At 43.1% G+C, this 118,923-nt stretch overlaps 4 protein-coding genes across 5 annotated transcripts; 2 read left to right on the forward strand and 2 right to left on the reverse strand.

Moving 5' to 3' along the window:
• Positions 1 to 469: 469 nt before the first annotated feature.
• LOC310877692 (uncharacterized protein) lies at positions 470 to 3,382 on the forward strand (the record flags this gene model as incomplete). The annotated part of the gene is made up of 4 exons (XM_083791642.1): positions 470 to 541; positions 2,153 to 2,419; positions 2,704 to 3,000; positions 3,150 to 3,382. Exons 1-4 carry the CDS (start codon positions 496 to 498, stop codon positions 3,380 to 3,382), a joined length of 843 nt encoding a protein of 280 aa, XP_083647768.1. The 5' UTR covers positions 470 to 495.
• Positions 3,383 to 6,007: 2,625 nt separating this feature from the next.
• Positions 6,008 to 8,357, reverse strand: LOC310877489 (platelet-activating factor receptor-like). The gene is made up of 2 exons (XM_083791364.1): positions 8,232 to 8,357; positions 6,008 to 7,664 (listed from the first exon to the last, which is right to left on the reverse strand). Exon 2 carries the CDS (start codon positions 7,648 to 7,650, stop codon positions 6,481 to 6,483), a length of 1,170 nt encoding a protein of 389 aa, XP_083647490.1. The 5' UTR covers positions 7,651 to 7,664; positions 8,232 to 8,357; the 3' UTR covers positions 6,008 to 6,480.
• A 768-nt stretch (positions 8,358 to 9,125) lies between these two features.
• LOC310877490 (platelet-activating factor receptor-like) lies at positions 9,126 to 10,395 on the reverse strand. The gene has a single exon (XM_083791365.1). The coding sequence runs from the start codon at positions 10,368 to 10,370 to the stop codon at positions 9,201 to 9,203; it is 1,170 nt and encodes a 389-aa protein (XP_083647491.1). The 5' UTR covers positions 10,371 to 10,395; the 3' UTR covers positions 9,126 to 9,200.
• A 17,393-nt stretch (positions 10,396 to 27,788) lies between these two features.
• Positions 27,789 to 113,432, forward strand: luzp1 (leucine zipper protein 1). Of its 2 annotated transcripts, XM_083791355.1 has the most exons (7): positions 27,789 to 28,038; positions 61,316 to 61,377; positions 96,300 to 96,625; positions 96,836 to 99,110; positions 99,604 to 100,235; positions 101,602 to 101,775; positions 113,147 to 113,432. In XM_083791355.1, the coding sequence occupies exons 3-7, from the start codon at positions 96,494 to 96,496 to the stop codon at positions 113,393 to 113,395; spliced, it is 3,462 nt and encodes a 1,153-aa protein (XP_083647481.1). In that variant the 5' UTR covers positions 27,789 to 28,038; positions 61,316 to 61,377; positions 96,300 to 96,493; the 3' UTR covers positions 113,396 to 113,432. The 2 variants fall into 2 exon arrangements, with proteins under 2 accessions (XP_083647481.1, XP_083647482.1); XM_083791356.1 differs by lacking the exons at positions 27,789 to 28,038; positions 61,316 to 61,377 and adding an exon at positions 79,481 to 79,518.
• The last annotated feature ends 5,491 nt before the right edge of the window (positions 113,433 to 118,923 follow it).

Here is a 118,923-nt window from a genome sequence, read left to right on the forward strand (position 1 = left end):
TTAAAAGGTATTGGAGTATTAAATACTGAGCACAGTAATTTGTGAATATTGTTCCAAAACACCCCCAACTTGGGGCACCCCCAGAAAATGTGGAAGTGGTTGGCTTTCTTTGCCCCACACTGCCTCCAGCACAGATCTGCTACTTTCAATAGCAGACCTTTGGGCAGAAGTGATAGCCCCAGTGTTAACATTTGATTAGTTAAAAAAGTGGATGTTTAAATGTAAGTTGGTCAGAGACCCCTATTATTAAGTTTATCCACATTACAATGCCCTATACCCTTAGTTTTTTCAGAGGGTACATATGAAACCCTCTGAAATACATATGAAATGACTGTAAACAATGTGCGATCCTGATCAGCTTGAGGAGAAGCTGCTAGTTCCTATCTATCCAAGTTCCTATTTGTACCCTTCCTCCATTGTCACCTTTTGTCTGGCCATAAAACCAGCTGCACTTTTTGCTCCTATTAAGTTGACCTGACCTGACTAAGCGATACCATGGTGTCTTTGGCTTTATTCCTATTCTTCTCGTCTGCTGGGGCAGGTAAATAAACTTACTGTACAATAAATAGGTGATATGAGCAACTACATATAATGGAAAAGTAACTCTCAAGTTTTAGCGAGGTGCTGATCAGTGATAACTGGTGGTGGACCCAAGAGTAGGAAAAAACATTTGCACACTCTGGCTCCATATGCATTTTCTCTATCGTTTAGATTATGTTTTGGCCCTCAGGTCTTCTAAAAGATAAACAATGATAGGACATGCAGACAGAGGCACTGGTTTGTAATATAATGTAGGCACAACGCATTTCATAGACAATCATTTTCCACAATTAAGAAGAAAGGGATCTTGGACATCAATGTTGGAAATTACTGTCTTTACGTTCTATTATGTGCATTACTTAATCAATCAATCAATCAATCAATCAATTAATTAATCTCATCTCTAAACAAAACAACTCTCTTTTGTATCTACTAACCTAACATATTAAACCTTTTCAGAAACTTACAATTAATGGTCATTTTCAAACTAAATGGAAGAGCAACAATTGCTCAGTCTGTACCAGCTAGTTCTATACACAATGGAATAAAGAAATACATAATTTATTGGCAAAATGTCTTGGTACATGCCTCTAAACCTATATGACTCTGAGACATCTAAAGGACCAGTTAAAACATTATCAATCTTAAAGGGACATTTCACCATTGGAAGAAACTGCAGTCAGTCAATGTTAATAGTATTTGTAGTAGATAACTGTAGCACAATTTGAAATTTTCATATATATGGCCAGAAAAAGAATTAAGTCTATGTGGGTTTGACTGGATTGCTGAATTCCTACAATGCCCATAATGCTTTGGAGGTGTGACTTTGTAGTCCAGGAAGGAAGTTCATGAACATGGCATCATGACTAAAATCTTATATATTAATAGAGACGGCACCCGGAGGAAACCCTGAGGCGAACTGGACATAGTGGCCAAATTTGGTATCGCAGCTCGAGCCACGTTCACGTTATGGGGCAATGACACGTGAACGCTGTTTCATACGTGAATGTGTGCAATGATAGTCAACGGCCAGCATGTTCACAATTTGGCCCAATCCATCCCAGAATGCACTCTCCGGAAGGAGGAGTGAAATTGCCTCATGCGCTTTTGAGCAAGTTAATGCAAGTGGATGGGAGGAGAAATCCGGTGCCGTCTAGACAAAAAAAAGAAAAACATATTACACATAAAAACCCCAGGAAAGTGTTTCTTGTGTCCTAAACATCCTTAAAATATAAGCTCTGTTTGCAAAGTGGCCCTTTAAGCCAAATCAAACATTTAACCACTTAAAGTCTATTTCATACTTTCACATTTTCAACAATTACTAAAAGAACCATTTTGATATTGTTGAACATTTTGAAAATTTAAAACAACTAGAAGTTTAAAACGTTCCATTTTACCCAGATAGTATTCCATGCACAAAATAGGGATGCCTATAGGGAGCCAACTGGTCTGGGATTCATCAGATTCCTAGGAGACTAGCTCTTCCTCCTGTGCCGGCTGACATGTAGGACACCACAGATAGCTTTTATTTGTTTGTGTTGGAACAGTGTTTTCTGGATGCAAGAAGGCTGACATCTCGTTCAGACGACCCTTCTTTTGCCTGTTTTTGCAGGATTGACCCAGCTCATTATGCAGAACACTTCTGCTCTTAACATTACTGGAGCGAGAGCGGTTCTAGTGGATGGAGAAGTACGTCTGAGCTGCTGTGGTGACAACATCTACAATAACACATCTTGGTACTGGTACCATTGGGACACACTTGTTGAAGGTGGCTATAGTGTTAATCTAACTTTCACAGCCAGTGTTAATAAAACCGGAGAATACAAGTGTTGTACGCAGCCTGAAGTATGCAGTGACACAGTTGATCTGGTCATCGTTGGTAAGTATATATCTTTCTCTTTCCATCAAATCAAATATGATTGCATATAAAATTATTAATGTTGTTTAACCACTTTCAACGGCAAATATTTTCAAACATAAAAAAAGCTAAAATAGAAAGCTCACAACTTGTAGATTGACTGTTTTTGTTGCACAACACCATTGCATGACATAAAATAGGGCTTAATTGGATTTTTCTGTTAAAAGGCTGTAAAATGTCTCTATTCTGTTTTTCCATTGTCCATTTCCACTTCTCCCCATCCTCCAATATTCCCTCCTCCCCAGAAAAGCTCTCCCCTCTGCGGGTGGTGGCCGCTCCCAGCCATTCGATCATTGTGGAAGGTGACAGTGTCACTCTTCACTGCGATGCCTCCACCATCCCCTCGGCTGTCAACTGGTCCTGGGACAAATGGACAGACCACGGCGGCAGGGAAATGGTTGGCAGTACTAGAGGCCTGACCCTCACCCAGGTAGAGGAGAGCGCTCAATATTCCTGCCATGCTCTGAGCATCATTCAGGGGATCCGACAGGAAGAGCAGAGCCCTAACCACACAGTCGACGTAATCTCTCTACCTACAAATGGTTTGTAGACTTCATATGACAGAAATAAACGGCATGAATTCTCACATTATTCATCATGGATAGCATAATTGATTGTATAACTTTTTGTTGTGGTTTTGTTCTGCACACTTAACGAATTGAATGTTCTAATTCCTTTCTCCCTACTCAAGTTGTTGGACAATTAGGCTTAACAGCCTTCATCCTGTCATTCCTGGCATGGATCATCATCCTCACTATTCTGCTCTGGCTGTGTTACCAGAGAGCCAATGATAGAGCAGCTCCACATGCTACCAATGCACTGGCTAAAGGCAAGCGGTTTCACCCAATTTCTTGTTTAGACAAACAATATGCTGGAATAGATGCTCTTTCATGTAAAGCAAAATGCTGTTTTATGGACCGTTAAAACTAAAAGTTCTTGTTTGTTTTCATAACTTATTCCTCCTTATTTTCAGGTATTGATGGACCTGCAGTGGTACCAAAGTAAGTTTTTGATGGAAAAAACCCTAACCCGCACCGCACGTACATGCACAAGTCACACACGTCACACACACACTCACGGCACGCACGCATGCACACACACACACACACACACACACACACACACACACACACACACACACACACACACACAACATATTATCGCTCTCTCACAATGCAATGAACATCTTTATTAACATGATCATGTCTGTTCTGTTCTGGTTCTTTTTGCCACTAGGAGGGACATGCCACACAGCGGAGATGAAGGAGAGGTGTACATGAACTATACAAGCACCAACAAAAGCTACTCAGACCTGGATACCACCTACATGACTGCGGATGACTATGGAAGTCTGTCCTGAAAAGACAGGAAGTGTTAGGGCCGATTCATACTCCTATTTTACCGCTGTTTCAGCGCTGTAGTACCAAAATGATTTCGGCTCGTCAGAAATTTTCAGTAGCACCGAAGTGCCGACTTTAGGACGGTATCCGCCCCCCCGAACCTAAAATGAAGTCACATTGTAGGCTCTACAGAGCCGAACCGACTTTTATTCGGCTCTAAAATAGGAGTATGAATCGGCCCTTAGGGCCGATTCATACTCCTATTTTACTGCTGTTTCGGCGCTGTAGTGCCAAAATGATTTCGGCTCGTCAGAAATTTTCAGTAGCACCGAAGAAGAGCCGACTTTAGGACGGTATCCGCCCCCCCCCCGAACCTCAAATGACATCAAATTGTAGGCTCTACAGCGCCGAACCGACTTTTATTCGGCTCTAAAATAGGAGTATGAATCGGCCCTTAGTCAAGCACCGCGCCAGCGGCGCCATGAAATGACTAATGACTGATGAGTGTGTGTGTTTTGTGCGGGTATCATGCAGAAACATTTGACTTTAATAGAGTAACTAATATACTAAGACATTGTCCCTCTACCAAATGTTTGATTATATGATTGATTTCGAGATATGCGATGAGATATACTTTATTAATCCCCGAGGGGAAATTGAATCAACTGGAACAGAAAAACAATATGCAATTTCAATGTCAATATGATTTGGGAGCATTTAAACAATAAAGCAAAAACAAATAAAAGCACAGTAAAGTAAGCATGCCCTGCATGAAGATGACGATTGAGGGCTCAAAAACTGTATATTGTATTGGCAAAATACACGGGAGAAAATATATTTGGAATGGAAAATATATATTTTCCTTCTGCGTGGGAAAACTTGTTAATCGTAACAATAAAAGACAAAAAAATAAGGCTGACAGCTGAATCATATTATGTGAGGTTTTTTCTCTCTCTTAATAAGGACTCTTAAGATGGAACATTTCGATTTTGAGAACTATAGAGCAATGTTGCAATACTGTGGAAATATGGCCTAAGGTTGTAACTTCTGTTTCTTTGCTTCACAATACCAGTCCAAACATGACATATATCAAGGCTGATCACAATGACGAAATATATTATATCAAAGTATATTTCATTATTATTACTTAAAGCCTCACTACCGGTATGTAACTTTTTAATGAAATTTTTTAATTTTGTCCAATCTGTATGGTAGAGTATGTTAATACAATATAACTCACATAGGCTGTAGTTCAATTGGGGTGGTTGTATTTTGTCTCCCTGCTCTTATTGAGACCTTTAGATTGTGTCAAAGGTCATGTCTCACCTAGACACAAGATCTGACACAAATCTTTACCTGATGGTCAAGATTCAATGTATTCCCTGAGCAACGTTTTCCCTTATTAGACTATTGTTATTGTGACACTTTTTTTCCCCCTCCGGAATAATCAAATCAAACTTCCGCTGTGATTGGCCGAGCTTTGCATAACGTTTGCTAATTGGCTGTTGTTGGTTACGTAACCAATCTATGTTTTACAATATCGTTTATAACTATTTTAATCTGAAATTTTTTGAAATTCAATTTGAAAAATTGAATCTTGTGTTTCTCATGTTTGGCACACTGTGGTAAAGCTCTAACACGAGATATCTCGTGAATGGCACAGAATTTACCCTGTGGGATTAATAAAGGTCTACATTACGTAGTAAATGCGTCGGCTTGGAGTTGTTATTGGTGACTCCTGTAGGACTACACCATACAATGCAATCAGTGGCTTAGGATCAATAACCTTGTATGAAAAGGTATTAAATACACCTGTCCAAAATGTAATTTTAATGGCCCTTTTGTCCATAACAAAACGTGACATTGTAATTGGCTGACAATATTAGTGGGACTAGGCTCTGGACATCTCCATTTATGGGGCTGGCCTGTTCTCCTCGTCCTGTTAAATGACACTAAAAGGTAATATGCATGAGCATGATAAAGTTTGCAATTCGTCCAGTGTCCATTTGTGTTTCACCCAATTCCGGTCCAAATAAGGATACAGAGTTTGCAGCACTGAGGTCTTACCAGCTATTTATCAGGCAGGTGTCTGTGTGTGTCTTTGGTGCAAGGGGAAAAATAAGTACCTGTGACTATTCTTAGGGACACTGGGGCTTTTGATTCCTTCATTCAAGCTGGTGTTCTTCCGTTAAACCATGATTCTGACACTGGTGACAAGGTGCCTGTCCGGGGCATAGACATGAATCGGTTACTATAGGTTACTTTATTATTAAAAAAATACTCAGTTTGGGAAAAGCTATGGTTAAGTTTACTATGGGTTTGGTCTGTTCTGGTCAGGGTAAGTGTCCGACAAAGGGTGTTTAGCAGCCAATGAGTTTGTTGAAATTGAGTATAGACTACCACTTGAGGACCTACAACCAGAGCCTGACAAACAAAAGTCGGTCTAAAGCCAAATTCATCGTAACACTCCATCCGCATGTTTTTGTATTGGTAAATATTCAGTGGTCTTCATCATAACACTCGATCCGCATGTATTTGTATTGGTAAATACTCGGTGGTCTTCAAGAAGTGGCCAAATGATAGAAGAAGAGAAGTAAATTGTCGTATTATAATGAATATTATATTTCCATAATTTAAAATTTGTCTTTTTTTTCTTCATAATTAAAAAAAAAATCAACATCTCTAGCCCTCTACGTCCAGAGGCTCATTTGAGCGCCTCTCACTCTGGTGTCTGCTCGCCATGCTAATCTGACAGGTGGCCGTGTGTGACTCTCTTTTTTTTACTCTCCTGAAGTGGGCCACAATGAACTTTCTGAACTTCCTTGTGGCAAAACAATAAACTACAGGATCCAGAATGCAGTTGAGCCCCATAAGTAGCAGGGTGATCTGATGCGCATCATTGAGAGCCTGGCGAGTCTGCAGGTCCCAGGATGTGCTGCCCCAGCCTTCCCTGATCTCCAGAACTGCCAGTGTCCAGGGGCCTTGAATTATATGATGAGGCAGGAAGCACACGACAAACACTCCCACAACTGCTCCCAACATCTGGAGAGCCCTGCCTTTCACTCCCCTGGTGGCAGAGGATGCAGTACTCTTAGTACTGTGTTGTCGCATTATAGGGGATTTTGTCAGCAAGGCACGGGCAATAAGGAGGTTACAAACCACTACGAGGAGAAAGACCACAAAGAACATGCTAATAATGGCAAAATGTGTGGCTGCCACAACCCGTTTCTCCCCATCACTTTCCCCATGGTATCCCTCAAAACATCGTGACACGTTCCTCTCATCTACATTGACCCCCGGTGACAACAGGAAGGGAATGGCCATCGATAAAGTTGCCACCCAAATAGTGATGGTAACGGCAACACCACGGCGCCAGTTGTCAGAAGCAGCTGCATCCAGAGGCCGTGTGATCGCCCAGTACCGGTTGACACTGATGGCTGCGAGGAAGAGGATGGAGCAGTAGGTGTTGATGAAGAACATCGAGCCAGTCAACCTGCACAGGAAGTCAGAGTAGACCCAGTCACCATGGCGACTGTAGTAGCCAATCCAGAATGGCAGGGCACATACGAACAGGAAATCCGCAACGGTCAAGTTGGTCATGTAGATACGGATCTCACGCATGGCTTTAGCCCCACGGAGACTGCGCAGGACAAATAGGACATAGCAGTTAGTGAAGAACCCCAAGACGAGGATGATGCCATAACCTACTGACAGGAGAATGTAACGGAAGTCAGAATCAAGGAAGGGTTCGTTGGTGGCAGCTGGGGAAACCATAGAGGAATTTTCTGTTGTACCAAGGGACACCGATGTCTCCAAACTCTCCATTGTGGGTTCTGTAGGCAGGTGTTCCATTAAGAGGACAATTTCTGTGGAAATACAATTGGTTATTATAACATAATAGACTCAATATACAGGTTATTATAACATAATAGACTCAATATACAGGTTATTATAACATAATAGACTCAATATACAGGTTATTATAACATAATAGACTCAATATACAGGTTATTATAACATAATAGACTCAATATACAGGTTATTATAACATAATAGACTCCAACCCAAAGTGAAGTGAACATGTCTTTGCCCTGGTAGTTCACCTGGTAGAGTGCATACCATATCAAGGTTCAGATGTTGCTTCAACCAGCTAAGATTGAGTCCGACCCGAGGTTCTCTTTTTCCCAGCAAAGATATAATGAGCTTGTGAGTCATGTGAAAATGAGCATCAAACTGAGTTTTGATATTCCATACTATTGTAAGCCTGAAATTGGATTTTAAAATCAGTGGGAGGGGACTATAACTTAAAAAGAATATATATATATATATACGCACACACACACACACACACACACACACACACACACACACACACACACACGCACGCACGCATGCACGCACACACACATAACAACCATTGAGCGTATACTTACCAAGGGAAAATGTTGAAATCCAACTTTTGTTATTGTATTTTACGCTGCACAGAATTATGAGCACTGACTGAACAGTCTTCAGGATATGATCTGTCCAGATGTCTTCGGGTTGATAACTTGAAGAAGTAGAAGTGTTATACTGACACAACGATGCTATACTCTCAAAACCACATCCTCTGTTAATTGCATCAACAGTTGTCAACAGTGCATGACTTTCAAAAATTGCTTGCCCAATGCCTTTAGTGGCTGGCCTGGTGGTAGTTTTATTTGAGATAGTAGAGAGTGTAGCAGTGCATTTTCATCACTTGAGGGCAGCAGAAGCCAATCTCCTTTTCCACATGTGTTTTGACTATGGTTTTGACTGCATATCTGGGCTGTTTCTGGGAGGCTATCTGAAATTAAACCATCTGGCACTGGTGATGAACAGGCAATGAAACATATTCATTATTTTAATCACAGTAAAGGCAAAAATTAAATGACAGCTATTGTCAATTACAGATGACACAAAAAGGCTTGACTTTATTAAGAATAATTATAGGGCCCCATTTTCACCAGTGCCTCACCCCTTATGGCCTTATCCCTAAACTTATTTGCCTTTTTCATTATTTTGAAAAACAAATGTGAATATTTCAAATAGCCAATCTACATTGACATGTTCTGAGCTTGTAGATCGGCTAGTTGAACAATTTTATAATGTTTTTCAAAATAGTGAAATTGTCAAAGAAATGTATAGGCACTGATGAAAATAGGGCCCTTAGAATTTACAATTTAAGAATTTAGCAAACAATCTTGAGTAAAAGAAAACATTTAAGTACTACAAAGTAACAGGGTGTTTTCAATGGAAATGAGTGAAATTGTATACCTGACTGGTTCATCATAATTTATATTGGCAAAATGTTCAGTGGTCTTAAAGAGTGGCCAAATGACAGAAGGAAATACTGAATACAGATGGAAATATTTACATTACTTTCAACATTTCAAGTCTCTCCCTCTCTGGGCCTCTACATCCAGAGGCTCATTTGACCGTCTCTCACTCTGGTGTCTGCTCGACATGCTAATCGGAGTGATGGCCGTGTGTGAGCAATACTCTCTATTTTTGACTCTCCTGAAGTGGGCCACAATGAACTTTCTGAACTTCCTTGTGGCAAAACAATAAACTACAGGATCCAGAATGCAGTTGAGCCCCATAAGTAGCAGGGTGATCTGATGCGCATCATTGAGAGCCTGGCGAGTCTGCAGGTCCCAGGATGTGCTGCCCCAGCCTTCCCTGATCTCCAGAACTGCCAGTGTCCAGGGGCCTTGAATTATATGATGAGGCAGGAAGCACACGACAAACACTCCCACAACTGCTCCCAACATCTGGAGAGCCCTGCCTTTCACTCCTTTGGGCTTAATACCAGAGGATGCAAAGCTGTGTTCTTGCTTAATAGGGGATTTTGTCAGCAAGGCGCGGGCAATAAGGAGGTTACAAACCACTACGAGGAGAAAGACCACAAAGAACATGCCAATAATGGCAAAATGTGTGGCTGCCACAACCCGTTTCTCCCCATCACTTTCCCCATGGTATCCCTCAAAACATCGTGACACGTTCCTCTCATCTACATTGACCCCCGGTGACAACAGGAAGGGAATGGCCATCGATAAAGTTGCCACCCAAATAGTGATGGTAACGGCAACACCACGGCGCCAGTTGTCAGAAGCAGCTGCATCCAGAGGCCGTGTGATCGCCCAGTACCGGTTGACACTGATGGCTGCGAGGAAGAGGATGGAGCAGTAGGTGTTGATGAAGAACATCGAGCCAGTCAACCTGCACAGGAAGTCAGAGTAGACCCAGTCACCATGGCGACTGTAGTAGCCAATCCAGAATGGCAGGGCACATACGAACAGGAAATCCGCAACGGTCAAGTTGGTCATGTAGATACGAATCTCACGCATGGCTTTAGCCCCACGGAGACTGCGCAGGACAAATAGGACATAGCAGTTAGCGAAGAACCCCAAGACGAGGATGATGCCATAACCTACTGACAGGAGAATGTAACGGAAGTCGGAATCCAGGAAGGGTTCATTGGTGGCAGCTGGGGAAACCATAGAGGAATTTTCTGTTGTACCAAGGGACACCGATGTCTCCAAACTCTCCATTGTGGGTTCTGTAGGCAGGTGTTCCATTAAGGGCACAATTCTGTGGAAATACAATTGGCAATATACAGGTTATTATAACATAATAGACTCAATATACAGGTTATTATAACATAATAGACTCAATATACAGGTTATTATAACATAATAGACTCAATATACAGGTTATTATAACATAATAGACTACAACCCAAAGTGAAGTGAAGATGTCTTTGTCCTGGTGGTTCACCTGGTAGAGTGCATACCATATCAAGGTTCAGATGTTGCTTCAACCAGCTAAGATTGAGTCCGACCCGAGGTTCCTTTTTTCCCAGCAAAGATATGAATGAGCTTGTGAAAATGAGCATCAAACTGAGTTTGAAACGGTCATAAATCATAAATCCAGAACAATGTGTGATTGCTGGCGTGGTGGCATGTGAACAGCAATTTCTAGAAGGGCAGCTGCAGCGGCATGAGACAACACAGCAAACATGCAAATGAGCAATGAATATGTCAGTCAGAAGCAGAAATTCGGACACATTAGTGTCCCTATTCTGGCCAGGCAAACATTCAGCAAAAATAGTATACCAGTATGTACAAGCTCACAAGCTTGTACAGATCAGCTATTTTTGTCTCCATGCCGTGCTGTGACTTTTTCAGTTTTGTATGTGTTTATGGAGTTAACATTACTCTAATAGACAAGTTTTTCAACCACCCTACTTGTAATGTGATGTGACAATGAAGATTGCGTGTGTACGGGTATGGGTGGGCAATAATATTTATAGAATGCAACTTTAATTATCATCACTGATCCTATTATTATTGCATCCCCATCTTTACAAATCATACCAGCTATTAAAAATGTTCTCAATATTAAGTTCTTTAACACTTTCTTTAACACATATTCTATATGGCTGTCCACCTGGAACATAGCCAGAATACGACATGGTATCTCTTAGAGTCGAGCAGCACAGTATGGGGACACATAATTAAATGGACAGCAAATACAACAAACTTACAGAGGAGAAACGTTGAAATCCAACTTGTATGCCAAAGGTTGTATGCCAAATGTAGCTTGCTAATGCCTTTAATCTTAGTGTTTTATAAGCCAGTGGTTTTCAACATTCTTCATATCAAGGTCCATTATTTATTCTGCATTTGAGCCACAGACCACCATTTGCTGAGATTTAGCCTCTCAGACCCCGAACTCCATATGCTGTATTGATGTGTTACCATAGGAGAGATAACAGGCAAACGTTGACCTTTTTTTATCAACATTCTCTATTTGTGTAGACTTCTTGTAAATTAAGTAATACAGATGTTTAACTTTACGGATCCAGTTGGTTTAATTTTACGCTCTCAACTTAGAGTCTATAAGGGTACCAAATCTCCATCATTTAGCTGGGAACCTCCTGGAACCCCCTCAAGGACCCCTGTGGGTCCCCACACCCTGAGTTGAGAACAACTGGGCTAGGCTATATTGTGACAGAATGCCTTTAAAATAGGTTTACAACAGTCATACACTGTTAATTCTCGAGCGCAGCAAACCATATAAATTATAGGCCTAATTATCTTTAAAACATTCTACAACTATGTGATGATAACGTTATCATGATATCAGATAGCATGCCTAATCCCTGGCTCCAACTACTAAACAACCTTGCACATTTTAATTCAGTAAGGTTGACTTACCCAAAGCACTTGCATGCAGTTCTAAACTAGAGTGAAATAAGTTGTTGAGGTAAGTGCTGTGGGAGTGGGAAGACTGGGAACTAGGCGTCATAGTGAAACAAGCTGAGGTGGGTGTGGCCAGGTCTGTGAAAACAAGTTAAAAAAAGCGACTAGGCTAAGTTTTTCCACTTAACATCGGCTTCCACTTAACACCCCCCCCCCCCCCCCCCCCAATGCAACCTGCAACTACCAATATTTACAAGCAACATTACAGGAAAACAAGCCCAAAGTAGCTTATAATAAGCATGACAACCGTGGTGCTGTGGGAACATAGGCGTAATTTACACTTGAGGTGTGAACTTCTCCGAGACATCAGGAAAGTCCATGATGAGGCAACACTTCCTGCAGTGTTTCCTCTAGCCTCGGGTTGTAGCCTATACTGCTTGTCCACTCAAGTTTCACATCAATCAAATGGATCATATTTCACACTTGAGCAATCATGTAAATCCCCTTGCTGCATGTTGTAGTAATGTACAGTATAATGTAGGCATATGCCTACTGTGCTCTGAAGTACAGCCTGTGAAGAGATATTTGATGAATTGAACAATGTGGACCCTGTTGTAAACAAGTGTAATGCTTAATTGGGTCGTCCACTCACAGTTAACAGTCTTTGTATTGAGTTTGTGCTTAAAATGTACTGTAAATTCTACAAACTGTTAATAAATATTTCAATCAATCAATCAATGTTTACTCTAGGTCTATTATGGTAAGCACTTTTGGCACTTTGTAACTTTTGTTTAATGAATACAATGTAATTTGGTCCAATCAGCAGGACCGGCAGTGATGTCGTCTAGACAGAGGCTGTCGATGAGAGTTTCGTCGGCTCTGATCTGGTGAAGTCTGGACACTCTTGACTTTAGCTGGGAGACCTCTTGGGACAGCCGTAGGCAGCGTTTGCAGTCGGGCGATGAGGTAGGTGATACCATGATGATGATGATGATGATGATGATGATGATGATGATGATGATGACGATGATGATGGCTGAGGGTTAGAAAGCAGCTATGGCCAGTTGTATCTAGTCTCCCTGTTCTTTTAGATCGTGTCAAAGGGCATGTATCACCTAGACACAGGATCTCATCTGTAGGCCGTATTATCAGGTCACTTTATTGAGTAGAACTTTTAACCCAAAGTCCATAAGGGAATTGTCTATGCAAAAATGCATTGAATAAGTATTGCCCATGGGCCATGACGTCGGAAAGGAAATGAATTTACTATAGGCACTTTTTCTTGGGTCCCAACACAACCTACTTTTGACCTGAACGTAAGGTCAATAATTTATTCCCTGAGCAAGCAGGCAGGCTGTACGCTCATTAGCTCAATGGTAAAAGTATGACTGCCATAATTATGTTTTTGTCATTATTTTGTTTGATATTTTACTTATTTGATGGTTTGGGTAAAATGTGTGTTCCGGAAGTTTGTTTGTGTCATTTCCGGTAACATGACCATATAGTTTGGATTTGGAATAAGCTCAGGATCGCACAGTTATTGCATCTTCCGTCCATGCTGAGCAGACGGGAGCTTGTCACATGGAGCGTACAAAGTTAAAGTCCTGGTTATGATGTGTTCATGGGTTCCTCTCACTACTTCATGCTCTTTGAATTACGTGCAGTCAGTGAGGTAAAGACTTGTTTTGTACATGAGTAATTTCTTTATATTATATTATGTGCTTTATTTCATCATGATTTATTTGTGTTTTATGTCAGTTTTGACGTGGGCTTTGGAAGCGATGCCATGCTACAATAAAGCCGTCAGTACCTACACACAGAACAACTGCCTCAATCGTTCTTCAAGTTCATCAAAGGGCGTGACAAAAAGGTTTCAGAAAACGGGTTCAAATCAGGAAAGTAAAGTTACATAGTGCAGCTTTAAGCGCGTGCGTGTGTGTGTGTGTGTGTGTGTGTGTGTGTGTGTGTGTGTGTGTGTGTGTGTGTGTGTGTGTGTGTGTTGCTCTCTCCATAAAATGAAATTTAAAGGAATGGCAGACCTAATATTATTAATGCATTTTTTGTGCAACAATGCACAATGTGTGTGTCTGTGTGTGTACTGTATATACAGTAGGCCTACAGCTCCATCTCAATTAATTAGAATATTGTGTAAAAGTTCATTTTTTCCCATACTATAATTCAAAAAGTGAAACTTAAGTATTTAAAACCTTTTCTTTTTGTTTTAATCTTGATGATTATGGCGTACAGCTCATGAAAATCTCAACAAATTAGAATATTTTACGAGACCACTAAAAATATGTTTTTTTTAAACGAGGAATGTCAACGATCTGAAAAGTATATTATTGTATACAGTCTATAGCCTACTTGGTCTGGCTCATTTTTAACAAATTATTTCATCAATGTGGCGTATACGGGTGATCAGCCTGTGGCACTGACGCACTGTTGGTGAAGCCCAGGATTGCTTAAACAGCCGGGGGAAACAAAAAACACTATACTATACTACAGTGGACCCTCTTGTAAACAAGTGTAATGCTTTATGGTGTCGTCCACTCACAGTTTTTGTATTGAGTTGTGCTTGAAATGTACTGTAATTCTGCAAACTGTTAATAAATACTTCAATCAATCAAACGTTCACCCCCTTGTTGTTGGCCAAACAGTGTAGGAATGCATTTTCAACACTTGGGGGCAGCAGAGGTCAATATTTGTTTTTTTGTTAGTTTTTTTTACCTGTTAGACCCAATAGCAAGCAATCTCGCAGACGAGACGTGCTCCGTGAGCGGGCCGTGCTCCGTGAGGGGACCGTGCTCCGTGAGGGCGGTGATCCGTGAGGGACCGGAAACTTAACTTTGGTCCATTATTTCTCCACTTTAATAATACCAATTGGTATTGTGTTTTACATTATTTTAATCATTGATTAGTCACCTTTACAACGAGGTACAGCTTGTCATGACCACCACCAGTATTAGGGCTGTCAAACGATTACATTAAAAAAAAATACATTACATTACATTTCTTAAAAATGTATTTAGTCATGATCAATGATGTCCAAAATATGCCATATTTTTCTGTAGACTATATTGTTGTGGGAATAGAAAGATAAATAACAGTAGACCATCTTGCCAATCAGACTATACCAGTAAGACGCCCTGAGGGCGAGAAGTGAGGTCACGTGCACACATCTGCCTGGGTGACGGCAGACTGCTGGGCGAGCGCTGGTGCTTTGGCATATGGGGGTCAGATCAACATATTATGGAATTAATTCTGTACTGGCCATGGTAGAGTGTCTTGAGTGTACAGGGTTTGATGAGGTCAGATCAACATAATTGGAATGTCAGAACAGGTCAGCTCCATATATGGAGATCTAAGGGTGGCAGCGGGGGCAGTGTCTTGAGTGTACAGGGTTTGATGAGGGCCCAGGTAGGGCCGGGCCTTCATTTTTGTGCCTGAGAACTCTACTAATAACTTTGGGGCGGGCCCATCTAGAGTTTGAATGGACAGGTATGATGTATCAGTCAAAAGGGAAACATCGAAGAGGAAGGACGGGTGGGGAAGGATCAACATATGGAATGTCAGAACAGGTCAGCTCCATTATGGAGGTTTGAGGTCAGATGTAGAGTTGCTGGCCGGCTCAGCTCCATATATGGATATCTAGGTGATGATCCAGTCTTTTCCATGTATGGCTATCCAGGGTTTGATGAGCTCAGTGTCGTGATCTTATATCATATATGGAAACGGCCATATATAATAATAATAAACTTTATTTATATAGCACCTTTCATACATAAATGTAGCTCAAAGTGCTTTACAGAGCAGAAAAGATAATAAAATAAAGGCAACGACATTAAAAGAAACAAGCAGTACTAAAATACAGTGAGGACATGAATAATAAAAAATAAAAGATCACTTAAAAGCAATGTTGTAGGCCCAGGCCGTAGCGTAACGGTCTGGGCACCGGACTGGTGATCCAGTCGCGGTGTGCCGCAGGTTCGACTCCCGGACCCGACACGGCCTTTACCGCATGTCATCCCCCCATCTCTCTCCCGTTTCCTGTCAGCCTACTTTCTATCCCTTAAAAAATCAATAAAGGCGTAAGCCGCAAAAAAATATCACCGCATGTCATCCCCCCATCTCTCTCCCGTTTCCTGTCAGCCTACTTTCTATCCCTTAAAAAATCAATAAAGGCGTAAGCCGCAAAAAAATATCTTAAAAAAAAAAAAAAAATCAATGTTGTAGAGGTGGGTCTTGGTGCAGGCGTGACGTGTCACGAGGCGTGATGTCATGAGGCGTGACCATATACGTATGGAGGCATGACACGAGGCGTGACATGACACACTTACTGACTGACGGGAAATGCAGGTTTTCATAGTAAACAGTGGCCTACACAACAACACATTCTTAAGAACTTTGTCCCCCAATGCATAATGGTCCTGTCTGTGTCTGTGGTCTATGGTCTGGACAAGTATCACTTGTGTGGGACAGGGGTACGGGGTTATAGCAACTTAAGTTATTACATTACTTAAATGCCTTGATATCATATGTCATATTCGACCATATAGGCCTAGCCTTCGCCTATTATTGCATATCATTTTATTATTGTTAGATTTGCATTTCTTCAAATATGCACACCTACCAACTAATAAGCTTTCAATGAAACTATTACCTACAACAAACAACATCAAACTTTTCCAAACCGAGCACGTAATTATGATTAAGCACAGCTGGTACTATGCAACCGGCATTTAAACGCGCACCAGCAAGTGCGTGTCATGCACGTGCATGATGTTGCGCGTGCATGTGCGTTTGTGCACGTGCAAGCGGGGGGAAAAACGCACTTCCGGTCCCTCACGGATCACCGCCCTCACGGAGCACGGTCCCCTCACGGAGCACGGCCCGCTCACGGAGCACGTCTCGTCTGCGAGGCTGCAGCTGGGTGCCTCTCGTTAGACTCTGTGACTGGTAAACAAACACATTCTTAAGCAGTTTGTGTCTGGGCCTCTAAGCACCTTCCCAGTCATAAATTGAAACCTCTATCTGCAAGTCCTCCATCCATAACTAGTATCAGAAGCACTCTAGTGTTTTTAAGAGCCAGGGATAATGACACAGACAACAGTGAATAGAATGTTATGTGGCCACTTGTTATTATTATCAAAATATGGACATAGAATATATTACTGCAGTATATGGAAAATAATAATAATAAAAAAAAGCCGGCAAAATATGAAACCCTTAGTTCCCAAAGTTATTTTGGTTTGGGGCCCTTGTATCTGTATTGAGACAGTGTTTTGTGAGGTCTTTGTCCTACCACACAAACCGTGAGGGAGGGGAAATCACCGTTTCACCATCAGTGTCCAGATTCAGATCTGTAGCTCACCACCCAGTATGCACTGGGAATCTATCTGGGGAATCGTTGTTGGATCGTTGGGTTTGGAGACTGTGGGGCCTCACATGCACCTGGGGCTCCTCGGTGAATGGGAAGGGAAGCGCTGTCCTCTTCTCCACGTGAGACACTCCAAGGGATGAAGATGGGAATCTGAATCACTTAATCTATAAACAACCTTACCTATAGTAGATCAGACAAGATCCAATAGCATGTGTTATTCACACACACTGGCCCCTTTTCCACTGGTTGGTTCCCAATGTGGTTAAGTTCTTTTTGGTTCTTAGTCCATGAGCCACTACAGCTCCAAAATTGTGACGTAAATTATGAATTGAGTTGGCAAAAGCATACCTATATTAGATTGTTATCACCATGAAACTTCCCCAATTGAGACAATTTATTGTATTACAAATGTTACATTTTCAAATATGCAAATGAGGCATTATGTAGGAAGATATGCACAATAATCGAAAATATGAAAAAGCTACTAATGTATTAATCCTATAAACAATTTAATATACCGGTATGTCAAATACATTGAAAAACATTCAAAATGTTCAAAGCGCTTCTTCTTGTGCACTTCAATGTGTAACCCTGCTATCATGATTAACAGGAAGGACAGGTAGAATACAAATATGAATCTTTATTATTTGGTACAAATAAAGAATTTTCATGAAACGCAGTTTTATTACAAATTCATTTAAATACTTTGATGAGCAGCAATGACATACAACATTTAAAAGCATCCCCTGATTGTTGCTACAGTACAGACAGACCAGCTGGCTTGTGCTCCACTTCTATGGGCTGCAGGCTTAGAGAGGGGACTAGATGGGTGAACTCACACATTTTAACACCTCACCCTACAAATGGCACCCAAGCCAACACTGCAACGTAACCACTACAAACCAATAAGGTCAACCAGTGTACCAACAAGCTCCTCACCTCTATGGCAGCCCAACATGAAGGGGAGTGTAGGTACAGCTGGTTACCTGACTGAATTCTACTAGGGAAATGGTTTGACAAACATAAATAACAACATAAAGAAAATGTTCAAGCCAGCTGACCAGCTCTGCATTCTACTTATCACTATAAATCTATGATCTAGGACAGGCCCTAGATTCTAGGAGCATAAACCTGCTCACTCACAGTAGCCAGGCATCTGAATTGTAACCTGTACATCTATTGCAAAAACTACAAAGGAACAGCGGTTAAACCTCAGCTGCTAACTCCACATAAACCTATAAACACAAAACACTGTTTAATCCATTGAAACCAGTTCTCAAAATACAAAGTGAAATACTAAAAGCATAACTAAAACAAACTACATTACCAGGTGGCTCTCCGGTTGCATACATGTGACTCAGTTCACAATGGCCACACCATCTCATCAACTGCAGCTGTACACTGAATGTCACCACATAAACATATAGAATGTTACACAGAAGCACAAGCAGAAATGTCATAGAATGTTAGACAGAATCACACTGTATAAACCGCCTTTCGATCAACTTTGCACATAAAGACATTATACTCAGATCTTATCCAATTGGCAATTATATACATTGCTGGAGAGACAACACTGTCTCACAACAATGAAAATGTCTTTCTTCACAAAAATAAAAATACATGAAATGCTCCTTTAATGATCACAATGAAATGAAGTTATGCAATTTACCTCATGCACATTCAATAGCTTACAGGGTGTTTTGTACAGTAATTTTGAGGTATTTATGGCTCAAACGTGCTTAGTATCTCTCCCTGGCTAGCAACAGGTGAGAAATGCACTAACAATATACCTTCTACTATAACTCTCAAAATAGGCTACTCATGTACAGAAATTATATGTTCCTTCAGTAACAAACAAAATAGAATTACAGTGTTTCAACATGTAACATGTACATCAAAATTAATCGTTGGCAGGATTCATTGTGGCTAAACACCATTTAAGATAACCATCCATTGTTATACTGTACATTGTCTCACTCACCAGTCACCACTGATCAATGAATCATGAATTGGCTCAGACTGCAATATCACCTGGCTGGTCAGTGATTTGCAACGCTCGGTCTCACACTGCTCGACACAATATACAGATCAGGAGTTGTCTAACAACATTAAGAATGTGGGTGATTGGGGAGCATTGTATGTACTATTGAAATTCTTTATTTGGAATACCCCTTGAGATACAATATCTCGTTTTCGAGAGGGTCCACAAGCATACAATCAATACAAGGTAATTAACAGAAGATAAAAAGGAAAACAAAACAAAACACAAAACAAACAGTTACAAAACACAAAACAACACAAAACAGGGTATTGCACTAGACAAGCAGAGTAGCAACAAGATGGGAAAGTTGTTCCGTCAGTATCACTGTCACTATAGGTCAGCATTAAGATACATTTAATTTGGTTTTCAGCATTGGAGAACTTTTGATAAAGAGAAACATTAAGTTAATCTTATTGATTGTAAATTCATTGTTTGCATGAGCGTATAGTAATATAGTAATAAAGTAAGAAACTACAATGAACAATCCTATTGAAACCTTATATCCCATGGGGAACAAGAGGAGTAAGTAAGTAAGTAAGTAAGTAAGCAAGTAAGTAATATTAAGTAATATTAAGTAATGAATATATAGATAATAGATAAAATGGAGTGGGATGGTCATGGGCATGTACATGAGGTCGTAATATAGGAAGACGCTGTGTTTTTGAACATATTAAAGGATGAGAGGGTTCGAATATGTGTTGGTAAATTGTTCCAATCAGAGGGGGCTTTAAATACGAATGCTTTCCTACCCAATGCATTGGAGACTGTCCACTCAGATTGGATTTTGTGCATCCCCCAGTCCAGATTGGCCAGTACCCTACCAATAAAAACCATATATTTATTGACATTCTTACCATACCCTACCAATATATATATTTTTTAAAACAACATATTTATTGACATTTTTTTTCAATTATATAAAACATTACAGTTATAGCTCTCTTGTAAATAATGTCCAGAAAAAACACAAACAGATACACAAATACAATACAAATACATTAACAAAACAAAACAATATGCAATCATAACACAACTCATCAATCAAAAACAAAAACAAATAAAACAGATATGGTCCCCATTTTCCTCCCCACATTACTGTGGATTATATACTCTACCAAAATTGTAATATGTTTTACAAATGTTACATACGTTCTTCATGATTATTATAAATACATACATTTTCAAATTAATGAAAATACCTTGTATTAATGAATAGTTAATACAACGTATATATGCCCACAATTGGTACAGCACACTGCACAGAGTCAGATTTGTTTTGATGTAGCACATCTGACACGTGACGGCATTACCTCTTGTTGTGCGTGCCTCTCTCTCTCTCTCTCTCTCTCTCTCTCTCTGTAATTAGCAGGCAACAGTGCAACACTATCTATCTCTCTGTCTGTTTCTGGCACAACAGCGACACTTTTGCCCCTACTGGTACTCACACATAGTCACGGACATTGCTGTTCTTTGGAGTGGTTGCACCACTCAAAAGGTCCTTAAATTGCCACTTTTCCCCGGATCTATGACATATGACTATTGACTCCAGACACGCATTAGCCCAACATACAAAAACAGATGGACTCGCCTTAAAAGGTACTGTGAAAAAGTGCTTTCGCCAAACAAACAAAGGGTAGTGTCTAGTCAAGTTGATCCAGTTCTATGAAGTGGAAATGAAACGTCATATTTGGTGGACATTTGACCTAATTTCTCCTGTCATTGTCAATGGCAAATATTGAGACGTGTGGGGACAACATTTACATCATATTTGACTGACATTTGACACTCGTGTGAAGATTTGCCCTTAATTTGTGTGTTTGTGTACAACAAAGTTTGTAAACAACTGAACATACACTAAAAGCTGGACATAGTGCCCCTCAAAAATACCATCACATTTATATTTCTGCATACTCTAATCCACACCAATTTCACATAATCCTCCCCTATTGAAGTGGAAATGCTGTTGGAATAAACAAAAAGAAAAATAGAAAATAAATCATATTGACCTTAACCACAGTACTTGTAAAACTTTTCTTACAGTATGTATTGTAAGAGATGCTTCCACGGGTTTAAATCCTGCCTTGGGCTCCAGCCTGCCATCTCATTCCTCCTGTCAAATAAATGTGTCTATAAGGCCATAAGAGCCCTGAGTGCCTACTCTGCCCTGGAAAGATAAGACAGATAGGCGAGCCCTGATGTTCTGCACTGCTGCTCAGGTCAGTCTGTGGAATCCCTAATCTTCACGGCCATTGGACAACAGAGACTATGGTATGTCTTCAGCCCAGGTGTGCAGAGACACGGAGAGGGAATGCTGGCAGGACCCCAAGATCTTTTTTTATCGGATATACATTGGAATAGTTGTAGTGGTTGGGGTTTTTGTGCATTCCTCAAAGAGGGAATGAGGATGGTTGGTGCTGTCTGGGAACACCTCTCGTGCTGTGGACCGCACCTACCCCCCTCCCCCATGGCTGCTGCCATTGCTGACGCCCTTCTCGCATGACAGTCAACAGAAGGGCACTTCATTTTACCTGTGCCAGGTAAAGCCTTGCCTAAGCATCGTCCATTTAGCAAAAAGGAGGGAGGGATAAATTATGATAAACTGGTATTTAGCAAAAAAACACATATAACACAATAATAATAATAATAAAAACTAGAACTGCACTCTGTCGAGTGCATACTTGCTTGTTGTACACAAGTAGCCTAGGCCATGGCCTACTAGTGCGCAAGCAGAGCGCGCAAGTAATGTCGACCGCTACAAACTGTCAACCGCTACAAACTGTCGACCGCTACAAACTGTCGACCGCTACAAACTGTCAAATCTCAGCTTCTCTGTGAAAGAAAGTTTGAAATATTGAATTATTAGTTTTAGCTATTTGCTACGTACCTAGTTTTTGGAGGTAAAAAAGTAGTATTGTGCACTGTTGGAAGCTATCTACATGCCCTGCGATATCACTATAGCGACCACATTCTTTGCCGTTGACGAATACGTCCGCTTTCTTAAATTTCATGGAAACTGCAGAGCGCCACTTCTTTGTGGGGTTCAGAGTGCATTATTACGTCTTTACAGATCGGCCGGACCAAGTCCCCTCCGTCGACATGGCCACCGGACGAGAGGTGTTCATCAGGCCGGCACAAAACCATCGCCGCTGGCAGGACATCGGAGCCGGCAGGTTCAAAGTGATCATCGAGACGGAACTGTACGGTCGCGCCAACTATGTGTTCTGTTTCGATGTCGACGCAAAATTCCACAGCCGCTGGGGACCCGAGACTATTGGGCGGCTGGTCGCCGTGTTACACCCGGATCTTAGTTTAGCTACGAACGCCAGCCGGCGTCGAAAGATACGGCCAGGATGGTCTTGATAACAACAAACAAAAACAGTGAGATACTTTAGAAAAACTGGAGAGAGACATTTTGTAATTGGCTGTATGTATGTGGATTAATTTATTATTATTTTATTCATTCATTCTTTGTGCTCTCCGAACTAAAGTGAACTGGCTGAAACATCATAAGCTCCTGACTGGAAAATCATTTCTTTCATGTGGACTCATCTATTCTTTTGGTATTTTTCTAAAAGTATTTTACTTAAAGGTATATTCAGTGATTTCACTCAAAAAACCTTAGGTTTCGTTTTTGGCTGTGGGACCCAGCCTTTCGTCCAATCAGGATAGAGTCAAAAACGAAACCTAAGGGTTTTTGACCCCCAGGGGTTAACTGGGGACAGGGAGGAACTCCTTATATGGCCAGCACACTCTATAGTAGGGAGGATTATCACAACAAAACAAAAAAAATGTGATATTTGAATTAAGTGAAATCACTGAATATACCTTTAAGGTATTATATATATATTGATCTTTCTCCTAAAAAGTAAACCTGTTAAAGCTAATTCTTAACTTAATAATATAAAGGTTTATAACTATTTTTGTTACAGGCTCTCTGCCTAGGTTTTTGGTACAGCATATGTTTTTGTACAGGATTTTTTTGCTCTGCTATCGAAGATAATATATATATATATATATATATATATAGTTAAAAGTATTACAGATTGAATATGAAATGTATTGCATGAGATCTCATGGGCGTCAGAATTCTATCCCTTGTGTGGCCGACTCAGTCACAAGAAACTAATTATAAAAAAACAACTCTTTAAGAGAATACAGAAACATTATTTAAAGTGCGGGTGCATATTAACTGATACTCCATAAAGATTGTAGACATCCACCCTTTGATTAAAAGTAGAGAAAAGGGTCAACACAGGTCAACACAGGTTCAAGTCTAAAACCAGGTAAAAAGAGCATAAATAGCTAAAAACACAGGGAAGGACAGCAACAGGATGTTGGGGGGGGGGGGGGGGGTGTTACAAAAAAAGGGATATGGAACTTTATTGAACTAATACAGGGGGAACTCTAAAATGGCCATAGAAAAATAGTTATAAAAACGCCCTAAGCCTAAAAATCCTAACTAAACTAAATTCTAAAAATAAACACAAAACAACTTAAAAATACGGTTTCCCACAATGTGCAATCTGTAATTAACCTGACGCTGCCAGATGAGGGCGGTATTGGGTAACCATGTTCCCCAACACAGCACTCATCTGGGATCTCTCAGGCAGTTGAGCTGACAAAAATCCGTTCCGTACCGGACCAATCAGCGTGAGCTAAGGGCGGTATATGTGCGAAACCGGACGTGAAGCTATATAGACACGTCAATATGATTGGTTGTGTTTGCACGCCCACACGGTGATAGACAGACGGTCCCATCCAATCATCTACCAAGTATCTTGAAAAAAAGGAACAGCCCCGTCATCAAATTTGCTTCCGTGATCCCAGATCCCAATAAGCTGTGAAACAAATTTGTGTAGCAAGCTTCTTGGATCTGGCAGCGTCAGGTTAATCTGTAATACGGTGTCTGTGCAAATCAACAATTGTGCAAAATGCAGGACGAGGTGCGGGCTGTGGGGACAGTCACGATCACAACGGTTTGTCATCGGTTCATCGGTGCCTTCTACTCTTCTGACCACTGAAACACACAAGGACTGGACACAGTTCATCTGGTTCACAATGTCCTACGGCTATAAGGATGGGAGTGACAGGTCGGTCTACAGTGCGTCGGTAATACTACGTTTACAGCTACTTACAGGCCACCCAGGTCTGAAACCTGGGCCCGTCTGTCGTCGGCGTGCAGTATTGCGACCTCTAGTTCCGTCTCGTCTCTGATGATCCAGCTCTCGATCTCACTGTATCAAGGACAGGTCACAGTCGAGCTCCTCAGCTTGGCTCGATCTGCTGTGGAACCCATTCCTTACATTTACATCCGATTCGCAACCGTATCCCGTCTTCTCCTGTCACACCTCACTCTCTGCTGTCGTCCTTCCGTCCGTCTCTCTCATGCCCCCGGACAGCCCCCCCATGGGCAAGGCCAAGCCGGGTACACACCAGCCAGGGGCCGCAGTCGTGTCGCTTATAGTGTCGAAGGCCTGGCTCTCATGGCACTACCGCTGGCCCCCAGCTGGAGTGTCCCGGCCCCAGCCCATGGAGCTGCCCCATTCCTCCTTCTGCCAACACAGCCTTCTCCTTCCCCTCTCTCTCTCTCTCCCCCCTCAAACACTCTGCTCCTTCTCATATAGACCATATAATCCAGGAACGGGTCTCATGGTCGCAGTTTATGTATTTCCTGTAGGCGGACTCGACGTAGCTGCGGGGTTTAAACCCTCACCAGGCGTACCTCTACTATAGTGAACGGCATACTTTGCTTAGTATGAGGTATAAAATACAGCAGCCTTGTGTTCATAAAAAAGAAAGATTGGGTATTGGGTAAGACTGACGTTATGTATCTTTCAGGACCTTTCACTGCTTCGTCTCAACCATTACTCAATGGCTCTGGTCTCAGCCACCGCGGTGGATATTTTGACATTCAGTTTTTTTCTTTTTTTTTATGTTGCCACTACTGTTGGAGCAGCCATAAACTACACAGGTTCATCTCGATGTTCTGGGCATCTTTGTAATGTTAGTGTTAGTATAATGTTAGTGTTAGTAAAAAGCAGTAACGTTTGAGGCAGACTAACATCAGTCACTCTGCCGTTCACTATAGTAGATGTGCGCCTGGTGAGGGTTTAAACCCCGCAGCTACGTCGAGTCCGCCTACAGGAAATACGTAAGCTGCGACCATGAGACCCGTTCCTGGATTCGTCTATAGGGCTCCTGGTTGACCACACCCAACCCAGGTGCAGGTCCTTAAAGCTGCAGGTCCTTGATTAGTCAGTGGGTTAGTGGCAGTCAGTGGAAACATAAAGGTTATATAAAATATCATGCAACGCAAACACAAATAAGCAAAACAATAAAGTAAAATTACTCGACAATAATCTCACTATCACTGTATCACTGGAGTGCAGGGCATACTATCAACTTGAGGTGGTGTCAGTTAATGCCTTGGACTTCAAAACCAAACACATACTGTAGAGTAGACTCTGAGAATTACACAGCGTTGGTTTAACTCAAGGATTTTGCCATGCGATGTTCCAACATGTCAGACATGAATACCAGCCTTTTAGAGTCACTGGATCTGGACTCTATAGGGACTGTGGGACAGACAGTTTGTCCTGGGGTGAACTGCTAATGGTGACAACCTGCCACTCAGCCTTCTCTGATGCGAATAATGTGACAGTCACACACAGCTGAGGATCTAACATGGGGTGAGCGAGACAGAGAAATTTGAGAGCGATTGAATCACAGTACAAACTGGCATACTGTATGCTGTGGTATATTCTAATATAGGCATTGGTCACTGGACAGTGAGCTTCAGTCATCATGGTATACACTTGGGCTTAGTTGATCAGAGTCCCCCAGGCATCTACACAGGGCCCTCTCTATAGCCTACCTTTATAAAAATCGGCTCTTATCATCGTACATCATCCAATAAAAAAATGAATATACTTCCTCATAAATTAATTTGTCAACTTACGTTATTATATTTTAACCATGATACAATGTTATTTTTTTTAAAATGTATTTAATATTGATGTTGAAAAGCTGTATGAACTAGAACTCGACCGGCATTCGGCCGGTCTCGCTCTAGTGCCACACTGTAAAGTACTGCACCATACTGTACTGTGTGTGTGTGTGTGCGCGTGTGTGCACACACACACACACACACACACATGGTGTAATTTGCATCAGTGAAATGTTGTGCAATAACATATTTCATTCAAATGCAAACTGTACGGTAATCATTCCATTTGCATGGATGCAACATAGTGTGTTATGTCTGGGCAGGCATGCAATAGGTGTTGTGTTGTGCATGGAGAGATTTGTGCAAAACAGTGTGGTTTGGTAGGACTCGGAGAAGGCAAACAAAGGCGAACATATAAACGGTTGCGCACCCTTTCAATTAGGCCCCTTTTCCACCGGTTGGTTCCCAATGGGAACCGGTTCAGTTCTTTTTGGTTCTTAGTCCATGAGCCAGAGCTCCGAAATGTTAATTATGAATTGAGTGGGCAAAACTATACCTATATTAAATTGTTATCACCATGAAACTTCCCCAGTTGATTACTTACACGAAGTGACGAAGACAATGATTTATTATTGTATTACAGAGTGGTCAGAGTGTAGCAAGATAGCGTCTAATATACAAGCTCTACTATGACTAGTCAACATGTGATGATGAGCTTGTAGATCTGCTATTTCCACTGAATATTTGCCCCAGGCCCAGAATATGGATGCAAGGGCTCAAGACACAATGCATTGGGTAAGAAACAATTTACTGAATAGGAAGAATTAAATTAACCATAACGTCAGGACGACATTATAGCCAACAAAATTACCTTTGTATAGCTGAAGGTCTAAACTCAAAATAAAACATGGCACATTCAAGAGAATGATGTCATTTTATATATTTCTCACCCCGTAACCATAAAAGGTGCAGAACGTTTTTGATGTTTCCTCCCAGTCCCTGCCATTCCAGGCCCCAGACTAACTTGCATTCCTGTGGTGGAGCCCTTTCAACTTGCAAGTTGCAATGCCATCCTTTTTTGAACAATGTTCTGAATCTACTGAGATCATATACTGACTTCATTGCATGCATTTTGGATATAAGGAGAGAAAATATAAATAAGTAATTCAGATATATGCGTGTATAGCGTAATATTTATACTGTACTGAGAGCTCATCTGTTTGTTTAGCTTGAATTCGCTCTTCATCGGATAGACTTGTATGGGAGAGAGGCGGGACCTTACAGCCGGGAAGGGCGTTCTTTTTGCGGTCAACCCGAGTAGAGTCATTCCAAGGGGTGGGTCCTCCGGCGCAGAAAGGAAAGCCCACCTTTTTCATTGTTAGGGACACGGTGGAATGTGATGGTTTGATCCTACAGTAACAGCACAGGGAGGGGAATGTAGAGGAAAAGAACAACGAACGAAAGCAATTCGGAGACTTAAAAAAATACATCCCCTGTCTATCCCTCTGGTCTTGTCCTGCGAGAAGAATATGTGGAAGAACTTTTGCTCAACGTTTGCCCGCATGAACTCTCCGACACGAATCGTGTGAAGTTGTGGATTACCTGCCCCAGTCGCTTCGACTATTTCCCATCTGATCCACAAAGGGTAAGTTAAGACGTAATTGTGCCTGTAGACGTCGTGGTATTTGATATGATTTCAGTGCTAACGGTTTACGGTTCAGACAGCGGCTTCCTGAGTTCGACAGAGACTCGGGAGTCGGGACTGCAGAACTCTTCTGCGGCAAGTTTTTCACCCCTCCTCCCCTTGTGTTAAAAGGAAGCATAGGATAGGACGGACTGCGGCGAAAACCAGGTGGTGAAATGTAGCGGTTCCCACACCACTTACATCTTTTTTTTAACCAAATCGCAGCGATTAACATGCGTACAATTATGTGGCGAGCCAAAACATTATATTATATATAATATATTCTATCGCTAGCCATCACTGTATATATTTGACTGAGCATAAACAATTCTGAACCCCCGTATGTACGTCAGCATTCAGAGCTGGAGCATAGGCTACATTGGTATTTTAGGGATTCTATTTATTACTTTAAACATTTTTTTATCTTCTGTTCTCTCTCTTTTTTTATACTAACATACACAACAGTGAGCTAATTTAAATCTAGATGTTATAACAACCTAGTAAACCTACCACACGAGGCATTTTCTTTTCTTCTTTCTTCCCATTTCCCAGTACATTACAAGTGAACAGGAAAGGAATGTTTAGGTTACAGCTGTAACAATGTAGCAAGCTGCAAACTGCTCATCTCTTACATTTTAAACTGGCAATTTTTTGTGCTGTCCCACTTAGGCTACAGCTTTGGTTAAAAGAACTTAGTTGTCTCTCGAAGGTGCTTTTATTTATACTACTAATATCGCACTTTTCCGTACTTGTTGTGTGGTATTAGGACGACGATGGGACATTATGTCAGATTAATAACCCCTGACTGACAGCAGTGGGAACAGACTCACTTCAACTTGACCTCTGGCAACGATTATTTTGTGCTTATCTTTATCTGTATGGGTCTTTGATGCTTATTATTATTATTATTATTATTATTATTTGCATTTCACAATATGAAAATATTGACTGGGCTTCCTTGGTCCCTGATCTCTGTGTCATAGGTGATCTCGTACTGCACTGCACATGTAGAATGTTGAGTCTGAAAATGTGTGTTCCCTTACTAGAGCCAGAAACATTAGTGTAGTGTGTACATTTGTTCATATAATGTATCTAGTGTGTTTAAGACTGTACTGTGCATGTCTCCTCTGTGTGGTGGGGCGTTTGCAACTTTGCATGCATGTGTGCCATGCATAGTGTGTGCATGTCTATGTCAGCAGCAGGAACGGTAGTGTTTGGTGGTGGAATTACTAATCTCCCAGGTGGGGCTCATAAAAAGCAAAGGCGGGAGGGATATGGAGAGAGGGGACCTGCCTTGACCTGTTTCAGACATGAAGGAGGCAACATCACTGATGGCTTTCCAGTAAGGCGCTGCCTCCTTGCCAGCTGCACTTTACCAGCTTTTAGCTTCTGTACCAGCTCTGGTATTCTGCTACCGCGGGCCAGCCCCTCAATGTGATGGAGGTAAAGGTACAAGTATCTGCAAGTCAGCTTGGCACGGAGTTCGATGGGCACAGACTTCTTTTAAAAGGTTGTTCTCCGATATATAGAGGATTCATATAAATTATAATGCGTGAACAGGTAACATTTTCCATGACTCTGCGGTTCAGTGATCTGTAGTGTAGGGGCAATACGATAAAAATCGCCAAGTGCAGGAATGTGAAGTGTTTCCCATTTAGGCCTGACATCGAATTAAAAAAATGTCTTCTAAATCATGATAGTTTTCTGAAATACCTATGTTTCTATATCAGTGGTGCTCAATATTTCATGTCAAGGACCCCAAAAATGATGTAATTGGCCACAGAGCCACATCTGAAAATGTGTTGTTCCAGGAACCCCTCAGAAGCAAAGTTTTGAGTTAAAAACGTTCGCTCTGAAAGAATATATATTCAAAGATTTTTCAAAAACAGCAGACCTACAAGCTTGTAGTGCGGCACTCTGTGCAAAATGCTTAAAACACCAAAAGGGGTTCCCGCCTTGAATGGGTTAAGTGTTCTTTGTTAAGACAGATTGCATGTGATGACGGCTGAATGTTTTAGTCCTGTTCTATAGTTGTAGAGCTGGAGTAACTGTTACTCTTTGATCTGTGCACATTTGAACAAGCTTGCTCAGTCCAGACAGTCCATACTATTGACACAGAACACGGCTAAATCCTAAGTTGTAATTTAACTCTTGAGTGTACAAATGGACCCATGATACTGAGGACTTTACTGTGAAGGAGTGTCACCACACTAGAGGACTTTGTCTACTCACTCACTCAGGTGACTTTATGACAAAAGAGTGAAAGTAAAGCAAAGATCATAGATTTTATAATGCATTGCGACCTGTCTTATAACGGTCACCTGCTGTTTCAAAGTAAAGCCTAATTTATGACCGTGTGGTCTGCGATGTGACGCGTTGCGATGCAAGCTGAGCTTGAAGATCGGTTATTTTAGGCAAGCGTTGTGCGTTTGGAGCATAAATTAAACCTAATAATTCTCTGCCCTCTTCTCTTTTATGACCTCGGGCCATACCATGCACGATTGGTTTTCCACTCCATGGAACGTTGTAACCGCCCAATGAAACCGCCTGTGCTGCTTTGGGCGAAACCAAAAACTCATCATTATGGGTGTCCAATAAGGGTAATTATCAGACTAAGCGTTGGACCTGGGGATTACGGTGTGGTTAATGACTGCTCTGGGGATTAAATTGAAATATTGAGGTTTTCTGCCTGGGAGAATCAGACCACTGGGCACTTCAGACCGAGCCCAGTGATGCTGGTATTACTGCCACTCTTGCACATCACGGTTTACAGAATAACGCTATTTTATTGTAGGATTAGGATAACACAAGTGTGGAATTACATTGGTATTTATAAATGCTTATAACTCGTTGATACTTTGCTGTTTCCAAAGTGGATAGAGGCACAATCCCAGGAACATCTGAGCTGCTTGTCTGTGATCATTTGGAAATACAAACAGGGGGTGGGAATTACATTTCAGAGTAGCTTGGTTGCACTGTAAAGTTATTATCTACACCAGGGTGAAATCTGAATGTATAAATATGAGTAATTATCCGAGCCAGTACTTTTAACACTTTTCATGAATAGAGACTGACTGACTGACTGACTACTAGTAGTACTTAACCACTTTGTCATAGGCAAACATTTTCCAAAGTAATTTTTTCTCTCTCGAAGATAACAAATCTACAAGCTTGTGTCGCATTGTGAGCTATGTTTTGCTATTTTTGAATCATACACCATCATAAGATGAAGTATAAATGGTGGGCTTTAAGTGGTCACATCAGGCTCAGTGTCCTTCTTGGAAAAGTTAGGATTAAGTGTATGCTCTGTGTTCCTCTAGGAACACTTAGGATAAAGTATGTCACTAAGTGCACAAGCAGAAGTGACGTACAGTATAACCTGTCCTATATATCGTATTATTCTGTAAACAGATAGCCAAGATAGAATTAGGCCTGGCTTGTGCAGATGTGTGATATTTAGCTATTCATATAGTGCTAGACTTTCACTTTTAGCTCCAGGCAAGGAATAGATGACTGATAGATTCACACAGGACACAGGATGATCATGATGTTTGCATTCAAGCATTCAAGAAGGGTCTTCCTTGAAATAGCACAGACGAATCATGATCTCTTACAGAGGCTTTGTATAAAAGCCCACACACAAGGTGTGTGTGTTGTCAATCATAATGTAATAATGGGGTTCAGTATCCAGTCCACTATCCGGGACAGAGACTGCTGTTGACAATAAGCAGGCCAGTTTTTGTTTACTGCAGAGCGACCCTGGGAATGTTTTTTCTATTCTCCCCATTTCTTCTCCCATGGCTATCCTGTACAATTCCTTATTGTCTCCACTCTCCACCAGGCCGAAGCCATGGAGAGAGTATGTTTTGCACTCCGTCCGTCCATGTGTCTGTGTCCATCCGTGTACAACTAATCTCCGGCACTGTTGGCCCGGTCGATGTCAAACTTTGCACACACACTCCCTGGATGCCAGCGACGATCCTCTGCCTAACCCACCTCCCGCCACTATTTTTCCAACAACCACAGATTACTAGTGAACTTGAGCCACGACAGACACCACCGAGCGTACTAAGGCGCGTGAGTTGCCATGTCGAACGTTGTGAAGTTTGCTAGAGCCCCGTTCGAGTTGCCACCCAATATGGACAGAATAGTAAATCCTCCTAAAGCTATTGGTGTAGATTTCCATCCTACACAAACAATAAATTCCCATTGACAATCAATGGAGAATTTTATGGCATAGTGTCTGAACAAATCGGCTTACTGTCTATTTTTGTCCTACACAAACATTAAATTCCCATTGACAATGAGAATCTTACGTCATAGTGTCTGAGCAAATAGGTACGGTGTCTATTTTACGTCATGATGATATACGATGATAAGAGCGACCCTCACGTGATTTTTGAGGGGGGCTAGCCCCCTCATATATACATTATTATTATTATTATTATTATTATTTTTTTTTTTTGCGGCTTACGCCTTTTATTGATTTTTTAAGGGACAGACAGTAGGCTGACAGGAAACGGGAGAGAGATGGGGGATGACATGCAGTAAAGGCCGTGTCGGGTTCGGGAGTCGAACCCGCGGCACACTGCGACTGGATTACCAGTCCGGTGCCCAGACCGTTACGCCACGGCCTGGGCCCATATATACATTATTATTTATTTATTTTTTAGATATTTTTTTGCGGCTTACGCCTTTATTGATTTTTTAAGGGATAGAAAGTAGGCTGACAGGAAACGGGAGAGAGATGGGGGGATGACATGCGGTAAAGGCCGTGTCGGGTCCGGGAGTCGAACCCGCGGCACACTGCGACTGGATCACCAGTCCGGTGCCCAAGACCGTTACGCTACGGCCTGGGCCCATATATACAGGTTTAATGTTTGTTTTTAGTTCAATGTTTGTCATATGTAAACGAGCAAATCGGCTAACCAATCACATGTTGGTGGGAGCGCTTGGCCAATAAGGGACCACCTTATGTACCTTATGTAGCAATGTCAAATGTCTGCTAACATAAATTGATGTTAATTTGCCTAGAGATAGCATGTCTTGCTATTCCTGTGTCTCAGCCCCTATGTCCGGACAGTGGCGTCATTTCTGCGAAAGCTAATGCGTCGTGGGTGTGCACACGGAACACAAGGTTGTGTATGGCTAGGTTGTTTACGACAGTGGACCTGGGTGCCGCAAGTGCATCGCTGCATGGCAGCAGTGTTATAGCACTGTTTATCACTTCAAATGGCCATAGTTTGGTGACCATTGACTAGGTTTGAAGGCCACGTATCTGTAGAACCGAGTCAAACTAAATTTAATCCCCAGTTCAACTATGATTCATTTGAGTGTTCATGGCCTGTTTTGATTGATTGAATAGTTTATTAGACAGGATGTAAACAGCAACAGAGTACATTCAAAGTGAACACTCAGTCCAAAAGGTATAGCACCAAAAAATATTTGTGGTGTATAAGGAGGGAAAACAGGAAGGGGGGTGATCAATCATTTCCTCTCCCTTGGTCCTGCTGAGAGGTGGATTTTCAGGCCTGTTTTAAAAGATGCAAGTGCTCTGCATTTTTTGAGGAAGGGGGTCAGGGCATGGGTGCTCCTTAAACTTTGGTGGCCACTCCTATTTTTTCTTCTTGTCCTCCTTAATTTTGAAATTTGTAGCACCAGTGCTACCAAATAAAAAAGTAAATTTTGAGCACTGTGAACGCCTTCAATGTTAGAAATGTTAAATAACATTACATAAGGCATACTGTTTCAAATTTTAAAATAAAATGAATAAGCCAGCCAGCAATATAGCCTACTAATGCCTTAAAAGTGAACATACACAAGTTTGGCACACCAAACATCAAACAAGGAAGCATAAAGAAATTATAAGAAAGGCCAATGCTGTCTTACTTTAAAATTAACTTGTACGGTCAGGACATGATGAAAAGATGATTGAATCCATCAGTGGATAGCAACAAGGCCTCAAAGAAGTTCATCAGCCGTTTTTACGACTATTAACATTAAATCTAAATGACATAGTCTGTCATTGCCCATGCAGGTGGTACATATTTACTCTCTTTAAAATGGAGAAGAATATCTTGTTTGAGGCAATGCAACGGGCATGGTGCTCAGTTTTTTGAGAGCCAACATTATATTCTTCTCCTCATTGTCTTTCATGTAAAGCTCAAGGAAAGCTTTTCCTGTTTAAAAAAGTATGTAGGGAGGGTTGCTTCCTTTTCAATTTACTATCTACTACTGTACAAGTTAAGCACACAACAACAACTCTCAGTCCCTTCCACTCTTGAAATTACACGCCATGCATCTTGCTCATTAACAATGCATTGCACCCACTGACTAATACTTTGTGAAAACTATCATTTTGTTCAAATTTGCATTTGTAGTTATTTTACTGTAATTTAGTATGAAACGTATGAAACGCTGTTTCATACGTGAACGCGTGCAATGATAGTCAATGGACAGCGTGTTCACGATTTGGCCCAATCCATCCCAGAATGCACTCCTTCCTACCCGGAAGGAGGAGTGAAATCGCCTCATGCGCTTTTGAGCAACTTAATGCAAGTGGATGGGAGGAGAAATCCGGTGCCGCCTCTATACTCTAAGGTTCATCTCCTTCAGCTTGGCTGTGACAGTTTGTCGCCAGGTTGTTGTTTTTTTGTTCTTCCTTTTCCCTAAAGGGGTCCTTTCTGAAGCGACATCTCTTTTATCACTTCTTTGAATTTGTTGTATACTTGTATTATTCGGGGGTTAATCTTCTATACACAGGAGCTGCGGGTTTAAGCTGCCATCTTACTCAGCTGCCTACCGGAAGTCTCCTGATTTTGGTTCTTAAAGTGTACTGTTTAGACTTCCAAATAGATTGGAGCCTAACAAAAACACTGTGAGCCTTCCCTATAGCCTTGCTCTGATGTCCTTTTGCGTTTCATTCTCTTTGCTGATCAGACTTCCCAGGTATGTGAACTCTTCTACACATTCAAGAGTGTGTCCGTTCACAGTGATTGGTGCACATGGATGCACATCACTTGTGTTTTGGATGGATTGATGTTCAGGCCTGTTTGTTCAGCAAACGTGTTAAGTCTGTCAGTTTTCTCCCGCAGATGAGTGTATTTTGAGGAGAGCACTGCAAGGTCATCAGTGAAGTCAAAATGTAAGATTTATATAATTTGTAGACTGAAACAAAGCGTGTGAACGTTAGAGGCTTTTTGAGTTTCAGCAACTGATTATTGATGTTTTGACTTTTTTGTTTTTTAATCAGTTTGACGTTTTTATTGAAGAACAGTCAAGTTAGCAAGCAAATAAAAATAAACACCAATAACATACATGATCTTCACTTCATTTTATTTAATCACTTGGGGGAGGGGTGATAGCAACAGGCTCACAATGCTTTCCAATGCAATGCTTTGCAAGCTTGTAGATCTATTTTTTATACAATTTTCTTTCATTTATTTTTTGAGGGGCTAAGCCCAGATTAGTCTGTTTGTGTGAACACAAACACGATGATTTGGTTGAGCAAAGTAAATATTTAGGATAAAAAGTGAAGAAAAGTGAAGACGCCAAAAGTGATTGGCCGGAATGACATTTGTGATGATTTGATTAGCTGAGCACGGAATGTGATGTATGTATGATGATAAGAGCGCCCTTCACAAGGTTGAAAATCATTAAAAATCAGGACACAACTGAACCACTTTGATGACATCGATGTCGTCAAAGTGGTTCAGTAATGGCCATTGGCCAGTAATATTGTGTATTGGTCTGGCAGTATAGTGTGCGTGCCTGCGTGTTTCTGCCAGTGACTTATGGCAGTGTATCGCTCCCAGCTATATGTTCATCTGTTGTCGCATACTTGAAAGGGAGAATGCCAGTCAGTCATCAGGTAGCCTGCATTGCAACTCAGCCTTGAGAGTGTTCACACTCCTGTTCAGTCCCTCATTAATACACACACACACACACACACACCCTCACACACACACACACACACACACACACACACACACACACACACACACACACACACACACACACACACACACACACAGCTTGTTTGCAGTCCATTACAAAAGATGTCTAGCTCTTCAAGACTGCTACGTTTAGGTGAGAACAGAATCCGTTGACCAAACATTTCTCTGTGTGAGCAGTCAGTGCAGCAACCCTCATGCTGTGAAGCTGCCCCAAAGTGGGAGAGATTGGTGCAGGCAGTAAGGAGCTACGGCAGTCACAGTGACAGACAGACACACAGACACACACACAGACATTGACTGAATTATAGTATGATTATCTAGAGTGCGGATGAGGAGCGACAGCCCCGCCCCCGCTATTCACTTCAATGGAAGTTGCTCAGTGGCATTGAAGGACCCAGAAGAACGACCAAGTCTTCCGGGTAGTACCCCTCGAGCGTTGATATGATTGTTTGGCTCCTCTCATAGTGCCCCTTGTGCTGTTCTTGTGGTACCTCTACGTCACGTGAGGCCTCAGTACTTTGCCCTGATTCGCAGGAGCGAGGGGGCTCCCCGCCACGGAGGCCTGACTACCACTGAGCTCTGTTGGCATGTACTGTTGATGCGACAGTAGTTGGGTTTTTGATAATATTATGTCAGTGGGGGATTATACTGGATTTGGTGAATTAGAATGTTATAAATTACATGGTCTTCAAATTCAAATGATTGACCATGAAATAATGCCAACATATTAAATTATTCCCATGACCTGACCACCAGAGTCATTAAATGTGGAAATTGTATGCAATGCATAAATGAAATCATTGAAGCCTTTAGCTTCAATCAAATCTCTACTCTTTCCATGCCCCTCAGGCCCTCAAAGTGACACATTGCTTGTGCCTCAAACTCTTTTATGTTCAACAAGCTTTTGCTATCCAGTCATGTTAGCAAGCTTGGCAGACTCACATTGTCTTTCCTTATAATTATGCAGAAAACCCCATGGCTCAATTGAAGGCTATATTTGAGCAGCATTCACAATTATGCTTGTAAATCTGCCACTGCCCTTGAGGGTGACAATCCATCGGCTAGCAAGCCAAGAGGATAACATGATATTTTGTTATGCTTTGAGCTAGCAGCTGCTAATGCAGACGTGGTAAGAAACATACAGTAGCCTATGTAAATTGAGATGTTAAGAACAACCCCAGTCCCATGCTGTGTCTTACACTGCATGCTGGTCTCCACTCTATCCACTTTCTAAACTGGTTTGGAATTTGGATCTATGTATACAAGAGCGGTTGTACTGATCTGGATCTGGAGGAGGAACATGATTCGAGACATCTTTTATGGTGAGTTATAAAATGGGCCATAGACGCACTGTGAAGTGTGCTGACTGTAAACAGATGTCTTCAGTTCTCCCCCATCAGTATTCCTCAGGAATTATCCACAGGTTGTAATGTTGACTCTTACCAGACTTCTACACTGCCTCATCGTCCCATATTTCAGGAATTCTTATTTATGTGTAGCGGCAGCCATAGCTCCCCTGTAGCTCTGCCTGCAACTAGGGGGGGGGGAAGAGAGAAGAGAAGAGAGAGAGAGAGAGAGAGAGAGAGAGAGAGAGAGAGATCATCTGGTCTTCATTTGGGCTCTCCAAATGGTCTACCATTTCCTTATCACAAGGACACAGACGTACAGTCAGTCAATGTTGTGTCCGTTTATGCCACACCAGAATGTAATTAAGTTTTGCGGTTTCTGTTGCTTGATGAGTCACATAGTGTGATAGTTTTCCACCAGCACTGCCTCTGGTGGCGGCCTCTGCAGTCTGAGTCCAGGCCAAAGCATCTTTAATTTGTATTATTTATATATATATTCCTTTTGCTATCTATTTTGTTTTTCTTTTTTATTTAGGAATAATTTGAGTCAGCTAAATGCCTCTCTCTCCCTCTCCTTTCCTACGTAGTGTCAATCTAGCCTAATTATGGTACTATAAAACCCAAAATACTACTACTGCTTGTCTGCTACTGTAAGTCCTCTAATGTTTAATCAAAGGCCTGACCAGACCGCATTATGTCTGGAGTTTGGACTGCATTGGCTACGGCATTGGTTCATCGTGCTACTACTGTGTGTTATTTATATGTTTTCAAGTCGACCTGAAAGCATTATTTTCCTCTTGTATTTATATATATTTTTTCTAAATGGCTGCTGTTATGGGGGAGTTTGGTTTCTGCTGGACATTAGAACTCCTCAACAAGTTGTATTACAGAAGGTCCCCCAGTGCCTGTTTTGTTCCCTATAATGTCCCAAAATGGGTACTTCAACAATCCTGAAAGAGAACGATTGGAGGGGGGGGGGGGGGGGGGGGGAGCAGACTTCAAGAGTAGGAGGAACAGCAAACCGGGGAGAGGGAGGGACTGAGAAGTTTTAACAGGGGAAGAGTTAAAGTTAAAAGACATTTCTTGTAAATTCCTCAGACACATTTTTTGTGTGTTGTTGAATCTTCTTAACTGGCCAATATTTCCAGTGCAGCCTCACTCCTTGTGATTGTTATCAGTTCTCTCTCTCTGTCTGTCTGTCTCTCTTCTGGCTGTTCTCACTAGAGTAGAGCCCCCCCCCCCTCCTCTCATTCTCCTCCCCTGGTTTGGTCCAGGGGTATTTTTGGAAGTTAATGAAAAGAGAAATCTGAACTGCTTACCCTTAAAAGGCATGTCTGGGTCAGCTGGGTGGAAACTTGCGTTATTAATGTCCATAACATTTTCTGTGTGAGCTTACACAAGTGTGTATGGGTGTTTTGTGTAGTATGTGTGTTTGTTTGAATGCATCACAGGCGTTCACACGCTGGGCACAGTGTAGGAACACAGGAATGCATTGGTGGTTTGGGGGTGCTGGGTGTGAGGGAGGGGTTGGCTAGCTAGTCTACGTCTTTCAGAGGGGGGGAAACAGGGGCATATTTGGCATATTTCAGGAGCCATTCCAGTCTGGTTCAACGTGCATTCTTCTCCTTCCGAGAGGTCTGGCTGGCTGAATAGCCAGTCAGTCAGTCAGGAAAGGAAGGTGGACACAACTCTGTGAGGAACATCACGCTCTACTTCCCTGCAGGGCCACAGGTCCACAACAGTCCGGTCTCATGACACTGTTGCTGGGAGACAGCCAAGAAAGACGACGAGTCATTCTTCACTATTTATTTGGAATCTGTCAGCCAAAAGAGACACTAACCAGGAGCACCACAAGATGGGGAAAATACAAACCCACTTGCCACCTACCCACGCAGACACAGATGTAAAACTCCTGTGTATCAGCACAGTAATATCCATAAAAGGCTGCATTTGGAACCACTGTCCCTTACTCAGTGGTATAGGTTTGTGTGTTTTGGGTCCCATCACTAGAATTTAATGAATGTTTATGTGTGAGAGCACAGTAATACGTCTCTTTCAACTCCCCTTCCATGGCTTCGTAGTTAAACAAATGCTCCCAAACCTCTCGTTCTCTCTGCTAGGATTTGTGTTGTTTTGGTCTGTTATTTTCAGCTGGTAGCCTTGACATCTGGCTGAGTGGACACAGTGGTTCTGTGTGGTGGTAGCAGTCGAGTGTCCAGTGGAGGTCTGGTTATCCTGAGGTCATGGTTTGGTTCTGAGGGAATCCAGATGTGTCCTAACACCGTAGGCTTGCTATTTAGATACAGTAGATACCGTTGCTTGGTATTCTTATAATGTAATTTGTGGCCAAAAGTGGTCAGAAGATCACCGGGGGGCAGCAGGAGTAGGATGGGTGGGTGGTATCATATACGGTAAAGATTTACCACCGTGCACAAGGTTGGAGGAATTACTGTAATCCTGAAAGCATTGCCTGTTGTTTTGGTTTTGAGACAGAGTTGGACCTGTTGCTTTTGGAGATGGGAAGATGTATTAGAGATTATTTGCTACATAGAGTCTAACAAGTATTAAGTTACAGCACAGAGCTGTAAAATCCTGTACTGTATTTGGGAGTATTGTGGATTTTACCCAGAAGTTATATTATGCATCCCATGTCTTCAATGTATTATAATCTCTGGAATCCTGCCTCAAAGCAGACTAGATGTAGAAAACTGTTGTTCCCTGATGTCATCGATAGGGACACATGTATCAGTAAGCAGGAACTGGGGATGGCAATGGAGGACCGGAAAGTCTGGCGTGGCATTGTGAAATCCATGATCTCGACCACGGTCGAGAAATGATGATGATGATAATCTGCGTATAACACTGTATTATCATCGTTATAAGAATTCATGAATACAACAATAATCATAGCATTTTATAATTGCTGGACACAGACCAGTTTTGGCAGAGTCTGTTATAATTCTCAAATTATAACAATGTTATAAATGTATATATAAATCGTTTTAATGCATTAATACAGTGTGACTATAAGCCACTATGGACGTACTCAATACTTTAAGTAAAGTAATTGACCTATAGCTAAGTCCAGCCCCAAACTGCTATGGTCCAATCACAGCTAAGCATAACATGGGTTAGACAAACATCTCCACCAATAGTTTTCCTATATGATAAAACATTGTTTTAAAAAAGTAATGTCAAGCACATATTTTTCCAGTGCATATGGCAGGCCTTTTTGACGGATTTGGAAGAGATTTTGAAGGTCTGGTTCCAAAAATGAACCAGTATTTAGTGTAAAATACATTGGAATGAATGAACCTAGCTGTAAAGTGTCCAAGTGGGAGTGTCTAAGTGGGAGAGGGCGGGGTTTTGCTAAAAGTGAATTATATTCTTGAAGGTGTTTGCAGAAACATTTTGTGTGGTATAACTTGAAGGCTACTTTTACTTTTGACTTAAAGCAGTCAATGATCACTTATACTTATAATAACATTATAATGGATTATAACAGTGATTATTGTGCAATATACAGTTATTATGATGTATTTAAGAATGAATGAGAATTATAATACACTATCCTGGCCAAATAATTCAATACCAGTAGAGTCATTATGATGCACTAGTAGTACTTGACCTTATAAAGGTGTGTAATCCACGTAACTCGAGAACTGTTCGCCCCACCTGCTTCAAATTCGACACACACGTTCCATACCACCGCAGGGGGTGCAGTGCCTGGTGTCGAGTAGGTCGGACCCACGGTTGTCTAGAACCGCCCCAAAAAGTCCTCTGCCAGGGCTCTGGACAGGGCCCCTGCCCAGTGTCGTGGAAATTTAGGGTCCATTTATGGAGGATCAGAATGGGACCCATACATCTGATATACAGCCACCTTATACCTCCTGCTGGAAGGTGGCTGACAAAGACACACATTGTGTGGTGATGGAAGCCTGAAGAATATTGCTTACATATTTTGCCTGAGGTACCACCTCCAGAGCTGCCTCTTCTGTCCTGATAATATTCATGTACAACCACATGGAACATAGTAGGCACGTTGTTGTGAGTCTGTTAATTTCTTCCCCATCCTTCTGCCCTTTAACTTGTTCCATACTGACGTGTTTGTGTGTCAGATTCCTCAGCCAGCAGGATTCCGTTCTGAACTAGAGAGAGGGAAGGAAGGAGAGAAAGAGGGATGGAACGATGAGTACAAGATCCACAAGATCCAGTGGAGACGGAGGAGGGGGGAAGCAGCAGGCTACCTGTAAAACATGACTTTTATAATGATCGGGAGCTGTGATTTATCTGTTCCTTGAGAAATAAGGAGAGGTAAAATAAAGGGGGATTGTGTAACAGAGCAGCCCTGGACCAGCAGGAACTTGGAGCACCCAGCAACCGATCAACCAAACCCAGCAGCCCACACAGAGTCAGGGCTACTTTATAGGACCAAGTGTACATTGGCCATTAGATTGCCTGGGGGGTAACAAACGTGTCCTCGGATATGTGTGTCACGATGAACAAACATAACTGGACCCCCCCCCCTCCCAGTAAAAGGCAGAGAGAGTGGAAAATGGTCTGAGAAAAAGACAACAGAGGTTGGGAGTGTGGTGAGGGAGGGATGGAGGAAGGGATGATGACTCAGACACCTGTGTCAACACTCAACATCCTCAAAAGTGGCATTCAGAGACATACTTCCTTGATATCCAGTTAGAGGCCCATAACGTGTAGACAGCCCTGTGCAGTCTGTGGGGTAACTGTGTGTGTGTGTGTGTGTGCGTGTGCGTGCGTGCCATTGAGTAAATATTTTACTTGTTTACGGCAAAAAAAAAAGTTTTTGTTTCAAAAATATTTTCCAAAGTTGCAAAAATGGTACATTTTCAGAAATTAAAAAATAAATATATATATATATATATTTTCTTTTAAGAGAATTCCATGAATAATTATTATAAGAAGTAAATGCATGGAATATTTACACCCTCACAGCGTGCCGCAGTGCAACATTGTGAACTTGTAGATCAGCTATTTTCACTAGTTTGGGTCCCGGGAAATGAGGACATAAAATGTCTCTTTTGGGTCTCTGGAGCTAAAACGTTTAAGAACCATTGCTCTAACACTACAGAGAGAGAGTTAGTTTTCATGGCTGGGTGGCCCTACTGGTTAGTGAGTCTTTCCCTGCAATCTGAAGAACACACACGTTTGTTCACATCCCCCACAAGAGAGAGTGTGTTCCTGTCAAACATTCTGCTCAAGACACCCCAGTGAACCTTTGCCTGTTCACTCATTGTAAACATCAGGGAAAACTATCAAAAGTCCATGCATGCATCCCTATGCACAATTATGTGGGCTATTGATACTAGAGGTGTGTGTGTGTGTGTGTGTGTGTGTGTGTGTGTGTTCTATTTTTGCACAGTAGGTGGTGAGGGGATGACATCAGTGACAGAGTGATAAACTGGTGATGGATGGAAGCCATTTATTCCTGTAGCTAACACATATATGCACACACACACACACACACACACACACACACCAGTCCCTCTGACCTGTACTAAGCCAGAGATCTACAAAGCAGCTCTGAAAATAAAATTCCTCCAGCGGATTATTTTTCTTGTGATCAGAAAATATACATGTTCTCCGAGAGAGGAATGTTGAGGCGCCATGGCAACCTGGCCTACCCTTTCCTCTCTGTCTCTCTCTTTCTCCCACTTCCCCCTACTCCACCTCCTGCTTTTAGCTTTTCTGCTTTTACACTTTTACTAACATCTGTCACGTTTCTTTTCCACTTTCTTTCTTCATCTCACTTCGATGTTCCCCACCCCCCGCTCTCCCCAATTCCTAAAGAGCTCGATACAATTCGTTGCACGGTGTGTTGCACAGCTAAAATCTCCAATATATAAGCTCACAATGCATTGTGCTGTGATTCGTTGTACATCAGCTATTTTTGGTGCACAAGACCGGTGTGCAAGGAAGTATAAATCCAGCTCAATGAAAGAGTAGTTTCCTCCATCCTTTTCCCAAAGGCTTCTATCCATCCGTTCGTCCATTTATTTGCATGTCTGGTTATAAGGGCTGTCATCGTTGTGGTGCTGATGCATACAGAGACAGACAGCAGCCTTTCTCTTTAACTGCGCTCTCTCTCTCTCTCTCTCTCTCTCTCTCTCTCTCTCTCTCTCTCTCTCTAAAATCCTTCCTCTCTCTCTCTTTGGTTTTGATTTTAGAGGGGATCTCCAACATCCATCATCGGCGCATGCCTTTGTGGAGGAACCAGATGGGTTTGGGGGGTTTAGCTGTTCCTCACGCCAGAGTTGCATTTGGAACTTCTTCTAGTGCTCGCTGTCCCAAACAGACCTCAGAAAGAGACCATGAAAACAAATGCGTCCAGTAGAAACCACTGAATGAACATCTAGTTTAATAGGGATATAGTAGTCATTGGTGGTATAGTTGTTTTTGATGGTGGTTAGTAGAGGAATGCGTAGCAGTAGTTTCAGTAGTAGTAGTAACTTGGCTGAGGCAGGCATTGATTTGAGAGATGCACGCAGTCCATAATGTTTGAATCCGTAGAAACGTACCTTTCTATTGTTATTGTATAGTGTATTTTGACCTAAAAAGAGTGGACACACACACACACACAACTACAGGGAAACTCGCAGACAGAGAGCATATGCCAGTCATCAACACTCTACCATCTGGTGGGCTCTCCATCTCTGTCCATGTCTATGTCGCCACGCTCTCTCTGTCGCTCTGCCCTTCTCTCTCTCTCTCTCTCTCTCTCTCTCTCTCTCTCTCTCTCTCTCTCTCTAGCATTCTCTCTCTCTCTCTCTCTCTCTCTCTCTCTCTCTCTCTCTCTCTGCCCTCTTTTTCCTGCCTCTTCATTATTTTTCTCTGTGCCCATATAATAACTGCACTTTATTGCAGAATCCACAAACATTTGGTTCACTCTTAGCACTGTCTTATAACACAGCCATCATTGAATGAAAGCTATATATTTCGTTAATGAGATCGCTGTTAGCTTCTATATTATATTTTTCCATGATACCATTGACGGTGATTAACTGTGTCAGATCATGTGATTGTTTTATTGGTCAGCATTCACCCATCAGAGGATGAAGCCCTTCCTACTTACATGTCTGGCTCACCTTCAGCAGAGGTGTGTGTGTTCCACACACACACAAGCACATGAGAGATTGAGAACACACACACACACACACACACACACACACACACACACACACACACACACACACACACACACACACACACACACACACACACACACACTCAGACCCAAATGTACAGAGCCCCACAGGAATCCTATAACACTCCTTTGTGCACTATGGAACATTGTGGAATACCAGGCATGTTTTTATGATCCAGCATTTATCCCTCCCTCTCTTTCCCCCTGAGTCTGGGTTTATTTGTCAAGCAGACTCCCTCCTTCGCCTTACCCTCCCTGAGTGGAACTACGCCAGCTCGGCAGCTCGTGACTTTACATGAGCGTATATCTTTTCTACGTCCGAGCATAGACATGGTAACGCCCCGCCTGCCTCTGATTGTCCTACCGACACTGCCAGCCTTACCAGAGTTTCCACCGAGGTGGAAGATACATGCTGGATACGCATGAGACATCCTCTGCTTAGCATCGCTAAGTTTACACCGCATACAGAGACATCCTCTGCTCAGCATCACTAAGTTTACACCGTATACAGAGACATCCTCTGCTCAGCATCGCTAAGTTTACACCGTATACAGAGACATCTTCTGCTCAGCATCGCTAAGTTTACACCGCATACAGAGACATCCTCTGCTCAGCATCGCTAAGTTTACACCGTGTACAGAGACATCCTCTGCTCAGCATCGCTAAGTTTACACCGTGTGCAGAGACATCCTCTGCTCAGCATCGCTAAGTTTACACCGTGTGCAGAGACATCCTCTGCTCAGCATCGCTAAGTTTACACCGTGTGCAGAGACATCCTCTGCTCAGCATCGCTAAGTTTACACCGTGTGCAGAGACATCCTCTGCTCAGCATCGCTAAGTTTACACCGTGTGCAGAGACATCCTCTGCTCAGCATCGCTAAGTTTACACCGTGTGCAGAGACATCCTCTGCTCAGCATCGCTAAGTTTACACCGTGTGCAGAGACATCCTCTGCTCAGCATCGCTAAGTTTACACCGTGTACAGAGACATCCTCTGCTCAGCATCGCTAAGTTTACACCGTGTGCAGAGACATCCTCTGCTCACTGCTCAGCATCCTCCTTTAGTCTTAACCACTTAAACCCTGGTGTCCGTATTGTGGAGAAAGCTTTCGCTGAAAATAGCAGATCGACAAGCTCACAAAGCAACGTTGTGAGCTTGTCGATCGGCTGTTTTCAGAATGTGAGACATCAGGATCTGTGTGTGTGCGCATGGCATGCACCTTCTCCCTTTGCGACTTCTATACACGGGCCTACCAGATGTGGTTTTGTGCATTTTATTCATTTGCCTGGTCAAACAAGGGCACAGTGGCAGAGGTTGACATGGCCAGTTTATATTTTGCCACACGACTATATTTTCAGCTAGCAACATGGTCATAATATGATGACATCTCTCTCTCCCTCTCTCTCTCTCTCTCTCTCTCTCTCTCTCTCTCTCTCTCTCCACCTCTCTGTCTGTCTCTGCACCCCCACCCACCTTGGTGTTGGTTTTGGTGAAGAATGCAGTTAAATCATTGTTTTATCTCTGCAGCCAGTGAGTTCCATCTGGTCTCTCTCGTCCACGCCAAGAGCTCAGAGGCAATTGACCTTAAAAGGAAACAGTAACTGCCTATCAACTCTGTGCTACCAGTCAAGGACGCAATGTCTCCCTGCTGAGACCTGGAGCAGGACTGATGATTACTGAAACGCTGAAAATTAGGCATATGTCTTTAAGTATGTAAGTTATGTATATCCCTGCATTACACAGGTAAAGTAAGTAGGTCAGAGAGGCTTAGCTGGAAAAAAGCAAGTCAGCAGATATGATATGGCTATTCTTTCTTTCTAGAGTCTAAATCTGTTCAAAACATTTGTTTAGCTGACAGACGTAGCACTCCGGCAGCTGTCTGTTAATAACAAATGTTAAATATATCTCAGATATATAAATCTCCCATTCTGGGAGACCATTATGAGATATGAGATATTTAGAAACCAGTTTGTCATCTCCTTTCCTTGGATCTGACCCCACGTCTCCGTTCTTCATATGACTAATAACAAAAACGTACTACATAGGAGTAGGCAGATGATTTGCTATGGTGACCCCTGACGGGAAAAGCTGAAAGGAAAATAATAATGGTAAAAGCAATGTGTCGAGAGTCGCGACAACACAGACTTTTAAAAGGGAGCTGTTTGAATAGCGAAGACACGGTTATGATCGATCGTTTTAATGTTTCACTTTTGGCATCTATGTAAAACTTTGCGTGTGCCTGCACCAATATGAGTGGTAGTAGTGTCTGTGTACAATGGAATTACTAGTGTTCGGGTAGCTCAGTCAGTAGAGCTCTCGCCTTTGGACCACAAGTTCATGGGTTCGATCCCAGGCATCGCCAACTCAGTGTATGATTAGCACGGCTTGGGTGCGGCAAGTCGTGCGGGAACTTGGAAGTACTGGGAGCTGATGGTAGGTGTGGCGCTCCACCTCAGCAATCCATCTCCCAGGGGTCTAGTGCATTGTAACGGGGATGGACTCCCGCGTGTTACCGGCTGATACCGACAATAAGCCACTCCCGACCTATTTCTTTCGTGCATCATTACCAATATCTATATCTATCTAACGCTATTAGTACTGGGTCGTAATGGGTACCACACTGGGTACTTCAGCACTGGGTACTCTGACATCAGAAGGTAATGCATAACTTGGTGGAGCATGCATTCCCAATTTGCATTATTCCCACATCTCTGCATTAAGACTGGCTGCCTTTAGCAGCCATTTATTACTAAACACATTTTCTTGGTTTGCATTCTCTGCAAGCCCTTACTCTGGTTGTTGCACTTTGTCATGAAAAGTAAACAATTGCGAAGGGCAGCTGCCTGACAGTGGTATTAGGCAGTGTCAATAGTGCTGCTATTTGTCATACAGTATTACTTTTGTAATATAATGTGAGGGTCAGGGATAATGTCCAATACTGCTACATTACCCCATAATCCCTCTCTTAATCCTGTCCTGTCATTCTTTAACAGTTGTCTGACCTGTGAAGATAGACTGAGCACTTTTCTTGTTCATGGAATGCACAAACAACATATTAGTCCTAATATGTCCTGATGAGTCATCTGTTGAACATAAAGGACTTTAGGGCTAAAGACATTTAGAACAGGTTTTACTGGTCCCATCTGAGTTGAAATAGAGGTGGCTTTTCCCCCCTCTTTTCTTTTTCTGCCTGACAAGCTGTCAGATACTGACAATAGCAGATCTAAGAGCCCACAACAAATTGCAGAGCGATGCATTGTTGAGCTTGTGCTATTTTTGGTGTGTGGCACAGTGGCACCGGCACACCACTGAGTGTATAAAAGTCAGGCAATACTTCTTTCACTGGAATGCAAATACCAGCAGGAGGAATGCTGTTCAAAGTCTGAAGTGGCAGCGAATACCAAATCCATCCTTTCGTCCATTATTCTTTGGTGTTTCCCCTCCCTCCCTCTTCTGCCTTGTTCTTTCCGTCTGTCGTCTTTGTGTATAATCTCTTTACGTCTCTTTCACTACCCTTCACTTCACCCCCCCACCTCTCTCTCTCTCTCTCTCTCTCTCTCTCTCTCTCTCTCTCTCTCTCTCTCTCTCTCTCTCCCCCCTCTCTGTCTCTCATGGCATCCTGTTCACTGTGTTTGATTTGGGCATTAGTATCCTCCACTGGCAGACAAAACAACCCCAGACCTCTCCAAGCTGCAACCCCCAGCCGCACGCACGCACGCATGCACACACACACACACACACACACACACACACACACACACACACACACACACACACACACACACACACACACACACACACACACATCCCTTCTGCTAATCACTCACAGGAAATGGGCTCCCATGCAAACGAGGCCCGCCTGGCTAACGCAGAGCCCTGTGTGGATTTCTTTTCAGGCCGTGGCTTGAAATGTTCCCCAGTCGAGGAAATTGAACATGATCTCTCTCTTTCCCCTTCTCTCGTTCTCTCCCCCCTCACCCACACCCCTACCCCATCTACATGTTTTTCTTGATGTGGTTTTATTTTATGACTGTTTAACACAGTCTCAGTTTGAATCCATTCTTTTTTGGGGGATTATTCTCATTTACGGGGCATACAGCATCACTCCGTCCTCCCTGGGAGCATACGTTCACGTGAAGCTATTTTACATGCAAGTCTAGCAACGTGCGATAAGTTTGGCAGTCTTAATTCAAAGGTATTTGCAGCTATAAACACTAACTTCACTTAACATAGAATTATTGAGGGGGATGTCTGTCTACTGTATGTGTCTACTCTGTACTGCTCTCTTTGGGGAAATTGTAGTCTTCCACTGTGCTCATGGTATCAGTGTGTTTATATTCAAGTAAAACATCTCCTTGAAGTGCTGCAAGTAGGGGTGTATGTGTGTGTGCATGTGTGCGTGTGTGCGTGCACACCGGTGCACAGCAAGAGCCTCAGTGTTAATCTATCCATTTATAACTCTGAAAGTGTAAATTTTTTTAACCAAGTCTCACCCGTTCGTTCTTAGAGTTACATTTATTCTCTGTATGTTTATATCTGTGACTCTGTGGCCCTCACACATGAGATATGACTCTGGAGACCAGGCCTAAGTGCACAAAACCTACACTGTGATAACTTATCAGCATCTCTCCATTATAAAGAGGCTTACATGGTAAAACTGTGTAAATAAGAATTAAAAGTTAGGCATGCTTGTCAAAGGGATTACTACACAGTCAAAAGGGGATTACAGCACAATAAAATCCTCAGTGTTTACTGTTAACACTCCGAATGCGAGAACCGGTTTTCTACGTGATTCGAATCCCAACGGTCCGATGCGGGACGCGGCTATCTATGTTTAGCGCATGTTTTTATTGATTACTTTCAATCGCCTTTGTACACACCCGGACAATAGATCAAGCAGCCCCGATTCATCCCACAACACTCCGGTCACTTGATCAAAAAAAAAAAATATGCCTCTCCCCTCCGTTCCTGACGGGAGGGGCGCATTGTGTAGAATAGTCTCTATCACATAATGGCTGCGCCAATGCGAGCGTACTCCAGTCAACAGAATCACACTGCATAACATTCAATCGGCTTGTCTCCGGCTTCCATAGAGCGTCGCAGTCCCACCCCCTTTCAGAACGATGAGTGGCCCAGGAAATTATTCTCCATTCATTTTCTCCATAGGCTTTTCAAAAAGTATTTATATAAAGACGGTTACGCCGCGGACAAAGCCAACTCGGATAGTGACAAATCATGACAACAAACACAATATTTTGTGCCGATCAAATAAATTGAAAGAAGAAAATAAAGGCAGGATACAACACTTTGTTTTGTTTTTCTTCTTACTAATTATTTGATCGGCCCAAAACATTGTAATTATTGTCATGATTTGTCACGATCCGAGTTGGCTTTGTCCGCGGTGTAACCATCTTTAAATGAATACTTTTTGAAAAGCCTATGGAGAAAATGAATGGAGAATCATTTCCTGGGCCAAAAGGACTGACGGATACAGAGATCTCCATGTATGGGCATATCTGCGTCCCTGGCAATTCCCTTCCTTAAAGTCATCACCTCAGATTATTTCCTGTCCCCTCCTTCCTGTCTCTCTTCGCTGTACTGTCCAGTACAGCAGGAAGGGACGCCTTAGAATCATTTTCATTTTCAACAAAACTATGCATCCTGTTCAACAGAGGCACATTATGATGACTGGTTGTCAGTGATTCAGGCAGCCAGCACACCAGGAAGGAGTTTTTTCCCCCACCTTAGCTAAGCTTGTTTTGGTTTTGTCTGCTCTGTAAAATGACGAGTCCCTAATTTGACATGTCACGAATCACTATGTGCGTAAGGGAGAGGACAGGACAGATAGAGGGACAGTGGAGCTGGGAGGCTGACAGCTGTTTCCATTTTTGTTTGGTCATTGGTTGAAACTAGCGGACTGGCTGGCTGAATGAGCCCTCACTCCCACCATCCACAACACATACAAACACACGCACACACGCACACACACACACACACACACACACACACACACACACACACACACACTAGTGCTGCCGTAATTGTCCAAAAATTTGATTCGGATATTCGTTTTAAAAACCCACGTGGATTCGAGCAATTCGACCCATTCGGATTTCGGATTTCAATTCGAGCCATTCGGATTTATTAATAATTATATTTACACCAATACAACCTGAGACATAACATTTAAGATCACATTGCTGGCGCAACTCTCTCTCCGCGCATTGGTGCTGCTGAAAAGCAAGTTGCAGCCACCTTGATGCAAAAGAAGTTCAATGTTTTGCCCTTGGAGTTGCCACCATAGGGATGCTGCCTGTATAGTCTTTTCCAAGCAATGGTCAAATTTATGCCTTTTTTGCTAAAGCCAAATGAAAAGAAAAGAAAGGAAAAGCCTTAGAATCTTAGAGACTCTGTAAGACCCATTTGCAAATCACCTTTGCTTTGCAGTCTGAGCATATGCGCTGATTCAGCATAATCATGTGTATGTGTTTTCTTTGTGCTTCTGCCCGCCATGAATCCAATATGAGCTCGCCAAGCACAGAGCAGCCGGCCTCTGGTCTGGTGCTGTCACTGTGTTCATTAAGCACAGAGCAGCCGGCCTCTGGTCTGGTGCTGTCACTGTGTTCATTAAGCACAGAGCAGCCAGCCTCTGGTCTGGTGTTGTCACTGTGTTCATTCTGTCCACTTAAAACTATGCCGAAAAGTGTTCGTCGAAAAACTACGCTATGATTACTAAAACTGTGACATACTGACAATGTTTTTCAACAAATAAAATGTTAGGCAGGGATTAGTGGAGAAGAGATCCCATAGAACTAAGACAAGTACTTTTATTTTTGGTTGTGTGCAACGGCAAAATCAGGCATTTCAATGCCGCCATGGCCGGTCTGAACTGTAGATTTAGTCGAGTAAAATCTTATGGTATTTAGTCAACTAAAACTAGACTACCGGTAATACTAAAGCATCTGCATCACAGATTACTAAAATATGACATTTCACATTAAAAAAGATTCAGTCTATTCAAAAGACTGACTAAAACCAAATCAAAATTTGCTGTCAAACTCAACACTGCTCTGGTGGTCCTTCCTTTTTTTTGCTATCGTTTTGGACCAATGTGCTTTGACTGTAGCCTGTACTGTTTGCATTTTCTATTTAATAGCTACAGGCTCCCTCTGTCGACATTTTTAAAGCACAGCTCAAGACTCACGTTTTCACTATTGCGAGTGTTTTTATTCATGTACTGGTTTTATGTTATTGTTTTATTATCATATTGCATGGCTTGATTTGCTGCCGGTTTTATGCCCTTTGCTATTGTTTTATTGCCTCAACGTTAAGGATGTGACTGTTTTCGGTTCAACCGGTACGATGACGATCCGGCTTCATCTAGTAAACCGGATTAATTTATTTTAACCGACCAAACCGTATTTTTATGTTTACCCACGGAAGCGGTCGCAACGCTCGCCGCGGTGCTCAGGCTCACTGCTGGCTGCCTGCAGCAGAGCGGCGAGGAGCCCACTCAGCCCAGCACACACACCACGTCAGGTTTCAAGTGAATGGGGGCAGGGGGGTGGAGCTGTGTGGACCACGCAGTGTTGTTTGTTTACAATAAAGTTTCAATAGTTGTCACTGTACAATACTTTAAAACAGTTGTCATGTTGCACACAATCAATTTGGTCGTAGCAGCCGCCTCTAGAAACCCCTCTCCTCCCCAAGCAGCAGCACACAGTGAGACCGCAGTGAGAATGCTATAGCATTGCAAGAAGCTAAGGCTTAGCTGCTAAGCTAACACAACACCAGCCATGGTGTTGGTGATGCTAGCTTAGCTTTAATAGCTTAGCGTAGCTTGCTGCTGCTGCTTGGCTGTTCAACTTCACTTCATCTCTGCCTGTAATTACTTGCGCAAGCAGAGCGCGCAAGTAATGTTTTCGCCCGGTCTCCTCCGTCGTGACAGCTGTTCCGCCATTCGATGTTTATGCAGAAAAACATCAAATCTGTGCCTGTTTTGCTGGGACCAAATGACCACAAATGACCATATCTCTTACGTCATCATTTAGAGCTAGTCATACGTATACTATATACATAATCAGTAAAAATAAAATAGCAAATTGTGCCTGATCTGCTGGGACCAGAGTACGTGGTGTGTATATGTATGACTAGCTCTTAATGATGACATAAGAAATATGGTCATTTGTGGTCACTTGGTCCCAGCAAACCAGGCACAGATTTGCTGTTTTCTTGCATAAACATCAAATGGCGGAACAGCTGTCACGGTTTTTGGCGCAAAGTAACCACAGTATACCGCTAATCAACTTACAACTACACACTTTATACAGTATAGAGTATAGAGTATATATGTATACGTATATAGTATATGCCAGGGGTAACCAACCAGGGGTTCGCGAGCTACCAGTAGCTCGCGGGAACCTTTCAAGTCGATCCCGAAGTGTCAGACTGACGGGCAGCCAATACACTGCCAATACACAGCAGAATGTCGTTCGCAAAAAAGAGCAGATCTACAAGCTAACAACGTGTAGAGGCTCGATGCATTTTAGCTTGAAGATCTGTTCCCCTTGCTTCCACCGCACCGCCCTCGGCCCTCCCCCTTTTAGCACTCTGTGCTCATGTGCTGTGTCCTGTGTGTCTGTTGTTCCCGGCTCGCAGGCAGCACAGCACACTAGCACAGAGCGTCAGAGTGAACGCAGCATGATAGCGTCCCCGACACGTTGAATACTAAACTTATTTGTGAAGTTCGAACACCAACTTTTAACTTTTAACCAAACGTGGGAGAAACACTGTGCACGGCTGCACGCACAAATAAAGAGTGCACTCGGCACTCGCGCACGCACATGACGGATTATTATCGATCAAAACAATCCTTAGCGTCGCTTACAAAAGCATGTGTTGCACAGCATGAATGATAAGTAATCACCGACCTGGCTGGATAAATATCACTATGACAAAGTGTCAAAATGTTTAGTGCCGCTGTCAAAACATGACACAGTGAGAGTTGAAGATTCTAACTATTGGAACAAGAAAGCCACAGTTTTGAAGGAAGTGGGTCCTAGACAGGGCTTGACGCTTAGCTCATGGATGCATGGATCCATGAGAAAACTATCCGTTTTTATCCTGCTGTTCTATCATGGGATATTCGATGCAGGGCAAGATGCTCGATTGTGAATTAAATTGTAACATTCTCCTTGGCTTTGACTACTTCAGACAGAACATCTGACACACAGCTACAGTAGACTATTAATTTACTATTAGCTGTTAACTTACTCGGCTGCCTACCGTTGCTCGTTAAGCAGGTCACACAATGGATATGGACCACTGATATTTATCCAGCCAGGTCGGTGATTACTTATCATTCATGCTGTGCAACGCCAACACATGCTTTTGTAAGCGACGCTAAGGATTGTTTTGATCGATAATAATCCGTCATGTGCGTGCGCGAGTGCACTCTTTATTTGTGCGTGCAGGCATGCACAGTGTTTCTCCCACGTTTGGTTAAAAGTTGGCGTTCGAACTTTAAAAATAAGTTTAGTATTCAACGGTGTCGGGGACGCTATCATGAACTCGTATGACTGACTCACATCTTAATGACACCCTCAGACTGGCAATCACTAAATATGAACCAGATTTCAAAACGCTTGCAGATAAAGTGCAGTCACAGCAGTCTCATTAAAGTTGGGCTGACCCTGAGAGTATGTCACCATATCTGTGCAAATATATATGGTCATGTTATGCCTATGTCATTTGAACATCTGCCAATGTGAATATTCATTGAAATGAGAAACAAAATATTGTGCAATTCATGTCCTTTGCATTTTGTTTTATTTAAAAAAAACTCAACAAAGAAGTTTATTTGTATTTTTGTCCTAATACTTTTTATTTCTAATACATTTGTCTTAATTTTATTTGACATTGATAATATAACTTACTATAAGTTTTTATTCTAATTTAAGCTTTAGTCTTTGTGTGGATGTGTGCACATGCATTGAGCCTGTCAGAAATAGCAAAAAAACAAGTGTTTTTTCTAACACGTTTTAGTGGTAGATCTTGGCTTACAATTGGGAATAAAATGGGCTCTTACGCTTGAAAAGGTTGGTTACCACTGGTATATGCCTATATACTATATATATTTCTTACGTCATCATTTAGAGCTAGTCATACGTATACTATATACATAATCAGTAAAAATAAAATAGCAAATTGTGCCTGATCTGCTGGGACCAGAGTACGTGGTGTGTATATGTATGACTAGCTCTTATTGATGACGTAAGAAATATGATAATTTGTGGTCATTTGGTCCCAGCAAACCAGGCACAGATTTGCTGTTTTCTTGCATAAACATCAAATGGCGGAACAGCTGGGGGATATCAACACATATCAATGATGTATTTGTCTCTGAAAAACTAAAAGGGGATCCAGAATATATCTACAACGATAAAACAGTATTTCTTATATAGATAGAAACTTGAACCATACTTAATAATACTAGGTGTTTATATGCATAAAGTAGGTAGGTAGCAAATAGTTACATCTAAACATTAATCATTTCAAACGTTCCTTCACAGAGATACTGAGATTTGACAGTTTACAGCGGTCGAAAGGACTTGCGCGCTCTGCTTGCGCACTAGTTGGCCATTTATGGCCTACTAGTGTGCAACAAGCAAGTATGCACTCGACAGAGTGCAGTTCTAGTTTCTTATTGTGTTACCCTGACACCGGCGCTGCAAAAACAGACAGATCTACAAGCTCTACAATCTCAACTCTCAAACTCTCAAAGCTAGTCTCACTCCTGCATGAACAGTGCTCGAGCGCTCAGTTTTCTGCCCCCTCAATGTCGCAAATCTGTGAGCGCATTCACTTCAACTTCAATGGCTCTTCTGCACAGCGCAGCAGTAGCTTTGCTTTGCGCTTGCGTTAGTCAAAACGAAATTAAGCGAGTGACAGCGAGACGAGCATGTCTCACTGTCGCCGTAGCAATGAATGGAGAGACTTATTTGGAATGATTAAATCCATTATTGGCCTGGAGAAAGTTACAGCCGCGCCGCCTCCTCCTCCTCCCTGGCACGTTTTGTTTACCCTGCGACAGGGACTGAGAGGGTTTTCTCGTCAGCGAAAAGTCAAGCGGCCAGTGGCTTTAAACAGTAGGTACAGTTGCTCACATTTGGACTGGACACTGGACATGACAGCGATATGTTTTGGACTCAGGCTCATGTACCCTATATAGCTGGCCTGGTGCAGATGCGTGCAGATCACAATGCGTTAATTGTTTAATTTTGTAATACAAATACAATGCTTAAAGAATTGATCCCAAGTAGGCAAGAAAACACTATAGCCCCATTCACATTGCAGAAGCTAGCTTCTGCTTTAGCTTCGTGGTACCATGTTATCTCTATGCAGATCAGCTTTTGCGTTTTGAAGCTTGGAATTAACAGCTTTTTTTTTTTTGCGTTTTTTTTCCTCCCCAAAACTTAACTTTCAAGCAGCTTTTAAAAGCTGAAGCTTTTAAAAGCTGCGTGTAGCCAATCAGAGCACAGCGTGGTTTGAGGAGGCGGAGTTGAGATCATTTCACAAAAGGAAAAGGCACTGCAAAAGCTGTCCACTGCGATTCTCCAAATTAAAAAATAAACTTTTTAAATATGGGCTGTATATGAAATATGAATGGATATTTGGCAAGACCATAGCAGATTTTATCGATAGAAATGAAAGTTTATATGAGAAACAAGTTGTCGAAGTGGTGAAAAGAGGTTGTGTTCCGTGTTCCCAGTGGATTGTCACGGTTTCTGGGGAGAATTGATCCTGCATTCACCCCGCCCCGGTTCTCATCGAAGCCATTGATGCGGACTACTGCCCAGTCCAGAACGCTATCCGTCGCTGATGCTGATTGTGGACTAAACAGTGCACACACACACGGTTGATAAATTAGCAGATATAGATAGATAGATAGATAGACAAACAATTAAACAATATAGTTCCAACCGGTGTCGGAGTTTCCCCCCAAACTTTCCCAGAGACAGCGCTCTCGTCGTGTGTGTGTGTGTGTGTCTGTCGGTAGCTGCAATGTAGACAGAGACCATAGCATATTTATCGATAGAAATGAAAGTTTATATGAGAAACAAGTTGTCGAAGCGGTGAAAACAGGTTGTGTTCCGTGTTTTTCCCCAAAACTTTCCCTGAGAAGAGGGGAGGAGAAGCCCGCTCTGTGGTCGTCGTGTGTGTGTTTGTGTGTGTGTGTGTGTGTGTGTGTGTGTGTGTCGGTAGCTGCATTGTATGAATGAATCGATAAACCAATCTCATATAGATAAGATTAATTTGAGGGAATCATTTCAATTGGTTTATTGCGTTCATGTAGGCCTATCGATGAACCTCATAGCAAAAGTTGAAAGACAGTAGATAGCCTATATTTATAGATAGATAGAACACAATCCCCTGTGTGTGTGTGTGTGTGTGTGTGTGTGTGTGTGTGTGTGTGTGTGTGTGTGTGTGTGTGTGTGTGTGTGTGTGTGTGTGTGTGTGTGTGAGATATTGAGCACCGCGTGGAGGAGCCGTCACGGGGATCACTTGCGAGCCATGCAGTTCTCTCTGTGCCCTTGCAGTAATTACCCGGGGTAATTGACCCCCTCCCGGTTCCCACCGAGGTGAACTGAAACCCGTAGCTGACTCTGACCGTGGACTAAACACACACACGGTTTATACATTAGCAGATATATACAGTATATAGTCTATAGACAAAGAACTAAAGTTCCGAGTCCCCAGCGCGTCGTGTGCACCGTGTGTGTGTGTGTGCGTGAGAGAGATCAATAATTAATAGCCTTTATATGATTATATCAGTTGTATGATATGCATGTGGACATCCCTGATCCGACCTGTCCTGTCCTGATTGTATTTCTACGGTATGCTCTTGCTAAATCAACATTAACATTACATACAGAGCGGCTATTTAAAAAAATGCCCGGAGGGTTTTGCTCGAGAGGGGGAGAGGAGAGCTGAGTGGGGGGAGATGAGCACTGAAGACTGGAGGGATTGAGATCCGGTCCGTTCGGTTATTTAAAAAAAAGTTTACCAAGATTATATTATTTATTCATCGATAAATAGGTTATGATGTAACTAAATATATAATTATTTCTCCTATACAGTCGCTATTTTACATTTTAGACTTTCAAATGCGCAATCTGCTAAAAAACTGCCTGTGTGTTCTTCCTCGTCTCAAAGCCAGTCCAGGCAGGTTGAGTGACAGGTACCTTGTACACGCCCACTTTATCCAAAAAAAAGCTGCTTGGAAATGAGTTTTGCATTTATTTATTTTTTAGCTTTTTTTGATCTGAACGGGGCTTATGGCTTGTTTCCATTTGTGTGAGCATTGAGAAATAAAGACAAATGTGTTAAATCTGTCACTTTGTTGTCCAAATTATGGTCTTTACACGCTATGGAAAAAAACGAAAATTACTCAAGTGCCAAAGTCGGTATAACCGTTTCGGTCGACCCGGTTTTGTAATTTTCAAACCGTCACATCCTTACTCAACGTTATTTTGTTTCTGTTTGTTTTACTGAAATGCATATATATATATATATATATATATTTATATATATATATATCTATATTAACAAGTGAGAACTTGTACCCAACACATGGCAAGAAACCCAAAGCCACAACAGCTACGTCGCTATTGCAACACCCACAACACCATCTTACACACTACACCCACACACACTCACACGGCAGTGACGTCACACACTTACCTTCGCAGTGTTGCAACGCTATCTCCTCCTATCGCGCCCAACGCCAACACTCGACACCACCCGCCAAACACGGGTCATTGCAGTGCCACCAAAGATGCCTCCCGTCCACACTCACGGCGGCAATACATTTGTTTACTACAAACATTATCGCCCCAAGCACCCACACCCCCGGAACACGCTAAATTCGCCAGGTCTATGCAAGTGAGCACAAATTACATGTGAGAAAATTCATTCACAAGCCCACAAATGCCATTCAAATGCCATTCAACACACACTACGACTCGCTTACAATTCGCCAACCTGGCAACTACTACCCCGTCTTTTAAGCCACTCCCCTGTGCTGCTCTGATCTCCGAGTCTCCCTGACAGTCCTGTCCGCAGGAGAAAAACACAAGGAAGGAGAGGAATCTTCGCCTCAGGATTTAGCTTATTCCTTCTAAATCACTGTATATAAAATATCGCTTACTCAGCGAATCTCTTAGTTACGTCAACATTGTTCTTCCACACTACTTGGTTTGTTCCAAACTATTACAATTACACCGTTCGAATTCGCCATTTCGCCTGCAGAGTACTTTTCATTGCGCACACACACACACGCACACGCACACGCACACACACACACACACACACACACACACACACACAGGAATAGCCGTGCAGCCTATACACGGCGCCAGCGAGACAGGACGTTATAATCTTGAGTTTCATTAAATAACTGTCTTTCTCCGCACGCGCACGTGCGCACACAACATTATTCAACTGAAATGCGTAACGCCAATATTGGGCTAATATAGGTAATATGCTACCAATATATGGGTAGCCTACAGGGATTTACCCACGGAATGAATATATATATATATAATCATCTATACCAGAGCTGCCCACACTTTTTTTACTTCACAGCTACTTTCAAAACGACCAGCAAAATAAAACTATCATCCCATTGGTTTTTATTTTTGGTATTTGACTTTGCTACTGATGATTGTACGCAACAACAAGTATTGCATTGTGTGTTTGAGCTGACAGGCCCTTTTTGATGTCAATCAATCAAGTCATCTCAGGTCATCTCAAGCGGCAGATGCAAAAATCGTTTTTTATATTAAAATTATATATATTTTTAGGGCCATGTCATGTGGTCTACCTGCAAAGCCTTTGTGATCTATACTGGTAGATCCTGATCTACCTTTTGGGCACTGCTTAACGTCAGATCAGCCGTTTTGTCGGTCAGCGCCAAAAATGCTCCCCGACAGCATGATCGGAGCAAATACTGGGCAGTGTGTATGAGCCATAAAGTGTTGACTACACTACACAAATAAGGACACATAATAATAACTAATAACCCATCCGTTACTACATGTGGAGTCAACTCCCGCAATTTCCTTCTTCCCATAGTGCGCGGCAAGGTAACTCTGGGATGAATTCTAGTATATATACATTTTAAAAATAAAAACTATTTTCTTGTTTGTTCTCTGCCTTGTAAAGCACTTTGCGATGCATTTCTGTCATGAAAGGTGCTATATAAATAATGTTTATTATTATTATTATTATTATTATTATTATTATTATTAATAATAAAATAATCAATCAATCAATGGTGAGGAGGTGAACACTGACAGCGAGAAGGAATGAAGATAGTCAGAGGAATGAGGGAAAAGACTAGAGAGAAGTGAGAGGAAATGGTCTGCTTCTCCTTGCGTGTGTGTCTCTGCATCTTTTGTCTCTCTAGCAGTGCTGTCTGTCTTTCCTCATGGCATTGTCTGTGTCTCACTGTCAGTGCTGATGTCTGTAGTCATTCTCTCTGTTTACATCTCTCACTGTCAGTGCTGACGTCTGTAGTCATTCTCTCTGTTTGCATGTCTCACTGTCAGTGCTGATGTCTGTAGTCATTCTCTCTGTTTGCATGTCTCACTGTCAGTGCTGACGTCTGTAGTCATTCTCTCTGTTTGCATGTCTCACTGGCAGTGCTGATGTCTGTAGTCATTCTCTCTGTTTGCATGTCTCACTGTCAGTGCTGATGTCTGTAGTCATTCTCTCTGTTTGCATGTCTCACTGGCAGTGCTGATGTCTGTAGTCATTCTCTCTGTTTGCATGTCTCACTGTCAGTGCTGATGTCTGTAGTCATTCTCTCTGTTTACATCTCTCACTGGCAGTGCTGATGTCTGTAGTCATGACATTGACACACCGTTCATTCAACTACTGTACTTACCGGAGTCTTCAGTTGCTCCCTGTACTTCACAGGAATGTTTCCCTTTCCATCATCCTCAACCCTGCCACCCATTCTGATCTCTCTCCCTCCCTCTCTCCCTCTTTGCCTTTGTCTTTGTCTCTCTCCCTCTGCATCTCTCTGTAAATTCAGTCCAGACACCAGCCTTAAATCTGGATTCTCTCTGCTTAACCAAACATATGGAATGCTACTGTAATGGAATGCTTCAAGTCTGGAGTGTGTGTGTGTGTGTGTGTGTGTGTGTGTGTGTGTGTGTGTGTGTGTGTGTGTGTGTGTGTTCATATGTTTGTAAAGGACTGTGGGTGTGTACATTACATGCACATGTTTGTATGTGTGCACGTGCATGCCTGTCCTGTGCATGTTGAGGTAAGGGTATAGCGCTTCTGTGGTGATGATGATAATGATAATGGTGTATTTCTGTTTGTGTGTGTGTGTACACTCAGAACAGAAGAGATTGCCTCCCCAAAGCCTTAGCCAGATACAGCTGAATGGGGCCTTGTGTTGTCGCAGCCAAAACTGCTTGTCTGCTCATGCATGAGCCCATTGCAAAGCCTCAGAATGCGTCCCCATATCTGAGCAGTTAGCTCATTCTGAGCCTGTTAGCTCCACTGTGAATGCTCTCTCCTACAGTGATGGCATTGTCGGCTTGGCCGCAGCCAGGATCTCTGCCAACTGCCAAGCATAACAATGGTGAAAGGATGGCATGGGTATGTGTCTTGAGTTTATGATGACTGTGACTCCCGAGTTCACTAGAAGTAACCTCATGCCCTGTTTGTGTCATGTGTATTTGCAGAGAATGGAGACCTGTCTGGGATGATTAGCTTGCTGTGCCACCCATAAGAGGCGGGAGAGAAAGTAAGTTTGTGTTGTACTTTATTCTTGTACTCTATTTAAGTTTTAAAGTATTCCCTATACAATGGTGTGTTTGTGTGTGTGTGTGTGTGTGTGTGTGTGTGTGTGTGTGTGTGTGTGTGTGTGTGTGTGTGTGTGTGTGTGTGTGTGTGTGTGTGTGTGTGTGTGTGTGTGTGTGTGTGTGTGTGTGTGTGTGTGTGTGTGTGTGTGTGGCTATCCTTTAGAAAGTGAGGACCGTGACAGAGGTCAGGCAGGTAGTTTGATTGATTGAAACCTTTATTTCAGGGGAATCCAATTGAGACCAGGGTCTCTTTTTCAATGGCGCCCTGTATACAAGCAAGAACATTTACAGCAATGACTTTACATACATACATGACATGGACACACAGTACAACAACAATACACAAGCACATACACAAAGAAACAAAACCTTATAACCAAATATTACAAAAAGCAGGTGCATATGCCTCCCTCTAGTGTGAGGTCAGTTAAGAGTCTTTTAAAAGTAGTAAATAAAACAAGGACATTCCACAAGTATTCCATAAATGTGGAGCATACACCCTGAAGGCAGTATCTCCCAATTTAGTAGTAGTTTTTGGTACCTTCAATCAAAGCATATCTTGTGATCTGGTATTATAAGCAGATGTATTGAGATCTAGCAGTTTTGTTAAATACAGAGGTAGTTTACCTATTAGTGCTTTATACATGAACAGGGTGGCATGTTGTTTCCTTCTAAGAGCCAGAGAAGACCATTCTACTGAGGTATATAGTTCACAGTGATGAGTTCTGAGTTCTAGTTGCGATGGTTAGAGGTTGGGGAATGACTGTAGTTGGTGGTAGTCATCATCAGTGTAGTATATAGCTAGTATAGCAGTACACAGGTGCATGTGTACTGTGTAGTCACTTGGAAGTCGCAGGGTCAGACTGTTGTTCCATATTCCAAGGCCTGCTGCCTCTCCCTGCCTTTCTGTTTTCTAGTTCTTCTTTCTTCTTCTTTTTTCTTCTTCTCTCTATATTGCCCTCTTTTTCCTCTGTTCCCTTTCCCCTCCTCTGGTGCTCTTTGTGAGGCTGTTTCCTGTTGGGTACTAAAGCCGGCGCCATGCTTCCTTCCACGTACCCTGAGCTCACACTCACGCACACGCTCACGCACACACACACACACACACACACACACACACACACACACACACACACACACACACATACATACATTCGTAATTCTAGCTCCATATCATGAAAATCAGGCTGAAAATCGTTTTTCTGCGAGTCAACACATAACTCACTTCTGCGTTCTGCGATACGATAAAAAACAAAGAGCCTAGCGAGCCAAGATTGTCTATACCCCCCTCATTCACTTTGCATTGGACTCAGTTTCCCAGAAGCCCTTGCAAGCCAGCGATAGGTTGATTTCCGGTTACGTCATGAAAGTGTCGGCCTCGTCACCATGTCCGCGACAAAGCCGGTATTTCTTTTAAGTTATCAAAAAACGACGAATTAACATATAAAACAAATAACGGGTTTAGCGTGTTACACACAGAAAGACAATGCAATAAAACGCGGGTTTAGTGTGTTATGCAGCAAAGCTGTTAACCAAAAAAAAAATATATATATATATATAGGGCGCTGGTCCTTTTAAGAAAAGGTAGGCGGGGCCTTACACCGGCTTTCGTCTTTGCGGAAGTGATACAACAACAACACTCCATGGACTAACCTTTCCTATCATCTAGAACAAAAAGTGAACTCTTGCATAAGGCCCGCACGGAGAGTAAATCCGCGAATTCAGTATGAACGATTGGCATGTTTTTTTTTGTTTTCAGTGACGAATGCATATGTGTGCATGTGGAATGCACTGAATACCCACCTCTTCAGACTCCATCTTAGCCCATTGCTGCATAGCACTTGCCGTAGTACTTGCCCTAGCCTATACTTCTATACTTTTACTTCTACTCCACTACTGTTACGAAACGGTTCAAGTCTAGGGGTTTTACTGCCCGTAACATGTATAAAAGAACAACACGGCTCATAAAAGAGTATCTGCTTTAATACTCAATTCAGAATAAGTTACAAAGTGGCTTAGTGCATGACGAAATGATGGACAGAATGGCTCTGTGAGCCCAGAATTATGGAATGACTTACATGACTGATGAACAAACGACACAACCTAACACACAGACAAATGGAACTACAACTAAACCTGACATGAAACACATAAGCAGTCGGCTGGAGGGAAGGCCACACGCTGGAGTGCTCCCACACCATACGCAGCAGTGTTCCCACCCCGAAGTCCAGACAGAGAGTGAGCTTTATAGTCCAGGAAGCAAGGCCTGAGCTGCCACAGGACCAATCCGAGGGCTGATCAGGCTCCAAGCCAGGCCCTCCTCAGGACGGCAACACATTAGGGACAACAATGCTCAGCACCTGCAGGGGACAGAAGCAACAACCAGTACCAGGCAACATAATAGGCACTCCTCCTATAACCTAGTACCTGCTAAAAACCTACTAATAAATATATATATATAGATATGATAGCCTCAGCTCTATATATATTTATTATCAAACATAATCAAAACAGCCAACAGCTGTCACAACTACTCAGATCCAAATATTGTACTTACTCCACCACATTTATTTGAAAACTTTAGTTAACTAGTTACTTTGTAGATTTTGATTATTACAAAACATGCGACGCATTGTGAGCTTGTAGATCTGCTATTATATCAAAAGATGTTTTATCATTTGAAATGTTGAAAGGGGCATTCTTAACAATGAGTACTTTTACGTTTAGTACTTTTTTTTTTTAAATATATATTTTTTATCCCATGATTTTGTAACCCATTTTTCAATCATCTAATCATCTAATGTGATCCTGGGCTCTACACACCCTCCACCAACCTAGTCCACATATATGGGGGACATGGGGAGAGCAACGGACTTGAACTCATGCTTCCTTCATGCCTGAGTGTCCAAGTTGCTCCTTTACACCTGACAGGGGGGAGTTTCCCTGGTTGGACGTAGCGCGTGGAAGGAACACGTTATTCCAACCAGTTCCTTTCACGTTTAGTACTTTAAAGGACCACTTCACCACTTTTCAACCTATCTTCATAATTGGTCCTCACTAATGTTCATGATAAAATGACACCATTTTCTACTCAGTCGGTGTCATGGGAGGGCTGTGGAAAATTCAGAAACCCGTCCACCAGTGACATCATCGAGGGAATCCAAGCTAGAAACTAATAGAATGTGATTGTGATTGCAATGTGATAATGGCAGCCATCGTTCTCACGATAATACAAATCTAAATATATATCTTTTTTAAATCTTGTTTAAAAAAACTCTGCCTAACGATGATGTCACTGGTGGACGGGTTTCTGAACTGCCCACAGCCTAGCTCCTAATGAGACACAGACTGAGTTGAAAGAAATGTGGAATTTTATCATGAACATTAGTGAGGACCAATTATATGAAGATAAGTTGAAAAGTGGTGAAGTGGTCCTTTAAGTGATGCCAATACTTTTGTACTTTTACTCAAGTAAATTTTGAATTCCGGACTTTTACGAGTACATTGCCGTATTGATACTTTTACCTAAATAAAACAATTGAGTACTTTTTCCACCACTGATCAGTGGCCGTGGAGAGTGACAGTAGCGTCCTTGGTCTCTTTCAGAGTCTCTTTACAGTTTCTGCACAAGGAAAACCTGGAATCGAATGAGCAACTCTTTACTTTACAAGTGTATTTCTGAGAGACAGCGAAATGCCTTCACGACTGACGACCTATGTCGCGACGTATATTTTTCCGTCGCAACGTATATTCGAGTACGTCCTGGCGTAAATATCAATTCGTCCCGGCAGAACGGACTCGTCGCGGCTATATCTACCCGTTTGCGACCTAGTAGTTTGACTATTCTTTTACGTCGCGACAGAACGGGACACGTCACGGCTATATCTACCCTTCTCGACGTAAAAGGTAATTCGTTGTGGCGTGTGTGGACTCGTCGCAACAGAACGGAACTCGTCGCGGCTATATCTACCCTTCTCGACGTAAAAGGTAATTCGTTGTGGCGTGTGTGGACTCGTCGCAACAGAACGGAACTCGTCGCGGCTATATCTACCCGTTTGCGACGTAATGGTTGACTTTGTTATATGCCCGGTGCGCGGTGCCCTGCGCGGTGCCCTGCGCTGCCCTACGCCCACCGCGTGCACCTTGCCGGTCCGCCCTGCGCCCTGTGGCCTGGCACGTGTGCACGTGTGCCAGGCCACCGCGTGCACCATGCCGGTCCGTGGAGCCCTTCGCCGTCCCCAGGCGACCCTGCGTTCCAGAGCTGTCACATGCCCACCGAAAATAGCAGATCTACCAGCTCCTCCCCTACATACGGGATGGCCCGACCCGCGTCTGTGGACCCCTGGGGGGGTGTGTGTGTGAGCGTCTGAGCTCCTATCTGTGTGCCTCCCCCCCCCCCCCCCCACCCCATGTGGACCCTTGCAGGGGGGGGGTCGGGGGGTCCCCCTATGCACTTTGTGTAGATGCTGCGTATCGCCTCATACTGAAAAAATTACTATTTTACGCACAGCGCAAGGCAATATGTGATTACGATCGTCCTTCTGGGGGGGGGGGGGGGGGGGGGGGGCTGGCCTACACAATAGATAACCTACCCTGGCCAACACAATAGATAACCTACAAGGACATATGAATTTAATTTATATACACGGCTATATTAATTTAGCCGATCATCAAAGCTCACCGCGCTCGTATAGCGCATTGTCTGTCTGTCTGTCTGTCTGTCTGTCTGTCTGTCTGTCTGTCTGTCTGTCTGTGTCTCAATGACTTGCCTTAGGCGGATAATATAGACTACAAGTACTTTATTAAAGTAAAGTAAAAGAGTGAGTTATCATTGCGTTCTCTGCGTCGTAGCGCATGCAGATAGGCAGATAGGGGGGGGGGGCAGTTCTATAGGCAAGGGCAGAAGGTTCCTATAACGACAGTGGGTGCGTGCCCACCTTAGAGTAGCCTATATATTTTAAGGCACCCGCCCCGCAACTTATTATTATTGGCTTATTATTTTGCCACCAGCGGAGTTGACGGTTGACGCCGTTGTCTAGTATAGACTATAGGCCTGTGCCAGGATGATTTTAAATAAATATGTCTCTGTCTCTGCGTCTCTAGAGCTATAACATATATACTGTAGCACACATCATGTGTGACACATGTGCACACACACACACACACACACACACACACACACACACACACACACACACACACACACACACACACACACACACACACACACACACACACACACACACACACACCGAGTACTAAGTATAAGTAGCATATAGGGTACGGCTCTAAAAACATTAAATACTGCGGGAGCATTACACTAAACAAAGTTGGATTTGTACATTGCAGAAACGTAACATAACGTAAGTGTTCTTATTATTGTCCGTCTGGGTTTTATAATGCAGTGTGAGTCCGCTCCGCGATAGCCGATCTGCAAGCTCACAACGCGTTGCGCTGATTGACAGTGCACGTGCAGCAGCTACTGTATAGAATTATATTTAAGTAGGCTACTTTTTTGTGTGACGTCTGTGTGTTATTGACTTCTTGTTCCTTAATGTGCAGGTTTATCAGAGCGATATAGTGCAGCTGTGAGTGAGTAGGCCTATAGCTGCTGCTGCTGCGTCCGTGCACCAATAGAGCGACCGCGGCAGCGGCACGTATGCTTGAAATATTAAATAAAAATATGTTGGGCTTCCGGGCGTCCGTTTCTGGACTGTACCAACGGGCTTAGGGCCGGACGGTCCCTTAACTCCACGGGCCCCTATATTTTAGGCCCGTGCAGGGCTCTAGTGTGTGTGTGTGTGTGTGTGTGTGTGTGTGTGTGTGTGTGTGTGTGTGTGTGTGTGTGTGTGTGTGTGTGTGTGTGTGTGTGTGTGTGTGTGTGTGTGTGTGTGTGTGTGTGTGTCGCATGCGTGCGTAAAGTTAGTAGGCTATCAGAAGCAGCAACCATGCAGAGCTATACCAATCAGATTAAATAGGCTATATGCCTTAAACGTTTGACAAGCAATATTAAAAATACAAATCCACAAGCTCGAAAACCACCTGACGGGCCGCCCAAACGGGTCCGGGGACCCCCGGGCGGTACGGGTCACCGTGGACCCTTGGGGATCAAGGGGGGCCACGGGTGTCCACGTTTGCGGAGACGCTGCCTTCATATTAGCCTACTTAAATAACAAGCAGCTGATCTACAATTGACAATTTGACATGTCATTGCGTCGTATTCTGTCTTTCTTTCACGCACGCACGCACGCAGACATGTCACAGACCACCACATAACCATATTTGTATGGCCATATCGTTTATAGGCCTTATAGCTGAATAGCGCCGGCCGTCGGGGGTTCATTTGGTTCCAACCGTCCCATTATGGTCAACACTTATGATATGCTATTGCATTCTTCCAACTAAAGATTTAAATATTAATCTGAAAAAATGACATGGCACGGACTGGCTCAGAAAATCTCCCTGCATCATTATATCAAAACCAGGCCTATACTGAATGTAGGCAATTGAATTCCATGACTTTTGTTTCAATCAACTGAACTAGACCAATAAAATAGTAGGCTAGTATTTATGTTTTTCGTTAATAATAATGCATGCTAATTATTATTGAACGGTAAGTACGCTGGTATGTATACGCTATGGTATACACTATAAGCTTGTAGATCTGTTTATTTTAAGCATGCCGCCGCATTCTGTCAGAATCTCGTGTGTGTTATTATTGAACCATTTCATTTCATGTCTGTCTGTCTGTCTGTCTGTCTGTCTGTCTGTCTGTCTGTCTGTCTGTCTGTCTGTCTGTCTGTCTGTCTGTCTGTCTGTCTGTCGGCATCTGATCTACAAGCTCACGCATCGCAGCGGACAGCGGTTGATTATCGCTGGGCCGCAGCGGGTCTATATCGCCTAATGTATCATACAGCGAATGAAAGCAAACGTGTGTGTGTGTGTGTGTGTGTGTGTGTGTGTGTGTGTGTGTGTGTGTGTGTGTGTGTGTGTGTGTGTGTGTGTGTGTGTGTGTGTGTGTGTGTGTGTGTGTGTGTGTGTCGCGTGTGCGTGTGCGTGCGAACTTCATGACAGTGGTGCAGCATTACATTGTATTTTGATTTGAAATAAATAATGATGATAGATGTCTATACTGTTGCTTGTGTGTGTGTTATGCTATTAGGGTTAGCTGGAACACACGCCCTGTATGATCTGTGGTGCGCATCTACAAGCTCCAAGTGTTGCGTCCACATGCAGCGCGTTGTGAGCTTGCAGATCGTCGGTGCCCCACTATAGAGAGATGGTAGGGTAGTGCCCAAGCCTATTCCTATATGATCTGTGGCTATATTAAAGGCCTTTTATGTGATCTCACATAATGTGCGAGTCAGAGCTAACGTTACTCAATGATCATTTGCGTCTGATTGATATCACAGCACAGCGTGTGCTGAGAGAGAGAGAGAGAGAGAGGGGGGGGGGGGGGGGGTATGCTCCGTTCATTGGCTCTATATGCCGTGCGAGACAGGATGATTTTAAATAAATATGTCTGTCTCTGCGTCTCTAGAGCTATAACATATAGCACACATGTGTGCACATGTGATGTGTGTGCGCGCGCACACACACACACACACACACACACACACACACACACACACACACACACACACACACACACACACACACACACACACACACACACACACACACACACACACACACACACACACGAGATTCTGACTAAAATAAACAGATCTACAAGCTTATAGTGTACCTTAGCGTACATACCAGCGTACTTACCGTTCAATAATAATTAGCATGTATTATTATTAACGAAAAACATAAATACTAGCCTACTATTTTATTGGTCTATAGTTGTTTGAAACAAAATGGTTGCTGCTTCTGATTAGTTACTAACTTTATTAGACCAATTTAAAATAGTATTAGATGTTTTTCGTTAATAATAACTTATGCTAATTATTACTGAACCATTTTAGATGTTTATATTTCACCAACAGGCATGATAATGCATTTATACTGCATGGCAGAATAGGCCAGTGGCCACCGGCCGGCGCAGTACGGCACAATCACAGCTCAGTCCATTTTAATATCATAGCGCAATTCCATGTTTATATACATCTGCTGGTGGGGGGTGCTGCTATATGTTGATTGCCCATTTGTATAACACATTATATAATATAGGTGCTTGTATGGTGCGTGTATATAATAGGCCTACATTTAAATGACCACATTTAACACACACACACACACACACACACACACACACACACACACACACACACACACACACACACACACACACACACACACACACACACACACACACACACACTAGAGCCCTGCACGGGCCTAAAATATAGGGGCCCGTGGAGTTAAGGGACCGTCCGGCCCTAAGCCCGTTGGTACAGTCCAGAAACGGACGCCCGGAAGCCCAACATATTTTTATTTAATATTTCATACGTGCCGCTGCCGCGGTCGCTCTATTGGTGCACGGACGCAGCAGCAGCAGCTATAGGCCTACTCACTCACAGCTGCACTATATCGCTCTGATAAACCTGCACATTAAGGAACAAGAAGTCAATAACACACAGACGTCACACAAAAAAGTAGCCTACTTAAATATAATTTTATACAGTAGCTGCTGCACGTGCACTGTCAATCAGCGCAACGCGTTGTGAGCTTGCAGATCGGCTATCGCGGAGCGGACTCACACTGCATTATAAAACCCAGACGGACAATAATAAGAACACTTACGTTATGTTACGTTTCTGCAATGTACAAATCCAACTTTGTTTAGTGTAATGCTCCCGCAGTATTTAATGTTTTTAGAGCCGTACCCTATAATACTTATACTTAGTACTCGGTGTGTGTGTGTGTGTGTGTGTGTGTGTGTGTGTGTGTGTGTGTGTGTGTGGTGTGTGTGTGTGTGTGTGTGTGTGTGTGTGTGCACATGTGTCACACATGATGTGTGCTACAGTATAATATGTTATAGCTCTAGAGACGCAGAGACAGAGACATATTTATTTAAAATCATCCTGGCACAGGCCTATAGTCTATACTAGACAACGGCGTCAACCGTCAACTCCGCTGGTGGCAAAATAATAAGCCAATAATAATAAGTTGCGGGGCGGGTGCCTTAAAATATATAGGCTACTCTAAGGTGGGCACGCACCCACTGTCGTTATAGGAACCTTCTGCCCTTGCCTATAGAACTGCCCCCCCCCCCTATCTGCCTATCTGCATGCGCTACGACGCAGAGAACGCAATGATAACTCACTCTTTTACTTTACTTTAATAAAGTACTTGTAGTCTATATTATCCGCCTAAGGCAAGTCATTGAGACACAGACAGACAGACAGACAGACAGACAGACAGACAGACAGACAGACAGACAGACAGACAGACAGACAGACAGACAGACAGACAGACAGTCAATGCGCTATACGAGCGCGGTGAGCTTTGATGATCGGCTAAATTAATATAGCCGTGTATATAAATTAAATTCATATGTCCTTGTAGGTTATCTATTGTGTTGGCCAGGGTAGGTTATCTATTGTGTAGGCCAGCCCCCCCCCCCCCCCCCAGAAGGACGATCGTAATCACATATTGCCTTGCGCTGTGCGTAAAATAGTAATTTTTTCAGTATGAGGCGATACGCAGCATCTACACAAAGTGCATAGGGGGACCCCCCGACCCCCCCCCCTGCAAGGGTCCACATGGGGTGGGGGGGGGGGGGGGGGGGGGAGGCACACAGATAGGAGCTCAGACGCTCACACACACACCCCCCCAGGGGTCCACAGACGCGGGTCGGGCCATCCCGTATGTAGGAGAGGAGCTGGTAGATCTGCTATTTTCGGTGGGCATGTGACAGCTCTGGAACGCAGGGTCGCCTGGGGACGGCGAAGGGCTCCACGGACCGGCATGGTGCACGCGGTGGCCTGGCACACGTGCACACGTGCCAGGCCACAGGGCGCAGGGCGGACCGGCAAGGTGCACGCGGTGGGCGTAGGGCAGCGCAGGGCACCGCGCAGGGCACCGCGCACCGGGCATATAACAAAGTCAACCATTACGTCGCAAACGGGTAGATATAGCCGCGACGAGTTCCGTTCTGTTGCGACGAGTCCACACACGCCACAACGAATTACCTTTTACGTCGAGAAGGGTAGATATAGCCGCGACGAGTTCCGTTCTGTTGCGACGAGTCCACACACGCCACAACGAATTACCTTTTACGTCGAGAAGGGTAGATATAGCCGTGACGTGTCCCGTTCTGTCGCGACGTAAAAGAATAGTCAAACTACTAGGTCGCAAACGGGTAGATATAGCCGCGACGAGTCCGTTCTGCCGGGACGAATTGATATTTACGCCAGGACGTACTCGAATATACGTTGCGACGGAAAAATATACGTCGCGACATAGGTCGTCAGTCGTGAAGGCATTTCGCTCCACCTGGTATTTCTCTAACTAGAACTCAGCCATCTAATTAGTTTGAGTTTGTAACTTTACTGGTTTATGGTCATGCTCTGCTGTAAGCTGTATATTTTCAACTGCATAATTCATATAATATTTGTTAGATTTCACAAATTTACTATACAATATATATACTGTACTGTATACTATAACATTTTATATATTTCATTAGTCAGACCACAACAGAAAGGAATCAACAGTTAAAATGTTGACCTGTCCCAGTGTATCCTGACTGGCTAATGCAGGTAAGTGTAAAAGAGGTGGCATTTTTAAGCACCAGCCCAGAAAATTGAATAACAGTGTCCCAAAATAACACCAGACTGATTAACTATACTTTATAAACACATGGGAAGCTAGTAGTTACAGTACACTTTGTGCTTGCTAGGTTACCTGCTGAGTTATAGCAGCTTGTCATTTGCGACTTGATGACGATGGCGTTTTGTAACCTGGCAAAGACTATCCTGTCCACTCATCTAGTTCCCCTATTGATGACGTTACCTCTTTCTCCCTCGCAGCGTCATCGTTTTGCTTTTATCTCGTTTTCTCTTTTCCTCTCCTCCTTTCCCCTTTCCCTCCATCCACCAGCCCAGTGCTGCATTCTCACTGCAGTGGTGTGCTCTGCATTGTGGGCGCTCGCACCACAGTCATGCATCTCTTTCACTGTACAGTATAGCTCTCTCTCTCTGTCTCTGTCTCTCTCTCTCTCTCTCTCTCTCTCTCTCTCTCTCTCTCTCTCTCCAGCTTTCTGTCAGTGTTCAGCACTTTCTCTCTATTACAGTGGTTCTCAACCCTTTCAGGCTGTGACCCCCCCCCCCCCCCCCAAATAATCATATGTGAACTGAGGACCCCCTAGCCTGGTATTAGCCAGACTCATAACGTGGATTCACTCACTCACACGTACCCCCACATTATGAATCTGGCTAATGCCAGGCTAGGGACCCCCTACCATGACAAGAATTTGGATTTGTAGGATTTGATGCATTACATTTAATTTGATTTGGTTCAGTGAGTGAATCTGCATTACAAGTCTGGCTAATGCCAGCCTAGGGACCCCCCCCACCCTGGCAAGCACACTTTGCAATGCTAGATTTTTTTTCTAGCGGGATGAATCTAGAGTTGCAATACCCTCCATTGACAGCCCATTGATCCAAATCGAATTTCCAATCTGCTTGTATTAAACAACGTTAAACTCACCAACATTGCAGCTGTAGAATTTTCCTCTTTCAATCTGCAAAGACTTTGTTTCATAAAGATCCACGTAGACATGTTATGCTGCATGTTAGCTACTTTCTGTCAATAAAGTCTGTGTTTCTTTTTTTTGAGAGGCTCCTATATTCAGCTATTAGTGTAGATTTCCGTCCTACACAAACATTAAATTACCATTGACAATTAATTTTACATCATAGTGTCTGAGCAAATAGAAATAGGCAAATTCACATCACGTCGGGAGCTGTCGTTGACTTTGTCTGCACCTGTTTTTCTGTCAGGCATCTAAACATATGTATTCACTCCTAAAATGTTAATATAAAACTGTATATGTACTAGTAGCCTATATATACATACATGTAAAAATACATAAATAAATGTAAAGGAATACATCAATGATGTGTCATATGAAATTGATAGGAGCAATTAAAATCGCGCAATATAAAAAAATATAACATGGTGATGCTTAATCATAAGCATAAACGGCGGCAGCGACACCAGCACATGCAGCACACACCAGCCTTCATCCATATTTTTATGATTCATTCATTAATCATCACTCCATAAACGTTGATTATGACTGCCTTGCCAGGCTATCTCTCATTAACGTGCAGGGCACTGCAGGCATCACTCTCAGCATGCAGTGAGCAGTCTCACTGGGATCGCCTTCACCACGTTTAACATGACTCTCAGCATGCAGTGAGCAGTCTCACTGGGATCGCCTTCACCACGTTTAACATGACTGCTTAAACGTGCACTCTCAGCATGCAGTGAGCAGTCTCACTGGGATCGCCTTCACCACGTTTAACATGACTGCTTAAACGTGCACTGCGCACAAATGGGTAAAATTAATATAGTAGCCTACATCACAAAAATGAAGGCGAGGCTTGATTTTCTAGGGCGTGCCAGATAGATTTCAGCCGTCACATTTATCAATGCTACGACCGAAATTACGCAAGGATCACTTGTTTGCGTTTGCATCATACATGCCATGCCGACGTGAACGTACAGCAAACCCCACGCTCGAATTTGAGGCAGAATTTAAAAGCGCCCCTCCCTTCACACGGGTGTGATTTGTTTAGGTATCAAGTCTTGCGAAGAAGGTCAGTAGACCGAAAGCTTGGGGGCAAGAACCACTTGCTCTGCTCTATTATGAGTATGACTCACAATGCATATTGCGCATCCACCCTGTTCAAGTCTCTCTCTCTGGACCTCTCCTGAGACAGCCACTGAAGGTGTGCAGCCGCAGAGGGCACCTGATGCCAAGGCATTAAGCTGTCATGGATCTGCCAAGCAAGCTCTCGCTGCGTTTGTGTGTGATGTGCGAGAGGGATAAACGCTGTGTATCAACAGAGGCTTTTAAATGTCTCTCTGAGTGGAGTGTGTGTAGGTTGCTCTCCGGCACACTTAATAATACAACATTTTGAGTACCCTAAAGTTTCATGTTAGAAATGATGATAGAAATGCTCTGTTACAAGTAAAAGTCTGGAATTCAAAATGTACTTGAAGTACCAAAGTACTAATTATGCAGAATGTCGCATTTCAAGTTTTCAAATGTATAATAATCTAATAACAAATAGCAGATCTACAAGCTCCAATGCGTTGTATTGCGACGCATTGTGAACTTGTAGATCGGCTATTTTCAAATGACCCAAATGTACAGTATATAGGGATAAGTGTTTAATGTATGTTTTGTAATAATAATCAAAGTAACTTAGTTTTCAAATACGGTAATTATAGTGGAGTAAAAGTACAATATTTGCCTCTGAAATGTAGTGGAGTAGAAGTAAAAGTATTGGAAAGTACAAAAATCTCAACATTGTACTTAAAACTCTTTCCGTGCCCAGCAACCTCTGCACTCGACACCATGGAAACGCGAGCGCTCACTCAGAAACCCGATCCGCCATCTTGAAGCCACTCTGGTGCTCCTTCAGTGCTGCTAGAAGTGCTAATATGATAACCGCAGGGCATCGAAGACTTTTCATTGAGGTCCAAATATTGCCTAATTGCCAATCCTGACACGGATGGAGAAAAGATTCAGAGAAAAACGCTGCTAAAGATCGTGGTTATAACAGGAGTGACTGGAGGGGGAATTTTTGGATCGCCCCCCTTCGCAGAATGAACTCGTCTCCTACGAAAATAACACCCGCCTATGGTTATAGTATAATCACAGGTCGCCTGTAGCCAAAAAGTCATGAAAGTCGTCAACGGTACAGATTGACACTTTAAAATAAGTTGTGAAAGGCGTCATCGGCACGGAAAGAGTACAGTACTTGCATATCAAACTGGACGTCCTTGAAATGAAAAAGGTTGAGAATCACTGCTGTGTGGAGAACTTGACTGATCGGCTCCCGTTGCCTCAGTCAGCTACTGGGTGAGGGGTGGATAAGAGAGAACTAGAATTTCGGGGGCCTTCGGCCCGCTCATCCTAGCACCACGCGCCGCAAATGGGAAGAAGACGATAGCGGGAGGGTCATAGTCGATACTGTATTTTGGGGGGGGGGTTAACTTGGAAAAGCAAACATGGCAACCCATGATGTTTTCATATATCCAGTTGGTTGGAAAGGGCAAACTTGGCAACCTGGCTGAGTGGCCCTATTGTTTGTTTTGCTTTTTTTTATTTTTTTTATTTCCATCTAAAAGCAAGCATGGCAAGTGGCAATGTTTCTATATACCAAATTGCTTGTATGTCGTAGATGTGGCAACCTAGCGGGACTACTGTAGTCCTTTGCACTGTCCTCTACTCCACTGTACTGTACTGTACTGTACTGTACTCATCTGTACTCATCTGTACTCCACTGTACTGTACTCCTCTGTACTCCACTGTACTGTACTGTACTCCACTGTACTGTACTGTCCTCCACTGTACTGTACTCATCTGTACTCATCTGTACTCCACTATACTGTACTCATCTGTACTCCACTGTACTGTACTGTACTCCACTGTACTGTACTGTACTGTCCTCCACTGTACTGTACTCATCTGTACTCCACTATACTGTACTCATCTGTACTCCACTGTACTGTACTCCTCTGTACTGTACTCCTCTGTACTGTACTACCGTACTGTACTGTACTGTACTGTTGCTGGATGCAAAGTAGTGCGTGTTGTCTGGACAGGCATGCTGTTGGCGTTGTGCATGGTGAGATGTGTGCAAACGGTGTGGTTTGGTAGGAGAAGGCGGACAAAGGACGGGGTGTTGCGCTGGCTATTAGTGTGGCAGGATGAGTAAGAACAGAGGATAATAGAGCGTCGCAGTCCCTCCCCCTTTCAGAACAACGAACGGCCCAGGAAATGAAAACGTACAACATACAGAATTTTTCGGGCCAAACAAAGAATTAGAAAGTAGGAAAAAGCGGCAGGTTACAACACTTTTTTTGTTGTTTTTCTTCTTTTCACCATTTTTCAACCTATCTTCATTATAATTGGTCCTCACCAATGATAAAATAGCAAAAAAAGAATCTAATCGGTCTGTCTCATAGGAGGGCTGTGGGCAGTTAACTCTTTTTCCCCCCAAGTCTGTATTCTGTATATACGTACATCGACGCTAGGTGGCGTCATATGCCAAGTCCGTATATATACTATGGGATTGGAAATATGGTTGGGGCAAACTCCGACTTCTTAAAGTGAACGTGTATGCTGGCCCCTGGAGCTGGGGTTTATGCTAACAGCTAGCGGTAGAGATAGTTAAGAAACCCGTTTTTCAGTGACATCATCATCAAAAAATCAAGTATCTAATATATTCTTGCCAGAACGATGGCTTCCATTATAGAATTGTAAATTTCAGGAATAGAAAGCCTGCAGTATTCCATTAGCTTGGATTCCCCATCGATGATGTCACTGGAAGACGGGTTTCTGAACTTCGCACAGCCCTCCCATTAGAGAGGGGTGTGCGTAGAAAGAGAGTAGAAAAAGATTGTGCTATTTTATAATGAACATTAGTGAGGACCAATATTATTCACTATGAAAAGTGGTGAAGTCGACCTTTAATGCAGATTATATATATATATATAGATACATAGTTACATACATATACATGTAGATGTTTTATCCAGCTAGTGGGCATAAATAAATAACTTCACAAGTAAGACAAGCAAAGACTAAAGGGTAAAAGAAGAATTCCGCATATCTTTAGTTCTTTACTGATGTGACTTGTGAGTCGTGTTCACCAGTCAACATCCTGCCTACAGTTGGCCAAAGTAAACAGTGAGTTGCCAAGGTGGAGTTACTAGCATTGTCATCTCTCTTTGCCACTCTCCCTCTGTCTCTCACTCTGTCTGACAGTTGCATGGGCATATTCACCCAACAAGCTTGCACACACACACACACACACACACACACACACACACACACACACACACACACACACACACACACACACACACACACACACACACACACACACACACACACACACACACACACACACAAGGACAGTTAACAGGGTTATCAGCTGTTGATAGTTGTCCTTCATGGTTCCCAAGTGATGAGAGCCATCGTGTCGTCATGTTCGCTTATCGGTGTGAATTGGTGGCACACACACATTCCTCCATAAGCAGGTCAGAGCTATAATAGATACCCACACGTACACACAGCATATCTCCACTCATCATTGGGTCATAAAAGTGTTCTAGCTGACATCTGCTGATACCTGAGAATGTTTGAACAGCTGTATGAAGAGGTTTTAAATAGTGTTTGTCCTGACTACACTGTCTGTTAATGGGCTGTGGCCAAAAACAGTATAAAAAAAGTATGTCGCTCTCCAGTTGGATTTACGAGAGAAAGTTCCTGTCATCTTAATAAGGTTGCCTTTTTTAACTGATGTTCCTATTCAATGTGAATTACAATGAGTGAAGAGGCAGGAGGAGTTGAGTGTCATGTTTAAAGGACAACTTCAAAAGGAACGGCTTGTGACCTTTGTTGCACGTCATCCGCCAAAATGTATTGGCCATCATTTCTCTCTCAAGTGTATGGACATGTACACCTTTTCTCCTATTATTCGGTCATTCATATAGCAAAAACCTGATGAAAGGTATGGGTACGTTGTAGGCTACACTACTTCCTCTGCTGTAGAGGGGTTTTGTTCCAAACAGAGGACCTGTTGTGTATTTAAAAAAAGGCCTGTTCTCTCTCTGGCTGCCCCAAGGCTGCTTGCAGCTCATATTAATGATGTCACAGTGTGGCTGGTGCTTCGTGTGGGAGGGGTGCTGTCACAGCCTTGTTAGATCTGACTAACAAAATAACAATGACTTCTGCCTTTGCTTCCCTGGGCTTCCACAATGGGGGCTTCCCACGGTTTCACACCATGCACCAGATAGTGAAACCGTAGCACGCGCGCACAGACAAAACACACACACACACACGCACGCACGCACGCACACGCACACGCGCATGCGCACACGCGCACACACACACACACACACACACACACACACACACACACACACACAGGTGGGAAATTATCTCAAACTAGAAAAAGTGTGTGTGGTGTTTGGCAAAATGTTTAGGAGTAATATAATCATTGTGTGTGTGTGTGTGTGTGACGCGGCTTGGCCTGTTGTAGCGCCACCATGAGGCTGATTTGAAAACTGTCAAGTGGCATTTCTTCTTCAGCCTAGTGGGAATATGCATGCACAGTTTCACCGCAATCGGACGCTGCATTGAGTAGTTGTGGCAATTTGTACAAAACGGGTACAAAGCGGGCGTCTTGATCACATGACTATGGAGAGCATGTGTACCGATTTGCGTGAAATTTGTATAAAATCTGAAGGAGTAATAATAGAAAATGTACATATATCGGCCTCCTGGTGGCGCAGATGTGAAAAATTCCAGGCAAAGGTTTTACCTTGACTGAGCACTCCTGCAAACTTTGGAAGCCAATCTCAAGCCCAACACACACCGGGTGCGCAGCGACGCGGCACAGGCGTTGCCGCGCGGCAACGCCTGGAAAGTAGAACAGTGGCGTATCGGAGCGCGAGGCGTGAACGCGTGCCGGACACCACCGGTGTGGGATAGTTTCATTGAAAATAACGGAGGTGACTGTTTTGACGTGCAGCGTTCGCAGACGGTGTGTGATGGGCTTTAGCCAATTAGGATGGAGTCTGAGAAATCTGAAAGACCCGTTTCGTTGAAAGGCTCTAAAGAGACTGTGTACCAATTTGCGACAAAATCTGTAGGTGTACTACCAAAAACTTTTTTGCACAAAGCGGCCTCCTGGTGGTGCTATAATAACAGGCCGGTCTGGAAATTGTTGTCATCCAGGGAGTTTGTGTGCAAACTTTGGCATCGACCGGGTTAATGGTTAACGTTAACGGAGATTAGCTGTTCACAGACGGAAGGACGGACGGACGGAGTGCAAAACATACTCTCTCCCCATGCCTTCGGCCTGGTGGAGACAAAAATGTGGCTGTATATGGTAAGCCCGTCTATCAGCCACTTTGGCAGGACATCAGCCATTGTTTTGTTGGTAAAGTAGGGAAAGTGGCAGTTGAATTTAAGAATGCACCAGTCATTGTGGCTGGCGGACACAAATAATAGTTTCCTGCCCCATTCGTAGACACCACATCCTCAGTAAGAGCTCCCTCTCAAGTTTAAGTTCATATGTTGTCACCGAAGGCATGGCTTTTGCACCCTGTCCGTCTGTCCGTGTGCATGTGTGTCCATTTGTGAACAGCTGATCTCCAGCACCGTTGGTCTGATCACAGTGAAACTGTGCACACACACTCCCTGGATGCCAGAGGAGTGGCCTGTGCCCAGAATCTTTCATTTCGGCCACCACGTGCCACCATGGGGCCGATTATTGCTAGATAATTGTCTTTACATTACTCCTCCGCCTCAAATCATAAATGCAGCTTCCGATTGCCATGAAACATTGCACACACATTCCCACTAGGCTGAGGAACACATGCCACCCTTTTCACATTGTCCTGTTATATTAGCACTATACTATCCTGATTGGCGAATTTCAAAACATTGCTAGCCCAATAGACCTGTGCTCCGAGAAGCACTTTTTCTCCCACTCTCAGCCACATATCCTCCTGATGAGCTATGAATTACTACCACTCTGAGTCTGACACTGACTCTTAGCCCAATCCACTTTCTTCCCACAATCCTGATGTCCTGTAACTTCCATTGCCACATCAAAACCAATTCCTTACATATACAAGTGTCTTGTTTTATGGATTAGGTTGCTTCGGTGTGGGGTAATATGGCATTTTCTGCTCATCCAAACAGATATGACGCCTAGTGAAAATACCATTTCTAAAACGGGTAGTCCCAATACTTCATTCTGATTGGCTGGTTACCGTCACGTGACCGGTGTAAATTTCACCGATAACCCACTCCTTCAATCACTTTGTATCATCCTGCAGCCTTGTAGCTGAACTGGGGAAGGGGAGCTCTTGATTGCTTTACAAACACATGCCGTGCGGGCGTCTAAGCACCGCCCGGCTGGCCGGCTCATATGACTGTAAATGTGTGGCTCCAGGCAGCCCCGTAAATACATCAAGCGCTATTCTCCCGTCACATAGGCTACTTGCAGAGCAAAACAAGGAAATGTTGTGGCTCTGGCTCGCTCGCTCTGGTGGCGCAAAGCGTAGCTACTTTTGTGAATTTAATAGTTTTATTAGGTTAATATTGCTATATGTTTGTAACCGTTTTAGAAAAGCAATAAGCCACTCGAGGCCCCAGCTTACCGGGTATTTTACACTGGCTGGGAGGTAGAAGACCCTCTGCAGTATACGCTTAGCTTTGTTTGCTTTCAGTTTAAAACACCAGTATATGTTGATTTTCATTTCACCAAATGTCTGTGGTGGAGTGTGCTTGTGTTTGCATAACATACCCAATAAAATTAATTAAGTGTTAATTTATCCTTTGCGAGAGTGTACACCATTAACTCAGAAGATAAATGCCGATTAGAGTCTGGTAATATTTCAAGGAAACTCAATGCAGGGAGTGTTGGCCTCTATGCCCTGTGCTGGACATACATCTATGTTCACAACAAAAACAAACAAGCAAACAAACAGGGATGGAACCACATTTGTAGGCTGCCGCATGTTGTCACGCACGCACGCACACAGACACACACACAGACACACACAGACACACACACACACACACACACACACACACATCTATCATGTTTAACCTAACCTCGCAGTAGCAATTCTAGAGAAGGACAAATATTTAAGTTTTGACTGAGAGGTCGCAGGGTGGTAAAGATGGTCATTGTTGCCTCACTGTCTGTACCCACAGAACAAAGGCATAAATCTAAGAGTGACATGTCCACGGACGCTCACCCACTGGGAGGAGGAATTTAATCGAATGGCAGTTTCACAATTATGCCTCCAAGTTCGCCTCCCCCCCCCCCCCCCCTCAATTGCACACCAGCTGTGTTACAGTATTTGCCCGTATAGTCACTGGATAATGCACCGGATCTGTTGTATCGATCTAGTACGAGTGCTGAACATAGAAGCGATGCATTGCTTGTGATGTTATGGGCTAGTTCAGCCCTGTGATCTGATTTCTGCCTGTAGCTGTCATGTGTTGAGTCTCCCCAGATCTCTGTGACTCCTTCCTCTCCCCATGGCCTGGAGACTAGCAGGCAACTGACAGGCTAGTATTTTTGAATGCTGCTGTTTTTAATAGAACATCTAATATATTTTGCGTTTTTCTTTTAGACCTGCTCTGCTTCCCGGCCCGTATAGCAACTGTGCTTGCGTGCGTGCGTGCGTGGGTGGGTGGGTGCGTGCGTGCGTGTGTGCGTGCGTGGGTGGGTCGGTGGGTGGGTGCGTGCGTGCGTGCGTGTGTGCGTGCTCCATCCTGCATGTATAGTAGTGTTTTTTGATGAAGAACATGCTCTAATAGTTTGTTCACTTTGTTGTTGTGCTGCCAGGATCAGGCCTCAACAGGGCCAGAGCAGAGCCATGCGGCTCAGAGGGCTTTTGCGTTGCGTTCAGCTTGTTGAAAGTCATGTCCTCAATCTGGTCGTAAATGTAGAAAGGGAAAAGAAATGTTATTTCTTATACTTTATTTCTTCCGTCCGTCCGTCCGTCCGTCCGTCAGGGCTCCAGACTAACTTTTTTCACCACCGTCCCGGAACCGTCCCAAAATACAATTTGAACCGTCCCGAAGTAAATGTATACCGTCCCGGGAAAATACAAAAAAAGCACCACTCAAATTGTGAAATGAATAACTGTATTCCTATTGTAATAGAAATACAATTAAGCCAAACAAATAATGTACTGCATGTATTGAATACATGCAGTACATTATTTGTTTTGGGTCATGTTTCTTTTCAGTCAAAATGCTCCCAGATGAAAAATAGGGCTTGGTTAAAAATGTTAATCGAATTAATCAGAGGCTTTGTAATTAATTAATCTAAATTAATCACATTTTAATCGCATATCAATATTCGACCTGAGAACAGTGATATTTATTTTCAAATGGATTGTTATTTTGGTGTACCAGTGAATCAATGAATAGTGACTACAGTAGCTTATAAAACGTTGGTGTAGGCTACTTGATCAAGACCAACAGACTACCAATGCAGGTAGTCTATGAATACTCAAATGTCTATTACATGATGGGTGGCATGAGAAAACAAATAAAAACAACTTTATTAGGGGGAATACTAAGACGAAGGAATCAATAAATCAACAATAAAAACTGTGGAATGAGAGCGTTTTGGGGTGTGCATTCCAGTGTTGGGGCAGCATTTCCAGAACAATCTGAGCATTAGAAAACATCTGTTGCTTCAGAGGATATATACCAACATATTATTTAATTTCTATGCCAGCTAGCAAGCCTAGCATGGAAGCTAACGTTAAACGTTGGTGTAGTGTAGCTCCATGTCCCTATGGAACCTTTCTGTAGCACACAACCATGGTTTAATCCATGCTTCCAACCAATCTAAATCTAAATCTTTAAATCTAAATGTCCCATCCACGGGGCAAAAGCAATATAATTCCTAGAATTCCTTTGGGTGAATGATGGTGTGTGTGTTCGTTGTTGTCAACTGTCTGACTGACGGCAGCGCTGCTGGTCTCATGCTGCTCATCGCTGCACACGAAATGCGCATTTTCAGTGTAAAAACTCCTCTCGTCCCGAAACCGTCCCAAATGAGATACATTTAAGTCCCAAATAGATATTTTACCGTCCCCGGGACGTCGGGACGCCGTTAATCTCGAGCCCTGCCGTCCGTCCTTCCTTCTCATCACCTATCGTAACTTTCATCTCTTGGTTGCATGGCTCCTTTGAATCCCAATGAATTTCCATCTTCTCTGTGGGTGTCATCATTCTGCCTTCCAGAGGCAGGGGACTACTTTTAGGCACCAGTTCAAGGAATCTAGCTTTAGACACACTTCATAGGACAGACCCAGAAAAGTCCCTGGGTTACTAGGCTCAGTAGGCTGAGTGGTTACTAGAATAGCAGCTTTTCAACTGGAATAGAAATACACTGCTGGAAAAAATATCAACATAAATTGTTGGCATGAGCAGGGGAGGGTCCGTCCCACATTGCCCTTCTAAATGTTGACATTTGACAGGAGTTCATGCTCGTATCCTAGTTGTACACTATCTCGGTCGATGCATTAAAAAGATATAATTTTTTTAATTAATCTCTGTGTTAACGCCAACATTGTTACGTCAGTTGCAATCTGCGGGCCACCACTTTAAACGCTCTCTGTCACTCATTATATCCCATCATGCTCTCTCGATCCATTCAGGGGCAACCTCACAGTCCATCTGTCCGTCTGTGTGTCTATCTGAGAGAGAGTTCAATACCAGTATTTTCCCTATTTTTCAGTATTTTTCGCAGTTTACATGGTAAAGTGGTTCAACATACTGTAAGTATCCGCCACTTAATTTTCAAAAGCTGATTATAAACCTAAACATCAAACTTTACTTCACTTGCCCAGACCCTATAAGGAGATTAAACCAACCCAAACATAGACCTTGGCACAATCATAGATTTGTTCTCGTAATCTTCAGAGTAGAATAGAAAATGTACTACTCTATAGACTACCCTACTTTCATTATACTCTCTCCCTCTCTCCTCTTTCTGGTGTGGGGTTTGCATCTCGCCCTGAATATGGCATGCTGCTGAGACTAAAAAGACTAGCAGCTTGTTTCCTTAGTAAAAACCTGAATGTATTCAGACTGTTTCCAAAAGAGTGGAAATGAAAACCAAGATGGAGGCTGAAAGGCTTCCCTTTGTGTGTTTAGCAACTGCAGCCAGGCCTCTAGGATGGATAAAAAACAGAGGAGCAAGAAGCCTGATGTGTCAATTAACTTTGTAATCAAGATCTCAGGGACCTATTTTGCGTGTCTTAAGGACCAGGTCGGAGGCATGGCCAATGCTATTTGGCCACTCAAAACAGCCAAATAGCATTGGCCACACCTCCAGGTCTTAACACATTTGCCGGTATTGGTGTAGTTTTTTGGCATAGATCATAGATGTCTTTTGGTCCTTTATAGTGGTTATGATTAGATTAAGTAGTAATGCATGCTACTTACATTAGCACTGGGTTGCTATAGGTGATGATGTAAACAGAAAAAGAAAGAAATTGTCCATCTTGATCGCTGCGCGCATCCACACGCACTGTTTCTGTTCCTTTCAAATGCCGTTATCTCGGATTCCTTGTCCCAGAGGGCGACTAATACCTCGTCATCTGAGTAGACGGGACCAATGACGACGCTGAAGAAGTAGAGTTGAGATCCGGAACCGAAGGGATCCGACATTGACGAACTGGAATCGGTTACATCACATTTGGAACACTTTTCCGAACACTGTCGGACCTGGTATGTGTTATTTTTGCCCATATAGGTTGTTAATGGTATGGTCACATATTATGCCAATTATGAAAATTGCTCAACATATGCAAGTTAGTATTTCACAGTTTCTACATGCTGGGGACCCACACAACATTTCTAACATAAAACTTTGATGTACTCAACATGCCTGGGTTCACATTCTGGCAAGTGGACTATAATCTGTTTTTGGAAAGAAAAATACATATTTGGAAGATTATCTGGAATACTGGGTCATTGAGTGATCAGCAGACAGCATCCATCCATCCATCCATCCATCTCACTGTTGTCCCTGTGCAGCCTTTGGCGGTGAACTCTCATGTCGCCTCACATGAACAAATCTATTTTCTGAATGAAGGCGACGTCTTGTTTGCCCACTATTTCACCACATTTCATTGTTGATGCTGTAAGCAGTCATTCGTCCCTAACATCATATGGAGGGAAGCAGAGAGGACTAGGTATTTCCACACTGTTTCATTGGAGTTGTCATTTAAGAGGCGATGGGCCCTCAGTTCAGGTCATTTCCCTGCGGAAATACCACACTGTGCCTCTTGTCGTTCCTTTCTCATTTTCTTTCCAGGAGACGAAAAGGGGCAAATGAAACAGGAGAAAAAAGTGACATGACAGCACAGGAAACGACAAACCGAACATTATGGGATGCCGGTTTTCTCTTTCTTGGAAAAAAAGAGGGAAAGAAATTCAGGCAAAGCATCAGGTCTCCACCATCTTGTGGCTTCAACTGCTCTGCCAGCATCCATCCACTTCAGGCCCATGGCCTGCTCACACACACACACACACACACACACACACACACACACACACACACACACACACACACACACACACACACAGACACAGACACAGACACACACACAGACACAGTCTCACACACACACAGACACACTCACACACAGTCACACACACACACACACACACACACACACACACACACACACACACACACACACTGTTGACCAGGCAGTGGCCTTGTGGTTAGAGTGTCTACCCTGAAACTGGGAGGTCGGGGTTCGATCCCCGGCTGGGTCATGCCAAAGACTGTAAAAATGGGACCCAATGTCTCCCTGCTTGGCACTCAGCATCAAGGGTTGGATTGGGGGGTCAAATCTACTAATCAAATGGCTGCAGCTCACCGCTCCTTGGCTGCGGCTCACCGCTCCAAGTGATGGGTCAAATGCGGTAACGTGTGTGACAAATTGTACGACTTTGACTTTGACTCACATATGCAAACTGGCAAGAATCAGTGGCATGAAGATGGCTGGTTGAGACATTGTCATTGGACATGGGCCCTATATTAACTACGGTTTTATGGGGTAGAAGAACTTCTGGCTGTCAAGTGCAAGAAAAAAGAAAGGGGGAGGGGGTTCAGTTCAGAACAGAATGTACTGAAGGCAACAGGCGGGCAGGAAGAGAGCGATGAGGGCCCTAATGATATGGTGTATGATTGTAACCTTGGTGTGTGTGTGTGTGTGTGTGTGTGTGTGTGTGTGTGTGTGTGTGTGTGTGTGTGTGTGTGTGTGTGTGTGTGTGTGTGTGTGTGTGTGTGTGTGTGTGTGTGTGTGTGTGTGTGTGTGTGTGTGTGTGTGTGTGTGTGTGTGTGTGTGTGTGTGTGTGTGTGAGAGAGAAAAGGGAGCCTGTGGGAGAGAGAGCAAAGATCAGACTGCTTCTACTGACTTTCACTTCTAAACCCTCAGTTTTGACCTTGATGCTGGATTCAGAGCCTCTTCTGTTCCTCCTCTTAGTGTCAGTTTCCACCTTCCTCAGTGCATCCTAATCTCTCTGTGTTCATGCTATTCAAATTATGGATCAGAAACCTATGAGATGGAAGCTTTGTGGTATGTGTTTGTCCATGCCAGCCATACCTCCTGGTTGGAGGCAGGAGGAGCAGGAATTGAGCCCCTGTTCGAGAGAGGGAGAACTTAAGAAGCAGGCAGTGATCCGACTAGGAACAGGCTGGGCATTGGCCCTGCCTAGGCAGTGCCCTGCCCAGTCCACCCATCATGAGGAATGTGCCTTTCCCACCCACTGCCCCCTTCAGATTTTTGGTAATTGACAAAGCAAAGAGCTGAGGAATGAAACGGATGATGAATGATTAGGTCGCATTTCAGAATACCTCCACCACCCTCTCCCTCCCTACTTCCTTCCCTGTTGTATCTCCCTCCACCTCTCTTTCAGAATACCTCCACCACGCCCTCTCCCTCCCTATTTCCTTCAGAATACCTCCACCACGCCCTCTCCCTCCCTACTTCCTTCAGAATACCTCCACCACCCTCTCCTCTCCCTCCCTACTTCCTTCATTTCAGAATACCTCCACCACCCTCTCCCTCCCTATACCTCCACCACCCTCTCCCTCCCTACTTCCTTCCCTGTTGTAACTCCCTCCACCTCTCTTTCAGAATACCTCCACCACCCTCTCCCTCCCTATACCTCCACCACCCTCTCCTCTCCCTCCCTACTTCCTTCATTTCAGAATACCTCCACCACCCTCTCCCTCCCTATACCTCCACCACCCTCTCCCTCCCTACTTCCTTCCCTGTTGTGACTCCCTCCACCTCTCTTTCAGAATACCTCCACCACCCTCTCCCTCCCTACTTCCTTCAGAATACCTCCACCACCCTCTCCCTCCCTACTTCCTTCAGAATACCTCCACCACCCTCTCCCTCCCTACTTCCTTCAGAATACCTCCACCACCCTCTCCCTCCCTACTTCCTTCAGAATACCTCCACCACCCTCTCCCTCCCTACTACCTCCACCACCCTCTCCCTCCCTACTGCCTTCCCTGTTGTAACTCCCTCCACCTCTCTTTCAAAGCTGTTCTTACAATTCCACACCTTTTTCTTTTTTTTTATCATAATGTCACCCTGCAGCAATATGAATGAGTGACTGAGTGACTTACTGAGCATGTATATCCAATTTACAATTACAATTTAGGCATTTGGCATATATGCTCTTAATCCAGAGCGATTTACAGTAAGCAAGAACAAAAAACATGGTAATACATAATATACATAAAAACGTCATCATGCATCATGATACGTAAGCTAAGAATCTAACAGTGGAATAGCTATATAATGAAACAATGCATATACTATATAGTGCTATGTCTACATGAAATGCTAAGTTACATAAGTTGAGCCTTTGCATACGCCTGTAAGGTCGTCGGGGCTAGGGTAAGTGCTAAGGCTAATGGAGTCTGAAGAGTTGGGTTTTCAGACTACGGCGGAAGATTGGCAGTGAGTCTGCAGTTCTGATTGCAATGGGAAGTACATTCCATAGTTTTGGAGTCAGAAGGGACAAGAGTTTGGGACGTGTGGAGCGTTGTCCCGGCATTTTTAGTGAAGGTACTTCCAGCTACCCTGCGTTGGCTGATCTGAGTGTGCGGGAGGCTTTGTAGGGTTCGATCAGACTTGTAAGATATGGGGGGATATGTGTCATTGGAACAAGTCACCTTTCCTTGAACCTGAGCATCGAGGTGTGTCAGTTGGAATAATAAATAAATTCACTGTGTGGAATATTTGGTGCTTCATATTAAACACATTTTAAAGTTCATGCTGTGATGATGATGAGGTGGGTTTCAGTGCAGGACACTTCAGCATATTGATGGGTTGCTTGTAGATCAACCCTGCAGAGTAAATGTGTGTCCCTCCCTATGTCTATCTGTCTGTCTGTCTGTCTGTTTAGGGTCCCTATGTCTATGTAGAGTACAAACAGGTGAAAAAGTGGCCCTGTTGAGCATCACACTGAACAGGTGCATCATGGGAAGCTGAGGTTTATTTTTAGTAAGGAACAGCAATGTGTCCCTATGTCTGTCTGTTTAGGCCCTTTGTATGCGTACGTGCGTGCGTGTTTAGAGAACCAACAGGTGACAAAGTGGAGCTGTTGAGCTTCACACTACACAGCTGCATGACGGGAAGCTGAGTTTTTAGCAACCATTACGTGATTTTGGGTATTACAGTACAGTACAGTACAATAGAGGGACACCCTGGGGACCCCCCCCCCGCTACACTTCATTGAGGTGCATTATGTATTTGATTTCACGCTCTACTGTAGTGGTTTTCAACCCTTTTCATATCAAGGCCCATTATTTATTCAGCATTTGAGCCACATTTGATGACATTTAGCCTCTCAGACCCCAACTTTTGTCTTCGTTCACAATTCCATGCTGTATTGCTGTTATACCATAGGAGAGATAAGATAAGAGGCAAACATTGATCAAAATAACAATTATTCTACATTCTCTTAATTGTGTAGACTTCTTTAAGTAATGCAGATGTTTAACAACAATTTAACTCTTGAGAGCGTAGAATGATCTGGTTTAATTTCACACTCAAGTGTTAAAGATCTATAAGGGTCCATTTGGTTACCAACGAGCCCACACAACTATCCATCTTTTAGCTGGGGACCACCTGGAACCCCCTCAAGGACCACTGTTTGAGAACCACTGCTCTACTACCATCAGTGATTTCACTCTATACTGGCATTGGTACCAAATTACCTGCCCTTCTCCCATTTCTCTGTGCACTACCTCAGCTCTCACCCTCGCCACTTTCTCCAACTTCCCCCTTCATCCCCTTTCTTATTTTCTTCTTTACACTTCTCTCTCAGTCCAAACTTCCAGTCCTGCCGCCGACTCCCCAGTGTCACTAATGAGGCCTCACCTTTGTGATAAGTGGGTCATATTTGTTGATTGGCTTGGAAGTTGGCCTCCGCCAGTGTCACGTTACCTTAAGGACAGACTTTTTCAGTTGCGTTGGGGGTGAGAGAAGACACTCAATGCTCGCACGGTTATTGCGTGCCTTTATCGTTGCGTTGATATCGTTGCCTCGCGTCGCTCTTGTGAACTATTATGTGCAATCACCTATTCATTCATTAGATGGCAGCTGTGACACTATATGTAGCTCTAGATCTCCCAGAATGTTGATTTGTGGAGTGAATGTGAATCACTCGTTTAGTAGCCTACCTTATAAGTTGTAGCTGCGGGCCGCACTGATGCCCGGCCGCTGCCTCTGCAGATCGTTTTGAAGAATTAAAGATTTCATGACGTTCATTTTCATTTATCTTTTGTTTTATAACCTCAATTACACCAACACAACCTGAACTTTCTACATTCAGTGGATTTTCTGTGGTCTGGGATTTTCTCTGTGCATGTGTTCTGTAGCCTTTTGGCAAACAGGCCTCAACAGTGACATCTGCTGGCAAATTGTAATGTCATATATGGGATTTGTGGACTCCCCACTGCACCCCACACCACAGAAAATCTACTGAATGTTAAAAGTTCAGGTGCAAAATCTACTGAATGTTAAAAGTTCAGGTGCAATTGAGCTTAGAAAACCTAAATAATAATACGAATAATTACACATTTATTTTAATGTCACGCTCCCTTTAATCCAACTTTTTGGATTTCAGAACTTTGAGATCTGATCCAAAACGACATGTCATATAGTTTAAACTTCAAGGCTATTGACGGCTTTGAACAGTCAGAGTTCAGTGTTGCTGTGTGAGGTGAGTCCCCCAATGCCCAGCCCATTCCTGTGTTGTTTACAACTCAACGTTTCCTCTTTCCTGGGGAAAAGGAAAGAGGGGAGCTGGGAGCAGAGGAGGAAAAGCTCTCTGCTGCCAAAGGTCACCAGGTGTACTGTTCAACGCTTGTTGCGTCGAGGATCCGCTGCTGACGTGCGTCAGGTTGGGGAGCGTTCCCATATTATGGCACGGACTGAACACGAGAAATGTCTCTCCCCCTGGCCCAGCATCGATTATGAAAGACTGTAAATCACTTTAGAAACAGCCATTACTTACCAGGGACAGGACTCAACCTGTGTTGAAATTCTGAATGATTTGTTTATGAACATTATTTGCAACCATTGTAGGCTGCTTGTAATTTGGGAAGAGAAAAATGACACAGAATAATAATTTGTCAAGTTTCAGATCTCCAAAACCAACAGTGACACTCAAAATTGTCTCTCTGTAGTGTGTGAACTGGAACTGTTTCACTGAGGACAGTATAAACAGTTAGGCTTACTGCATAGCTTCATTGTAACAGGTATCAACTAGCCTACATGAACCCTAGTGTCTCTATTCTGGGGCGAAACTGAAGCTCGTATAACGTCTCATGTTACAATGCGTAGATTGGCTTTTTTCTGTGATTTTGGTGTAGAGGGAAGGAGGGCAAGTATAGGCCCCAGGGGGACCCAAGTCAACTGAAACCTTTAAGTGGTTAAAATGTCCTCCTCCGGTTCTTTTGTTTCCTCAGTATAAGTAAGCCATGCCGAGCCATGGGGCCCGTAGGCCAGGAGCCCATCAGTATAGCATGATAGATAAATACCTGGTTTTCCCCAGAGCACAACTTCAAGGTCTGTCATAAAGAACAGAATTGAACTTATTAAAATGTCTCAAGCCAGCAAGCCCACTCTGCTTGTTATGGACATATTTGACTGTTTAAAAAGCATTTTGCTTCACTGAATGCTATCCTGGCCTAGGATCAGACGGGACAGGTTTGTCTGACTCTGTTCGGACTATGAGGACCACCATAGCTTTATGAGAGACAGACAACAGAGAACACTTTGGCTTATACCTCACATAACAAGCAACAGCTGGGCAAAGCTACAGTAAGACTAAATTATTTTATTGACTAAGGTGTTTTGGCTCCCAACTGTACAACTAGGCCTAGGCAAGCAATTTTTTTCCCCCTTTTTATTTTTTTCATTCTGCAACTCAACCATTCTTTGTCTTTTTTTGGTTGTTGTTCCACTCCTCTTTTCAACCCAAGACGAACACAAACCACCAGACCTCATGAAAGTAGAAAATAATTAAAACACAAGAGCAAAGCACTTTGTATGTTTTCTATTAAATAATCATTGCCACACTGACTCTGGAAGCTTATTGCTTTGGTGTTCAACAATACTTTTAATTAATTGTGGGCAGAGTGTTGTTTTTTGTCTTGTTTTAGTTTTTTACTAAGAAAAGATATATAAAATAAGTATATGAATCCATGCAAAAGTACCCTGTAATAACAAGCTGTACCTTGCAGGGTGCATTAGACAAGGACATTTTCCAAGCATGTACGTACAGAGTCCACGCAATGAAAAGATTAACCAAATCAAGTGGGAGTGTTATTACTTCACAGCTAAAGGGCACAGAGGGATCTTTTTGCTGCAACTCGAGTGTATATGCACTGTAATGTTAAAAACAGCAGTAGCCGTTGTTGAACATGGTATGATACATTGTGGTAAATAAATGGAGGGGTAGGGGTGCAAGGGAAGCTCGTTGTCTGGGGGGGGTCGATAAGTGATGATGTGTGCAGATGTTTCTTGCCCCCTGCATGCCCCAACCACCCCCACCACCACTCCGCAGATCAATGGTCAGTCAGTCGGTGGGGGAAGGTTGTGGTTTGAAGGATGATGCCAATGATTGAAGAAGTGAGCAGAATGGGATCTACACACTAAATCCTCAGTGTTAGGAGTGGAAAATGTTACCCTTTTTTACACTCTCTGAGTTAAATTAACACTGAGCATTTGACTGTGTGTAGAGAGACACTACTAGATGGTAGAGCAGGAAAAACCTGGTCACCTGAATCATTCATGAGACAGTCGGGATCACAGTAGGGTCGATGCATCTAGATGCTAATAGGACTGTGTGTGTGTGTGTGTGTGTGTGTGTGTGTGTGTGTGTGTGTGTGTGTGTGTGTGTGTGTGTGCTAATGATCTGTGTCTGCATCTTGCAGAGGCTCACTGGACCTTCAGAGGGTAATGAGAGCTGTAGTAGCTGTAGCACATTCATCCACTGTTCACCATCACTCCTTCACTGCCACAGCCACTGTCAGAAAATCACTGGTGGTCTAGGGCTGTCCTCGGGGTCCATTTATTGTCTTTTTGGTCTCAAACAGAAAATAACTATCTTTTTCCCGTAAAGTATGAGCTTGAGTAATTTTCTGGGACAATGAAGTCCAGGACAGCCCTATTATATTTTATTTAAAAAAGAGTTTAGCTACTACAACTCTAGAGAACACCAACATTGTGGGACAGGTCAGTGTAATGGTCAGTGTGGACATCACATTGCAGTTAACAGATTGGTTTTGATAATGCTATATGGGATATCTCCAGTGTGTTATTCAGAGCTGCACTGGTTGGAGTAGCATCAAAAGAAACAGAGCAGTCACACAGCTTTGTTACATCCTTCCACTGCTCCCCCCCCCCCCCCCCCCCAGAGATCATGAATGGTGTAGTGTTGTGATGCTGTGACAATGATGTGACCGTTGCCATGGCGAGGAGGACTGTGTGTAGACAGAGGGGAGGGTGCATGCGAACGGAGAGCCAATGTCATTGAGATATGCTGCTGTCAGCAGAAATGGGGAGGCAGTGAGAAATCAATGCTGGACGCAACTCAGCAGGGTGTGTGTTTGTGTTAAGGCTGTCCCCAAACATTCAAGGTTCGAATGTTCGCTCGTTAGGGTTGGCACTCGAATCTTAATTAATGGGCTTGAACCATTCGTTTTTAAATATTATTTTTATTTAAAAAAATATATATTTTTATTAATTTATTTTTTATTTTTTTCCTTTTTTATTAACTTGAAAATATATCTCGGCGAGAATGCGATATGAACGTGTAAAATAAAGTAAGTTTCTAGTGCATTCCTGTCAGAAGTTATGATTTTTTAAAGAAATCTCTCCTTGTTCTGCTGTGCACATTCATTTGGTGATTGGAGACTCGGGTCTCTCTCTCTCTCTCTCTCTCTATCTCTCTCTCTCTCTCTCTCTCACTCACTCACTCACTCACTCACTCACTCACTCACTCACTCACTCACTCACTCACTCACTCACTCACTCACAAACACACGCCAGCTTGATCGCTGATAGGGGGAACTGTTCTTACCAGTAGCAGCCATAATATATTAGCATATGCTCTCTAGCATGATAGCATCACAAAACTAGATAAAGTGCCAATCGGCACAGGTCTCCACCAGGGCAGGTCAGGTTGTGGCCTCATGGTGGCGCTATAATAGGCTGTTGAGGAAGATTTGGGCCGGAGGTTGGTGTTGGAGGGATGCAGGTACAATGTTTTTCCATGTGTGCATACATAAGTTGTATACAGATCGATGCAGTTATAGCTAAAAACAGGAATTGGCCTGTTATAGCGCCACCGTGAGGCTGATTTTGAGGAAAAAATGGTGTCATGTCGTCCTCGGCCTAGTGGGAATATGCGTGCACGGTTTCATCGCAATCGGACGCTGGCGATTTGTACAAAGCGGGCTACTCCTGAAAAGTGTAGGAGCCAATCGTGGCCAATCAGGATGGAATATGAGAAATCTAAAAAACCTGTCTTGATCACATGACTATGGAGATCATGTGTACCGATTTGCGTGAAATGTGGATAAAATCTGAAGGAGTAATAATAGAAAATGTGTTTTACATATGTCGGCCTCCTGGTGGCGCTATAAATAGCAGTTGTGAAACATTCCAGGCAAATGTTTTTCATTGGCCTCTAGGGAGTTGGCATACAAAGTTATCCACAGATCCGTGCAGTTAGAGGTAAAAACACTTTTGGGCCAGTTATAGCGCCACCTTGAGGCTGAGTTGAAATTGTTCATGTGGCATTTTGTCCTCGGCCTAGTGGGAATGTGGGTGCACAATTTCACGGAAATCACGCGATGTGTTCATGATTTGCAGCATTTTGTTTGAAACTGAGCACTCCTGTGAACTTTGGAAGCCAATCTTAACCAATCAGGATGGAGTCTGAGAAATCTGAAAGACCGGTTTCGTTTAATGGCTCTAGAGAGACTGTGTACCAATTTGCATGATGTTTGGACAAAATCTGTAGGTGTACTGTGCAAAAACTTGTTTTGCACAAAGCGGCCTCCTGGTGGCGCTATAACAGGCCGTTCTGGAAAGTTTGGGGCAGAGGTTCATCGTTGGCATCCAGGGAGTGTGTGTGCAAAATTTGGCATCGACCGGGTTAACGGTGGCCGAGATTAGCTGCTCACGGACACACGGACGGACGGACGGACACACACACGGACGGACGGAGTGCAAAACATACTCTCCCCACATGCCTTCGGCCTGGTGGAGACAATGAGTGAACTCTGATCATTGTTAAGCAAAACGGTCACGGAGGATCTGCTTTTTCCCTGTGCCCACTTCTTCTGAAGCCGCATTCATACACAGGTGGAACAAATTAACGAGGAACAGCTAACGAGCAACGAGCAGATCAGCTGTTTTCGTGGTGTGTGTGTGTGTGTGTGTGTTGTGAGAGACGAGAGAGATTTATAAAGAGCGTGGTGTGTGTGTGTGTGTGTGTGTTGGGAGGGACGAGAGAAGAGCGGGGGAGACGCGCTGTGCGCTCTGTTCGAGACGGTTATTTTTTAATTAATTAAAAACAAATGGTCCGAATGTTCACTCGGAAATTCCTGCCGAAGTTCGAGTCCTAAAATAAGGGCTAGGGTACAGCCTTAGTGTGTGTGTGTGTGTGTGTGTGTGTGTGTGTGTGTGTGTGTGTGTGTGTGTGTGTGTGATTCTGCGAAACCCCCATCCACTTACGCAGACGGAAGCAGCACATGATTTTTCACAAGGTGAAACACAAGGCACCCAAACAGAAACATTTTGTATGCACTTAGTGTAAGCCTGTCTGTTGTGCTGATACTTTTGCCCTGTATAATGTGTTATTTCCATACATTTTGGGATATTATTGATTGATTATGTCTGAAAAGTCAGTTTATTTTTGGCCAACTGTGAAACTCATTCCTAGCCTCAATTCGAGGAGAATAATTTATTGTAAATGACTCTCCTCTAGGAAATAGTTTCAGTACATTCACAGAACACATCCAACATTGGTATGCAGTGTTGAAGGTGGTCTCCCGACTGTTCCATTGAGAAATGAGACCCTGACGTTGGGCAGGACACCTACTGGTTGACAGGTAGTACTGCCTGAAGCTCATATTATGCACAATATGTGTGTATTGAAAGAGTGGTAGTTTGGCCCCCCCATTCAGGAGACCTGGGTTTGAATCCCAGGACAAGAAACTTGGGGATTGCAGATTTAAGGTTTGCGTTGCTACCTGGCGGAACGGTAAAGCCATACACTGAGTGTGCAGCTCGACTACTAACGGCGTGCAATCAATGACCTTGATCTTTCTCCCTCTCTTTTCCCACTCTCTCTCACTGCATTCTTCCTTCTTTTGCCTTTCTTAGGACTTTTTAAACACCTTGGCAAACTTTATGCAGTGCTTATTCAACATTTATTTTCACGTAGTCTTTTTCTACTCAATTGCTCCTCGTGTTAATACGGAGGTTTCGGCTTACTCAGAAACAATTCAAACGCATGCCGCTGACGATCCAGTGCCAATTACTGAAATCATTGTTTGCTCTTTTTCTCCTGCAGATGACGGATGCTCATGCTGAACACCACCCTGAGGGATACGCAAGCCCTTAAAACTACAACCAGGAAAGAGGAAGCTGAGGAGTGCCGCAGTGGGAAGGAAAAGGGGCACTCCCCCACCTCCCATCCCATTGAAACCAGCTATCACCAGTTGAGAGCAAAAGTGAACCTGACATACGACAAAGAACTGTGCAGCCATGTCTGATCACAAGGACATGACGAATCGCCACCTGCGGCACAAGCTTCAGAGTCTGGGGCGAAGGCTGGACGAACTGGAGGAAGCCACCAACAAGCTGCAGAAGTCTGAAGATGAGCTGATTGACCTACAGGTCACTATTTGCATGTGCCTTTTGTTCCATTTTAATTTGTATTGAATACAAATAAGTAAGAATACTTACAGTATGTTGGGATATGGTGTGATTTCCTTCACATGTGTGTGTTTGAACTGTATATATGTCAAGAAGAGGAGGAATGAGGTGTGATTTATTGATAAAAAAAGGAAATCAATTATTGAATGATCAAGTCTCTCTCCCTTGCAGGACAAGATCATCCAAGCAGAAGGCAGCAACTCCTCACTGCTTGCAGATGTGGAGGCTCTAAGGAAACGCCTCCTCAAGATTCAGGGCAAGGACGAGGAGGTGCGCAAGGCTGAGGATCTTTGCCGTACAGTAAGGGAGAAGCTGGAAGAGGAGGAGAGCCTTACCAAAGAGCTGAAGGCTGAGACTGAGCGCCTCCAGAGGAGGATGGCTGAACTGGAGAAACTAGAGGATGCTTTTGGGAAGAGCAAGTCTGACTGTGGTCAGCTGTGCCTTAGTCTCAATGAGGAGAAAAACTTGACCAAGAAGCTCTCATCTGAGTTAGACGCCCTCAAGGCCCGTCTGAAGGAAGTGGAGGGGTCAGAGGTTAAGTTGGACAGGGCAGAGCAGGCCTTGGCCGGTGAGCTGGAGAAGCTCAAGGGGCTCACCCAGACGTTTGTCAGTGAACGCAAGAGACTGCTGGAGAAACAGAGGGAGGACGAGCAGATCATCATGAAGCTTAGGGAAAAACTGGAGCATCAGAAGAACCGCCTCAGCACCACATCTGACACCGGCCATGCAGACTTCATGAGGTCAAGGATCGAAGATGAATTGTCATCCACCGGCCTCCTCACCAGCAAGCTGACCGGACGCAAAAAGAGCCTCGACTACCTCAAACTGACTGACGATGTTGTCGGCCTGAGGAACAAATCTGAGAACGAGAAGAACAGCAGCCTGGAAGTTTCCACGCCAGAGGAGGACAACAAAATGAAGGAGCTGACTCAGGAGGTGGAGAGGCTGAAGAACCGCCTCAAACAGCTGGAGATCGTCGAGGAGGACCTGAAGAACTCTGAGTCCAAGAATGGAGAGCTGCAGGAGAAGTTCCAGACAGAACGGACACGGGCCCATCAACTTTGCGAGCAGGTGGAGCAGCTCAAGACGCAACTCTGTGCGAACAGTGGAATCGGGGGAAATAGAAAGGGTAACCATGGCAATGGAAGTTCCAACATTTGCCCGAATAACCCCGCTAAGGTCCTAGAGAATGGCAAAGCTGAGAATGAAGAAATTGTGTCGGTAGGTTTCAGACAGGAGAAGCCCAAATACCGAAGTGCCGCTGCCATCTCGGAGCCGAGTTCTCCCAAGCACAAGAACAGGGAACTGTCTCCTCAACATAAGAGAGAAACCAAGCTGAGGACCAAAGAACTGAGTCACTCCGAGGAGAACTCTCCCAAGTCTGTCAGGAGAGCCCTCAGTCCTGCTCACAAGAGCAGGAGGGCCCCCAAAACCACGTCTGATAATGGATTGAGAGACAAGGGCAAAGGAGCAGAGGAGAAGACAAGGTCAGCCTCTCACACCCCTGTCAGTGTGTCTTCTAATGATAACAAGAAAGTGTCTGTCCTTAATCGTTACCCGCCAGCAGCTAACGACCAGAAGCCATGGCGGACGGCTCAGAAGCAGGCTGACGGAGAAAGCAAAAAGAGCAAGGTGGAAAAGGTTTCGAAGTTGTATGTCGGTAGTGATAGTGAGTCAAACAACTCTGACATAATGCCTGAGAGCTCTGGCAATGTCAACAGCATTTCCGCACTGGAGATGGAAACAGCATCTGCGTCAGATCAGGAATCACTGGACCAGGTCCAGGACTCTGTTCCCATCCCTGACTCCGCGTGCAGCCTCTCCAAAGCCAATGGATCCTACAAAGCCTATAGATCCCATGTCACTCCACTGTTGCCTAGTGATCAAGTGTCAGAAGGTCATTCGTCTGCTTCTGAAACAGAATCCATTGGATCAAGGCCATCTGAACCAGATGCCGTGACTGAGGTGACAACTGCACCTATAAGCAGTAGGACTACAACACCCAAGAATCCCAGATACTCGCGTGTTCATGACTCAAATTCCGAGGGTTCTTCGTCCAGGAGCTCCTTTGATGAAGAGCTCCACAGCAGGCCGCTATTGGCCGAGGGAGGCCTCCAGGTGCAGGAGCCCACATACACAGCATCTGGGATTGAGATCCGACGCGTGTGCAGTCCGCGCGAAGCGTTAAGATCAAAAGCCATCATCAAGCCTGCCATCGTCGAGACTGACAGGAAGGAAGTGATGATGTCGGAACCTTTTTCTGCCAACGGTAAACCCAAAATCTCCACCAAACCTATCCTAACCACCGGCAATAAGATGACCAGCAGTATAACCATCTATCCCAATGACCCGAGCTCGTCCAGAAGTAGCAGCCGCAGCAACAGCCTGTCCAGTGAACCAGCGGCCGTCAAAGAGCGACACACCTCCACTAGTAACATTCTAATAGGTAACTTTAGGCTACTTCTAACCTTGTACATAAGCTAGATCTTTACCGTTACCCTATTCTGAGAGGAACGTTTGCCGTAAATGGCAAATTTACAAGTTCACAGTGGGCTTGTACAGTACATCAGCTATTTTCAGCAAAGAAATTGTTGTTGAGAGAAATACAATAGAAATACAATTGACCCCTGGAGGACATTTTCTTTTCACTTTGCTTTGATGAAGGTCATGCACCGAAACGCATCAAATGGTGGATTTTTAAAAATGATGACTTATCTTAAACAATTCACACTATATTCATTATGCACAGTTTGTTTTGTTTTGTTCAATAAATATAGCTAAAGGGTTATTGACGCAGAAAGGTTTACGATAAAGTTACGATAAAGTGGCAAACCCTGAATTTTCCAATAAAATGTTTATAAATAGAATTGATTTAATTATGACATACAGTATCTATCATATCAAATGCTAAATTGTGATATGTTTGGGCTCACTGCCAGGACCCAGCACTGAGCACCGGGGCAGCATCTCCATCCCTTATGAGATCTCCATCCCCAAGAGTGGGATCACCCTGCGGACCTGCCAGGACCAGGACTGCGGCACAGAGGACCAAGAGGACACGTCCCCGGCACCAGGCCTGCATGAGAGATGCATGGAGACCACCACCGCCAGCCATGAGAGATGCATGGAGACCACCACCACCGCCAGCCACACCTGCTCCCACTCCCAGCGCAGGAGCTTCAGCTTGCAGTCCCCAGACGCGGGCTCGGCCGACTTCAACAACGACACAGAGTCGGGCTTCGAGAGCAGCAGCAGCAGCAGCACCACCACAGTCACCAGCTGGAGGAGCCAGACACACGGCCCACATGCCCAGGACGACAGCATACCGGAGATGAGGAACGTCACCGTGAGGAGCACCTGGAGGAACCGGGCGGACGAAGCGGGAGCACGAGGACGAGGAGAACCCAGGATGATGATGGACGGCGGGTCAGAGGATGAGGCAGAAGCCACGACTACGTGGAGGGCGTACCGTGCGACCACCGTACTCGACACGGAGGAAACGCTGAACAGCACGGCAGGGAGTGGAGGGAGCATCGCTGCACAGAAAGGAGCTAAGCCTTCTCCTGCTGAGGTGAGCAAATGTCTGAATGACTACAGTGTGGTGTGGCTACAATTGAATGAGGAAATTGGTAAATAATATTATACAGTAAAATCCTCAGCTTTGTTTTGCGATGGCACAAAACGAAACATTTTACTTAATTGTTTTGCAAAGTCAACAATTTGCCGAGAAATACACAGAAGGCAGGGTGTTTTTTTCCCCATGCTATCCAATTTATATGATCTCCTCTCAAAAAAATAATGGGATTTGGGTTCAAAATCTGCAACGTTTCCCTTTAATTTAACTCTAAGGGCCCTGTTTTCGCATAACGCTAGGCACAAGGTCTTAACTTGGGGCGTGTGGGTGTTTGTCCATCGCAATGTTGCTATTTACACAACGCTAAAATGCGGCAACATCATGCTCACCGAAGCATCAACATTAAAACAACTCGAGAATAATCCAAATGCAAGTGCATGGCCGTTACTGTGGTCAAAATCCACTGTAGCCTAATTGTCTCATGTCCAACAGACACCAGTGATATTTTGACATATCAGTTTAATGTTCATATGCATGAGACATTGGGAGCATGTTCTGTGTTGTCAAGTATTGCTAATGAGGATGGATTATTACTGTAGAGGCAGGTAAGCAGTTTGAACACATAATATGATTACAGGAAAATGAAAGCTATTTCTTGAGAATTAGGTGTGTGGAGGAATTATAAGTCTAAGTATAAATCAGGCGTGATACCAGAGCGCTCGTTTTCAACTGAACAGTGGTGAGAATTGCTCACATTAATAAATGATGGTCTTTTGCGTGCAATTCAATGACCAATCGATATCCGTCTGAGCCCTACTCACTACTAGTAATGATGAATTAGCATTCCTTTTATGAGGAACAAACACCTGTTGCACAGATTAAACTGGTGTTGTAATGTATAATTATAAATTGTAAGTGATTGTATATTGTATAATTTGTATAAATTGTAGAATCAAGAGGAATCAAGGTTTTATTTGTTACTAACTAAGTACAAGCAGCTAAATGTATCTTGTAAATTATAACCATAAACCCATGCCAAGTCCACTGGTCCTTTGCATATTTTCACATTATGTTGATGTCCATGTCAAATAAATTAAACTAAGTTCTTGTTGAAGAACGCCAGACAAACAAATTAGTTACAAGCTCTCTGTATGAGCTAATGTCCTTCCTCCACCCATTATTACTAGTGAGTAAATAAAACAGTAACCCAAACACCCAAGCTATCACTTTAACGCAAGAATAAATCAACGGCTAATGGCTATGAATGTGCAAGTAAAATATGAAACCAGGGGAGAATAGATGAGAAAAATACAACAGCTTATGTTGCCTCCTAGTTATGTTAATCCATCTATTTCTATTCCAGATGTACATGCGTAGAATCAACAGTGTGGTCACCACCAGAGAGGTCCAGGAACCAGGGAGCCGCCGGGGAAAGACATGCCAGTCCCCCAACACGGAGTCAGGGCCCCTGGGAAGGTCTATACCCCATGACCCTGTCAGCTCTCAGTCCTGGGGCCGTTCGCACACTCAGCCTATGGTAAGCTGTAGCCTTTTTACACATTACAAGATTTTGTATTTGATTGAATTGCAGGTGTTGATTGAGAATAAAATGATATACACATATATTCTCGTGAAGTTAAAAATATGTAACAATCTCAAATCATTTACCTCAAATGCTTTGATGCTGAATAGAGAACACATTTTGTTTGACACCTGCGTTATATTTACTCCTATCTGACTTGAAGATGAAAGACTTTTTGCATCTTCAGACAGCAATAAACTGAAAGAACAGTTTCCAGGTTTGGCAACATGTGCCACACATAATAGTATTCTGTACTTTTTTTGTATTTTTGAGTATTAGTAATGAACAGTAGTCTGACAAAGTAAGCACCAACAGAAGCAAGGAGCGAACTATCTTTTTCCTCTCTGTTGTCTTAAGAATAGCCCACCATGTGCACTGCAAAACATGGTCGTCATTAAAACTTGGCAAGGAAAAATACATAGTACAAGGATCTGGCACTATTAATATGACGAATATTTCCTAGCGTCGATGTTCAACATATATTTTCATGAGGTTTTGTTTATGTTGGATGTCAAATGTTTCGTCTTGAAATATCACATCTGGAGCCTGGACAGCAATAGCAGAAAATGTGTAAGCTTCAAACAAATACTTAAAGTTCCATTCCTCCCTTTGTAGTAAAAAACACAACAACCAAAAAACCAATCTGTAAGTAAGTGGCAGGGGTTGTGTGTGTTGGGGGTGGTATTTTGTTCCCTTTTAATTTTTTACTGTAAATCTCTCAAACACGTCTGGCACCAGACAAGGTATGCAACATGAGCTGAGCTCAGACGCAAGCAAGACTAACTCTCACAGTGCTCTTTCCACCAGGCAAAAGCAAACATGATGTAAGATTGAAGGTATTATTTGTCCCATGCAAACGGTTTAATCTAGTCTTGAAGATAAGAGAGTCTTGGGTGGCCATTGTTCAGTTGAGTTGAGTTAGCCCCTAACAGCTGCTCATCTGAGCCATCTAAGCAGCCATCTGCTGGGTTGAGTAGTAAAAGTAATTTCCCCTCTCCTGGGGACCAGCAAATACTCCCTGTTCCCTAAAAGCACAGCCACAGGGCCAGGACTACCGAACATAAGTAGCTCAAGACTTGTCCATTCTGCAGCAGACCTCAGCTTTGTTGCGTGCGTGCGTGCGTGCGTGCGTGCGTGCGTGCGTGTGTGTCCGTGCATGCGTTTTCTCCCTCCCGACGCCAGGCTTTGGGACTTCAAGCTTAGCACAGCACTTCTGTAGGGCCCGCTCCACTCCTGTTGGCCCAGTAAGCACAAAATGAAAAGGGTGGAACAGAAAATAGAGAGATGGAGGATTAAAAAAAAGGAAAAAAAACACGAAAAAACAGAACCTCAACGGGGGGAAAAGAAGGTTAGGAAAACCTCAAGTAGAAGAAAATAGCTTGCTTGTATTTCAGTATGCCAGCACTTCACTGTCTGTGGCTCTGCCAAGCTGCATTGCTATTCCACACACACACACACACACACACACCACGCGCGTACACACACACACACACACACACACACACACACACACACACACACACACACACACACACACACACACACACACACTCTCACATAGATGGTTATTGTTCAAATGTTTACGTCTGTCTGTCTGTCTGTCTGAGTTTGTGGTGTGTAGTGAATGTGTCAAGCGTGAAATTACATGGTTCCATCTGCATTCAGACTGTTTCTGAGGTATAGAGCGTTGAAGTTTACGTATCCCTAAAACTAATGACACCTTTCAAAATGTGTTAAATCCATTTAGAAAATCCATTTTCTACATGAACCTAAACCACATTTAAATGACCTGTGATTACAAATAAGGACATTTTCTATGTTCATTCATTGAACAGTGTAGTTACTTGTGCATGCATGCATTCATGTGTCCGTGGATGTCAACAGTGTGCATGTGAGTGGGTTTGAACCATAGACTGTAAAAAATATGGACAAAGCGTTCTCCGGGTCTTATATGGACGTAAAATGAAGCCTGTCAGTCCTTGAACTGTAAGTCGCCATCTTTGTAGATCCGTTTGGGCCCAGCTGGCCATTGGCTGGCCCAGACAACGAGGCAGGATTTCCCCCCTTCTTCTTCGTTGGTTTTTATTTTGACTCGAACAGGGGGTGGCTCCCGATCATAGACTGTAACTGTAGCCACGCCCCTCAGAACATACGCGACTTTATGGTCATTTCTTAAATAAATGGGACCATAGTTTTCCAAAAATAATATTATGACATGAGAAATGAGACTTTAAACTAGTGACTGGAAGCAGAAAATATTCATGACTATGTTTATTAAGGTAATACAGTCTAGGTGAAGTTGGGCCCAAATACATGGTACTCTATGGAGCTATTGGGTTTTTTTGGCCCAATGACAGCGCCACAACAGGCCATTATATGAACTTTCAGGAAGTCCCGATTCCCTTAGTGGCTTCACAAAATATCTGTCTGACTGCCCCCCTGGTTTGAACTACAGTATAGTCTACATGTACTGTATAGTCAAGTCAAAGTTTATTTTAGCTCAATATCACAAAGCAACATTTGCAAAAACAAGAATGCAATGCATAAAGGCTAAATAAACCATTATATAAACCATTATAAACAAAACCATATTCAACCGTATTCAACACACACACACACACACACACACACACACACACACACACACACACACACACTCACTATTTTCATTGAGAACGAAAGGTTAAACAAGATCATCAGAAAGATGAGGTGGAAATTACAAACTAGCAACGGTAATAACTCATTTGTCTATTGGTGTACACTGTACTGACATGTGGCTGTAGAAACACTAACAAACTGCGAGCCCATAGCTACAATAACATGTCACTCTGTCACTTTGACAAACTAGGCTAGACTCGAGGCCTCTGGGTAGTTATCCTTGTCCTTTTCTTCTGCAAATATACTGGACGTTAACGGTCATGAAGATTGATTTCATGGACACACACACACACACACACACACGTGATCTGCCATCATCCATCATATTTTGTCATGTTTGACAAGTGTGTTTTTTATTTTATTTGATATTTTTTTATATTTGATATTTATTTTGGGCATTTTTATTTCTTAGAGTGAGAGAGGCGAAACGTAAGCGCAGACAGAGAGGAGAGACATGCAAGACAAGATCAGGGTCCTCGCACTCACTAGGAGCATGTCGTCTGAGAAATAACTAGCGGAGCCACCAGGCACCCCATGAATGTGTTCATGATGTTGATTCCAGAAAAGTTGTCTACACCCTTAACCCATTTTGGGTGGGAAGTGGGAACCCTTTTTGGTGTTAGCACTTAGCATTATGTTATGCTTTAGTTATTGAAAAATAGCAGATCTACAAGCTCATAGCGCGCCACTCGGTGGCGCGCTATGAGCTTGTAGATCTGCTTTTTTTTTTAAATCGAAGAACGACTGACATATAAATATAGCTTTTTCAGAAAACTGTCAGGATGTAGAAGACATTTTTTTAATCTGATCTCAGGTCAAATGGGTTAAAAAATTATTTTACTCTCTGTCTTAGTTATCTTTGCTTTTTCACAGTTTATACATTTTCCAGTGTAAACCATGCACACACACACACACACACACACACACACACACCCATGACTGAAATAACTGGACAATGAATTAGCTGGTTGAAATCTGAGAACCCTACCTGTTGGCAGGCATGTATCTCTTTTACACCAGAAGATTTCACAAACCTCGCCCCAATCGCTGTGAGTTTTCTCATCACTGGACGACAAAGTAGGCATGCAGACAGCAAGGCCTTGAGGCTCATGAGGCGCGCCCAAGCGAGACGGAAGGCAAGCAAGTGTCCACCTACAGTACCTGCCGCCTGAGATGGCAGGTAGATGGCAATCACCTGTTTCCAAATTGCGCACGGATAGCTAAGCTAGCTATGATGTAAACAGACTGGCTACAAGTGGGAGCATGTCACGTTCATCCAGCCAAAGGGAGGACCACGTAGCCAATGAAAACATTGGGGGCGTGGTTTACCAAACCTTCTGGTGTGAAAGGCAAGCCCACATGAATATTGACAAATCACAAAAACACCTTTATGGGTATGTTGCTGTGCATGTGAGGCTATATGCAAAGGCATCTACCGGTATCTTGTTTTATACATTTATAAAAAGAGTACACGAGATTAATGATTCATTGTGTGCTTGCTGATCAGCTATATTCGCTATAGACTATAGAGGGTATGGGTGTCAAAAAACAACTTTCTGGTCTTGACAGCCCATACATCCAAACAGAAAAATCCTATCTGATTGCATTAAACAACGTTAAATGACGTTAAATGCATACCCTCCATTTTAATTTAAAACTAAAAACAGCGACGATATAGATGTGTTAGTCACGTGGACGAGCCTTCAGTTGGAACCTCCAGCCAGATGAGCCATACAATAACACAGAGCCTAACATGTCTTATTGCACGCACGCACGCACACAAACACATACTGTACATATACACATCCACAAACACGTATAATCAGTCAGCACTTAAATACCACACTGACTGACAGACTGTAAGGAATGATCACTGATTAGTTTGAACAAAGTTTCTATTCCATGATCCTAGGCGCTCGTGCACACACACACACACACACACACACACACAACCCCCCCAGTTCATTAGTCTACTGTTCTCATCCTGTCCTCGTCTCTCATCATGCTAGATAGCCCTGATCAGAGATGGACTATTTCCCAAGAACTGGGCCCTGGATTGGCTCTGAAGTGTTAAACCAGCTGTGAGATGAGGAACGGGCCAGCTCATTGTTATTTCTTCAATTCCTTCTGCCAGTATGCTCAGGGTTTCTGCTGTCTTGTGTTCACCATACATGGTTAGTGATGTAAAAAATTTAAAAGACAATACAAGATGTCGACAGGGCTCAATATTTGTTTTTGGCTGTCAGGTGAAAAAACTGTTCAGAGGTCTGTTGGAATGGCTTCTGAGATATATTTCAGTTGGGTGCACAACCTCCATTTCCAATGGGGTTGTCAGAATGATGGGAAAATATAGATGATCCAGTGATTGCAGAGCCAAAGGTTGACAGCATTGAGCCCTAGTATGAGAAACTTGTAGATGAATGTCTGGAATGTGATCAATTTCTACAGTGTAAGTGTAAGCATAAGAAAGCTAGATGGCTCACCCGCACTCTGTCCAATGTAGAGCGACGTTGCTACGTGGCGACCATCTTACCTCGGGTCAGCATAACATTGTGTCTATGGGGCATCTACTTTTAAATAACCATAACTTGCTCAATTTTCAACCGATTTTCAAACGGTTTGTTTTGTTATAAACGTCAGAGACGTACGCATACTTGTATGCATTTATGCAACATTCATATGGAAAACAAAAATTAAGCAGATAAGCGTCGCGAATCATAGCCACATTGACAACGTTTGTAATAAACCAACCCGTTTGTAAATCTGTCAAGATTTGAGCAAGTTATGACTGTTTTTGTTTGAGCTGCCATAGAACATACTGTACTGTAGTCCCGAAGCATGATGGCCGCCGGGTGAACTCCGCCTTGAGCCATCTAGCCTATGGGTGTAAGGGTCCATTTGGTTTCATTGGTACACTCTGCAAGTTAAATGAACACATGATTTTACTGTGTACTTCTAAAGGCTGTGGTTTATTATGATTTTACTGTGTACTTCTAAAGGCTGTGGTTTATTACAACAGACAACACAAAACGGCCAGATGATTCATAGCCGATTAGGACAGCTAATATTGTGCAATTAAAGCTGTATTCCGGCTATTATTTAAATACATACATTTTTATTTTAAACAATTTGTATGGTAGAGCATGTCAATAGAGTATAACTACTACAGTGTTTGGACGGGATATGTCCATTGAGAAATTGTGACCCTGGCATTGGGCAGGAAACCTAGTAGAAGTAGTACTACCTGAAGTTCAGGGATTTTAGCTGGGAAGAGCGGTAGAAGTTTGGTTTTCAACATGGGAGACCCTGATTTCAAATTAGAAATGTACAGATTTGAAAGCTTCCCTTTCAGCATGGAGTTGATTTCATGGTATACGTAAAAAATATATAAGTGCTTGAAATGAGCACAGGAGGAAGTGTATTTCATTTTTCATAGTCGTTGACCTACATTTCTCAAACCGTGGCCCTAGAGTTCTGTACTTGTCTATAACATGTGCTGAGAGAAGAGCGGACCAAAATCTTGTTAGAGCAGAACAAAGTGGATCAATACTCATTTAGGGAAGAGACAACACTCCCAATTCCTTTTAAGAGCCCTAGAGCGACTTAGACAAACTGATAGCTTATTGATTAGCTTTCCTTATTTTTACCTCATGTGTATATTATTTGGTTGTCATGTGTTTGACCCTCTATCACAGAGAGTGGCACCTCTTCATAGGTCATTGTGGTCTTCTGTGGGGATTAGTGGCTTTGTTCTGACCTTGATGGCCTCTTGTTTAGTTCCACTAAAGCAAAGTGAACATTCTTTTGATGGATTGTTCTGGCACAATTCCAGACTGTACTTTTGAATTACCCACATAGTATTTAATATTATTGATAGTGAGATCCACAATATTAATAAACTATAAAACACAACAAAATAGCGGCTTCTTACTTTATAAAGGAGTCTGTCCTCACCTTTGAGCACAGAACAGAACGGCACTGTAGTATTTCCTCCCCACTGTAGCGGTAGGAAAACGTCAGCCCATCGTGAATGGTCTGCGAACTTATGTTTGGCTGAGGACAGCAGAGCCCGATATGGCCGATGAACACGGTACCAAAACATCCTTTGTTTGGGTCAAAAAGAAACCAGTGGCAACAAGGTGAAATGTGGGATTTGAGTTGTACTTCAGCTGCTGTTCGCCTAATGTGACCCACACAGAAAAAAGGCCTCTGGAAAAACAATCTGTGCAAGAGTTGGAGTTGGACGATGTGAGCTCCTAGTAGGAGGTTAGAACATCAAGACAGCAGATCCCAAATAAATGGCCCGTAAGAAAAGTGATTGAATAATTGCTTTTGTTATGTGTGTTATGACCATTAGAGAATGTGTTGCCTCTACAAGTGAAAGGTTGTAGTGTGAATTTATTTGACCTAGAAATGCACTCTCGAGATGCCAACTTGCACCTTGCACACAAGTAGGCCATGTATGGCCTAGTTGGTACGACTGCTGCTCTGAGTCCCCATAGAGCTCTCTGTCTGGGTACGAATGCTGCTCTGAGTCCTAGAGCTCTCTGCTGTCTGTCTGTGTACGACTGCTGCTCTGAGTCCTTTAGACCTGTTGACCTTATACCAACCTTAAAACATACCTTTGTTACGTTACATACATACATACATACAGTACATACATACATGCATGCTTTTGCCTTTTTAAAACCTTACCCATTTTAACCAAATAGGTATGCGGTCTAGTCTAACTTGGACTAGTCCCCAGTGAATAGGCATGTTGCCCTTCACTTGTAACCTTATTTTGGAATTATTTTTAAATATATGAAGGTATTGTAGGCTGGGATTTTACAAAAAAGCCCCCCTTTTAAATACATACATACATACATACATACATACATACATACATACATACATCTCAGAATCTCAGAAGTTGAAGCAGTTTTTTTAAGGACCCACTTTTAGGCCAGTGCAATAGAGCATGCTTTTGCCTTTTTTAAACCCTACCCATTTAAACCAAATACATACAAGAACTGTGGTCCCTTATTGGCCGGTGGAGTACACTGACATAAATACATACCCAGCCGATCGCACTACTTGCACGTTCTGCTTGCGCAAGTAATAAGCAGTAATAAGCAGGTGTCAAGAACATTTCCTGCTGGAGATGGATTTTGGCTTAACCCATTCTGAACGGGCACCCATTTTGGTGTTGGCATCATGTTATGCTTTAGCTATTGAAAAATAGCAGATCTACAAGCTCATATCGCGCCACCGAGTGTCGCGATACGAGCTTGTAGGTCTGCTATTTTTGAAAAATCAAAGACACTTTTAGAATCTGATCTCAGGTCAGAATGGGTTAATAATGAAACTGTCAGGATGTAATAGACATTTTTAGAATCTGATCTCAGGTCAGAATGGGTTAAGAAAGCAATTTGAAATGAGAGTGATGCAAGTCATATTTAGAGCAAGGGTGCACCTGGCTTGTTCTACAAAGACCTTGACACTCTGTCCAGCTCTGTCTTTGTTTTTCCAATTTGCAGCTGTGGCTGAATTCTGAATGTCCTTATAGCTGCCTTAGACTGTTCGGTTTCCCACCTTTAAGTCGGAAGTTTTCTCATAAGTCAAAACCTGTTGCTTCTCAAAAGTCCAGAAAGTAAGCAAGCTACCACCGACGGATACAGAGGATTTGTAGAGATTAAGCGTCCACGTCTAATGCCTTCAACGACTTATCCATCAGTACTGGACAGTCTCCAATGCTTGTGGATGCATCAGTTCTCAGCATAGGATGTACTGTATACGTACAGTCCTGAGAGTTAATCTAACACTTGGGGTGCAGGTGGTAGAGCATTGCCATTTTCTTTACTTGTGTTTTATTTTGTTATTTCAAATCATCAAATGGTGGTTGTAATGACTTGTTTCTGAATGTGACTTTCTATCTTTAATGTTGAATCTAGCTACTGATTGTTTGTGCTGCAGTGTCCAGTTAGATCTATGTAGTTCTCTACAGTATGTACAATATCAATGATTCTTGTTGGGGTGTCATTTACTTTACCACATCATGCCAAAGGTGTGTGCCGTGCCAATGTGCTTACCTCTGATAGTGTGAAAACACACTTAGGATTTTACAGTCTAGCATGAAGCTTATACCTGACAATTGAGTGTTCCTTGTTCTGTTATACCATAAGTACAGCCTTTCCAACTATTGGAAAGTATTGAAACACATTCAGAAATTAGGCGATGTGATAATGGCTCCTGGCTTTTGGACTAGATTAACTCATGTGGCATATCAAATTGCCTAACAACATTTATTATGGCCTGACATTCCTCCAGCTGAAATATTTTCTCAAATTAATGTTCAGTAATACAGAGGTGGGCACTGTACCTCAAACAGAATGACATTCCAAGTTAGTTTCGAGAGAAGAAGTGAGCTTGATTATGCTTGAAAACAAGGCCAAAACAAGCCACATGAGCTATTTGAAAATAGCCAATCTTGTAGATTGTAGGTCTGCTATTTCCAAAGAAGATATATTTTAAAAGAAAAGTGTAAAATGTGGAATATTTTTGACTGAATGTGTGCGTAACGGAACCAAATGGACCCGAAACTGTCCATTTGGTTCAATTTGCAGATTTTGCACACAAGAGAGTTAAATTAACACTGATGGTTTCATTGAGGTCCAAGAGATAAAAGAAATACAAATAGAAATGTGGTATCAAATTGGGGTTTGTGGCCTAATGCATATCAAACTGGGACCATTTTTTTAAATGAAAAGGGTGCTCTGGAGAGAAAACAGTGGAGGTGCATTACATGGTGACATAGTGCTTACTGCTCAACCCCAAAGACTCCTTTACCATAGAAGGAGAACATGCGGCCCAAACTGTTTCCTCCCCGTAACTAGAACAGGAAGTGACCACACTGACTCCGCCCATTTGGCAGCGTTAGCATTGTGACACATTTCCTGTCTGTTGCCCCTGGAGACTGAGACAGGCAGTCCAGCAGGGCTCCATTAGAGCCAATTAGCAAGAATGTGTTCTAAAACTGCCGTCAGAAGCCAGCTCCAACCCACCAACTGTCACTAATTATGGTGCTTTTTTAAAGCTGAAATTACAGGAGCGGGGTGCTGTTTCTGTGTTTTTAGGAACTGCATCGTCATCTAACTCTCGCTTTTCCTCCTGCAGGGTCACTGAGGTTATGTGAGGGGACGCCAGTAACTTGGGGTTTGTTTTCTAGTCAGCCCACACAAATTATAAATCTCTCAGCTTGGGGTATGTTTGGGGTTTTTGGTTGGGAATTTTTCCCCTGGCAGAAATCCACATGGCAAATTTTCCTTGTTACACACCAGTTAACATAAACAGCATGTACCTAATACCCAAATGATACACCAGCGTACCAAACACGGCCCAGGCCACCCCCACCACACTAGCCAAACAAGATGCCCAGATCTGCTAGATAAATCTACAGATTGAGGTGTTCATTCAATAACCTGATGTCTACTTGGTGTCTCCTTTCTATTGTGACCCTAACTCTAAACCTCACAATCCTGGTTTATTAACACTTCAGAAAAATGCTTTCCCATGTTGCTGAGGGATTAGGTTCAAAGAAGGCCCACAGCAAACGTCGTCTTGTAGCAAGAATCACACCATTTACCTCAAAAGAAAGCTTATGTTGTCGGCTCTAATTAAATATATATATATTTGACCATCTTCCATTCTGGAGTTATTGACCTTTATGTAACACGTTTATGTTTTGTCTAAAAGTGTTTTTGAACAGAAAGCTGAGATGTTCACAGTTTTGTGTCACAGACATTGACAGGCAGATATAAAATTTAACACAACAAATATCCTATACATACTATACACCGAAAGAAAGCCCTGAATGTCTACTTTCATGAGGACAAAAGAACACATTGATCCCATCTACCGTTCGTCAGTGATTGGCTTTTTTATTCAGCTTGCGATCATCAGTTTGCAACGCGTTGTCTAACACCCCTGTAACTCTGCCGTATATAAACCGTTAAGGACGCGGAAAGGTTCATTAGAACCGGGTCGATGTCCCCGACACGTCCATTGCGGTCTTATCACTGCAATTATGATGAATAATATAGTGTTACAATCACTATAGTCTGGTTGCTCTCCTCCACACTAACACATGCGTACAACGAGACACTCCGGAGTCCCAGTGACTTCCAGTTCCACCTGCTGAAGTTGTGATCTCGTTTGTTAGTTATCTTGTTTGTTCATAGTAGTATGAAGAAGGAAAGGAGACAAGAATCTGACCGCCTTCTGTCCATGGGTCTGTTATTCAAGGCTGCTCCGATGGTGGTATAGCGTCTATGGGACTGGGACGTAGCTGACCATTTGGTTGCCCTACTCGTAGAATATTTGTGCTGCAATTTTTGTTTACAAAATCCTAAAAGCCAAACATAAATGTAATTGGGCAAAGTAAATGGGTAATACAGGTATCCCTGTTTTAAATGTTTCTTTAATTTGCCCTTTTTCTGTATTAAAAAATATTTAAGTGAATAAAACGTAAGAAGATATTATGGATGAAAGAACTGTATTTTTTGTTTGTGTTCTAATGTCCATCGTGTCCAAAAACACAATTCAAACAGTAACCGCAATTATTTGCATGGACAATGACTCGTCAACTAAAATGTCATGATGATGACAGGCCCTACTTTCTCTTTCACAGGCTGCTGACGGCATGGAGCCTGACCCCGTCCCCAACCCCAGCCGCAGCCACAGCCCAGCGGCCTGGAGGCGACAGGCCCCTGGGAACGACTCACACCACCTGGGGAGCTCCTACGAGCGCGGGTCCAAGACCGCAGCAAGCACCTCCTCCTCCAAAGGAGAGCTGTGGTCCAGTAGGGGCCAAGGGTCAGGGGGCCGAGCTGAGGGGAGGAGTGGAGCGGGAAATCGACCCTGGAGCCACCGCCAATAGAACAGCAGTGAACGAGCAGGACGCGCATAGAGGCCAGGTAACAGGAGAATGCCTTTTGATTCACACATTTAGCTCTTTCCATCAATCTCTGTCTCTCTTTTTCTCTCTCTTGCATCTTTTTTTTCAGTCATCAGCTGGCATTAGAGAGACTTCACTTGAGAAAAAGGCGACTCCTGACCAGAGTAAAGTTCATCTAGTCTTTAATTAAATGAAGTTGATGTTAGTTACTCCTACTGCAAAGATGTCAGGTCTCTAAAGGGGATTTCTCACAAACAGCTTGATGCATGTTGCAAAAGTAACATGCATCTAGTTGAATGGAAGTACACTTTGCATTTGATTGTAGTACATTCACCATGCACAATGTTGCGTATCTCAAATATAAATAGTATAGAACTGAGGGATGGCGTGTTCCTCCACATGCTTTAGGATATGTCCTCCCAGTGGAACTCCTCACTGTGATGTCACAGTGGACCGTGGATGTCACGTGCATTCAAGGAGACACATGTTTGTCTACATCTTCCCCAACACCAAAAATACTACGATGCATAATGCAACAGGACATGCATACAGATTATGCTGTATATATAAGTCTAGAGTAGTCTCTCAAGACATGTGTTGTCTCCTGAAAATGTCAATTACTTCCGCCTATCTGTCTGTACTTTGGAAGCTCTGAAAATGTGTACAAAGTAATGGGGATGTCATGTAATTTCCACACTTCCATTTTGCCTGGGCAGTGGCATAAATAACTACTGGAAACCGAATTCGTTGAATCCTAGGTAACTAGCTGCTTAGCAGATATGTACATAAAATACGATATTTGAAACTAACAAAAATGTGTGAAGAGGAGATGACCACTTCATCTTCTCAACGTTTGCTAGGTCGAACTATGTTGCATTCCAAGACTGTGCAAGAGATAGCCAGGCACGAGAGAACCATGGAGTGAGAGGCAGTTCATATTAACCACTTTAAAACTGTCCTGAAATTTCAACACGTTTTATTGCTTGTAGTTAAGCTTGTAGTTCATAACCTGACTCCGCCAGATTGCGGCAGTATTGAGTTCACAAGTTCCCTACTCCTACCTCAATCTGGTCTCTCTCAAGCAGGAATGATGAACCCAAACCAGCGGGGAAAATAATCTGATAATTTTGAGTTGTAGGTTGTTAGGTTGTGTTTACATGTGCGCTGTGGCACAGCTTCAATACGTCATCAGTCTCGCCTTGATCCGAGAGAGTCCAGATGGAGGCAGGAGGAGGAACTCACTACTGTCACCATCTGGCGGAGTCAGGTTATGTAGATCATCATAGGACAAAGAATATAGGGCTTTAGTAAAAAGTTAACAGAGCACACACATCCAAAAGATTCAAAAAAGTGCTTAGTGCTCCCATGTTTTGAGCCAGGTAGATCTTCCTCAGACTGAGGAAGAAGAAGTTGTTCCCTTTAGTTGTACAGAACATTACTCTAATAACACCTTTGTCTTGTTTTCTTTCTCCCACGGCACACCATTAATCTCTCAACTGCACAAGAAGGACAGAACGCCAGTCCCTATAAAACAATGGCTCCATCTACAACCACCATACTCCATCTAACAACATCTGCTGCTTCTGTGACTCACATGAAAAACAAACAAACATCAGTTTGCAGCCCTTTAGAACCGACTCGCCGCCTTTGCTCCCACCCCGAGTGTACACCGAGACATGAACTTCCTCTCCGGAACTCTCTGTATTCCCGGAAGAGCACATGAACACACAGCGAGAGTCGCACATGAAGCCCACGGTAATGTAGAGTTCTGGAGGAAGATTCACCAGCCCCATGTATCCTCTTCTGCTTTTTCTGTTGGATGTATCATACTGTAATCCTGAGATGCGACAAGGGAGAGGCTGGCATGCTGGGGGTGGCTAGAGATGGAGACGAATGCAGCCTTTCAGAGACACCATGACCTTGCTGTTCTTGTGGATGTTCCCCTCCCCACAGTTTCAATGTTTCAAAAGCAAAGTTTCAATGTCTTTTTGTTGTTGGAAAATGAAAAACAACAACATCAACAACAATCCAGTGTCATCTCAATATCTGCACGATGTTGAAATTGCCTGATATTGTGTCTTCTGCTCATAGAGTTTGGACATGGATTCAGAAGTCTTCACAAAGTAGTAAGATTTGTATCCTCAATGTGACCAAAAACAGGGAGCAAATTATTCAATCATGTGCTACGACATTTACTTTTTCATGCTGGACCCTTATTTGTTTGATTGTCAATGTTCTTTTTGCTCACAATAGCACACACACACACACACACACACACACACGCACGCACACAGTTTTGCAATTTGCACACACATTATTTTGACTACAAGACTGTATCTAACCTGCAAATCACCATGTTTGCTATGTGTTGGGCTCAAACTAAATGTAATATTCAGTACAGTTTTGGTTTTTGGCCTATATATTAGCTTGGCTTTTTTGTCTGCAAATTTCAGCCACTTTCAACCTGACCTCCCTATTTTGAGCATGTCATTATTGGCCAAACATTTAGAAAAATATCAGTCAAAACATTGCTAATCATTGGTCAAGGACTCTCACATGGCTAAAGTCTGCATATGTCTAAGTAATACATGAAGAATACCTTGCAGACGTGTGACTCAGCATGCACTCTGCTTTAAGGACCGTTGGTTGGTCTAATGTAAGATGGACATGGACACACACACACACACACACACACACACACTCCCCCCCCCCCCCACACACACACACAAACACTCAGACTCCCACGTTGACACTCTTTTTTTTAATAGACCATTTTCTTAGCTATGCCATTTTCACATTCATTATGTGTTGGCTTCTTTGTAATTTGCTTCCTGTTGTGTAGGTTCCTCTGCACGTCCACTTAACCTTTAGTGTGACTAGAAAACCGATGCCTGCAATCCACAGTGGAATGCAATGCAACTATTTCAAGTAAAACAAACAAAAAAAGAACAGGAACATTGCTTAGCATCAAGAACCACACTACACTGCTCTCCCACGCCTGTTGCAATTGTTGCCCTTCATACAGTTGGAGAAAGACAATGGAAGGCTCTGTTTGGACTGAATTTTGGAACTTGGGAGTAGCAGCAAACTTGGCCTGGTGAGGTGGACATCTTCCTTCAGTACTGCTGTGAATATACAGGACAGCTAGACATAGGAAGATACAAGGAGTCACACTTGACACCGTACCTCCCAATACAAGGAACTGTCAGCCCAACTTGTATGTGACTGGGTTCGCCGTGCGAATCGTCTCGACTAATTGCCTTTTTTCTTTTAAAAATTTCTATAGAGGTGTATTATTTTGTTACACTGTAGAATCTCAACGTATGGTTGGTGGGCTAAAGAGGAGTATCTCTTACCTGTCATTGGCTGGGGCCATAGTAACCGTGGGGGTGCCGTAGAGACACAAACAAAGCCATTGGCCAGTATCCAATAGGTATGTATTCACTTGTTCATGTTTTACTATGTGAAAATGGCAATGTGTTCCATCTCTGTGGTGGACAGGAGGATTCTCATGTACCTGTTGTTCATCCCTGTGTCAATGTCCTGTAACTTTACAACCTGTTGGAATCATGTCAGATACACTAGCATATGGCTGGCAAAGTGAACAGTCATTTCCTAACGGGCACCCGTGATATTATGAGAGGGAGTGCCACGTTGCTTTTGGAATGCCGCTGAGAATGGCCAATTTGCTTGATGGCTCGATCCCTTGTTTGACTAACAGCTCAGAACATCCCCCTTTCTAAACCTCCCACATGCTAAAGGAGAGACGGTGTAACATAGCTACCATCACTGTGATGTTTTGGGAGGACGCTTGATGTGATGAAGTCCCCACCCCACCCCTCCCCACCTTGATCCTCAGCTGTCAACGATTTCAATGCTGTACTTTCACATAAGACTCTTAACTGTAGTGTTCAAAGAGGCGAGGCCACCTTAAGGCACTAGTTCCCAAACACTTGGTCGGTACCCATTTGTGGGTCGCGGACCCATTTCTATAGGTCCCTTTGTTTTTTCTGTTTCCTACATTTTGTGTTTAATATTATTTCAAAACATTTTCAAAAAACATTCCCAAAAAAAGCTACATTTTTCATGAATTAAAAACAAATTCAATGATTTATTTCCCAGTAATTTCATAAAGGAATAAAAGAAAAATCTTAAGAAATTTCATAAATTAGAAAACAAATGTGTAGTAGTTGAGGCAAAGCAACGTGTTGTGAGATTGTAGATCTGCTATTTTCACTAGTTTGGGTCCCGGGGAGACATCAAATTTCTCTTTTGGGTCATGGGCTAAACAGTTTGGGAACCACTGCATTAAGGCCATGTTATACTTCATAAAAGTATACCGTAGCCGTAATTTCATCCGAGTATAGCGGTCTGATGACTGTACTCCTATACCAGCCCCCAGCTTTTTTGCTCCATGCTGAACTAGCTTACATATTTATTGGTCTCTATTTACATTTTATTCGATTTTATTGTGAAATCACTGGCTCTGTCATGGGACCCGTGACAGTCCTGAAGGTTTTTACGGTTTACTGAGAGAGGAGTCAGAGGACACAGGAACAGACGGTCATTATTATATGCAATCAATAAAAACTCCAATATTATTATGCCTGTAACTATCCTGGAGTCACCATGCAGTATTTCTTTGACTCTGTGGTAGTTGGAGGTAGTGATTTATGTCATAGTACAAAGCCATTAAGTCCAAACTGAAACTTGTTTTTCCTCTTGAAAAAAACAAACTAAAATCTATGGTATGTGGCTTCTCAACTCACCCCTTAGTAGAAATGATTCCATGTGTATTGGTGCCTTGTGTTAGGAGGGGAGGGTTATCCACACAAATACTCAGTACTTCAATCATGTTATAATCCACTCCACTACATACTGTATGGACAGTTGACATGAATATTTGATTGTAGGGTTTTACAATGCCTTTTCTTTGTCATCTTTTTAACAATTTAGAGCGATTGTCATCTGACTGAGAAGAATTATGTAGTGTTTTTACTCCTGTGAAGAACATAAAAAAAAATATATATATATATATATATATATATATATATAATGGAACTTCAAAAGACCCCTTCAAGAGAATGTAGGCCACGCTGCCCGTACGGTTATACCCTCTGGATATTTCCACCAGAGAATCCCAGGGTGCTCACGGCTTGGCTTCGCTACTGGTGGTGGTGTTCTGATACCCTGATCAGAGCTGAACCAGTGGAGCCATACTGTTCAGAGAATCTATAGGTTCATGTGCTGAGACTAACAATTACACTTTAATGAACTCATGACCCTTTCACTCCTCCGACATCACTCTTGAAAGGCTTTCTGTTTTTGTTGTTGAAATTTCTGGCTAACCCCAAGCGGCCATTTATCCATTTGTATTTTGAATACAAATGCAACCAAATGGACCCTAATGGGCCATGTGGTTACATACTCCTGAGTTAAATGAACAAGATTTCACAGTGTACTACTCGACTTTTTACCCCGACAAAGGGAATGCCGTCTCTCCTTCCCCA

Source organism: Protomyctophum parallelum, assembly GCF_964188405.1.
Source record: "Protomyctophum parallelum genome assembly, chromosome: 20".
Taxonomy (NCBI): domain Eukaryota; kingdom Metazoa; phylum Chordata; class Actinopteri; order Myctophiformes; family Myctophidae; genus Protomyctophum; species Protomyctophum parallelum.

Bases quoted from the DNA above. Each gene is read 5' to 3' on its own strand.
- LOC310877489 (XM_083791364.1), bottom strand. From the start codon at position 7,650: ATGGAACACCTGCCTACAGAACCCACAATGGAGAGTTTGGAGACATCG.
- LOC310877490 (XM_083791365.1), bottom strand. From the start codon at position 10,370: ATGGAGAGTTTGGAGACATCGGTGTCCCTTGGTACAACAGAAAATTCC.
- luzp1 (XM_083791355.1), top strand. From the start codon at position 96,494: ATGTCTGATCACAAGGACATGACGAATCGCCACCTGCGGCACAAGCTT. The intron at 99,111-99,603 runs GTAACTTTAGGC...GCTCACTGCCAG, and splicing joins CACTAGTAACATTCTAATAG to GACCCAGCACTGAGCACCGG. The intron at 101,776-113,146 runs GTAAGCTGTAGC...TCTCTTTCACAG, and splicing joins GTTCGCACACTCAGCCTATG to GCTGCTGACGGCATGGAGCC.